Source organism: Microcebus murinus, chromosome 3, assembly GCF_040939455.1.
Source record: "Microcebus murinus isolate Inina chromosome 3, M.murinus_Inina_mat1.0, whole genome shotgun sequence".
NCBI lineage: Eukaryota > Metazoa > Chordata > Mammalia > Primates > Cheirogaleidae > Microcebus > Microcebus murinus.
This window is the reverse complement of record NC_134106.1, coordinates 83,324,760-83,468,938: the sequence shown is the minus strand read 5'-3', so window position 1 is coordinate 83,468,938 and position 144,179 is coordinate 83,324,760. Positions and strand designations below refer to the sequence as shown.

At 41.2% G+C, this 144,179-nt stretch overlaps 1 protein-coding gene and 1 pseudogene across 1 annotated transcript; one reads left to right on the top strand and one right to left on the bottom strand.

Moving 5' to 3' along the window:
* Positions 1–69,325: 69,325 nt before the first annotated feature.
* On the bottom strand, positions 69,326–126,245 carry MRPS9 (mitochondrial ribosomal protein S9). Its single transcript, XM_012737664.3, has 11 exons — positions 126,042–126,245; positions 117,241–117,423; positions 98,458–98,520; positions 98,338–98,368; positions 91,496–91,575; positions 82,265–82,350; positions 81,336–81,411; positions 78,760–78,928; positions 77,676–77,784; positions 74,403–74,572; positions 69,326–71,545 (listed from the first exon to the last, which is right to left on the bottom strand). Exons 1-11 carry the CDS (start codon positions 126,174–126,176, stop codon positions 71,454–71,456), a joined length of 1,194 nt encoding a protein of 397 aa, XP_012593118.1. The 5' UTR covers positions 126,177–126,245; the 3' UTR covers positions 69,326–71,453.
* A 4,907-nt stretch (positions 126,246–131,152) lies between these two features.
* On the top strand, positions 131,153–131,649 carry LOC105856187 (ADP-ribosylation factor-like protein 1 pseudogene; annotated as a pseudogene).
* Positions 131,650–144,179: the final 12,530 nt, after the last annotated feature.

Here is a 144,179-nt window from a genome sequence, read left to right as displayed (position 1 = left end):
TTAAGGCACTTGGAGGAAGACCCTTATCAAAGAAAGGAAAGTCTGCACTAGAGCAGAAGTCTTCTAGTTCTTTACACCACTGGAGATTCAGGGTTGTTTGTGCTTTTGCTGAGTTAGTTCACCACAAGGTCCCATGGAAGGGCAATATAAGGTGTTTCCCCATGGGAAACCTCTGCCTTGCCTTCCACTCCAGTCTGCAGTTTTTCCTCAAGCTCTTTCCTCAGATTTAGTGTTGGACTCCAATTAGATACAGATCTGCCTCGATTTAAGTTACATTAATTATAACATTCTTTAAATATGCACAAATATACACATTGGTATTGACAAAGATTCTTTGCTTGACCAAACTTTAGTCAGGCTTCTCAGTCTTCTGCTAAGCATGTCTGTGCACTTCCTTGTAAAATCTGGGCTTAGCAATGAACCCTGCTAAGTCAGTTTAGCAAGAACCTCCCATCCTCAGCATCTGATCACCCTTGACATCTGATCAGGTTCCGGCCTCCACCTTCCCCTAGGGGACGTCTGATCACCCTGGCCTGTCTTCTGCAAGAGTCCCCCTGACCCCTGATGCCTCCCTCTCCCTGATTTTCCATCTGCTGACCCCCTACAGAACTCTCCCCCAGGCCCCATGCCCACGCTGTGTTCAGAGTTGAGCTCAATCTCCCCACTGCAAAACCCCATTGCCATGGTCCCTGTACTTATCACGATGGTCCTGAACCAAGTCTGTCTTGCTGTGCTTTAACAAGTGTCATTGAATAATTTTTTCTTTTACAGAGTAAGCGACTTCTGCTTGTGGCTCCCATAGTGCCAGAAAACCCAACAGAAATACAAATGATAAAACAGTTTTAAAAATCAGACGAACAGCAACACACGTTCTGTGCATAATGGTGCCCAGCCCATCGCAGGTGCACAATGCATGTCTGCGGAATGAATGCTGAAGAGTGATTTTATCATTACTGTGGCTCTTTCCAGCTGACTTTGCAAAGGCCGAGAAGCAACATGGGGAAAGCTGAAGCCTTTGGGGGACCATTTTTAATCCCTGAGTCGTGACAGCAGACCCTCTAGTGGGGAAGGAGGGAAGGATCTCAGCTTGGGGCACTGTCTTCTACTGGCCTGTAAAGCGCCCTGAAAGCTGGGACCTCTGCCTGTTTTGTCCACAGTGTCCCCTAAGCACCTGGGATAGTCTGGCACACAGTGGCAGCTGGACACGTATTTCTTGGGCCCTTTCCCGCCTCCTCCGTGGATAGCTCTGGGTCCTTCCTGACCTGCACACAGGGGTTCTCTGCCGATGCTCACCCTGATTCCCTAAGAGCTCCGCTGCAGGCTCACCTGCTAACTGGGTGCCTGCTTCAGAATGCAGGGACCGGCAAACATCAGAAAGCTGAGTATCTATTTCAGGCCAGAAGAAAGCCCAGTGTCAACTGAGGACAAGAAGCACTGACCTTATACAAGTGTCCAGGTGCTATCAAGCCCCTGACAGGCAAGAGGGACACCCCATACACCAAGGCTGTGGCACCCAGAGGAACTGAATACTTTGAACACTGGGGTCATTTCAGGAATCCACTTGTGAGATTAAGGTAAAAAAATCACTTGAGCCCACGAGTTCAAGACCAGCCTGAGCAACATAGCAAGACCCCGGCTCTAAATAAATAAAAAATGAAATAAAAAATCCACAGGTTCATAAATTCTACTTCAACTCCTCTAGGCTTCTTGTCTTTCTTTTTATGAAGAAAATGGAAAATCTAAAACATCCCAGCAGTTCATATGATTGTTGTGTTAAGAATTGGTGGAACAAGGACACTGTTGGGGGCAGAGTCAGCAAGGCCCTGAGAGCTCACAGGATGCCAGTGGTGGCCCAGGGCACCCACTGTCTCAGGAGCGTGCCCATCCCCAGTGCCAGGCCCTGGGCAGACTGCAGGTACGAGTTCTCAGAGAGGATTTGCCTTCTGGGGCTAGAGGAAGTACTGAACAGGATGGGTAGAAGATTCCTGTGGCCAGGCAGAGCCCTGTGTCCCCTCAGCAGGGGCCTCTACAGCAGCCTCCTCCCTCTCCCTCCATCTGTTAGGCTTTATTAGGCCTTTCTATCTCCTGTAGATGTGTGTGAAAAGTGACCATGCCACGCTACTTCCGCTGCCTTCAAAACCTTCCCAAAGCTTCCCATGGCATTCAGAATAAAATCCTGGAGCCTGATGCTGTCCCCTCTGGCCAGGCTCTGCCCTCCCTCCTTTCACTGCAGCCACGGGGGCCCCTGTGGTTCCTGGAACATCCCAGAGCATTTCTACCCCAGGGCCTTTGCACTGTGAGTCCCCCGCCCAGAATATCCATCTCCAAACCAGGCCATGGCCCACCACTCATCTCATTCATGGCTGTGGTCTGGTGTCACCCCTCACCCCTGGCACAAACAGCACCTCCAGGCTGTCCTTCCACCTCACTTTATTATTCTTCAAAGCACTTTCCTCTACTTAACGCCACATGCCGTATTTGCCTGCTCTTTGGAGACATCTGTCTCTCCGTGAACACTACGGGGTCCAGGGCTTTTCTCACCCCTGGTCCCCGCTCTAGTGATTAGAATAGTGCCTGGTTTGAAGTAGGCGAATCGTAAAGATTTACTGACGGACGATGTGGGTGTGGTTTCCCCGGGAGCCACACAGCAAAACTACCCCAGGGTGTTTAACAAACACACCGGCAGAGTCTATCAACTCAGCTAAAGGAAGGCACTGCGTAGTCGTCCTCAACACCACTGTCATAGATGTCAGCGTTAGCTAAATAATAGCAGTGGTGAAATCGGCTACCCTTTGCTCAGGCCTTGGCATGTTCTGGGCACCACGAATGGCATTTGTGCTGAATTTGCTTCTCACAAACATGCTGTCTCCGTGGCAGGTGACACTGAGACCCAGTGACACTTAACCATCTGCCATGGAGAGGTAGAACTTGAGACTGTCCCAGCTGGGGGACAGGGAACCCCTGGGAGTGAGCCATCAGGTGGCATGTGGCTGCAAGGGGCTCTATCTACAGCAACCTGTAAATCCTAGGTTGGCAGAGCGAGTCCTGACATTTGGCTTTTCTACAGTTTCTGCAGAGAAAAAATAAAAGTATAATTAATCACTTCCTCCTCTCTCTGCTAAACTCCAGCGAAGGGGTGGCTGCTTTCCAGCAGCCCTCAGGACTCTGGCAGTCACTGCAATGAAGCCAATTCAGGCAGAGTTTAACTCAGTGCTCCTCAGCCCTGACTGCACAGTAAAACAAAAACTGCAGCCGCCCGGGCCCCACCCCTGACATCCTGTTTGCACTGACCCACAGCGGGGCCCAGGCATCTGCATTTTCTTAAAAGCTCAGCTATTGATTCCAGTGCGCAGGAGCTCTGGAACCCAAGAAGGGGTGGGAGGGTGTCGAGGTCAGGACCAGGCTGAGCAGGGTGAGGCGTCTCACTTTCTACATAAAGCCAGGATCAGAATTCTGGAGTTTTCCTTTTGTCTCCTGCCCCAATAGGGCTCAGTGCTATCAATGACCCTGTGTTTTCAAGAACATTTTGACCTTTTGTTCATCATGGATTTTGCCCATTAATTTTGATTTGTAAAAACATTTTGTATTAAAATAGTGTTTATCTTGATTACTGAGTTTTTTGGCACTGCCTTCAATTTTCTGCCCGAAGCAGGTAGATCACTAACTAGCCTCGCCCTGGTCCCGGACCGGGAAGGGACTAGACTGTTTTGGGACTGAGAACCAGCTTTGTTTTTCAGGACCCCTTATGTGCGTGGGGCGGTGCGGGTGAGGAGGGGAGCAGGGGCCTGGCAGAGTGGAGATGGAGGCTTTCCTATCTCTGTGCCCCGGCAGACAACAAAGCAGTGACGGCAGCTGCAATGGCGCCCAGTCCATCAGCAGAGCCTCCCTCAAGGGTCTGCACCCACTCCCTTGGGGCAGACACCGGACTTGGGCTCTAAGTACCACCTAGTGGTACCTCTAGCCTAGATCATTCCCTTGAGCCTCAGAGTCCTCAATGCACCTTCCTGCTGGACCCTTGGGTACCTACACGTGTCTCAAATTGTTCAAAGCAGGCCTCTTGGTTCCATATCCCTCCCTGCCCAGGAGCAAAACAACAGTGACAAGGAGCCCTCTTCTTCCTAGACTTCCCCTCTCTGTACCAGTGGCGCTGCCATCCTCTCTGTTGCATTTTCTCTCCATCTTCACTGACACCTTCTCGTCACCTCCTCCCTGGACCCCAGGCTGCCACTCTTCACATCCCGGTGGGATTTCCCGGAAGTGGCTTTGTGAGCAGATTTTCTGAAGACTAAATTGTATTGTCCACAGGAATAACACTGTTTTTAGTGCCAAGACTCTGACAGAGAAGCCGTGGTGGTGACTCAACTGGGGTTTCTCTTCAGCCTGTGGCCAACAGACTTGGATTTGGTCCGGATATCGCTGGGCATTCAGAGAAGCGGGCTGGGCCCTGGTCCGGGGGACAGAGGACCCAGCTCTGGCGCTTGCGATGGGAGGAGAGAGGCTAGGGTGCTCGTGGGAAAGACTTTTGCTCCTGTGTGAAGGGCAAGCGTTGGGGGAGGAGCACAGCCATCCTGCGCCCAAGGGGCAGCAAGGCTCAAGACCAGAGGCGCCGGCTCGGCAGAGCAGAGGGACATTTATGATTGTGAACGTGCACCTTTTGTCCCCTGAGTTGAGCAGGTGTCTGCATTGCTAAAGCTACCTTTGGCTCAGTTTTCTCTTCCTTGAAGCCAAACTTAACGGACAGGCCAGCGCTCAGCTGTAAAGGCCAGGACAGCACCATCGCTGGCCTGGTTAGTGTCACTGTCATCAGTTGTGTCATGGAAGCAGGGGTGAGGGGGCCTCTGGGCTGTCCAGCCTGACACCCCTATTCCGTGTGTGAGGGGGCTGAGGTCAGGAAGGTGGGATGCTTTGCCCAGCGTTGCCTGGTGCATTGGTGGGAGAGCCAGCAATAAGAACTGCACACCCAAGTTGTGGAGGGCGGGGACCACTTGGGGCCAGCCCTGCAGCTCATCCCACTGGCCTTGTGCCTCAACCAGCCCCAGCACAGCTCTAGCGACACGGTGGCCTCTGAGGCCATACCTGCCTGAACTAATGCCTCCTTCCGCTCCCTCGGTGCCCACACAGGGCCCCCTGTCTTAGAGGGGAGCCTCTAGTAAGTTGTTGCAGGGTGGTGGAGACCTTTTGGGTTGCTGCTTATATGTTGGAAGGTGCAAATGCAAAGCTCAGGGTAAAAAGAATGACTTTCTTATGCTTGAATTTCAGGGCATTTTTTTTAGAGTCCCCTCCTAGTTCTCTTAAGTCCTCACTACCTAGGGCCCTGCTGTTCTGTTCTGTCCTTGACCGATAAGGGGTGGCTTCTCAAGCTAGGACCTTTCCTGCCTGGACTTAGAGAAGATGGGACCATCTCGTGCTTTTTGAGCACAAACTTGGCAGCTGTTTCACCACTTGGAGGAGACCAAGAGATTGAGCAGCCCGGCTGTCTTCCCACTTTGGTTACTCAAAGCGGAAGCAATGCTGGTGTGTGGGCATCAGGCCCGCCACTCACATGAACCTTTTCATTTACTCTCACAGTGATAGCCTGGAATATAAAGGGTTGACCTTTTTTTTTTTTTTTTTTTTAACAACTGAACAAACAAGGCTCAGATAGAACAATCAGCTCCCCACAAGCCACATGCATTGGCCAAATGGGAAGTTCTACAACATCCCTTGGCAACAGGGTTCTCTTGTCTGGGTCCAGGCAACAACTGCTCCCATGTAAGACCTTAGATCGAAAGGGAAACTACAATGCCAAGCTCAGTACTATTGACAGTCTTCTATTTTTATTTTGTGCAAAATAGTCATTCCACATGTGACTAGAATCTCTAAAGGTCTCGAGAAGGATGAGAGGTGAAGAACCTACGAAATCTTCAAAGTAGAGTAAGAATGCTTCTTGGATGGTGTGTTCATTTCCCAGGGATGCTGTAACAAGTTCCCACAAACTGCGTGTCTTCAAACAACAGAAATTCAGCCTCTCACAGTCTGGAGGCTAAAAGTTCAGAATCAAGGTTTTGGCAAGGTTGGTTCCTTCCGCAGGCCCTCAGAGAGGATCTAATTCATGCCTCCCTCCCAGGCTGTGGTGGTTGCCTGCAGTTGCTGGTGTGCTTGGCTTGTAGACATCACTACAGTCTGCCTTCATCATCATCACAAGGCATTCTCTCTCTGTGTCTGTGTGTCTCTCTGTCCAAATCTCCCTCCTTTTATAAGGACATCAATCGTTGGATTAGGCCCACCCTAAGCTAGTGTGACCCCATTTTAACTTATTTCCAAATAAGGTCACACTCACAGGTACTGCGGGTTAGAGCTTCACCATATCTTTTGGATGGACATAATTCAACCAACAACAGATGGTATTGTGGTCATGTATGCATAGGATATATATTTATAGTCTTTATCATTTTAGATAAATGCTGGAATATTTACCTGTGAGATGATATAATGGAACCTATGAGATTTGCTTCAAAATACTTTGAAGGGGGGCAATTGGGTGGGGTTTAGATGTAACAAGAGTGGACATGAGCTGATAATTGTTGAAGCTCAGGGATGGGCACAGCACACAGGTACATGGGTTCTGGTTACATGGCTGTGTAATAGTCATTTTATTAATATTATCTTCTCTCAAGCTTCTAGGGATTTACTGAGCTCTGCTAGATGGTTCTTGCTTTAATTTTTTGTTACAGACTGAATGTGTTCCTCCAAAATTCATATATTGAAACACTACCCCCTCCCTCCCACCCCCCGCCCCCCCACCGTGTGATGGTATTAGGAGGTGGGGCCTTCGGGAGGTGATTGGGATAAGAGTCCTAAGAGCGTGCTGCTCGCTATTCCCTGACACGTGAGGACACAGAAGTCAGCAGTCTGCAACCCAGAGGAGGGCCCTCACCAGAACCCAGCCATGCTGGCACCCTGGTCATGGACTTCACAGCCTCCAGCACTGTGAGAAATAAATTTCCATTGTATATAATCCACCCAGTCTGTGGCCACTTGTATAGCAGCCTGGATGGACTAAGATAGTTGCTCACGCAGTGGTAGTTGTCAGGTGTGGCTGGGCTGGGATCAGCTGAGGGCTCACTCATGCACATGCTTGGCACTCAGGATGGGAAGACTCCAACAGCTGAGGTTTTTTGGGCTCCTGTGTATGTGACTATCCAGTATGACAGCTCTTCAGGTCCTTTACATGGTGGCCCAGGACTGTCACAGTGTGTGTCCCTGGAGAGAACGTGTCAGACAGACTCTGTGCTCCTTCTCCAGCGAGTCTCAGAATCTCACGCGGCATTATTTCCATCACATTCTGTGGCCAAGCAGTCACAGTCACTGAGGCCCACCCAGTTACAGGGGAGAGGGACATAGACTCTACTTCTTGATGAGAGATGTGTCAAAGGCCTTGCAGACACACTTTAAAACAACGACAATACTATTCACTCTACATTTGTGTGTTAAAAATATTTCCATAGTAACACACACCCACACACATAATTTATAAAATGCTATTTGGGAAGTCCCTTTACTTCTCTAAATTAATTTCAAATTAAAGTAATGCAAAAGTTTTGCATGCAGTTTGGAGGCAAAAGAAAAAGGAAGGAAGGAAGGAAGGAAGGAAGGAAGGAAGGAAGGAAGGAAGGAAGGAAGGAAGGAAGGAAGGAAGGAAGGAAGGAAAGAGACTAGAAATGAATATCTTTCCAGCATCATGTAGAAAATAAACATTGATGTCAAGAATCTGGGGAAACCCTAATACTGTTTTATTATACCCTGTAGCCTTTAATTTTAATTCTGTGTATAACATTTTTCAGGTCTGGGGTCCATAAATGTTTGCCTACATATATATGGAGTTGCCATAGAAGGAAAAATAAAGATTTAGGGTTTTCTTAGCCAGGTAGAGGGAGGCAGCCTGGGAGGGCAGAAAGAGTGACATATAGGGAGGGATGGGGGACTCTGCCATCCAGGGGCCACCTCAGCACTTTCCTTAAGAGCTGGGAGGGACAGTGAAAGAGTGTGGGTGGTGGTCATCAGTGCTGTCCCCCAGATGTTTTCTGTGGGTCTCCCAGCCAGGAGTTGTCCTTTCTGTTCCCTTGAGGCTGGAAGTGGCTAGTGATTTGCATTGGCCAGGGAACGAAGGTGTGCATTTCTGGGCTGGGCCAGTGTAAGTCACTCTCTTCCTTGTCCTCTCTTGGCACTTGGAGGTGGCACCTCCCAGTCTGGGCCCCTCATTCATTCCTACAGGAAGGTGATAAAGAGAAGAGCCAGGAGAATCCATGGTGGATATGGAACACGCACTGCCATAACTTTGCCACTCTACATGGTTGTGCCCACCACATAACCTCGCCCCTCCTGTCTGATACCTCAGGCATGGACATGGGGTGTAGGCACGTTTGCTTTCACTGAACAAGACATACATGTCAATGCCCCTAACAAGCTACAGAAAACATTTATGAGGCTTCAGTGAAGGCCATGGGGGCAGGCTGCAGCCAGCACTGTGCCAGGCACATAGTAGGCACTCAGTAATGCTCGTTCACTGACCCACCCATTACCTTCAAGGCCTCAGTTTCCTCATCATTAAGATGAGGGCGTGTGATTGGAGTGGATGGCCTCTATCTTAGTCAGTTTGGGCTGCTGTACCAAAGAACCATAGGCTGGGCAGCTTATAAACAGCAGCAATCTACTTTTCACATTTCTGGAGGCTGCAAGGCTGAGATCAGGGTGCAGCAGGGTTAGGTTCTGGTGAGGGCCCTCTTGCGGATTGCAGACAGCCACCTCTTTGTATCCTCATGTGGCAGAAAGAGAGCTCTCTGGGGTCCCTTTTATAGGGTCACTAATCCAATTTGTGAGGGCTCCACTCTCACGACCTAATCACCTCCCCAAGGCTCCACCTCCTAATGCCATCACCTTGAGGGCTGGGTTTCTTTCTTCTTTTTTTTTTTTTTGAGACAGTCTCACTCTGTTGCCAGTGCTAGAGTGCTGTGGTGTCAGCCTAGCTCACAGCAACCTCAAACTCCTGGGCTCAGGCAATCCTCCTGCCTCAGCCTCCCGAGTAGCTGGGACTACAGGCATGTGCCACCATGCCCAGCTAATTTGCTAATTTGTTTATATATATATATATATATATATATATATATATATATATTCTTTTTTTTTTTTTAGTTGTCCAGCTAATTTCTTTCTATTTTTTTAGTAGAGATGGGGTCTCGCTCTTGCTCGGGCTGGTCTCTAACTCCTGAGTTCAAACGATCCTCCCGCCTCAGCCTCCCAGAGTGCTAGGGTTACAGGCGTGAGCCACCACACCCGGCAAGGGTTGAGTTTCAACATATGGATGTGGAGGGACACCAACATTCAGTCTGCAGCAGTCTGGAAGGGCCCTTCCTGCTCTCACTTCACGGTAGACTTAAAGACTTTCATGCACAGCTGTGGTGCCAAGCACTGGAACTTCTGCACTTGCCTTGACAATGACTGATTATTTGGAGGAGGACAAGGCGTGCCCAACAGTGCCTTCTTCTTCTTGGAGGAGAGGTGGGATCATTTCTCTGCCCTGAGAGTCATTTATTATGTTCATGAAACACTTGGCAGCCCTTTGCAAATAAATAAGCACTCAGAGTTATTGGATGTCCCCACGAGGCTTCATGGATATGCACCAGCAAGGTGGCCGGCAGACCTAGAGGAAAGCCACAGACATGTATTTTACTGGCTTCTCATCAGCCATTCCTGACACTGGCTGCTCATTTTTTACTTGCTTATGTGATCAGATCTGCTTGGCTGGCTGCATTTCAAGGCTTCCTTCTCAGTAAAACCGTCTTGCCACTTACTAAGCCTCAGAGTGTCGTGTAGCTGCTGTTAAGTTGTGGGGTGTACGGTCAGGATTAACCCTGACTTCTCCCTTTAACCTCACTGTAATGTTTTCTTCTCCATCAAGTACTGTTTGGCACACAAATATTTGCACGTGCGCACGCGCACACCCAGCAAAATTTCCTCCCCTACCTGATTCCTTTGAAGGACAAAGAATTACTGAGACCTACCCTGTGCAGGGCTGGGCGTCAGGGCTGGATTCAGCAGGGGGCCAGCTCACATGGGGCCAAAGGGAGACAGGCTTTTAATGGACAATCAAACAATGGAAAGCGAGGAGGCTGGTGAGAGCTGTGGAAGTGGTATCTGCTGTGCAGAGACCACAGCCTCAGGCGTGGCGGGTGGGGGGGGCCCCCCACCCTGCGTGTTCCCCAAGCGTGTCCTTACACTTTCCAGTGCGCCCTCTGGGATCTCACACGCACCCACCTCCTTGCAGAGATTCCTGAAACCTTACTTCTAACTCCTCCTCCTTGGAGTTTCTGGCTTGTATTTCCAATTGCCAATGATACAGCTTCCCATTAGCCCTCGTAATAATCAAACACAAAGTCAAACACGCATCAAGCACCTACTAAATAATGTGACATGTCTTATATGCATGCCACATTATTATTCCTATTTTACACATGAGGACACTGAAGTGCAGAGGTGTTAAATACTTGTCCAAGGTCACATGGCTAAGAAGTGGCGGAACCCATATTTGAACTCTGAACTCTGACACTGAGCCTGGGCTCTTTGTTGCCCTCTAACCCATGGCCACCAGGATGGCTCTGGGCACCTCATATTAAAGTATTTAAAACCAAGTTCTTCTCTCTCCTGTCTACCCAGTCCCACCCACCACCCTGTCAGAGCCCTGTCCCTCTTTCTGTTTCTGTGACCTGCATCTTCACCTGCCAGGCACTCTGGCTTGGCACCAGGAGTCATCTGGGACTTCCTCCTCTGCCTCTTCTATTCTCTTGGTTATTAAGCCCTGTGGATTATTTCCTCTGCAAAGTCTTCTAGATCATGACAGCAACTCTTAAATCATCTAGTGTCAGCCTTGCTTTCCCCCAACTGGTCCCACAGAAGACATGCAACATCCACTTTTTCCCCAGCTCCTCTTTTGATCACGCACCTTCTGGCATCCTGATGAAAATCACGACCGCTAAGTCCAACATTCCACCTGAGACTTCTCTCCTCAGTTGTACTCATCCCCACTGGAATTGACATGGGCACCCGAAACTCTATGTGCCCCAAAACTGCTCTGCATCTGCTGTTGCAAAGACCCCCCCTCCTTACTCATTCCCCTTCTTTCCTTTTGCAGTCGAACCCCAGACTCTTAGCTGGAGATAACACTTCCCATTTTCCCTGCAACGAGGTACGGCCGTGGGACCAAGTTCTTGCCAGAAGTATGTGAATGACTTGTGCGTCCCGACCTGAAAGGGGAGAGGTACGCTCTCCTTCCCTTTCCCTGGCCACGTGGCCTTGGTGGCCAGCCATCTTGGAACAGCAGATGGCAGAACAAGGGAGTGGAAGGTGTTCCCTACCATGGAGCCACCATGTTCATTGTAAACTGCTCACACGTTAACATTTATGTGGAAAATAGCAAGATTCCCTATTGTCTAGGTCACTCTGTACATGGGTGGATGCATGTTTTGTTTCAGTCTTTGCTTAAACAACTGAATATGTATCCCAATAATTCCTTGCCCTTCCCCTCTTCCAACTCCCTCCTTCTGGTTGAATAACACCCTGTGCCCCAAATGCTTAAGCCGGAATGCTGGATGCCACCCGCTGACTCTTCCTCTCCCTCACCCTCTCCCTCCAACTGGAGCTGGTGGCTCCAATTCCACCTCTACATACTTCTCAGACCTTTCAGTGCCCTTCTTCCACCTGTGTCACCCTGCCCTTGTGCACCCTTCATTTCTCAACCAGGTGCCAAAATCATCAGGCCCTCTCCAGTCTGCCCTCCCCAGGCAGTGGCTCTAGTTCAGGACAAATCACCTGGTCTCTTCAACAAATAAGTGTGGGGTTGGGGCGGGGAGGAGAGGAGAGAAGAGGAACTATTATTGATTTAACAAGACTTAAGAGACTTAGCAGCCAACGCAATGTGTGGGTCTTGTCTGGATCCAACATACCATGTCTGAGCCCACTGGTGAAATTTGAAAACTGGTTGATTATTAGAAGACATTATGGAATAATTATTCATTCTTAAGGTCTTTTTCTCTTAGAGTTACATCCTGAACTCTTGACAAGTGAAAAGATTTGATGCCTGTGGACTGATTTAATTAGAATAACCCTGCGGGGAGAGGGAAGAAACAGAAAAATATAAATGCAACAAGACTGGCCACGTATTGCTAACTACTAAACCTGGATGACAGGTACGAGGAGGTTCGTTACACTGTTCTATTTTTGTGTGTGTTTTAACATTTCCATGATAAAATATTTTTTAAAGCCTCAAAACCCAAGTGTGCAAGGAACCCTGGATGAACCCTAATGCCTTCAGGGTCGAGTCCCAGGCCCTTCACTCAAGGCGCTGTATTGGGCCTCCTCCAGCCTGGCCCCTGTGAGCTCCTGCCACTCTGCCTGCACTGGGGTCTCCAGCCCAGCCAGCCCTCTGCCAGTCCAGGTGTGCCCTCCCACAGCCCTGAGCTTCGCAAATGTCCTCATCCCTGATGGAAATACGCTCTTTCTGCCTGCTCTCTGCTCCCGCCTACCCCCTCTGCTCTCTGCTACACTCCGCCTTCCCAGTCCCTTCCTCACACTGTCACCCTGCAAGGAGGTGGGGTGTCTCCTCCTCACCTGTCCTAGGTGCATGGCCGAGGCCCTTATAACAAAAGACAGAGTAACAAGAGGAAGGCATACGAATGTGTTTAATGTAAGTTTTACATGACACGGGAGCCTCAACAGGACTGGGTCTGATAAAGAGTAGGCAGTGGTGGAGAAAGAGGATTGGACAGAGGAGTCTGATCTAATGTTGATGAACTGATTCTTCCCTGTGTCCCTGTGTCTTCAGAGATAAAGACGTTTCTTGCCTCCCCATAAAGGGAGGGCAACTCTTACGGGAGGGTCTTATAACCTGTTTCTGGGGGTAAGGTGAGAGAGACCTTCTAGTTTCTGCTGTTTTCTCAAATGCCAAGGTACCCTGTTTTGGGGTAGCAGGGTCCCGAACCCCATCTACGCCCACAATACTTAGGGCTCCATCAAAGACAGCCCCTCCCAACAGTTCTGAATCGATTTGCTTTCCTTCTGTCTTTCCCTCTAGAGCCTGAGCTCCTTGGGGATGGCAAGCGAGACCTCTGAATATTGTCACCAGAGGGCTGGCACTGTCCAGGTCCCCCATGGGTGTTCAACAGATGAGCAGAGCGACTTTAGGAGAGAAAGGCTAAGCTAAGTATGAGCTGCTCCTACGACGGCTGAGGTGCATGCGCTGTGGCTCGGTCTGAACAGGTGGGGACAGCACAGGTGGAGGTGGCTTCCTGGACACAGGTAACTCACTTCTGGTCATTACACAAATCAGGGAGGGGGTGTTTCCAACCTGGGGACGACATTTGTTAAAAAATGCCAACCTTGGTGGCCACACTTCTTTCAAAGTGAATAGAACAGATAAGAAAATATCTCTGCTGAGAATTTATTTTTCCAAAAGAAAAACTGAAAGCCACCCCTCCTAGAAGCCGCAGGCAACGCCTCTGCCCTCTGCCCTGCGCTCTGTGGACAGGGCCAGCGCCTCCACTCTGTTCTGTCAGCAGAAGGACACTTCTGAGCAGCGAGGACTGGTGCCTCCCTCTCTCAGGGAGTCTGAACTATAAATATCTGTGGAGACAGATTTCTCCAGAGGGAACAAAAATAGAGAAATTTGTGATAACAAATAAGAAAACAGGATTCCAATTCTCCTCCCTTGCCCTCGGGCTCCACAGGGCAGGCTGTTGACAATTTCTGATAAATCCTTTAACCCTGCAAGGCTCTTCCCACGCCTTGCCGTTTCCCTTTGCTGTTCCCAGGGGGTGGAAACAGCACCTAGAGGGAGCCATTCTATTAGTGTCCTGCCCAGACGAAATGACAGAGGAAAAAATAACAAACCATCAAATACCCCAAGTCCCACCCCAGTCTGTTTTCTGATTTGGGTCTAAAAAGAAGAGGAAATAATATTGCATTAGATTAGGCCAAAAAAAAATATATATTGTTTACTGAATGGGGGTGAGTGGTCAGTGGTGACCATGGGGGGTTCTCTGGGTGGTGGCAGCCACCACAACGCACTCAAGCCAACCCACGTGTCTGGGGCGATTTGGAAATAAGTCGTGGGAGAAAAGCAAACTACAAACCAGGCTAAGCTTCCAGGGACAGGTCCGGTTTTTAACCCTTCCCCACCACCAGCTCCTTTCTCAAGGGACTCGCAAATGTTCGATAAAGAAATAAGTGGATAATAGAGATGATGCCTTATAAAAGAAATAAAATAATAAATAAATAAGTCTTCCGTTGGGTCATCTGGTCTGCTGCTGGTGGTGTTATTTAAATTAGTAATCACCTAACGAATGGCTCCATCCCTCAACTGCTAAGTCTACGACAAACGCAACATACAGAAGGAGGAGGTAAGGGACTGGTCCTGTTGGGAATATGAGACCTGCTTTACAAACGCTGTTGCACTTAGTCTTGTAGCAGCTCTCTCTGTAAGGTGTTTTTCATTATCCCCGTTTCACAGATGAGCACACAGCAGCTCAAGCTGGTTACACACCTTGTGCAAGACCACACAGAGGGAAGGGGAGAGGCCTTGGAGGACTGAACCCGGCTTTGTCTGGGCGCAAAGCCCTGCACTTTCTAGAATGGCATGACTTTTTAAGCTTGCTCCTGCAGGACAAGACTGACTTATAAAGCATGGCTGCTGGGATGTTCTGCTGCTAGAGTCAAATAATGGCTTACAATGATAGCCTTTTTCCAATTTGCACAAAACGTTAATTGAGAGAATTTTCTTAATTTCATGTTTTTTCTCCTATTATTTTCTTTCTTAAGCTTTGGTGCCTGCTTCCCCTTATCTGATTCTGACACCAGCGGTCCTAAAAGGAATGAAAAATTAGGAAGGGATAATTAACAAGCATTCAGGCTCCATTTAGTAGATTTCCTTTTATTGTGGGATGAATGCTCCCAATTTTGATTTCATATTGAATTTGCGTTCCAAGCGCCTCTGGGGCTCCCAAGGGGGCTACATATACAAAGTTCATTAAAAAGGTGTTTGGACTGGGTGTCCTGAGGAGGCCATCCATCGGAGTGAGAACATCAGGATGAACCCAGCTTCAAATTAGCAAGGGCACGCCAGGGGTGCGGAAATTAATTTCCTATTCAGAGGCAGCTGGTCATGTTCCTTCTTCCCCTTTAGCAAGTAGCCTTTCTGTACTGGTTTCTATTAGGCACAGAAACAGTCCCTGGTCACTCAATAAATCACTGATTTCCCACAGATGGCATGCCCTTTTTATTAAAGGAGGGAAATTAGGCCACCATCTCAAAGCTATAGAGCAGTATTGTTATGCTGCAAACAATTATATAAAAGCCAGGCCCCACTGGGAAGCAACCTCCAGCACAATATAGAAAGAAAGAGAGGGTGAGCTTTGAAAACTACCAGGTCTGAAGCTCTGCAGCCCTGCTGAGCGGCCAATTTCTTCCTTCCTGGAGCCATTTATTCAGTTACCCTTTATTTACTTGTCCACAATTTACACAGCCCCACTCTGTGCTGCGCAAGGCTCTTAGGCACTTCTCCGTCCCTTCATGAACAGAGAGGTGAGATCATCAGTGTCTGGGAGCTCCAGGTCTGGCAGGAGACAGGAGGGTCAATAGAATTTACACAACACGGTGTCTCCCCTGCTCTGCTGGGTGTGTAAAGGGTGGTGGGTGAGGGCCACAGGGGAAGGGGTCCTGCTACTCAGCTGGGTAGGCAGTGGCAAGATGGCGGGAGATGGGTGAAAATGGCGACCCGGAAGGGCAGGTAGAAGATGTTGTGCATGTGAAGAAAACATCAGCTAGGTGACGGTCCAGGACCTCAGCTCCAGGAAGCTGACTGGAGGACAGGGAGTCTTCTAGAAGGCAGGTAGTGCCAATCCAAGGGGAATCTGGGAATTTCCCCAGCTCTGAGCCAGCCCAGGTAAGCAGCTTTTCCCAGCCTGAGACTTGATGAAGAGACCAGGACAACGTCAGTACCAATCTGTGCAGGTAGGGTTAGCCTGTCCCGAGCATCCCAAACCAAAGTTTGGACTAACCCAAAGCCAAACCATACCAACACTGCATTCTTGCTGACCAAACATTCGCTTCCCACACCATCCACAGTTCCCCACCCCACGTTATTTGTCATTTACGTTGCAAGGGAACATCAGTGGACACGAGCAAGCAGTGGCCTGAGACATGCTCTGGAGGTCTGCCTTGAGAAGATGTACCCTGGGTAGCTGTGGCCCTCAGCCTGGCCCCCCAATGCACACAGGTGGGGCAGATCCAAACCCCCACCTGACCAGAAGTCAGGAGCCAAGCCCTGCTGTCCTGTGGCCTAAAGAATCTCACATTTAAGCCCATCCTAGATCAGCTGAACCACAGACCTGCATGTGAAAATAAACGTTTGCTGCTATGTTCTAGGCTTGTTTGTTACACAGCATATTGTGGCAATTGCTGACTGATATCAACATATAGCAGCAGACTCTCGGTAGTGCTCTTAACTGAGAAAAGCCTGAAGTCAATCCAGGTATGTCAGCCCTGCCTCATGCTGCAGCATATTCCAATGTCTTTTCTGCCGGGTCCACAGCAGCAGGCTAACCATATAGAGTGATGTGCTGTCACGTGTGTTGCACTCTGCAGTTCCAATGGGCTTTCATGTAAGAGGGACCCATTTAACCTTCCTTCTTCTACCCATTTCACAGATGAGGAAACTGAGGCCTACAAGTGTTAGGTGATTTTCCCTGACCACAGCTGGTAAGCTGAAGAGCCAGCATGATTTGTTCGCAGGAGCTTTGCCTCCACACCACTGCAGAGCATACTCTTGGTCCACTCCAGTTCCAGCCGCCTCAGCCACCTAGCATGTGAACCAGTTATCTATGACTGAGGAAAGGGGGCTATGTCAGTCCAAATGGTCAAAAGCTAGAGTTAGTAGAGTTAACACATAAAAATACAGGACACCTATAATAGTTAAATTTGAATTTAAGATAAACAATAAATAATTTCTTTGTATGTCTCACACAATCATTTGGACATTATTTCATAGCATGGACATACCATAATTTGTTTAACCATTTATCTGTTATAAGACATTTTGATTGTTGCCAGTTTTTGGCTCTTGCAAAGCTACATAAACAATAGTGTACAGAAGGTTCATATATGGACATAAGTTTTTTACTCTGGGACACATGCCCAGGCAGGTCGTTGGGTTGAATGGTAAGCATATGTTTAGTGTTAGGTTTTTTTTGTTTGTTTTTTACTGCCAAATGGTTTTCCAGAATGACTATAACATTTTAAATTCCCATCAGCAATGTATGAGATACAGTTTCTTCACATCCTCACCAATATTTGGTATTGTCAGGATATTTTATCGATCTGTTTTGATAGGTGTGTCGTGTTATCTGATTGTGGTCCAAATTTGTATTTTCTGGATGGTTGGTGATGCTGACTATCTTTCCGTGTGCTTATCTGCCCTCCATATATCCTCTTGGGTGAGATGTCTCTCCATGTATGTAGCCCATTGTCTAATTAATTAGATGACTTGCTTTTTTTTTTTTTTTTTTACCGTGGATTTTTGAGAGTTCTTTATATATTCTAGATGAGTTCTTTGTCAGATATGTGGGCTGCAGATATTCTCAGCTTAACACTTGTCTGTTCATCCTTTTAACAAGGTCTTTCACAGAGCAAATATTTTAAATTGTGATGTAGCCAAATGTATTGATTTTTTTCTTTTTAAGGATTGTGCTTTCAGTATCCTAAGAACTCTTCACCCAGACCTACTAGGTTTTCTTCTAAAAGCTTTACAGTTTTATGTTTTACATTGAAATCTATGATCCATATTAAGTTAATTTTTGTATAAGGTGGGAGATTTAAAGTAAGACTTTTTTTTTTTTTGCCTAGGGATGTCCAATTGCTCCAGCACCATTTGTTGAAAAGATTCTCTCTCCATTGAATTGCTTTTGTACCTTTGTCAAAAAGTAGCTGCTATACTCATGTGGGTCTCTTTCTGGCTTCTCTGTTCTGTTCCATCCATCTAGGTTTCCATCCCTCCACCAATACTTTCTTTCTTCTGCTTACTTGGGGTTTATTTTGCTCTTCTTTTTTTAGTTTCCTGAGGTGGGGGTTTAGATTATTGATTTGGGACTTCTCCAAATTTTCTAATGTAAACATTTAATGCTATCAATTTCCCTCTCAGCATGATTTAGTTGTGTCCCACAAGTTTTGATATGTTGTATTTTCATTTTGATTCAGTTTACTGTACTTTTTACTTCCCTGAGATTGCCTCTTTGACCCATGAATTATATATAAGTGTGCTATTTAGTTTCCAAGTATTTGAAGATTTTCCTGTTATTTTCTAGTATTGATTTCTAGTTCGATTTGATGTGGTCACATATATACTCCGTATAATTTCAATTCCTTTAAATTTGTTGAGGTTTGTTTTATGGCCCAGGTGTGGTCTATCTTAGTACATGTGGTCTATCTTAGTTCCATGGTTGCTTGAAAAGAATGTACATTCTGTCGCTGTTGGATGGAGTGTTTTATAAATGTTAATTTGATTCTATTGATTGATGGTGCTATTGAGTTCTATTATTGATTTTCTTTCTAGTTATTTTATCTGTTGTTGAGAAAGGGTATTGAAGTCTCTAACTATAATTGTGGGTTTGTCTATTTCTCTATCAGTATTTGCTTTACATTATACACTCTGTTGTTGGGTGCATCTACCTTTAGGATTGCTATGTTTTATTGGTGTATTGACCCTTTCCATCATAATGTCCTTTCCTGTCCCTAGTAATTTTCATTGGTCTGAATTCCACTTTATCTGATATTAATATAGCAATTTCTCCTTTTAAAAATATTAGCATGGTATAACTTTTTCCATCTTTTTATTTACATTCTACCTATATTATTATATTTAAAGTGGGTTTATTGTAGACAACACATAGAAAAATCATGTTTTATAATCTACTCTGCCAATATGTCTTATATTTAGCATATTTAGACCATTTACATTTAATGCAATTATTGACACATTATGGCTTAAGTTTGTTCTATTGTTTGCTTTCCTGATCTTCTGTTTTAATTTTCCTTCTTATGAACATTTTTAGTATTCCATTTTTATTTATCTATAGCATTTTTAAATGTACCTCTTTGTAAGACTTTTTAGTGGATACTAAATGCAAAGAAAACTAAATGCAAAGAAAAAATCCCGAAATCAGCCAGAGTGAATGATAGAAGATTTCTCATCAGAAACCATGGAGCCAAAAAATGTGGCACAATATTTTTCACATTTGGATTTAGTTATATAAGTTATCGTAGTCTACTAGCGTTGACATCGTACCAGTTTTAGTGAAGTGTAGAAACTTACCTCCCTTTACCCTCTCCCGTTTGTAATATATTTGTCTTAAATATTTCTTCTACATACTTTGAGAACCACATTAGATCATGTTATAATTTTTGTTTCCACCATCAAATATAATTTAGAAAATTCAAGCAAAGAAGGCAAGTCTATTCTTTCCTTATATTTTTGCTTACTATATTCTTTCTTCTTTCATGTTATTCTCTGATTTCTTTCTTTTTAAAATTTCCTTTCTGTTTATAGAAGTTCCTTTGGCCATTCTTTAGGGTAATTCTATATTCTATTCTTTCAGTGTACATTTATAAATTGTCTGAATTTTCCTTCACCTGAGAATGTCTTGATTTTCCTTTCATTACTGAGACATTTTCACTGGGTATAAAATTGTAGGTTGATAGATCTTTTCTGTCAAATTTGAAAAATATTGTGCCACTTTTTTTTGGCTCCATGGTTTCTGATGAGAAATCTTCTATCATTCACTCTGGCTGATTTCGGGAGTTTTTCTTTGCATTTAGTTTTCAGAAGTTTAACAATGATGTGTCTGGGTATGTATTTCATTAGGTTTATCTTGTTTAGGATTTGCTCAGTTTCTTAACAAAAGATTTATATCTTTTGTCAAATGTGGGAAAATTTCAGCCATTATTTCTTCGAGTACTTTTTCAACTCTGTCCTTTTCATCCTCTCCTTCTTGGATGTCAGCCACATGAATGTCAGATCTTTTCTTTTAGTCCCACAGGCTCCTGAACTTCTTTTCTTTTTCTTTTCAGTTTATTTTCTGTCTCTTATTCAGATTGGGCAGTTTTTCTCTTCCTATTAATATCAAGTTCACTGATTTCTTTTTCTTCTCTCCATTTTGCTAATGGATCTCACCCACTGAGATCTTTATTTTTTTGTATTTTGCAGCTCTAAAATTTCCATTTAGTTCTTCTTTATATCTTCTTTCGTTTCACTGAGATCTCCTATTTTTTTCATTTGCTTCATAATTGCTCAGAGCATTTTAATAATGGCTACTTTAAAATCATGTGAGATAATTCTAACATGTCATCTTGGTGTTAACATCTGTTGCTTGATTTTTTTTATTCAAGTTGAGATTTTCCTAATTCTCTGTATGATGAGTGATTTTGATTGAGGCCTAGACATCTGTCACATTAAGTTATGTTGGGGAAGCAGCCATCATGCAACCTGTCACCCCTCCTTGAGATTGCCCAGTCACTGCCCTGGGCCTGGAACATTCCCTTATATGGAAGCTGGATGCTGGGCTGTTGCTTGGCCATCTTAAAGAATATATCTGCACCACCACCCCATGAAGACAGAATGGGGTCTTCACCTGTGGCATGAGAGGGGTGTGTGCAGTCCATTGTCCTGCATTGGCTATTGGGAGGGACCTACTAGCCATGGGAGACCAGCCTGCACTACAGATGCTGATGTTGCTGTGTCTCTTCTTTCTATAAGTAAAGCATTGTTCCAGCAAGTTCCTTGCATGTTGAGTCCTCCTTGATAACTCCAAACTTGCAGAAGATGCAGTGGGCCAAGGTCTGTGGGCTCTTTTCTGGTGGTTGGCAATGCTATGCTCTTTGCTATCCTCTGTGTGGTGGAAATCCTCATTGGGGATTGAACAGGATAATCTTCCTGTTTAACCTGTCATGTGACTCTGGGATTCAAGAGGCAGAATAAAACTCACACAACTCACCACCATGTCATTCTTAAAGTCTTGAGGTCCCTAGATTGGTCTGCCATCTACTTTTCATTTTGGTGGGTCTTCTTATGTTCATCTTATTCATAATGTTGAGAGTTTTTAGTTCTACTTAGCAGGAAAGATAAGGGCAATCACTTCTACTTCATCTTTCTGGAAGAAGAAATCTATATTTCTTATAATTGAACCATACTTTCCATTGCTTTAGGAGTCATATCTGTTTGCATTTCCAATCCTGGGATAATATTTGGAGATTCCACCTCCCAAATATACCCTCATTAAAAGTATGCCCATGTTCCATGTCTTTTCCCTGTTCAGAAACTCATCTCTTACTCAAATCATTTAAATGGCTTCCTAATTAGTCTCTAAACTGACAGCCTCTTTCTTTTTTCCAATATCTTCTGTTCTGCAAATTGTGACCAGGTCCATTTACTTAAACATAAATCTTACCTTTTACTTCTCTTCCTCCATAAGTTTTGTTTTAAAACTAAATTTTATTGTATATCTTCAAAGTATGCAACATGACCCTTGTCACTTCTAGCAGGTCATCACTGGCTACTTAATAAAATCCAAAGTCCTTAGCTTGGGGTTCAAAGCACTGACATAATGGTTCAACTTCCCATTTACAACTTTATCTTTCCCTGCTGTCTCATAACATGATCTACTTCCAGATCCCAGACACACACTGTGCATCTCAACCCTGCACCTCTGCTCATACTCTTCATTCTGCTTGAGATGTGCTCCTTGCCCACCTGGTCAGGGCCTGCTGCTTCAAGAACCCTTCTTTGGTTACCCAAGTCAGAACTGATGCTTTCTCCCCATTGGCAAGCATAGCCTTTTGCTTACAACTCTCTTTAAACATATTTTGAATCCCTGTCAGAGTTACAGGACAGAGTCTATGGGAGGGTCTCTCCTCTTGCACAGAATCAGGCCTTCTTAGCTATGTAGTCTAGGAGGGAGAGCAGACTCATCAATGGCTGGGAGGCTGGGCTGGCTGCTTTGGAGAAGGAGGGCTGGTGTTGAAGCACCTTCTTACTTCTAGAAAGTGTGCCAGTTCCAGGCGATTCTGTTCTTCCCTGGGATTCTCTGAAGGTCCAGGGAAGGAACTTTAGGTATAAGTCCACCATGATGTCTTGGAAGCAATTTTGAAGACCCTAGAGCAAAGCTCCCTGCCCTTCATTAGCTCTACCTGTCATGTCCGCAAGAAGGATAATACACCTTCTGGCCTTTCTCTGTCAAGGGGGGGGGGTGGTGGCAGCATGAAGACTGAAGGAAGAGAGGGGCTGCTTGGGTTTCCGTCTTAGCTCTGCCACTCTGGACAAATTACTTAATTTTTATGTGCATCAAATTCTTCATCTGCAAAATGGGAATAGTTATAGTACCTTAAAAGAATTACATAAAAGGGCTTAGAACAGTTCATGGCACCCAATAAACGTTAGTAATCACCAATTGCAATGTTTTCCACCAAAAAGCCATGAGCAGAGGAATGCCAGGAACAATCTGGAGGAATACTCCAAGTCAGCCTCTATTTACTTGAAACTTCTTTTAAGCCTTTTGTTACATGTTAAATATTTGTGCAAGTTTGCATTCTACTCCATGATAAAGTTGAGTTTGCTTTAATATCTGGTTAACATTTCTTCTGCAAAAATACTGAAGAAAATTTATACTCTAGAAAGATGCCTCTCTGTCATACCCTTGGCACAGGGTGGGCTCTTAGTGGCACACTCATACATTTGAGGGCACAGTTCCCACAGGCCTTGAGCCAAAGACACAAAGGCCAAGCACTGGGGACAGCACCAGAAAGTGTTTCCCCCTGAGGAACGTCATGCAGGGCAGGTGCAGCCCCTGTACTCCCACTTGCTGACCCTCCATAAACTGAAGCTCACAATCTCAGTCCATCTTTTTCATTGGGTAGCATTGGCCTCTTGTCGGATGTGTGGAATGTGGGCAATATAAGCATGGAAATAAAAATCTTGGCTTGGCTTTCCTGGGCTATGATCATAATAAAATAGGGCAAAAGAGAGCTATAATCTAATGCACTATATTACTGTAATTAGAGCTTCATGCATGGAGCTTTCTCCCGCCCTCCCTCCAAAATAATGAAACAGTTTAACATAAATAGTAGTGACTTTAGTCTCCATCATGTGGTGTTCAGTGATTGGGTAATTATGGTAACAGCATATAGTTAATGGATGTTGAGTTCAGAACATAAGAGAAAAGAGACAGGAAAAGGCACACACAGGAACAGCATCATAGAGTCACAAGGGCTGGGAAAAACCCTGTCCGTCAGGCACCCTGCAGCCCCATTCTACAAAAGGGGAAACTGAGACTCTGAGACACTTGCAAATGTTAGGCACTTATATAGCAGTGGAGTCAGAGCACAGACCCGGGTCCCCTCTCCTGTCCAATATTCTTTTCCATCCACCATGTCGTCCGGGAAATTGCACAAGGCAGAGTATCCTAGAAAGCTTTCTGCATGGCAAGTACACTTTGTGAGTCAAAATAATGCTTCTGTGAGCTTAAGCTATTATCTGTCCTTTCACTGTATGTCATGGCCATTGAATGTCAACAGCAGTCTGCAGTGAGCATTTGAAACATTTGTTGTTGCATCCATTTTGTTCCTTCAGTGTAGCAAGGAGGAAAAATTAGCAAGTGCACACATGAAAATTTTGTTTAACTTACTATTGATGAGGCTGTTTTAACTTTAATTAATTTTAAATTAGATTTTATTTCTGTTATTACATAAAGAGCATCACATAAATAACAAACTTTCTCATATGAATATTTACATTTTGTGGTCCTGTACTCCATATAGGAAACTCAGGCAGAGTCAACACTTTTTGTAAAGAAGGCACAGGGCTTCCCTATGGAAACAAGTCAAGAGTCCTCACGGTACAACTAAGATCCAGCTTGTGCGTGTGTAATCCACTTTGGATTGACACAAATGTATACAAATGCATTTTCCCCAGTGTGTTGAACATAAACACAATCACAGCCAATGTCACCCGCATGCCCTCTCTCTTCTCCTCCTTCTTATAGAGGGAGAGGCTGGTGGCTACAGGGAAGTGGGGGAGAGCATCTCCTCCACTAAGCCCTGCAGATTGACATTGGCTCCTTGAGGCCAGAAAGCCAGTCCTAGGGGTTAGGGTCTGGGTTCTTCCTCTCTCCTCTTTTGTCCAATAACTGCCCAATAAAACATGCCCCCTGCCAGCCCTGGGAGCTGAGCCCAATCTGAACAAGGTGGACACGGCGAATCCTGTCCTGCCTATGATAAGAACATGCACCATTTTGGAAAGAGCAATGTGGAGGGAGGCACAAAGCCAGTCACCAGATCAGGTGAGCGTGTGGCAGACGGCAGCCATGCAGTCAGAAATATTCTCTAAAGAGGTAAGGTTTACACCATTACGTGGTGAAATAGAGATGCCACAAAGAAGCAAATTGCTCATCAGAGATAATGTTCTTCCTTGTCCCGATTTCCACCTTCCTCCACCCCTGAAAGGGCAGCCAGGGCTCAAAGGTCCTGCTTAACACAGTCACCCAAAGTCAGGTTTCAAGATGGGACTAGGAGGATGTCAAGGTGGTAAGTGACACAGCTGACACCAGGGACGTGAGCACAGAAGACCCCTTTCCTGTGTGCATTTTGGCCTTCCTGTTGGGGCCATGAGTGGGGGTCCAGTGGCACCCAGCCCAGTGGGAGTGGGTGCAATCGGTGCTCCCTGGCCTGACACACCATGGCCATACGTGTCCCTAGAGCACACTCCCATTACAGAGTACTTTCATCACCGAAGTTTTATTTGAATGCCCCCACAAGCCTGCTGTCCAATGGTAGGGCAGGCAGCATCGCCTTCACTGACTCATGAGGATAATGAAGCTTGGGGAAGCTAGGCACACAGTCAGCTGATAGAACAGAAAAGACTAGAGTTATAGGAGCTAAATTTACCTAGGGTCTCTTCTGCTCCAGACACTTGACTGTGCTATACCTACTTAGTTTTCTCCTCCGTAAAGCAGGGCTAGTAATGGTGCCTCCTTCCCGGGTGTTATGAGGATTAAATAAAATAACATAGGAGAAATGTTAAGCATGGTGAGCAGTGTGCATGGGAGGTCTTCAGTTTAAGCATTAGCTGACCCCTACAGTATTCTTGCAGGGGTCTATTATGCTCTCCATTTTATAGATAAGGAAACTGAGGCACAGAGAGAGGAGAACTACTCACTCAGAGTCAACTAGCATGTTAAATGGCCCGTCAGACCTCAAATGCAGATCTGCTCTCTTTTCATTCAAGAACATGATTTTCTAGAACCCCAGTGGCCTGTTTCCAAGTTCTGTGCACGTTCCTTGACCCATTCACCTGGACTGGAGACAGTCCCCTACAGAAAGTGTTGTGACCTGGTGTGAATAGCAATCACAAAGTCATCCATCTCAGAAAATACACAGTAACTTGTCATTTTCCAAACAAAATTTCAAGCACTAGGTTTCATGAAGACTTCCGTGATGTTAACAAAGACACTCTTATAAAAGGCTCCAGAGCTGCGAAGCAATTTTGAAACACAGTTGAGTGTTTGAGGCCAATAATTAACATGAGAGTCAAAAGGATGTTCTCATCAATAGTCCTACAATTTTGAAAATCCTCTTTCTTTATTCTAATTTCCATCTTAGTTATTTTTTGTAAAAGGTTAAGTGAACACAAGGAAAAAAGATAATTAGAAAAAACCTTTCTTTCTATAGTTTCCTGCATGTCATAGGCATTCCCTAATGCTTGTAAGATGTATGAATTAATTGATAATGAATGCATCTATTCTCTTCCTGTGAATTGGCTAAAAGAGCCAGTTTTACAGGGACTGACTATAAACTGCATTTCTGAGAACATCTACTAATGCTTTGCTGAAAAGCCCACTGCTGCCTTTACATTTTTGATGCCCCTGATGCAAGGAGTGCAGCCCAGAGGCTCACAGGGTGTGCTAGATCCATCAGAGCGCACATCTGCTTTGCAAACATTTAACTTGAGCCTCACTAGGAGGTTCCCATGCTTATGCTAAGATCAACGGCACATGCCGGCAGTGCACCCTCCTTTGGGTGCTGTGTATATTATGTGCTGTTTGCTGGCGACTTGCCAATTCTGATCCCCTTTCCACTCACTAGAGGATTCTTCAAAAGAACATGTGAACAAAATCGATAGGCTTACGCCTCTGAGATACGGTACATGTTTTGCTGGGAGCTTCATTACCGAGAAGTTCTCAGGTGTAAAGAGAACTAGACTTGCCAGAACATCTGAGTTGGAGTCTTGACTCTATGGTCCTCAATAGGATATACTTCCCCTTCTTCCTAATCTACAAAAAGTGACAATGGCAATACCTATTTAACAGAATCTGCATTCACAGAAAATGTTTGTGCAAGCACTTTGCAAATAACGAGGAGGTAAGCTGACCTAGCTCAAAGGATGATTTAGCATCAGCAGGGAGGCAGGAGATATAGCTTACTGTGTGCCATTGCTTGTCCTTGGCTTAGATAATTGCTCGTGTATATTCTAAACAGCGAGTAACTTCCGATTGCTTTTATGCACCCCACTCTTGGATACATTAAGCTAGGGTTACCCAAAAGTTAGCCATTCATGTGCCTGCCACCTTTGCAATTTTTGCCATAGATAGCTAAATCTCACCTGTGTTATAATTTGCCTAGTATTTCCCCTTGCATCAAATTTAATTTTGTGTACATTTTCATCTTGTTCTAATCAATAAGTCAGGTTTGACATGCTGGTAACATGTACTTCCAATATGCATACCACATGCTGGAAGCACTATATTAAGCCAAAGATCGTTTTATTGCCTACTCCAGACAGGAGTTGTCTTTTCCCCCAAAAAGGGAGCCCACCGGTGCCTTGTGTGCACAAGGAATGACTGGCTGTCTCCAAAGCAGAGCAAAGGTGCAGTCCTAAGATATTTATAAGCAACCTCAAACTACAATCCATTATTCAACCACATATAGTAAGAATTATTTACATTCCTATAGCACTTTACAATTTTAACAACACATTCACATTCATTATGCAATTTGGTCCTGACCACAATCCTGGCAGCAGGTGAGATGGGTGATACCACCCTTTTATATAAGGGGCTCATCAGAGATGTTAGAGAATTTGTACAAGATCAGTTAGAAATAAGGGACACCATCCCTAAACCCTCTAAGTCTTTAGCTCAGTTCAGCTTATTTCACTGCACTTTCCTCAGGGGGAAGCATATTTTTAAAAAGACTGGTGTTCCTTCTTTAGGTCACACTCTATCACACCACCTCTTTACTCATTCATTCTTCTCCCTACCCATCTATTTACCCTTCCATCTACCCATTGATCCATCCAACCATCCATTCATCCACTCATCCACCTACTTATCCATTCTTTCATCTGCCCTTCCATACGTGGTTCCACATCCATCCATTGATCTTCCTATCCATCCATTTATTTATTCATCTTTCTATCCATCCATTGACTCATCCATCCATCCGTCCATCCATCCATCCATCCATCCATCCATCCATTCATCCATCCATCCATCCAACATTTGAGGTCCTTCTTTGTTTTTACTCTTATTTTACTCTTATAAAAAGCAAAGTTTTCATTAAACAGGGATAGCAATGAGAGTAATATCTGCAATTTCTTCTCATTTACCATAGATTGTCCCTGATGATAACGAAGCAAAGTAATATCCTCTAATTCTTCCTGTCAAATGAAATAAAGTACTTGGGAGGCTGACAACAAAAGGATCAGGAAAAGACCTAGTTAATACGAGTTCTTTCCTTCCTAAGTACATTAGAAGTACAATAATTATGGTTATGTTGTTGGATCACTTGAGATGAAAAGGGCACACTTCCAATTAATTCATGTGAGTAACAAGTTCAAATAATTAGAAATATATTCCTAATGGAGTCTTGGAACTTTTTGGAAGAGCTAATTTAACCACCTAGGTGTTTTCTCGGGCTGCCATTCAGAGTTGAGATTCACTTATCATCATGATTGTACTCTGTTTTGGGCTCCAGACCAATATCAATGATGCAGGTGCCCTAACACATTGAGACCCTGTAAAGTGATGTGATTCCAAGTAGGTAAGAACAAAACTTCAAAAATCAGACAGAACAGAGTGAAACAAAATATGAATCAATTATCAACTTTGATATATCAAAGAGAAGGAAAAATCCTAAACATGCCAAAGAAAATAAAACATTTGAAATTTCTAAATAAAAAAATAAAATGAAACTTTAATAGTTCTGCTAAAAATTGTAAAAATTTTCCCTAACAGGCTGTATGTTTTATGAAATTACTTTCACCAAGTTTCCCAATCACCAATGACTTCTTTATCAATGAATGCAATGAGCCATGGTTCTCAAACTTTATCATGCTTTAGAATTATCTGGAAAGCTGGTTAAAACACAGATTGCTGGGTTCTGTCCTGAGAGTTTGAGTTTCAGTGGGTTTGGGGTGGAGCCCAAGAATCTGCATTTTTAACAAGTTCCTGGGTGCTGCTGGTCCGGGGACCCCACTTGGAGAAGAAACACAATAGACCATGTCTAGGCCTCAGCCTCCTCCACTTCTCAGCTGTGGATGTCGTTCCCTCCCCTCTGCTCCTTTTTAGTCTCCTGGTGTTCCTTGGGATTTTATCCTGGGCTGTGGCTCCTTCGCTGACACCTCACTGAGCCATCTCATTCCCTTCCGTCACTACTTAGACCTAGTGTCCCAGACTTTAGCTCCCACCCACGAGCTTCACAAGAGCAGAGTTTTCATCGTCCTGGTCATGACTGCATCCCAAGTGACAGGGCACACCTGGCATAGGGAATGTGCTCACTCAGTGTTGGTTACAACTTCCTACCTGAATGCTTCCCACATGGACCAGCAACCAAAACTAAATATGTTCAGAAAGAAACATATCAAAGGAGGATGTCATATACACTAGATTCTCTTCCCATATTCCCCATGGTACCATCCTCCATCCATTTTGTAAGACCAAAGAAACCTAAGGGCCATCCTTGAATCCTCCTCACCTGTCAAACACCAGGTTGTGTTAATTTTACCTTCTAGTTGTCTTTCATGTTCATTCCTTTCTCCCCATTCCCACTGCCACGGCTGAGTCTGGCCACCGTCTCTCACTTGAATGCTCACGGGGCCTCCCACCCTTTCCTGTAGTCCCCTCACCGTGCAGTGGCCAGCGTCCTCAGGGCAGGGCCGCCATGCCCACCAGACAGCCTGTCCGGGTGCGCCTGCCCTGAGACGCCAGCCCAGCCCTCAGCTCAGCCTTAGAGTCCCTCTGAAAGGGTCCCGCAGCCTCTCCAGCTGTGTCTCCCACTCTTCCTCCCAGCCCTACACGCTTAACCATCTTCAACTTCGCCTTGTTCTTCAAAGGCTCCACACTCTTACTTCTCAGCCACGACTCGAGATGTTCCTTCCACCCGGAATACACTTTCCTTTTCCTCCTGCCACATGTTTTAGCTGGGTAACTTCTACTCATTTTTCAGTTTCCCACCTAAAAATTCACATCCTCCAAGAAGCCTTCCCTTTTCCCTCCAAACGAAACAAAATGGGGTTTGAACGTCCTCACCGGGCTCCTCTAACCCTCCACCTGCGCACAGGGGACGGCCCTGCTTGTGGAGTCACTTGCCTCATGCACCTGTTCAGGGGCCAGTTGCATGTCTACACAGCGCTGGGCCTGGGCCCCCCCCCCCCCGGCTCAGTCACAAATGCTGAAGGAATATGCCAACCAGATTTAATGGGATGAAATTTAAAAGAATTTATCTAGAAATTATTTGTCTGTGTTGATAGAAGTCAAGTATTGGTTATGGGTGAGTGGATACTGACTGGGGAGAGCGTGAGGGGACACTGTGGGACTAGGGAAACATTCTGTACCTTGTCGTAAGTGGAGGTGTATACAGGTAAAAATCCATCAGGTTGTACACTGAAGGGTTGTGCGTTTTTATGAATATAAATCCTATCTCAATAACATGAATGAATTATTTTTAAATAAGAGTATAATTCACATGGGGATATAAAAATGTAAATGGACCAAAACAATTCACGTGGGATATAACAACAGAACTCAATAACAACGTGCTGTGGTCTGAATGTTTGTGACCCTCCAAAATCCATATGTTGAAACCCATCCCCCAGTGCAGCAGTATTAAGTGGTGGGGCCTGCAGGAGGGGATTAGCTCGTGGTGGCCCACCGTATGAACGGGATTAGTGCTCTTAGAGGTGTGAGGGGCGTTGTCTGTCCCTTGTCCCACATGAGGGCACAAAGAAAGCACCACCTATGAAGCAGAGAGCCGACCCTCACGAGACTGAATCTTCTAGTGCATTGATCCTGGACTCCCCAGATGCCAGAACTGTGGGCAATACATTTCTCTCGTCCATAATCACCCAGTCTAAGGTATTTTGTTATAGTAGTCCGCACAGACTTAGACATAACCAAAGACATCAAATGTCCTTAAGATGCTAATTACTTCCCAAGGATCTGGAATTAAAAGCATAGTGGAGTACCTTTTTAAGTCTTCGTTCTAAAAATGTGATTATTTTAGACCGACTATGCCTTACTTAAATCTGAGGCCCTGAAACATTTTCAGAAGAAGAAATGATCTCAAAGTCATTCTCCACAGAATTACATGTACTATTTTAAAAACCTCATTTCACAAATTAGAGAGGTTTGAGTTAATGACGGGCAATTACACTTCAGCATTTGAGAAATCTTAAACTACGGTAATGACAACTGCAGCTCAGCTTGGTTCACATTATTTTTAATATTACCACGTTTCCTTCTTGCACGGTAGAAAGAGAAGACAGAGCAAACCACACCACGTGGGGACTCCACGGCACTATTAAAAGGCAGTCCTGCTAATAGAACTTTTGGGGAAGACTATTTTCCAAATATGTCAAGAAATGTAGGATTGTCTAGTTGTCTTCTTAGATTAGAACACAAAATATGAAAAGTTCAAGATTCATTTTCTAATGAATGGGGGAAAGGTGGGAGGGGTTAGGAGCTTGTTTTCTGTAAGTTTTACTTCTCATAAGAAGGTCCCAGGGCCCTCTCACGCTGGGCTTCCTAACAGTCTGGAGGGCCCTGCTGCTGTGTGCTTGTCCTATCTGGCTAGCAGTCCCTTGGGCCGGGTAAAAGCCAGTTTTAAAACACAGCAATTAAAACATTCTTCAGGTAGGGTGAAAGACACCCAGGAGTTCTACACAGCCACTGGCACTGAAAGGGCACTTTCCATTGCCTTCAGCTCACTTGGGAGATTTTCTTAGGAAAGTACCTGTTTTACTGCTATTCTTGGTATTATTTTGGCCAAAATTTCACTTTCCTTATGTTTCTATTTGCTACTGGTATTCTGATACTCAAAAATCAAAGAAGATAAAGTTTTAAAACTCCCTAATTATCAATCTAGTGAAGATATTACTTTATCATCATCATCATCACTACCAAGTGAGAGAATATATACACTGTGTGTATACACACACACACACACACACACATATATATCTATATATATATATACCTTCCAGTACCAGGATTAGAAAACCTGAAGGCAACCTAGCCATCTCAGTCAACTATTGAGGAATGAGGTGTCACTGTGCCCCTTTTCATGATGGGAACACTGAGGTCGCTAACTGCAAACGGGAAAATAAATATCCCACGGCAGATGTACGCATTCCTAATTTGGCACACTCTGTTGGTTTTTCAAAGTATTACCCAGTGAAAAGGAAATGATCTGATAAAGTTGGCACTGCACAGGGAAATGAGATGGGAGGTGAGGTTGGGGGAGCTGTCGTGGGCGACGGTCAGTGATGGTGATGGTGATGGTGGTGATGGTGATGGTGGTGGCGGTGGCGCTCGGCCGGCTCCTCTCCCGTTTCTCCATCACTGCCCGTCCTCTCTGCCTCCTCCGTCCCCGCGTGGCCTCTGCCCGGAGAAACACAGCCGACAGGATTTGCACCCAAGGCGCACGTCCGCGGGCGCAAGGCTGCGGCGGCCCGCGAACCGGCACCCTTCCCCGAACCCCGCAGCCCGGCGGGCCCGGCGCGCCTCTCTGCACCCGCGCCCGGCCCGCGGCAGCCCCGCTCCGCTCCGCGCTCCCCGCGCCGGCACCGCCCGAGCCCCCGGCGGCGCGCAGCGGGAGGGTCCGGCCGGCCCCGCGTCCCCTGCAGGGAGCGCCCGCGCCCCCGGCCCGCGCCCCGCCGAGCCCCCCGCAGCCCGGCCGCCGGTCACTTACGCCTGCGCTGGGCCCGGCGCGCCCGGCGGCCCGACACAAAGGCTGCACGGCCGCGGCGCCGCCGGCTGCTCCCCAAGCCGCAGCTGCTGGGGACCGGGAGGAGGAGGGAGGAGGGGAGGACGAGGAGGAGGGAGAGGAGGAGGGGGAGGAGAAGGGGCGAGGGAGCGGGGGAGGGGCCGCCGCGGCGCCGGCCACGGCCACGGCCACCGGCTGCAGCGGCCCAAACCCCAGCCCTCCTCCCCACCGCCGCCCTCCTGGGCACGGCCCTCCGCCCGCAGACCTCCCCGAGATGCCGGGGTGCCGCCCCCGGGGGCGGGGTGAGAGGAAGAGGAAGGGAAGGAGGAAGGGAGGGGGGGTGTGTGTTCTTCTTCTTAATCGTGATGCTCGCCACCCGCCCCCGCGTCCGCGCGCAGTCTTAGGAAAGTGCTAGACTCCGCGCCTCACCTGGCCACCTCTGGGAGGCACTCTCACCTACCTCCTTCCATCTGCTCGCACGCCTCTCTCCGCGGCGCCCGACCATTTTATGGGCAGCAAAACTGAGAGCTGGAAGGCGGAGAGCCGGGAGACGCAGGGCTGGCGAGAGGCAGGCGGAGAGGAGCACGGCAGCGGCTGAGCCTCTTCCTGCCCTGGGCCCGGCGCCAGCGCCCAGCAGCCGCGGGGCTGCGTCCCGCTGGGGCAGCGGGGACGAGCGCAGTCCTCCCCCAGGCCTGCGGGCAGTGAGTCTGGTAGGCTTCCCTTTCTGGGAGAAGAAACACTTCTGTTTGGCTCAGTCATTTACATCTTGGTATTAAGAGTAGCTTTGATTTATTTTCATTTTTAAAACTTTCTATTATGGAATTAAAAATATCAAAAGTAGAGAAGAGTATAATGAGCCCTACAAGTGCTCAGTTCCAGCTTCAAAAATCGTCAGCAATTTTTGCTTCTTCTTTCATCTACTTTCTCTCCCTACAGAGACTAAGGACTTTTTAAAAGCATAGTCCCAATGTCATTATTCCATGTTACAAAATTAAGAATAATTCTCAATATCATCTCACTGTAATGTATTAACAGCTGACAGTGACTCGTTGCACAGGGATTATTTGCCAGGTCCGAGTTTAGCGCTTTTACCTGTGCTGCCCAGCTGTGCAGTGGGCCAAAGCTGTGGGTCGACAGGGTCCTGCAAAATTGTTGCTGGCCTGCAGTCACTGAGTGACCGTGAACGCGAGAACACTGGTCCACCAGGGGCCAAACACTGCTTACCCTGTCCCAGCCCTCTGGAAAATTTTGATTGAAGCCCATCCTTCCAGAAAAATGCACACAGAAGCTTGATTTAAATTCTAAGGATTTCAATTCAATTCTCACAAGCTCTCTGACCCCAAGTGCAGGTTACAAATTACATAGTTAGGTTGGGGTGTCCATAGTCCCCTGGGTGGGGTCCTGAGGTTTCTGCTGGGACTGACCCCTACCAGGAGAGCTTGGAGTCCTGGGGCCTGAGCACAGGAAGAGAAGGAGATTAGAGTGCCTGGCATCACTCTGTATTTAAGTCCTGTGCAGGTGCAGGGTGGAAGTGGGCTCTCCGTTGTACCTTAGAAGAGCAACTTTCTAGGAAAGAGAGACTCAGGCAGGCAGTGCCAGCAGCACCCAGACACTCCGCTTATCTAAATTCCCCCAGTGGTAGAGCCTAGGTGTGGCTGTCTGTGAGTGGCTTTGAGAGTAGTGTTAAGAGGTGGCAGGGCAGGCCCTGGACTTAAACTGCCTAGCTTTCAGCCCTAACTGGCTCGCTGGGTGACCTTGGGTGAGTTACTTGGTGTCTCTGTGCCTCAGCTTCCTCATCAGGAGAAAATGGGGTTATGGATAGAACCTGTTTATTAGGGCTGCCAGGGGACATTTATGCATGTGCAGTGTCTGGCGCAGAGAGGCTGGCAAGGTGCTTGGGGCACTTACCTGCTTACGCCCCACCACAGTGATTTAAACTCAGAGGGATCGCTGCTCCAAAGGATTCACAGGCTTACTTTAAGCAGGCAGCAAGGGCCCACGCCTGCTTTCCGTTGCAGTAGCAGCAGACTGTGCAAAAGGAAAAAATGGCTCTTCTCTCTTCGCCAGAGACCTGGGGAGGTGGGTGCACAGGCTTACTGGCAGGCCCCCGTGGAATTCCTAAATACAGTGGGTTCCTTACTGCCATGGCTCCAGGAAATGATCTCTGAGATGCTGAAGGAAGTGTTCATTCTCTGTCCCCCCACCCCGGTCAAACTGATCTCAGTGAATGGAACATTCCCTCTGCTTTCTCCCCAAGCCTCGGCTCTGTAAAGCTGCCCCTGAAAACCTCAGGCAGAGGGAGGTCTGGGTTAGTGATTAGAGCTGTGGGTTGCTGTGTGTGATTTATTGGCCTGTCTTGACTGTAAAGGTACGGAGAGCTGGAATTGTTATCAACCGTTGTTCTCCACAGCATCCTGGCCAGGCCCGGCCCGGCACTGTGCGAGCAGTCTTCATAAAGCCCCGCGCACACGGATAATAGACCGTGCTCCTGTGGGGCTTCGGCCAGGCCAGGATTTCTATGTGCTGTAGGCGGCCCGGCACCTACCACAGGTGACTCAAATCTGCTCACCTGCCGGCCCTTCCCTGGGGAGGGGCAGGGCCTGCCTCTGGGCTGAGGTGCCCGGGTCCCCTGAGGATGACACTCTGATTCTGAGTCTTCGTCTCCTGGTTGGTCTACATTCTCATCCCCAGAACGGGCAGCACCGTTGCCAGCCCTGGTGTGCTTCTGGACTTCAGTGGCTTTGTTCTGAGCAGAACCAACCTTTTTCTTCTCTCCACACCTTCTCCTTTCCTTCCTACCTTTCTTTTTTTATTTTCATTTATTTATTTGGAGACAGGGTCTTGCTCTGTCACCCAGGCTGCAGTGCATGGTGTCATCGTAGCTCACTGTAACCTCAAACTTCCGGGCTCAAGCAGTCCTCCTGCCTCAGCCTCCCAAAGTGCTAGGACTACACATGTAGTCTACTGCACCAGGCTCCTTTGTGCCTTCTTCCAACTGCTTTCCCCTTCCCTTGCTTTCAACTCTCATTTCCTTTCTAATCTTATAATATGGATTATATTATGATTTTAAAAGACCATTTGAGGTACTGTGCCTATATCAGGAATGCTGTCGGTGAATAAAATCAAATCTAAGGCTTTTGTAGAATGAGATGAACAAATGAAATATAGTGTCTGGTTCTACTCATGGGAGAACCATCAAATTGTAGTCCTTCTTACAGAATGGAATATTTTAGGGATACTCAGACCTTATGATTCTTCTTGGGAATAATTTTACCAAAGAGCCCTAGTAATGTGTTAAGATGAAACATAACGAGGAACATTATTAGCATGCGTTTGTTCTTTGCGGACAATCTGACACTCTGCCAGCTCTAAGAGAGAACTCCATAAACTATTAAAATGACAAAGGACTTTAGTCTTGTTGAAGAAATAGAGTTTGGTTTAGCTAAATGGAAGACTGTACAAACGTGGAAAGGATAGCTTGCGGTGACAAATGGATCTGACAGCTATAAAGATCAACTTACAGAAGATTAATAGAAGGGGAGATTTATAATATCTGGGCTTCCAGCTGTTGAGGAATGCTAAACTTATTGACATTGGAGATAAGCTTAGATAAAAGACATTTAGTCCAAATGGAGAGAAAATACTTTAAAATAAGCCTAATGCTAGCAACTAAATTAAGGCAATAAATATATCTGTGGTTCCAGCCCATTTACTATTATAGAGACTACAGATCATTCTAATGAACAGCAGATTATTAACCACAAAGTGCCTATGCATCACAAAGAATTTGAGTCACTCACTCTCCACATCAAAGGAAATCCAACTATCTCCACAACAAGGAAGATTTCAAAACTACTTGGAAACCAAATATATATATATATATACACACACATATATATATTTATATATATTTTATGTATTATATATATGTATATATATATAGAGAGAGAGAGAGAGAGAGAAAGAGAGAGAGAGAGAGAATGTCATAAGGGGTGGTTTTAAAACATCCAGAGGTAGGGTCTGTGGGATGTCTGTCCCCTCCCCTTGATCTGGATGGGCTTGCCCATAGAGAATGGTGGAGGAGTTGATCTGTGCTTTTCTGGGGCTAGATCATAAAATGCATGCAGCCTCCGTCTGGCTCAGTTGGAAGACTTACTCTCCAATATTCCCTCTTAGGAGACACCCACTCAGAACCCAGCCTGGAGGAGGCCCAAGCCACATGGAGAGGTCGCAGAGAGGTGCTCACTCCAGCAGCCCAGCCTCTGAGGCATCTCAGCACAGGCAGCAGATGTATGAATGAAGATGCCTCCCAGTGATGCCAATATCTGCTCTTCAAGTCACCTCCAGCTGTTTGAGCCTTTCCAGCGGAGACCCTAGGCACTGTAGAGAAGACCAGTCATCCCCTTGTGCCCTGTCCAAATCCCTGACCCAAAGACTCCGTGAGCATAAGAAAGTGGTTGTGTAATGCGATTACGTTTGGGTAATGCAGCAAGGGAAAACAGGAAAGCAAGCAAACAATAAGCAAGCGTATGCCAGATGGGATGATGAAACAGAGTTCTCCTTCGAAAGTTTCAGATCTCAGCAGGGATCAGTGGGCAATAAGCTGAACAAGAAGGTTGGGGTCACACCACACCCCAGGCCTTCCTGGGTGCATGGCCTGGGGGCGGTGATGGTGCTTGTGTCCAGTGTCCCGGTCTATAAAATAGGCATAACAACAACAACTCCTGCACAAGAAAGGTGTGAAGAGTGGATACACGTGGAGCACTTAGCACATGGTGAGCCTTCCACACGTGCCACCCAGTGTTAGTGTCACCCTGCACCAGGCAGGCTTATTCTGTGGCACAATGTGGGAAGAAGGGCTCTTGTACCCAGGCTGTATTACTAGGTGATTGATTTGTGTTTCAAGAAAAGTAGATTCATATAATGGATTTGATTAACAGGCCCATGGCTTTATAATGAGTTCACAAGTGCTCTTTTCAATCAGAGTTTGACAATCTTTTCTGGACTGTCTCTTGCACTAAGACATAAATTTCACATGGTGACCCATGCACACAAGCATCCACCTATATAAAACCATATTAAAATTTTCATGAAACAATACTTACCCTTACTATGTGCAATGTATGCTGATATTTTCTATTCTGTTCTATTGCATTTTTGAAATCCACTAAGCTGATTTCACAATCTGTGAATAGGTCAAAATCTGCCATCTGAAAATCTATGCAATAAATAATTTTTATGTGGTTTCTGTGATGGTTAATTTTACATATCAACTTGATTGGGCTAAGGGATGCCCACATAGCTGGTAAAACATTGTTTCTGTGTGTGTCCGTGAGGGCGTTTCTGGAAAAGATGAGCATTTGAATCAGTAGACTGAATAAAGAACAGCTGACTTCGCCAACATGGGAAGGCACCATCCAATCCATTGGGACCTGAATCGAACAAAAGGGGGTGGAAGGGCAGTTTTGTTCTTTCTTCTTATGCCGAGACATCCATCATCTCCTGCCCTTGGACATCAAAGCCGTTTATTCTCAGGCCTTCAGGTTTGGACTGGAACCAAGCCACCAGCTCCCCTGGACTTCCAGCTTGCAGATGGCAGATCAAGGGACTTGTCAGCCAATACCTTATTACCAATCTCTTCCTCTCTCTCTCTCTGTACCCTATTGGTTCTGTTTCTCCGTAGAACCCTGATTTACACAGGTTCCTTGTCCTAAATATTTAGTTGCTTTTGCCTTTATTCATCTAACTCTTCTCCACTTTGTGTAAGTCCCTCCCTTACGCGACCCCCCCAGGCTACTGCCTCCCCAGCCTGGTTACCAGTTCTGAGTCCTGGCAGAGCCCCATGTCTGTCCTGCACGGTGATGCTGGATCTCACAGTGTTGGATGTCATGGTTGCTATTTCAGAAGCATTTCTACTATCTCCAGAGGCCCCGGCACCATGCCCAGCACATAGTAGGTGTGAGATGGGTTCTTCTGAGTTGATCTTGGAACAGGAGTCCTAGCCTGTATTTTTCTGCTCATGTTATATGTGTGCTAGGCAATTAGTTGTTGTTGGATGGTGTATAATTTGATGTTATTAAGGATGATGATGCAGTTTAAGTGCCAGGGAGGAGAGATTTGGCGAGCATCCCTTCTTCTGGTGTCTCGAGCAAACATACACACAGCTCTCACTCCTCACCTCTGTCGTGATGCCTATCTTTCTTGAAAGCTGCTTTCACTTTGTAACAATAGGATGTTTAAAATCAAAATCCAGAAAATGCCTCGCAATTAAAATGCGGCACTGCCTGTTGCTGCATGCCAGCTACGTTACTGCCTATTATAAGTAATGACCCCGGGACACATTCCATGACTACAGCCATTAACCATCACACCATTCCGCTCACATGAAACAAGCCACACATCCGCTAAGGTGACTCGGCGGACAGTTTTTTTTTTTTTTTATGCCACAGAAAATGGAAATTTTATGGAAATGTAAATTAGAGCTGCAGCTGATCGTATGGGGCATCGTTATTTGGCTTACGGTTCAAAACGTTTTTGTCTACTCTCAGGGCTGCTGTATCAACAATGTATTGCATGGGGTGGCCATCTTAATCCTGTGGCCTCAGATGAAGGGGTTACCTTCTCTTCAAGGGCAGCAGTGTGATGGGTAGAGAGTGGGTTTTGGTGTCATGCAAACCAGGGTGTTGAATCACTTCTCTATCATTTATTAGCTGAGCAACTGGGAGGAAGTTCCTTTAGCTCTTTGAGCCTCAGTTCCCTCATCTGTAAGATGGGGGTAATAACATGCCTCTCGGGGTCATAGTGCTGGGGAAGAGCTCATGGAACGCAGAGTAGTCAGAAGTCATTCCTTGTTTATATGAGTGACACATGTCTTGGACCACGGCGTTCTGTCTTCCTGACTAAAATTGAAGAGGCCAGGACTGACAGCTGAGCAAAAAGCAGCCCCTGTGACTAGTGATTTTGCTGTGGCCTAACTAGAGAGTCACTGGTGATAAAGGGGCCCAATTAATTAATTAAAAGAATATCCTTATTCAAATAAATGGTCACCGTAAAAACCCAGGTAGTGGGTCTGGCAGACAGAATAATGGCCCCCAAAGATGTCCATGTCCTAATCCCTGGAACCTGGTATATTGCATTACATGGCAAAAGGGGCTTTGCAGATGTCACCAAGGATGCTGAGATGAAAGGGGCCAAAGCCCTTTAGCCATATAACAGGCCATAGTCACAGGTTCCAGGTGGGCACAATGGAATCACAGGGTCCTTATAACAGGGGGACAGGAGAGTCAGAGGAGATGTGACAACAAGAGCAGAGGCCAGACGGACGCACTTGCCGGACAGGCCACGGACTAAGGAACACAGATGGCCGCTAGAAGCTGGACAGGGCAAGGAACAGATTCTCCCCGACAAGGAACCAGCCCTGCCGACACCCAGGTTTAGCCTGTAAAACTCCCTTGCAGACTTTTGATCCTCAAAACTGTAAGATAATGAATTTGTATTGTTATAAGCCACCGAGTTTGTGGTAGTTTGTTAGAGCAGCCATAGGAAAGGAGTCTCTGAATGGAAAAAGGTGGTCCTCATGGGGGAGGAATACCCAGGTTTGGGGGTGCTTAGGGAATGCCACCGTCATCTGGTTTTTTATTTGGGTGGTGGTGACACGGGTGTTCAATTTATAATGACCTGCTCAATGTCAGATGTATGTTATATACTTTTCTTCAGGTAAGTTATATTTCACAATTTGAAAAATAGTTTCAATGGCTTTTTTTATTTGGACAAATCTGGGACCTCGCAGGACATAAATGAGACCCTCTAACTGAGGAGAGTTTAAGGGCGGGAATGTGTTTTTTCTTTTTCTTTTTCTTTGGAGACCGAATCTCACTCTATTGCTTAGACTAGAGTGCTGTGGCATCAGCCTCGCTCACAGCAACCTCTAACTTCTGGGCTGAAGTGATCCTCCTGCTTCAGCCTCCCGAGTAGCTGGGGCTATAGGTGTACACCAACACGCCTGGCTAATTTTTTCTATTTTTAGTAGAGACAGGGCCTTGCTCTTGCTCCAGCTGGTTTCACACTCCTGAACTTAAGTGATCTCCACCTTTCCTTCTGCCTCAGTCTCCCAAAGTGCTAGGATTACAGGCGTGAGCCACAGCACCCAGCTCTAAGGGAGGGAATCTTTACAGAGCTGTGCCCAGGAGTTAGGGAAAGAAAGACCAGTACAGAATCCTGAGACTAGCAAGAGAGGGAAGTGGTTACTGCTGTTGGACCTGCAGAGGCTGAGGGAGGGGACAGTTACCAGAACCAGGAGGTGTGGCCCCAGGGAGGACTGCAAGATAGGAGCTGTCCACGACGGGGAGACTCAGCTTCGGGGCTGGTGACATGCAAGGTCTTGCTGGTGCCTCCCATTGTCTGATCCCATCCAGAAACCAGAGCACAAGGGACCCAGGCAATGCCACCCAGAGAACCCACCTCCACGTCACAGAGCAGGCAGAGAAGATTAGAAAGTGGATCTGGAGGGGCCGGTGCAAGATACCCTGGACAATCTACCCCTCTTGTCCTTTGTTCAGCTAAAAAATACTCATGGTCTCCAAAGAGCAGACATGCAAAGTCTCACCAAATATTGTGTTGTCACGGGTGATGTCAGTTCAGCCACAGTCCCAAAGGAAACCTAATATGTTAGCCTAACAGTGCTCTTCATGCGATGCAGCAGGGGACATGGGAAAAATGGACAAAAGAAAACAATGAACATGAATGTACCTGCTACCGTCTCCTCTTCTGTGGCTGGTTCTGGGGCCTAATTGGTAATCACAGCTGGTTCTTACACCGTGTTCCTCTTACTGCCGGTGCCTCAGCGTGAGGTCCTCTGTTGTGTGGTGGTGACCCAGACCCACATTCCGGACAGATCTGAGTCCTTGGTGGCCTTGAGTGTACTGCAGTTTCCAAGGATGAGGACTGTCTCCCATGAATCCCTTGGGCCACCCATGTAATCCCCCGTCCCCACTGGGTAGCAGTACTCCAGTTTTCCTCTGGTAGTTAAGACTGATCACCTGCTTGGTCCAACGCCACTTTCTATGCTGTTGGTTCAGCGGCATGAGTGGCCAGTCTCAGTTTCTAATTTGATAGCACCATGCCTGTGTTTCCTGGTTACATACTCATCTCTTGGGCTCGAGGACTTCCAGAATCACTGATTCCAAGATCACAGGATGAAAAGCAAAAGTTCTTCCCATGGCTAAGGTGTATGAGACTCAGAGACACTGCCACCTCCACCCTTTGATTCCTAGAGCTACATGCTCGGCCCCTGGGGAGATGGCACCAAATATTGGCCACTGGGTTGAGGCACTTGATGCATCTTGTCAGACAGCCTCCAACAGCTTTGCGGGTGCTGCCTCCCATCTGCTACCATAACTGGGCCGCGAGCAGACCACTCGATGGATGCTGCTTCTGGGTGGTGGGAGTTGGGGTAAGACTAGCACAGCCCATGAACGTGCATCATCATAAAATGCGTCTCCCAACTGCAGTCAATGTTTTCAGGGATATTATGGCTAATAAGGAATTCTTTCTTTTTTTTTAATGTGTGGTATGATTCATTTTCACAAAGTTAAAACATGTACAACTAGATCATAGATAGTAGAGAAACACATGTGTGTGTTGTAAAATGGTAAAACCAAGCAACAAGATGATGAACACCAAATGTAAGAGCTTTGCTTAAGGTGTGGGAGGGCACACAACTGCTTCAACGTACAGAGGAGGCTCCAGTTTTAAGCTGGCGGTGAACACATAGGTGCTCATTTTATTGTTACTCAATAAGGAATTCTTGAAGCCCATGATCTGTGCGTCTGGCAGAGCACTGAGGATGGGGAGGCAAATCCATACCCAGATTACGAGCTTATCCTTTTGAAGACAGATTGCTGCCTCCTCCATGCTGAGAGACGCCAAGAGGCAAGCTGCCCACTCCACCCCCAAATCTCCCCCAGAGAACGGTGCCATATCAGGGGCTCAACCGGATACTGCTGGAAGTGCCCTCAGTCCTGCACAAATCCCATTCCTGCCCCTGGGCCACTTTGCGATTGTGTAGGTTGGCAGGGAAGGGGCTGACTGACAGCTACAGGACACTCATCTTGTGCACCTGAGTATTATACGAGAGCCTTGCTGCTGGTCTCTTGGGAGGATTTGCATAAGGTTTGAGTTACTTCATACCCCGTGAACACTCCAAGAGCTTCATCCACATTCCTTTCTCCTGGAGCTCCTTGACCTGACTTTTCCAATTTTTTCCCTTATCCTGTTAAGTCACTGCCCATGAATCAGTGCAGGTCCAGATCTCTTTTTCCACGTTAGTGGACATCCTGATATACAACATGCGGTTTTGCCCACTGGGAGGATTTCCCTTCAGCAATGACTTTCAGGACCATTCTTGAGTGTGACTACGGTGCCATCTGCCTCTGCCAGCTCAGGTCCCAGTTATTCCTACCGAGACCAGGGAGCCTATTCCACTGCAGTCTCTCCCACCCTGACTTCAACTACAGAGGACACGGTCATAGACCTCTTCAGTGGCATGGGTGCCTCGTTTCTAAAAGGCATGGTGGTGGTGGGGTATCTTTTAGACCCTCCCAGGGAGTATGCTTAACAGGTGGATGAGCAGACTGCACATAATAGATCCATTCTAACACACCCCCTTCATTAAGCCTATGAACTCTTCCTCTGTGGAATCCCTGGGGCATTCGGGCATTTTGACCTCAGTAACTGCAAGCCATGGCCGAGCCCAGGTTTCAAGTAGCCAACCTGCCCGCTATTAATGCGCCCTGCTCCTGGGCGCTTGCGTGTGGCACGGCCTCATTCAGGGAAGGCCTTGCTGCCCACCTCTGGGAAGTGCAGTCAGAGCCTGTCCTTTCCAGGCAACCCACATCTTGTGACAAAGTCAAGGGGGGATGTTTTTATTCCAGAATGGCCCAGATGTTATGACTTGCCATGGCCCTGCTCTGATAAGACATCCTTGTTCTAGAATTTCCCACCAGATGGGCTGAGGCTTTGTCAGGCCTGCCTTGCAGTTTGATTTCTCCTCAGACCAGTACTCTAATCCTGCTTCGTCCTCTCTTTTTCTAGTTATCAGAATCTTGGTAAAATATATCTAATATAAAATTTGGTATTTTAACCATTTTTATATACATAAGTCAGTGGCATTGAGTACATTCACAGTGTTTTGCAACTGTCATCACTACCTATTTCCAAAACTTTTTACTACCTATTTCCAGAACTTTCTCTCGTGATCCCAAAGAGAAACTCTATAACCATTAACCACTCTATAACCATTCTTTCTCTCCCTCCAGCTGCTGGTAACTGCTGACCTTCTTTCTGCCTCCATGATTTTACCTATTCTAGGTGTATCATACAAGTGGAATCACACAATATTTGTCCTTTTGTCTCTGGCTTATTTCATTTAGCATAATGTTTTCAAAGCTCATCTGTGTTGTAGCATGTATGAGAATTTCATTCCTTTTTATGGCCAGATAATATTCCATTGTATGTACATTCCACAATTTGTCTATCCAGTTATCTATTAATGGGCATTCTACCTTTTGGCTATTGCAAATGATGCTGCTATGAGCATAGGTGTGCACGAATCTGTTGGAGTTGCTGTTTTTCTTTTGGGTATAAATCTAGGAGTGGAATTGCTGGATCATATGACGATTCTGTGTTTAGCATTTTTAGAAACTGTCAAAATGTTTTCCATGCCACCAGCAATGGACAAGAGTTCCAATATCTCCACATTATTGCCAACATTTATTATATTCTGATTCTTAATATTATTACAGTCATCCTAGGATGTGTGAAGTGACATCTCCTTGTAGTTTTGATGTGTATTTCCCTAACAGTTAATGATGTTGAACATCTTTTCATATGCCTATTGGCCATCTGTATATCGTCTCTATGGAGAAATATGTATTCAAGTCCTTTGCCATTTTTAAATTGTGTTGTCTTGTTGTTGTTGAGTGTCAGGAGTTCTTTATATAGTCAGGATATTAAATCCTTATGAGATATTTGATTCACAATTATTTTCTCTCATGACATAGGCTGTCATTTTTCTTTCTTAATGATTTCCGTAGATGCAAAAAAAAAAATTGTCTTAATTTGATGAAGCCCAGTTTTGCTATTTTTTGTTATTTCACGCTTTAGGTCAGAGTCAGAGGAGATGTGACAACAGAGGCAGAGTTGGAGTGATGCCAGTCCTGGGAAAGAACCATGAGCCAAGGCATGCAGAGGCCTCCGGAAACTGGAGAAGGCCAGGCATAGACTCTCCTCTAAGAATCCAATGTCAAATCCAAAGTTATGAAAGTTTACTCCTGTGTTTTCTTCTAAGAGTTTTATAGTTTTATTTCTTATATTTGGATCATTGAGCCATTTTGAAACAATTTTTGCATGTGGTATGAGCTAAGGGGTCCAACTTCATTCTTCTGAATGTGGAAATGCAGTTGCCCCAGCACCATTTGTTCTTTACCCATTGAGTGGGACTTGGCATCCTGATCAAAAATCAGTTGGCCGTGCAGGTATGGGTTTGTTTCTGGACTCTCAATTCTATTCCATTGGTCTGTGTGTTTATCCTTATGTCGTTGCTATACTGTTGTGATTACTATAGTTTTATAGTAAGTTTTGAAAGCAGAAAGTGTGAGTCTTTCAATTTTGTTTGTTTTTTTCAAGATTGTTTTGGCTATTTGGGGTCCCCTGCAAGGGATTGTGTGAAATCTGAAGATTGCTGTAGGTAGTGCTGACATCTTAACAATATAAAGTTTTTCTACCAGAAACATGGGATGTCTTTCCATTTATTTAGATCTTTCTTCTTTGAACATGTTTTGCAGTTTTCAGTGTGTATGTCTTTCACTTCCTTGGTTAAATGTATTTCCAGGTGTGTTATTCTTTTAGATATTATTGTAAATGAAACTACTTTCTTAATTTCCTTTTTGTATTATTCATCGAATGTACATAGAAACACAACTGATTTTTGTGTGTTTATCTTATACCCTGAAACTTCTGAATCTATTTATTAGCTCTAGTACCTTCCATGTGGAGTCTTTGCGATCTTTCTAAATATAGGATCATGTTATCAGCTAATATAGTTTACTTCTTTCTTTGCAATTTGGATGTCTTTTGTTCCCCAAATGTATAATTAGATTGACATATTTAGCAGTTGATGCAATCCTCACATTTTGTCCTTGGTCTGTGGGGTAAGTGATACAGTGAGGATGGCCAAGTAGAAACCTCTGGACGACTCACCCCTCTATCTGACAACAATGCTGCAGGGGTGGTGGTAGTGCAGACATTAGTGCAACTTGTAAGGGTGTAAAGAATGCAGAAATGGTTATCTCTATCACATCTCCTTTTACCACCAGTTAAACGGGATGAATCTTGGAGGAAGACTATAGAGTACCACCGACAATGAAGAAGGAAGCTCAATATACAGTGGACCTCTTTCTGGAGGGGGCCCATGCCACAGAATCTTCCATATTTCTCCTGCCCATATACTGGGTGACATAAATGTCTCCCAGCTTTGAGTGGGGTCCAGAAGAAAGGACTCAGTGGTGGTCCAGGCTCCAGAGCAAACATTCATGCCACTTGGGCCCTATGGTATTGCATATGGTAGTAGAACTGAATGTAGGAAAAGATGACTGTGTGTGGAGTTTGTGACAAGCCTCAAGGGAAAAATCACATAATAAGGTCCTGAAGTTCTACAGCAAGACCATGCTATCCTCAGTGAAGAATTACATAGCTTCTAAAAAAAACAACTTCAGGAGCAATCCTCTGTAAGATGTTAAATGAAATCAATACATTCAAAATGGACCAGGACCAGGACCAGAGGGCCAGCAAGCGGCATGGGCAGGTGTTCCAGACCTCAATGGCATCTACCTCTGTTGCACCAGCTCCTCTAATCTCAGCTCACAACTGTGGCTGTGTGTGTGTGTGTGTGTGTGTGTCCTTTGCAACCAGAAGGAGGAGGAAGAGAAAGCCTGAGCTGGGTTTACAGATGAGTTGGCTTGGAATGTAGATGAAAGCTGCAGATGAAAGCAAGTACACTAGAGCAAATAAACTACCTTCAAGGGTGACCTTAAAAGACAATGGCAAGGGAAAAATCTTCCCAAAGGTCAGAGCTTTGGGCGGTGTACTTGATCGTTGATATTGAGAAGGGAAGTGGCATAAGGTTAGAACATTTGTGAACTCATGGGAAAAGGTAAATCACCTGGTTGACTGGCCTAGAGCCCGGAAGGAATAAGACTGAAGAAAGATTGGGAACAAAGAGGTCTGGGGCATTCTGATCCACTTTTTTGTGTGTGTGCTGAAGAGAATAAGGCAAAGCCTTAAAGAAACCCAGTTCTCTTTATCATCTAGACCTGAAAACCTGCAGATTCGGTTTCCACAAGAGTTGTAAGTCAAGTTAGAGACAAATTTTCTGTGGCTATTTGTTCAATTAAAGTAGGTTTATATATATATATATATTTATATATATATATAGTAGCATGTCACTTAGTAGCATGATGATTACATTGGACTTATTATAATTCTTTCTGGAAAGGCCAATGATTTATGTTCATAAGAACATATATACATATATATATATATATATATATATATATATATATATATATATATATAAAGAGGTCTGGGGTAAAGTCTCGTGGGCGGAGATAATTGTAAAACACATTATTATCCACAAGATTGTATCTGCCATGGAAGAGGCACTACATTATCGATATTATTTATATTTGGGGCCATATAATTCTTTGTTGTGGGAGAGTGTCCTGTGCATTGTGGGATGTTTAGCAGCATCTTTGGTCTCAACTAACTAGATGCCATGAGCACCCTCCCACTCATGACAACCAAAAATGTCTTTAGGCTGGGCGCGGTGGCTCACGCCTGTAATCCTAGCACTCTGGGAGGCTGAGGCAGGTGAATTGCTCAAGGTCAGGAATTCGAAACCAATCTGAGCAAGAGCGAGACCCCGTCTCTACTAAAAATAGAAAGAAAATTAATTGGCCAGCTAAAATATATAGAAAAAAAATTAGCCGGGCATGGTGGCACATGCCTGTAGTCCCAACTACTTGGGAGGCTGAGGCAGGAGGATTGCTTGAGCCCAGGAGTTTGAGGTTGCTGTGAACTAGGCTGACGCCAAGACACTCCAGCCTGGGGAGCAGGGTGAAACTCTGTCTCAAAAAAAAAAAAGCCTTTAGGCATTACCAAGTATCTTCAATATGGCCCCACTCTTCAGAGAGTCCAATTGGTCACTTAGTAGCATGATGATTACATTGGACTTATTATAATTCTTTCTGGAAAGGCCAATGATTTATATTCATAAGAAGAATACTCGCTCTGGATATAGATTTGCCATTCTTCTTCTTATGGCCTCAACACCACCTTCCAAGGGCTTATATAATGTTTGAGTCACTGGCATGCACCCCTGTACTAAGCACGTCTTTTTATTCTGACGTTTTATCGTCCCCTCGCTGACCCTCGGGAAACTGCCCCTCTTAGGGCTAGCCACTTCCTACAGATAGCAGATGGCCTACCTGTGAGAGTGCCTTTCACACGCACCAGTCCAGAGCCCACACCGTGACCACCTCCTCTGTGGAGCTCTCGCCCTCTGGGCCAGTATTGCCCGGCTGGAATCGCCACAAGAGGCAGCCCCTACACCCCAGAGCCTGCTGAAATCATTCAAATGAGCCGCTCCTAAACTCACTTACACTGCCTCACCAGTTCCTTCCTGTGGGAACCCTAGTAAAGGCTCTCGCCTCTGCTCCCCACCACTCCCTCTGCTCCTGACCCACTCTCGTGCTTCCCACGGGCCCTCCCACCCACTGTGACGTGTGCGCCCCTCTGGGGAACTGTCATAAGCTATCTTTTCCATGGCAGTTGTCCCCTCACCTGTTGGCCTCACCATACCTGAATAATAAGAAAACCTGCATTTTAAATAACAGATCCCACAAAGCATCAGACTAGGGGACCTGTTTTACACCAAAGTAAGTATGGAGTGAGTCCACTCCTGTGAGACCCACTGGTTGTATCACAGATGAGTTTCGTCTCAAGGAGCGAGGTACCCCCGGCTCTGGGAGGACCTGCAGGTATCCGAGCAGGGCAGGGGGCGGACTGTGACGGACACACAGATGTGCCGCTCCCTCCACAGCAGCACCTCTGCTCAGCGGAGGCAGCGTGGGCCACAGGCGGCCACTACTAGTCAGCTCCTTGAGGGTCCCCCCCAGCTGCAGGGCACTGCCTTGCCCGAGGCTGTGCTCATGCAAGGGCAGCCCATGTCTGGTGACAGCGTGAGGGAGGGGAGGGAGGCACAGCTGTTTTGTGGTTCTGGGAGCTGTTCCCTCTCCATGGCCTGCCAGATTGGCTCCAGCTTTGTGGGACTTACATCGCCTTCGACTTCCCTGTCTGCCCAACCCTCCCTCTGCCCGTCCCCTTCCCAGGCATTGGCCTCTGTATCAGTCCGCTTGGGCTATGTAACAGGGCATCACAGACTGGGTGGCTTAGCCAACAGGCTTCTATCTTCTCACAGCTCTGGAGGCTGGAAGTCCAAGATCAAGGGGTCAGCACCTCAGTCTCTCCCGAGGCCTCTCCTGGGCTTGTAGAGGGCCATCTTCTCTCTTTGTCCTCACGTGCTGTCTCCTCTTTGTGTGTCTGCTTCTAATCCCCTCTTAAGACCACCAGTCATCTTGGATGAGGACCCATCCTAATGACCTCATTTATCCTTAATGACTTCTTCAAAGACCCTGTTTCCAAACACAGTCACATTCTGAGGTACTGGGGTTGGGGCTTCAATACATGAATGTTGGGGGACACAATTCATCCTGTTAAAGTCGCCAGTGAGCATCTTGTGCCTCAAGCTCCTTAGCATCTGCTTCTGGAAAACTCAGCCTGGGACTCCAAGCCAGCCTGTCACCTGTTCCCTCATCTGTTCCCTGTTCCCGCACCTGTTCCCTCAGGTGCAGGCCTAGCCCCATGGAGACTGATACTTCTTCCCTTTTGGTCCAGGGCCCTCACAGTGCGGCCATCCCTGCTGCACCTGCTCCATCACTCGGTGGAAAAGCTCTCTCCCCCAGGGAGCAGACAACTGAGGGGGAAGCCTTAATATCTTAATGTGAACATCTACGTATTTCTTTGTCTCTTTCCCATTCCACTGCTCCCGCCTTAGTTAAATTCGCCACAACCCTTCTCTGGGGCTCTGCGCCAGTGGTCTCGCTGTCTCTGTCTGGCCCATGTTTAATTCACACCCTGTGCCGCAGCCTGAGTGATCTTTCTGAAGATTGCAGACGTAATGTTTTGGTGACATGAAACTGCCGTGTTTTCCTTTCTTGTAGGTGATGTGGGCTCCCCTCGCATAATCGGCGGCAGTCAGAGCTTGAGAGGGAAGCTGCAGATGCCTAGAAAAAGCAATGCTGCTCACGTTTGCATGACTAACAAGCTATTTTAGGTCCATGGCAGGACTGTATTCTTATAAACCTGTCTGGAGTGAGAAAGACAAGTTTTTTTTTTTGTTTGTTTTTTTAAATTATTTTCTTCATGTTTCGAAAGCATTCCTTTGCACATCCGGAGCCACGTGTAGAGTCCTGAGCACAGTGTGCTGAGGACACAAGATGTCCCACTGAGAGGACCCAGGGGCGCCCTCTGGAGTTGGGAAGAGGAAGTGTGGGTGACAGGGAGGGGCAGGATCCAGATGTGAGGATGCCCCACCCTCACCAGAAACTTCTAGTTGTCTTTGAAGGAAACCACACTGGGGGAGGGTTTTGTCTCTATCCCTTGGGTAGAGCCTCTTGAACTACAGAATCCCTCCCTCCCTCCCTTCCTTCCTTCCTTCCTTCCTTCCTTCCTTCCTTCCTTCCTTCCTTCCTTCCTTCCTTCCTTCCTTCCTTCCTTCCTTCCTTTTTCCCCTTCCGCCCTCCCTCCCTTCCTTCCTTCCCCTCCTCCCTCTCCCTTCTTCCTCCCTCCCTCCCTTCCTTCCTTCCTTCCTTCCTTCCTTCCTTCCTTCCTTCCTTTCTTCTTTCCCCCTCGTACTTTAGTTCCAGGGGGTAGAATTTGAGCCATCCGCAGTACACATCAGATCATGCTACTTTCCCGCCAGTATCCTTTAGTTCTCTCCCAGTGCTAAAAAAAAAAAAAAAAAAAAAAAAAAAACCCAACAGAACCTCTTGTTACCAAAAAAGCTGGGGAAGTGAGTCACAGGCTTGGCAGCTTTTATAAGGGGAGGCCCAGGAGGTGGGAGGAAGCTGGGAAGGTCTGTGGGGGTGTCTGCACGTGGATCCTGGGTTATCCTTCCTGTAAGCTAGCACGTCACAGGAGGGGTGCCATGTGGTCAGGAGGGGAGACCCAGAGACGTGAACTCTGGCAGGCAGCTTCAGAACAGCTGGCTTGCTCGTTCCTCCATTTGTTTCACCCGATTTGCCCACTCTGTCGGACAGATTGGCTATACACGCAGTTGTGGTGGTGGAAAGACTCAAGAGTGGCTCTCCCGGTGCCCATCTCCTCGTGTGTAATCTATTCCCCTGACAATTGACACTCAGGGTTGGCCAGGAAGGAAAGACTAGAAAGGCGATCTCTGCACCCACAAGAAGCAATCTTCTTGCAGGGGAAGCTCCCTTCCCAGACATCAGCAGCACATACGATGCTTGGAGGAGGAGCAGGATTTGGGGTGCACAGAGCACCCAGGATGCCCTGGGAAGCACTGGCTTCTCTCGCCTCAGGGAAGGGGGCAGGAAGCTGGTGGGCTTGGAGGGCTTTAGTCTGTGCTGGTGACATGGTCAGGTAGCCTGTGCTCTGGGGCTGGGTGTGGACTAAGGAGTGGGGTTCAGAAGCCAGGATAGTATCTCAGACTTTTTCTGAGTAGATTCTTATCCTGTGGTTCGGTTATTCTGTCCGAATTGAATCCCCAGAATATTAAACATAATGCATAATCAAATGTAAGTACAAGTCCACATTTGAAAGTCAAATATAAAGGTTTCTGGGTTTGTATCATTTTGCATTATCCAGGCTTCTGCTTTTATCCACGAGAATGAATAAATAAGAGTTGTCATGAGACCAAAATAATTTTCTGGGCAAAGCAGAATAAATGTGTTAAAATGAAGAAGAAGAGGGCAAAATAAACCTCTGGAGATGAAAAGGTTTTCACTCAAGATTGAGCTTGGAGAGATGGAATCTGCCTGTTATTTTCAGTTTTTATCATCTGGCCTTTTATTAGCAAGGCGATGAGAGGGGAGTGCAGAGATGGTGGAGGGAAGAAAGAACGTGAAACACACGAGCTCATCAAGCCCCGAGCAGTCGCTGCCGGAGCCCCTGATGCCAACCTCTGAACACATTAGCCTCCAATCAGTTCTCCTCAAGGTCCTCATCAAATTTCTTTTTCATGAAAATCAAATTTCTTTGGATCATTTAATTAATACTTCCAGAGGGAGCTTGAGAAAGCAACCCACTTAAGTCCTGAAGTTAGCTGGGTGTTAATTCAAATTAAGGAGGAGACTTTCCATTTCGTTTCTTCTTTCCATTTTTAGAAAAGAGTAGACATTTTATAGCTTGAGGAATTTTTAAAGACTTCTAAAAGGAGGAGAGATCGTTTATTATAAAGCCATTTCTCTTCTGTCTCATTTTGGGTTCTCTAAGAGGCCTATCTGTAGTTTTAAAAATGGCTTTCTTGATAACATTTATGCAAGAATTAGTTCTATTTTTAATTACACATACATCTCCCCTTGTCAAATGTAACAGGTGCTTAGATGGAATCAACGGATTGAAATAGTATTTTTTAAATGGGCCACTTGGATTTTTGCTTCTTCTCTGAACACAGTGTGTACTTTTTTTTTTTTTTTTTAAATACAGAGTCTCACTGTGTAGCCCAGGCTGGAGTGTAGTGGCGTCACCATAGCTCAATTTCAAACTCCTGAGCCCAAGTGACCCGCCTGCCTCAGCCTCCTGAGTAACTGGGACTATAGGCGTGTGCCCCCACGCCTGAGTAATTTTTCTATTTTTAGTAGATATGGGGTCTGGCTCTTGCTCAGGCTGGTCTGGAACTCCTGAGCTCAAGCAGTCCTCCTGCCTTGGCCTCCTAGAGTGCTAGGATTACAGGCATGAGCCACTGTACCCAGCCGTGTGAACTTTCTATTGTGAAATAATAATATACATACAGATGTGTGCACATTAACAAATAATTCTAAAATGAACGCCAGATATACTCACTACCTACTCAAGAAATAGAACATGACCAGCACTCCAAATCCTTACCCACAACTCCCGACTTCACCATAATCATCTCCTGCTTCTCTCTCCATATATAATTCCTAGATATGGATGCCTAAATAAAGACAAGCTTGGCTCTCCATCTCTGTCACTCATCCTTAGGGTCCCCTGCATGTTTGTTTATTCTTACTTCAAGGTCATCATTCTTTTGGATGTTCCAGTTGTCCCTGTTTGATTAAAGGAAGCTCTTCAAGCTGGCTTCTGTGTCCTTTTGATTCCCCCCTTTAGTCTTTTTTAATTAAATCAATTTAACTACAATATTATATTATTCACAAAAAATAAAGTGCACCCATTCTAACTGTGGAGGCAGCAGCATGACCACCCCCACTGCCAAGACACAGGATTTCCATCATCCTACCAAGTTTTCTTGTTCCCCTGTCTGGTGAGTTCCCCACGCTGGCACCACCATTTGCTTTCACCACTCTTGGTTAGTTTTGTCTGTCTCAACATTTGTGGTGAAACCATATAGTACGTGTTCTTTTGCAACTGTGATTTTTTTCACTTGGCATAATATTTTTGACATGATGCGTCCACACTGCTGAGTGTGTGTGTCTGTGGTGGGTTCCTTATTATTTCCGGGTAGCACTGAGCTCTGACATATGCCAGATTTGTCTGTCTGTTCACCTGTTGATGGACATTTGAGTTGCTTCCAGTTTGGAGTTAGAGAAAATAAAGCTGCTGTGAAGTTTGCATACAAACAAGTCTTTATGTGGACATAATTTTTATTTCTCTTGGGTGAAAACCCAGGTATGGGATTTCTGGGTCATATGATAAGTGTGTGGTTAACTTTCTAAGACGCTAGCACAGAAGACCCAAGTTCACTTTGTATATTCCCTGCCCTAGACAAATCTGCCATTTCTCCAAGGAGCCTGGATTCCTTTTAAATAAAGAGCAGTATTTAGAAATTGGGAATCAGGTAATTGGTGTGCTCATAGATAAATACACCGTGACTTAAACATCACACCTTGTACGACTAAAATTAACTGAAAATGTATCACAGGCTTTTAAAAATGCAAAATGTCAAACTATAAAACTTTTAATAAAAAAAAAAAATAGGAGAATATGTTCTGGACCTAGGGCAAGGAGGTGGAATTCTTAGACTTGAAAGCAAAAACACAATCCATAAAAGAGAACATCAACCTCTTTGAAATTAAAAACTTTTGCTCTGCGAGAGACCTTGTTAAGAGAATGGAAAGACAAGCTGCAGAGTGGGAGGAAGTATTTGCAAGTCCCATCTCTGATAAAGGACCAGTGTCAAGAATATATAAAAAAAACTTTCAAAACTCAATAGTAAAAAAAACCCCAAACAATCCAATTAGAGAACAGGCAAAAGTCATGGACAGAGACATGTCACATCTTCACCAAGGCGGTTACACAGATGGCCAACGAGCACACGGGGGAGATGTGGAGCATCATTCCCCACGAGGGAAATGCAAATGAGAACCACAATAAGATACCACAACACCCTGTCAGAGTGGCTAAAATGAAAAATAGTGATGACACTAAATGCTGGCGAGGATGCTGTGAAACTAGATCACTCATACACTGCTGGTAGGAATGTAAACTGGCACAGCCAATTTGGGAAACAGTTTGACAGTTTCTTACAAAACTAAACATGCAACCACCCCATGACCCAGCCATGTACTCTTGGGCATTTATTCCAGAGAAATGAAGACCTATGCTCCCCCCAAAACATGTACACAGATGTTCATAGCAGTTTTATTTACTTCAAATTGGAATAAAATGCATTTTATGCATGTTAGAAAAAAATTGAAAAATTAGCCATATTCATCAGCATTTGCAAAAATGACACCCTATACACTTGCTTAACGAAATACAACTTGCAGCTAAAAAATACCTTTTATAAAATTCTTTCCTGCTTTGTCTATAACACAAATCAGGAAAAGTTCTTATGTGATAAGAAGATAACCCCTAATGAATTCTATTTAATTTATTAATATTCCAAGAAGATTTTCTAACACCTGAAATGCTTTTTGAGAAATCTGTCTAGTTTGAATGCAGAGGCTCCATCAGACCTCAGCTAAGAGCACACACTTCCTCCCTGACAACATCCTCACGCCTCTTATCATCTAGATGAATCGTCAGAAATTACCACTTGGCTTCATTTCTTGACTCTCTCGTTAGAAAAACTCATAAACTTTACGTTCTACTTACGCTAATGTTTTTAAACAAATCTTGCTATCTAATGTGCATAATAACAAAATATTGGTTGAAATCTCACATTCATTTATCTTGGTTCACTTCGAGCTCAGAGATACATGAGCACAGAGATGAGCTAGAACCTCCTGGGACCTCCAAACTCCTCCAGGCTGTGAGACCTGGCTCCCTGTGACTGATTGACGTGCAGATACTTTCGTCATCCTTGCTGCAGGGCGACGCCACACCTGCTGGGAGGAGGGCCTCAAACAGACTAGTCTATGCATTCCTTCTTCCAAGATTGGAGGTATTTCTCCTGCCATTTAGTGCTGAATCAAAGACTTGATTCAGCTAGATCCGGACTCAGGCTTTGCTACCTCCTGATTGACAGAGCAGGTGGCTGGGGGACCTGTGCCTACGGGGATGATTGAATCAACAGATGAACAAGTTTGTCCCATGTGGCCATAAGGTGCTGGAGGATCCCGTCAGCCTGTGGCCTCTGCATGTCAGCATCTGGCCTTGCTCCTGGCCAGGACTTGCTTTTTCACAAATGCCACTGTGGCTGAAATGCAGGAATAGTATCAGGAGTTCAGAGTCGGGAGGCAGAAAACCTGTGTCTTATTTTGGCTGTATCCACCAGCTTGCTGTGTGTTCTCAGGTGCATGCATGACCCATTTCCCTGTCTGTAAATAAAAATTCAGTGAGAATGATTTTTCGTATTCTGCAATGCCATGTGTGGATTTGTCCAAGTGAAAGACTGTTGGCAAGACCGGAGAAGTCCAGCTCTGGTTTTGAGACTGACATTTGAGACTGTCTTTACCGCCATATAGGAAAAGCACGACTCCTCAGGCCACTAAGTGGTTCCCACTGGCAGGTTTAGTATTGGAGAATTATAGTCTCTGTGCTCCAGGCAAGTGTACATTCACCTTATGACCACTGTGTGCTGCTTGTTCAGGGTTTAATAAGGGAAGGAGAAAAGGGAATGTTTAGTTAGAAAGCCCTCTCTTCAGAGCAGTAGGAAGGCTCCATACAAAGCAGGAATAATAGGGAGTGTGGAAACATACCTATGAAAGTCTAGCAAAGCCCAACAGAACACAAAGTTCATTATATGAAAGTTGAATTTACAGTGAGGATGGCTGTATTCATTCTGCCACACCCAGTGTCCTTGCAGAAGTATTCATCATCAGTGTTGGTGTCACGTGGGGGACAGGACTCCAGCGATCCCGTGCAAACATCTCAGTAAATCTTTAACCACAAATGGCTTTTCCCCTGAAGCCCATCCAATTCGGCTTTGCAGGTTCTGGTATGAAAGCTTTGCTTTTTTGTCTTCACAAGTGATTTGAGTTGGAGAAGAGAGAAATTAGCTCTTTTATCACTTAGCAGGGGTAGGAAGAAATATAAATTCCTAGCGTTCATCCTTGGCCCCTGGGTCTTCCTGTTATTAGGTGCTAAGCTGTGTTAAGGGTATACAAAAGCCCGAGCACTCCACAGGGCATGCTGACCACATAAGAAATGACATTTAGCATTCTCTGGTGAATAGCTCTTCCATTTCCCTGCTTACAGCTGAATTTAGAGTAATGGCTGTAATTGTTTCTCTAGTTCTGGAGAGACAATATATAGTGAGGAAGTCAGATTATCTTGCACTTGTGACTTTTGGCTAATTTTCTCTTGAGACAGCTTCATCTAAACCCATCTTCCTGAGTAGGGAGCAGCTGGGCCAGTCCAGCAGGCACGCCCTCACTGCCCGAGTGTTCACAGTGAAACACTATAGGCGGCTGTTAGGACCAGAAGTACCGTGTTTCCCCCAAAATAAGACCTACCCATAAAATAAGCCCTAGCAGGTTTTCTAAGCATTTGTGCAATATGAGCCCTCTTCCAAAAATAAGACCCGGTGATGGGCGTGGCTACACAGCGTATCCGCATAACCCATGCATTTCGTTGCCGAGCAGTATAGAAGATGAGCAGCCCTTCTCATCTGCCCCATGAGAGCTCTATGGCTTGACATGAGAGACTGGGGCCAATGGTTCTAAAGGAAATGGAGTCGCAAGAAGTTCAACATGGAATTCGGGGTTTGGAGAGTTATGATGATGTTCTAGAAGAAGACGACTTAACTATATTTGAATAAATGTATTTTTAAAATATAACACATCCCCTGAAAATATGCCCTAGGGTGTCTTCTCAAGGAAAAATAAATATAAGACCCTGTCTGATTTTCAGGGAAACACGGTAAGTCTAAATAGAGGGACTGGAGAATAATTATTATGATTGCCCTTTAGAGAAATTATAATCCACAACTTATGCTGCAGCCAAGGTGCATGGTGAAACCAAGGAATGTGACTGCCCTGCTTTAGCTCTTGTCCTGAGAAAAGCTTCATTTCTTCATTTCCTCAAGTGCCAATTGTGCATTGATTTTTTACTCTCTGTCATGAAATGGGCTACGACAGAGGTGACAACTCAGTCATGTAAGAGAGACAGGCACAGTCAATACCTGCAGCTGCTGTGAAAATGTACAGTGAGTACCTGTGCCCGGGCTCTGCCTGGGGCTGCAGGCGGGTCAAGCTTCCTGGAAAGGCGGGGCCCGGGGGCGAGGGGGCCGCGTGCAGAGCTGAGTGCTGCCCAAGTTCATGGCCCCAGAGACCACAGTGGCACAGTGTGACTGCAGCTCTGGGAGCAGCGAGGGGCAAAGCCTGAGAGACCAGTGGAGACAGACTCCTGAGGACACGGGCACATGCTAGGGCCTCTTGATTGTGTGTTTAGGCAATGCCAAGACACTAAAGTGTTTTTTTTTTTAATTGAATTTTTCTTATTGTGGTTAAAAAAAAAGCCACATAACAAAATATACCCTTTTAAGCGTCGTAAGTACACAGTTCAGTGAATTAAGTGCCTTCACGTTGCTGTGCCACCGTCACCAGCCTCCATCTCCAGAACTTTTACATCTTCCCAAACTAAATTCTGTAGCATCAAATAATAACTCCCCACCCCCCTGCCCCTAGCCCATGCCCTCCCCCCCATTCTACTTGCTGTCTCTGTGAATTGACGGCTCTAGGAACCTCCTATAAGTGGAATCACACAGTATTTGTCCTTCTGTGACCAGCTCATCTCACTTAGCACAATGTCCTCAAGGCTCACCCATGCTGTGGCAGGTGCCAGAATTTCCTTCCTCCCACAGGCTGGATGGCGTTCCGCTGTGTGGACGTGCCACGTCTTGGTTACCCACTCCTCTCTCGGTGGACTCCTGCTTGTTTTCACTCTTGGCTACTGTGAGCAAGGCTGCTGTGAGCACGGGTGTACGGATACCTGCACCAAAGGGGGTTTTGAGCAGGATCACGGCGGGAAAGATCCTTTAGAAAGATTTCCCTGGTGGTGCAGAAGTCGATGATGATGATGACAACACAGGAAACATTTAACGTGTGCCGGCGCTGCCCTAAGTGCCTGGCATGCGTTGACTTGTTCGACCCTCACACCTGCCCTTTGAGGTCCATGTCCCCGTCATCTCCATCGGACCTAGGAGCATGGGGAGGCCCAGGGAAGAGGAGGAACGTGCCCAAGCCTGCAGACGGCAGAAGTGGAGCTCAGAGTGGAGTCTGCACAATCAGCCCGCAGAGACTCCTTGCTCACTCGGTGCCACGTGGCCTCTCTTGGTGGATCGGGCGGGGTGGGCTGGCGGACGGAGGCTGCAGGCCGGAGGCAGTGGCTGGGCCACTGGAATAGTCCAGGCAGGAGGTCAGGTTGCAGTACGGAATGGGTGTGAGAACAGAGACCTGAACGTTTTAGGGGGTGGATGGACAAGCTTCCAGTGGGTGACCATGGGTGTGAGGAAGGGGAAGGGGCCTGCCAGGACCGACAGCTTGTGAACTTGATCGTGTAGGCGGGGAGTGTGCCAGTCGCTAAGAGGACATACTGATCCTATTTGGTACCAACTGAAGCTGAGATTCTGCAGGATGTTCAGAGACAGAGAGTAAGACTTGAGTCAAACTCAGTAGGAAGATCTTGTTGGAGACAGATCTGGTTGTGCGAGACCATCACAGGGTAGTGACTGGGGGGTGATGAGCGCAGGGGAGAGTTAGACTCTTGGAAGCAGATGCGCTTGTGTGTGGAATGAAAGCAAGAAGGTGGAAACAAAAGCCCAGGACTTGGGGAGTTGCAGAGCCAGGGAAAAGGGCACACGAGGGTTTGTAAATTTGAGAACTGGCATGACAGCACAGTGGGGGGGACGAGTCCCCTCTGCATTGCCTCATGTACCATTTCCCTGGCTGTGCCCCGCTTGTGGGGAACACGAAGGGGGCGCTGGGTCAACAAGGAGGAGACAGCAGGTATTTGGACGGAAGTGGCAGAAGGGTAAGAGGGCATGGAAGCCATGGTGGGGGAGAGTTTCTGGAAGGATAGTGTTGCATCATGCCTCACTGAGATCAAATGAAACGGGTCCAAAAGGTGATCACTGGCTTCTGCAGACACCATCACCAGTGACTCCAGAAAGAGCCATTCTGTGCAGGGGTGGGAGCAGGAGCCAGCTTGCCCTGGATTGAGGCATGAAGGAGAGTGTGGAGTGTGCACAGGGAGAGAATGGGAGTCAGGAGACGTGCACATGGGGCAAGAGGGCTGGGCCTGCTGGAGGCCGATGGGGAGGCCGATGGGCAATTCCGAGCAGATTCATGGAGGGAGGGACAGGAATGGGGCAGAAGGGAAGCAGCCAGTGGGACCAGGCCAGGAGGGCAGAGATCGGGTTTCTGTGGGCGAGCGTTCGCCTTCAGTAGAGGAAGGACACTGAGGACAGAGCAGTGGGGATGTCGGGGCCTTGTGAAAACGCAGGTGCTCAGTGCTGATCTTGACGCAGTGAGGCTGGGACGCTCGTGTCAGAAATGGCAAAGTACTTAGGGGAAGTCATCTGGCAACAGAGATGAAGTCATAGCTGGTGCCCATTGACTCGATAAAGTTAGTTTCGGGAATTTAGCCTAAGGATAAATGAAAGGAAAGGCAAACGTACAAAATGCTTGTGGCGCATTATTTACAATATTATTTTTAAAAAGCACATGTGGCTAATGGTATGGAAACTAGTTAAGTAAATTATGGAACATATGCTCAATGGATGGAATATTATGAGGTCATTAAAATTATAATTATGAAGCTTATAGCTATGCAGAAACATGGTTGTGATAGTAAATGGAAAATCCGTTTTAAAATGGTATGCATACTCTAATTGCAACTGTGAAATATGCTTCAAAATGAAAGTACACTACAAGAAAATCTCTAAAACTGACACTAGCCGTTGGCTGGGGATAATGGTAAAATTACTGGTGATTTTTTTTTTTTCTTTCTCCCTTTGGAAAGCTCATTTTGAATGCTACAGTTCTCGTTAAAACAACAGCAATGTAGCCTTGCATCTTATGAGCTATTACCTTATTTAAAACAGAATATCACTGGCTTTTTTCCCTCCGTACCTGACAGTACCAAGGTCTAATAAGATGGATTTTGTGTGATGTAGCAATTCTATTAGAATCTCCTACCTCCAGTGTTGAGAATGAGTGTTGATAGTAATGGGTGTCTCCTTCCTGCAGTTAACAGCTTACTTGGATGCTTTGGATAGAAAAAAATGTTGGCTAAAGCTTTAACAACATTCCCCAGTGTCAATCCAAGATGGGCTATGGGTGGGAGGCAGGGCAGAGGGCGCTGTCCTTGCCCGTCCTGGACTCGGCACATGGTGTGCAGCTCTTGCCCTGCGGGACAAGTCCCTGGTGGGGAGCCCACCAGCAGGTTCCCGTATGAGTCCCACGTCCCTCTTGCCTGTCTTACCACAGACTAGGTAGGGGTGAGACACTATTTTTCTCTTTTTTGGGTACACTCACATTTAGAGAGCTTATTAATGGTGACAAACATTGATACAAATAGGCATTTTGAAATGGCAACTTGATGTAATCCTAGCTCTCTGGGAGGCCAAGGTGGGCAGATTGCTCTAAGTCAGGAGTTCGAGGCCAACCTGAGCAAGAGCGAGACCCCGTCTCTACTATAAATAGAAATAAATTAATTGGCCAACTAATATATGTAGAAAAAATGAGCCGGGCATGGTGGCGCATGCCTGTAGTCCCAGCTACTCGGGAGGCAGAGGCAGGAGGATTGCTTGAGTCCAGGAGACTGAGGTTGCTGTGAGCTAGGCTGACGCCACGGCACTCACTCTAGCCTGGGCAACAAAGTAAGATTCTGTCTCAATAAAAAAAAAAAAAAAAAAAAAAGACATGGCAACTTGAAGTCCAATGGTAGCCATATTATACTGGGGGCAGGGCAGTTTGAGGAGGGGCAGTCGGTACCCGCCTTCCATCTGCAGGAAGTTCCCTTCATTAGAAGAAGCTGCTGCTGAGCACCCCACCTCTAGTTTCCAGTCTTCTCTAATAATTTATCTCTTTCACTGAAAGGAATCGATTTAATGGGTAAGATAATTATAGGTTCAAATGTAAGCATAAGAAAAATAAATCAGAATTTAGAGATTCATCTGCAGTAGATGGATTTTTAAAGATAATTATTATGCCTGATGTTTTCAAGAGGCATTAAAATGCACATGAATCACCTAGATTAAATCCAGGAAGGGGGCAAGAATCCCACCCAGCTGCCTCCATTCTCTGCGCATTTTGTTGCTTATTCGGTTGTAAACTGCTCCATCTTGTGGTTAAGCAACGGTACTAATAGTTAGAGATCCCGGTGCTGGTATTTTCATGTTGAAAACCACTGTATTCTCTCCTCTTAAAAGTTATGCATGAGCTTTAAAAAATTCCAATCACACATAAAGAAAGAAGAAAGTAAAAATTATTCATAATTTCATTGTCTAGAACTACCTACACACATACGTTTTAAAGGTGAAATGTAGGCAGGTGTATATTACATGCATACGCTTTTATATAAGAGAAATCGTTAACATGTGCCTTTTTTTACTTCAAATGAATCACTGTTTCAACACGATTCAGGAATGAGAGCTGATCAGCATCTGATCAAGTTAGCAGGTTGTAGTGGCTTATGAATATTTTCACAGCGGTTAGGGTAACCCCAGCCTCCTTGGGTCTGGGCTTCCTGGTCTGTGAAAGAGCGTGCAGGTGGATGTCAGAGATCGAACACCAGTGGGACCCTTAATCCTGCCCCAGACCTCCTGGCCTTCAAGGTGCCCATGGTCTTACACTGCTCTCCTCCTTAGTGTTGCCTGCCTGGGGAAGCTGTTTTGGCTTGCAACAGTGGCAAATTCCCTTCCACTTGATACATTTAATGATGCTGTTCCTATCTGAGAAGGCTTAACAAACAAGAGTTGTAGTTCTCAAAGTGGGGGCTCTGGACCACCATCAACTGGGAACTGGTCAGAAATGCAGACTCTCAGGCCTTCTTTTGGTTGTCTTGGTGGGGGCGGAGGGGGATGGGAAGCCATGTGTCTTAAACTCTCCAGGTGATTCCAGGGCGTGCTTAACTTTGAGAATCACTGATGGCAAACGTCCCATTCTTTCTTCAGTCATGTATCTTTCATCCTCTTGTTACGAATTTTCACAATTTTCCCTATAGATTAGACTGCTACAGTTCAGCTGATCTCCATATGGGTTATGATATTAACCGAACTGGCAGTTATCGGTGATCTTGACCAAGTAAGAGGGTGGGGTTAACATACACTTTAATAAATCAAGAATAACTTCCATTTGATTTCAGAATTGGCTTTAAAATAAGTCCAGAGTCAGACCCCTTCCCTCTCCCTCCATGCTGGCACTGTGGCCCAAGCCAGTGTCATTTGTCACCTGACCTGGTGCGGTAGCCTCCTACCTGGCCTCGCTGCTTCCATCTCAACGCTGGCAGTCACCTCTGCTCAGATGCTCCTGTGAGTCCCTCACCCGGAAACGCCGCTGCCGTCAATATCGTCAAGGCCATCCGGGTCGCCTTTTGGCCTCTCAGACCTCATTTCCCACTATTCCCCCCTTTTCCCTCTGGCCCACACACATTCGCCTCTTCCTCTTCCTTGTCCTACCGCAGGGCCTTTGCATCAGCTGAGCCTTTTGCCCAGCGCCCTCTGGTCCCAGGTGTCCGCGTTGCTCGCTCCTCCCTTGGGGCCTTCACATCTCTGCTCAGACACCTGGGCAGTGAGGCCCTCGGCCTCTCCACCCTCGTTGGACCTGTCTACCCTCCGCCTCTCTGTGTTGCCCCTTTCCTGCTTCATGGCACTTCCCACCAGGTGGAACAACAGGTACACGACTTAGTTTAACGTTTGCCTCCCTGGCTGGAGTGTGAGCCCCATGCGGTCTGGACTTCTGACCTGCTCCCCTGAACATCCTCAGCACCTAGCACAGGGCTGCATGGAGTAGCGATTCATAAGCATTTGCTGGAAAAACGTGCTTATTAGCGGACCGTGCACCCTGACGTGGAGGGGAATCCTACTCGCATGCTCTGGGTGGTTCTCACCCTGCTTCACTGCCTGTGAACGATCAGCCTGCTGAGACTGGCGTAGGAGTTGCCCCTGCAGCCCCGCCCCGCCGTGCGCCTCCCTCAAATCCGGCAGGGCTCTTCCTGCCTAGTGGGGACTGGGTTCTGAACCCCCCAGTACGAGGCTCCGGGCTGCCACGCCCAGCTGGGCCATGTGAGCAAGGCCCAAGACTGTTTGGAAGAGATGCTTCACAGTGCATGAAGGAAAGGACACCTTTGTTACTTGGTTTGCATTTGGAACAGCTCTCCGGCACCTCTGCCGGGCCCCTCAAGTTCTCGCACTAGCCCGATCTCATTCTTTTTATAATTACTGTAGCATGAAACCACCAGTCTCCATTCCCTTCTGGTATGAAAGTAACAACAACCTGTACTCTACAAACACCTGTGCTATTTTTCCATGGCTGCCGTAACAAATTGCACAGACTCAGTGGCTGGAAACAACACAAATGTATTCTGTCCTGACACAGTGACACAGTAAGTCTCCCTGGGCTGAAAGCCCGGTGTGGCAGGCCGTGTCCCCTTCCAGAGGCTCACAGGCTCTAAGGATTTCTTCTTAATGAGCTCCCAAAACCTTAACACGGAGGCCAGGGATTCATTTTGATGGTTAGATCAAAAGTATAGAGTAGGAAGTAGGCTCCCACCTAAAAAATTTTTTATGTAATTTTTCCAATTTGAAGGGAATAAACAGATTTATTGAGCCAGGAGCAAATTATTGTTACTCTGTTTATTGCACACAAAAGTTAATTGAATAGCCTCAGATTAATCTAAAAGACTTCAGGGCCATATGTCACGGGTCACTGCCATATAGTTCTAGCAAGTCACTGCTAGAAGTGAAAAGTACCTGGTGCTTCCTCTCGAGCCATTCGTCTGGTTACCCCCAAACCCCAAAAGCCTGGAGCCACACTCCCTGCACAGCATGGCATTGAGACTTCCATTCTCGTGGGACTGTGCGGGCTCCATTCTGGTGGGTGGGTGGGGGGAGCTAAGTTTGCAAGTTCGAGATCTGCTTTGGCGTTTCGGGTGGCCTATTACAGTACAGGTCTGCGAATTCTCCCGCCACATCCCCTGAGAACTTTGTACCAGTGAACAGGGTGGTCTCCGAGAAGCGGTGTGTGGAGGCGAGGGCAGGGCTGTGGGGGTGGGCTGGCTCTGGCCCCGCACGCCACCCTTCTTCCCTCCAGGGCCAACACAGGGGAAGGATGGGGGGAGGCAGGGAGGGAGGGCCCTCAGATCCAGGGGCCGCACCATTCGCCCACCACGAGATGGTAGCTGGGGCCGATATTTAGGGAAGTTATGCACAAAGATAAAAATTAATCCACTATGCTTTTTAAAAAATTATTTTAAGGTCAGGGGTGAGAAAAATCAGAAATTAAATAAATAAAAGTTTGAATGTGCCCTATCGTAGTAACTAACTGAACGGGAGTTCTCAACCTGGTGCTGTGGAGAACTCCAGCCCACGGATGGATGTTAGGGGCACTGCGAACCCCTCCCTCGATGTTACTGCACAGTATTGCTCATATAAGCCATTTTCCAGGGCGAGAGTCCTTTGTTTTCATCTGATTTCAGACGGGGAATGGAATTTGGGGGTCGCTGAAAGACAGAAGTGCTGTCTGCCGGTGCACAGTGGCCTCTAGCTTGGGTGATCTTTGTTTGCCGTCCATGGAGAAAGGCCCCCTAACCTTCGTGTGGGGCTGCAGCAGCTTCGCCCGAGTGAAGTGTTTGCACGTCCATGGAGAAAGGCCCCCTAACCTTCGTGTGGGGCTGCAGCAACTTCGCCCGAGAGAAGCAGGGCTGGGGGTGGGGGTGGGGAGGCCACGCAGGGCTCCCAGGGGAGACAGCATCCGCACGAAGCCCAGACAAGCTGATGGGAGCCAAGCCAACTCCTACATGAGAAATAACCGTGGCGTGGGACTCCGAGACCCAGTGAAATATCAAGTTAGTATTTCTGATTGATTCTTTTCTCAGGAGGACAAGGCCCAGGGACAGCTGAAGCAGGAGCCCTTGGAAAGAGTCAACTATGAGCATCGGTGTCACCTGCCTCTAAATGCTACCTGTGGGTCAGGCTCTGCTTTCCACTCGAGGCAGTTTTGACTTTTGCTGCAAATGATGGTAGCACTTATTTGCCTGGGGCCTGTCCTGTGTTAGAAACTCACTGGTGGGTCCTAGGGGTGGCCCAGAGAACCCCGAGAGTAGTTATTTTTTCCCCATTTTCAGACAGGAAAGCAAAGGCTCAGGGAGGCGCGGAGAGTCACAGTGTCCTGGCACCTGTGATGTGCCCGGCACCACGCCAGGCCCTCCCAGTTCAGGGCCTGCGAGGCGAGAGCCTGTGCCCGCAAGGCTGTCGCCTACTCTCAGCCCAACCGACAGGTGAGCCCGTGCCCCCACCACGCAGGGACCACCCCTCCACCAAGTCATTACGGCAGCACTCACAGCCTCACAGCCAGGACTTAATTGCCTGCTAATTGTTTTCTCTGTGTTTGTTGTGTTTCTCTAATTAGACTCGAAGCTCTGAGGACAAAAATTCTGACTCGACTACCTAACTGTTGTAACCGCTTACTCCTGGATCCAAAGGAGTTACCAGTAACTCTGGATTGATGGACAGAAGAATCCAGACTGTGCAAGGCAGATGGACGGGCAGATCTCCGAATTCTAAGTCATCGGAACGTGTACGAGGAATCAGTTATGAGTTTGTCCTTGAACAATTAGGCAAGTCCTGATTTCTGTGCTTTCTGTGCGCCAGGCCCTGGGGAATAAAGAGCAGAACACTGTCCCTGCCTTTGCCCAGCTTCCAGTTCGAGGGGACACTGCAGTGAGTGTCCCGGGCAGGTGCTGTGGTGCCCGGGGAGAGGCAGGTGGGTGGGAGAGCAGGGCCGGGGGGCAGGGAGGCGGCAGCCCAGCTGGGCCTGTGTGGGCTCTGCCGTTGGGGACGGCTGCGGGAGGGTATGGTAGGGACGAGAAAGCCTGGAAAGGTGGGTAAGAAGATGGAGCAGAAAGACGTTTAGTAAAGAGCCCCCAACCTGTGGCAGAGAGAAGATTCAAACCACATTCTACAGCCCCGAAATGACAACTTCTGCTTTCAGACGGGCCTAAGGACGGCCCTGGGGCGCACAGCTCTCTCGCTGTACAGCCTGGCATCTTCTGGGAAAAGGACCCGCCATCTCCTGGGAATTGTCCCTTCTGCTCCAGGTACAGATATTATCTAGCGCTGCCATCATTCCAGCAGGATCCCGGCTCCCTAGCGGCAGCTCAAGATAGGCAGGAGAGTGATTTCCTGGCATCTTTCGGAAGAGCCCTGAGAAAGGCAGTACGGAGGCGTGAGATGTTAGGTTCAGGAGCGGACGGGGAGTGTTTCTTGTCCTCTGGCAGGAGAAGCAACTCTGCATGGAAGGGAAGGAGGCAGACAGGGCTGCGATGGGCGCTTGGACCACTGCCCTGCCTGGGAGTCTTTGTAAGAAGTCATCAGACACCCAGAGAGCTTCCCTGCCTACTCCCCCTTCCGGTTTAAAGATAGTCCAAATTGGGCTTGGACTAAAATCACCTAATCCTGCCTGAAATGCTACATTCAGCATCCTTTATCTATTAAAAACAACTATGGAAAAATATCTTCCTTCCACCACTTCGTCTCCTCACTTCAAAGAAGCGATATTCTGAAATGACAAAGAAGAGATTCACCTTAATAGTGGGGAGCACTGTGAGGGAGCAGTTTACTCCCAAGAGTAACCACAGCGCCCCCGGTGGAGAGGCCCCTGTGGAACCTGGGATGGGTCTTCCATTCCCCAGGGGCGGAAAGACCTCAAACTGAGGCCAGTTCTGCTGGAGAGGTTTCAGTCTTTTTGGGAAAAGTACAATCAAGTCCTGGGAAAATGAGAAAGGAAGAAATGTGAAGTTCTCCTGAACAGTTTTCATAGAAGATCTAAAAGTCATCCTACCTTTTGTTAAAGCTTAAGTAGCAGAGATTTAATGAAAAAGAATACAAATGTATAACCCTTATAATAAAAAGGTCTTTTCCCTTCCTTTTCGAAAAAATTCTTCTTTTAAAATATTTTTTCATATTTCGTACCTCGGGAGTAATTTATATATTTTTGTGAAATGACAGAAAATAATTCTTTGTAAGATTTTGCTTTTGCATTGATTTTGCTTTTGTATTGAAGTTCAGTAGTTTTTATAGCTTAGTGTTCAAAGATTACTTTCAATTTTTAATAATGGGTTTATTGTGTAAGAAGTATTTAAAAGACTTAAAATAAGAAGAAAACTTGCTATAGCCTACAAAGCTATTCATCAAAGAATGTGGCAATAATTTTTGTGAGATGATTATTATTACTTCTTGCCTTTTAATTCTGGGGACTGCATTATAGCCTATTAAACTTCAGTATTTGTAAACTGCAACATGCTGATCCTTACAAATGTCTGTGAGTTCCTTGAGGGACTGTCCCTAACACGGGGAGGCTCTGTGAATGCTTGAACACCCTCCAGATCTATCTGCACTGGTCCCCGAGTAGATACCAGCCTTGGTATCTTAACTGGCAATGGAAACACCTTGACTACAACAGCAAATTACTCCAACATTTATATCATCATGCTACTGTTTTCTCTGAGTAGCCAAGTCAATGAACTTAGTGCTAAAAAAGGAGGAAAAATGCACCAAATGACTTTGTCGTTCATTTTCAAGGAAACCATTTACCTCTCTTCCTTCCCTTTTCCAAACTCTTGGGTCACTGTCCACTTTTATTTAAGCACATGACAGAGGTTATCAAGGGACTGTTTTGATGAGACTCATAGCTGACATTTATACAGCTCTTCTTATGGCTAAGTGGCTCCTGTGGATTTTACCAAATCCTCAAAATCCTTTAGGATCCGCTGTTCTCCCCACTTCACAAGAGCAGTGGGGGCTGAAGGAGGCCAGTTTGCCCATCACACTCGCACAGAACGCCAGAGCCTGTGTTGGGAACCACCTATGTGCTGCCTCGGATGGTGTCTTGTTTACTTGTGTTATACGATAGTTCATAATGAGAAGCACAGGAGTCACATTTGGAAGGTATAATAAAGTGGACACTCACGTGCCCATGTCCCAGCTCCAGATGAAGAGCACCGCCAAGCCCTCTGTGGGCACTGACTCCAGAGCATCCCGCCAACGTCTGCTCCACGGCCCCCTGCATTTGGCGCCTACTCCCACCAGCAGCCTGCTCCATGTCGCATTATACACCTGCCCCTGCAGTCAGCCACCACCAGGCACCCCCACACTCTGTCCAGGTGGCTCAGCAACATTTCCCACCCACCCCGCTTTCTGTTCTCCATGCCAACCTGGCCCAGCCATGGCCTGTGGCTGTCGTGTTACAGCAGTCTCCAGACAGGCTTCGTCCTGGGCACTCCCTGCTCCTGCAGTTGCTCAGGGACCTTCCTGAAGCCGAGGTTTGCCAAGCCTTTTCCCTGGAGCTCTGGCTTCCTGAGACGTGCCTCACAAAAAGGTGGGACCTAACAAGGCTCAGATCTTGTTCTATTATGTAATGTGACCCTACTTAACATTTTTTTTAAAAGGGTCCTGTTGATAAAATTTTGAAACCACCATTCTGATCTCAACTACCATTGCAATTCTCTCAAAGGAGGGGGAAAAAAAAAAGGCTGAGTGAGTCCCTGCTGGCAGCACAGTGACATCCTGGTGACATTGCAGGCCCTACACGGCTGCCTCAGCCTCATTCCCAGCCAGTGCCACCAAGGCCTCCTGCCCCCAGGTGTCAGCTAGCTGCACTGATCTTCCTCTCCCTTCGCCGCTGCCTCCACCCAAACTCCCCCGGCCTCTTCATCCAAGTGCTACCGTCATCCTCAAGACCCCCTTCTTCAGCCTCCTCCTGGCTTTCCCGACAGCACGCCCAGGCTCCCCGACACGGGAAGCAGCTGGTGAGGGATCGGACGGCGTCCACTGCAGTCAGCTCTGCACTGGCCCGGAGGCCAGCGGCATGGCAAGACACAGCCCGTCATCCACGTCTCAGCGCACCCACGCCATGGGGAGGAACCACTGGTCGCTTTTCTCGTGTCAAAGTGGTAAAAAAGCATGCTCCGACAGATACAGGCTAAATCAATGTTGCTGACCAAAACCAGACACAGATGATTTCGCTGTAGAATGACTGCTACGTGGAAAGAATCATTTTACTATATAAAGATTTAATGTGCACATACATGACTCCGAACACATCCAACTTTTTAAAAACAGAATTCATGGAGAAATCAGTAGTATACAACTTTCTACATAAAGGAAAATTAAGCATTGAGGGTCTAATTCTTGAAGCAATATTTTTACTTAATTAAAATAAATTACATTGAAATGGATTTTAGAGTACCCCTGTTACCAATTGCCTTTTCCCCACCTCAAAAACAACCTACTGCAAAATTGCATTAAAATTAAAATGCATACGTTTCTTCATTTAAGGGATTTTTAGGAATCCTATAGTAAACTCAATTTAACACTTAGCTGTGACTGAGGAGTCCAGCTCCTGGCCAAACACCTATGTGCAACCTTCCAGGTTCAACCATAGTCAGTGACCAAGGCCATGCCTGGTGGGCTTCACAGAGGCCAAACTGGCCTCTCCACACCTGACCTGTGCAGTCAGCGCCCTCTGGGGGCTCTGGGGGACTGCGGTCATGGACTTGGCCCACTTCCCCGCTGCTCACACTCTTCCAGAGCGTATGTGCCATCCTGACCAAGTGCCTTCATCAGAGGTCTCCATACCTGTTCCCCTTGGCCTGGTCCTTCCTCAGGCACTTCTGCTGAGGCCCTCTGGGAAAGGGGCAGCTTGAAGACACTTTTTTCCACATCTGTGCAATTGGTCAAATAAAGAAAGTGTGGTACATGTACAAATGGAATACTATTCAGCCTTGAAAAAGGAGATCCTGCCACTTGCTACATCGTGGGTGAACCTGGAGGACGTGGTGCTAAGTGAAACAAACCAGCCACAGAAAGACAAGTACCGCACGATCTCACTAAGTTGTGGCATTTAAAAAGTCAAACTCATAGAAGTAGAAATGGTGGATACTGGGGCAGGGGCTGGGGTGGGAGAAATGGGGAGACGTTGGTCAAAAAGAAGTTGCAGTTAAGTACGGTGAATAAGCCTAGAGATCTAAAGTGCAGCATGTGGACTACAGTTAACCGTACTGCACACTGGAAATTTGCGGAGAGGATATTTAGGTGCTCTTTCCACACGTGCGTGCGTGTACACAGTAACTACGTGAGGTGACGGATATGTTAATTCACTTGACTGCAGTAATCACTTCACACTCTGTGTATCAAAACATCCTGTTGTACACCTTAAACATTAATATATACAATTAAAAAAATTAAAAAATACAAATGGATCCAAACGGGGTGGGGCACTTTCCCCGGTGTGGGCTTGCTCGGCCATCACAGGCCCGGCTGTGGTCTGCACCAGCTACGCCCAGCCCCGGCAGCTCTGCACGCAGACACGCACTGCTGAACAAGACCTCTCACCTCTTATACTGTAAAATGTGTCACGGGCAAACAACAGAACCAAGAGGAAGAGTTCTAGATTAGCCGGAGCATTAAATGAGCAACGTTCTGGCTCTGGTTGGTTGCTTAATCTTTGGGGTTGCTTTCTCATCTGCAAAATGCAGTAACTCAACTATAATTTGCTGAATCGTCCTTTTAAGTCTAATATGCCAAGGTTCTACGTATGAATTATGTTCCTAAAACTATCTTCTGAAAAAGTTTAAAAAAACAAAGCAGCAGAATAAAGCTAACATTCTTTCTTTTTTATTTTGGCTTCTAAATTGTGCTTTGGTGTCTGCACTCAGATATGACGCAGTGAGATACAAGTTTCATTGAGTATCTAGAAAATAAAAACCACATTTATACAGATTTAGCCCAAGAGCTTATAAAGTAAAAAAAAAGTTTTGATTTTTTTTCCATTAAAAAAAATGTATGTATGTGGTACAAGTACAATTTTGCTACATGGATATATTGCATGTGGTGAAGTCAGAGGCTTTAGTGCACCCACCACGGGAGCAGTGCACATTGTACCCACCCAGCAACCTCCCATCGTCCACCCCCCTCACACGCCAGTGTCCGTCATTCCACACTCTGCCTCCATGTGCACACATTTTTTAAAAAAATTTAAATGGTCACCTTTACAAAGCGGCATTTAATAATAAGTCTTCTCACAACTCAAAAAAAATTTCTGATAGTGCCACCCTCGAGTGGGTCAGCCATACGCCAGGCACGCACATACAGCTCCTCCTCCTCTCTTCCTGTGAAAAAGGCCTCAGCGCTTCTTCCAGGTAAACTTTCTTCGGGCTCCCTCTTGGCCTGGCTTCTTCCGTTCTCTGACTCGGGGATCGGTAGTCAGTAGTCCAGCTGTGGCATGAAAAGAGAAGCCTTTAGGAACCATGGAAAATGCATGCTGCCAAGCAGAAAAGCAGGTAAACCTCATGAATTTATTATAGGTACTGCTGTCAGAGAAAAAACTAGAAGAAAGTAACCAGATTCATAATAATTTACCAGGATGGTATAAATCTCATGACAGCAGTTTACTTCCACTCTTTTAGAGTATTTTCCCAACTTCTGAGACACATACCAGTGACATTATTTGAATTTGCTTTCCTTATCCTATAAGAGTTGTGACTCGTTTTTCGTTTTTAAACTTGTTCAACGTACGATAAAGCTGCTCTAGTGTGGGCAGTCACTATTCACTGGTAATAGAACTCACCCGACATCCTTATTATTGCAGAGGTGAGACTTTTAATGGAGACAAGAGGTAAAGAGGAAAAACTTATTGTATGGTGCAGTACGAGGAAGTACACAGACACCATATATTAACAGTATACATGAATATGCATACACATACAAATATGACTTGTCAAACATATGAGAAAACAAACTTTTATTCTAATTTATGCAATAATATTATTTTGGTATTTTGTTTCAGAATCTAAAAAATAAGTTTTAGAGTTATATTAGCATGAGCAGTTTCTCCTAGAACTGCAGTCCCCAACCTCAAGGCCTTGGACTGATAACTGGTCCGTGGCCTGTTAGGAACCAGGCAGCACAGGAGGTGAGTGGTGGGTGAGCAAGCGAAGCTTCACCTGTATTTACAGCTACTCCCCATCACTCACATCACCACCAGAGCTCCGCCTCCTGTCTGATCAGTCACTGTCTCCCATCACCCCCAGATGGGACAGTCTAGCTGCAGAAAAACAAGCTCAGGGCTCCTGCTGATTCTGATTCTGCATTGTGGTGAGTTGTATGATTATTTCGTTATATATTACAATGTAATAAAGATAGAAATAAAGTTCACAATAAATGTAATACACTTCAATCATCCTGAAACCATCCCCCTGTTCATGGAAAAATTGTCTTCCATGAAACCAGTCCTTGGTGCCAGGTTGGGGACCACTGTTCTAGAAGAATAAAGTCACTTTGAACTGGGAATTTCCACTCTCCTAATCATCAGAAGCTACTATGTTTCTAGGCAATTGCTGAGTTACTCTTAGCATATGGTCCACATGGGAGCACCCAGTAGTTGCTGGAGCCATACTACGTCAGTAAAGGCCACAGATACCAAGAATACTGCTGATGAGAAAGCTCATAAATTGCTTTTATAAATATAAAAATAGTCCATCATTTTTCTTTGTCTTTTTTATTCTTCCAGTGCAGCACTTCTCTTCATTGTATACAGGGCTTTGATATTTTATAGGGGTCATTTAATGGCCATACAGCAAAAGAAAACTTCCATCACCCATTATATACCCATAAGCTTTAGTACTTACTTGTACTTAAAGGGCATGCATAGAAGAAAACAACAGTATTCTGGACAAAATACAGACAAGACTTGTCTAAGTTCTACTTTAAGTTGTAAGTAATAATGCTTTCTTCCTTTCATGTGTGTATAGCTCACCCAGCAGAATTGTTTAGTAAGGTCCTATAAAATTATTTTAATGACTAGGCATGGCAAATTGCTTATAATCAAATGGATTTTTAAGAGATTTAAAAAGCCAAGTAGTGGCCGGCCGGGCACGGTGGCTCACACCTATAATCCTAGTACTGTGGGAGGCCAAGGCGGGAGGATTGCTTGAGCTCAGGAGTTTAAGACCAGCCTGAGCAAGAGCAAGACCCTGTCTCTACTATAAATAAAAAGAAATTAGCCAAACAACAACAACAAAAAGAAAGAAAGAAAGAAAGAAAGAAAGAAAGAAAGAAAGAAAGAAAGAAAGAAAGAAAGAAAGAAAGAAAGAAAGAAAGAAAGAAATTAGCCAGGCATGGTGGCGCATGCCTGTAGTCCCAGCTTCTCAGGAGGCTGAGGCAGGAGGATCACTTGAGCCCAGGAGTTTGAGGTTCCTGTGAGCTAGGCTGACGCCATGGCACTCTAGCCCAGGCAACAGAGTGAGACTCTGTCTCAAAATAATAATAAAAGAAAAAATTAAGTAGCATAAGCCATAGGCAGTGCTTATGTTGAACCCCAGTGGTCTGCACTAGAGGGCAGGGGCCACGGAGACCCTCTTACTTGGCCAGAGAGAAGCTTGCAAACTTGGAGGCACTAAGTGACTTGCCCAGGGCCACGTAGCTGGCTTATAGCACGCACAGTTCTTTCTTTCTTCTTTTCATAAATAGCACAAAGATAAACTTCAGCTTGAATCTCCCCAGTTAAATTTAGGAATCGGCTACATATTTGTTTTCATACTATTCAAGGACTCCTGTATACACACCCAGGTGAAAGGGTCACACAGAGCGAGGTAAAAGAAAATTCAAACTAACATCACAATGGGAGAAATGAAAATCTCCAATAATTTGGAAAGAAGTACTTAGGGCTTTATCATTAACCAAACAATTACTACAAATTTCTATCATTAAATAAAAACAACCAATTGGTTTCTTAAACACAACTGAGCTAAGAGCTTTGTTAAGCTGGTCAAAAGATTATGCACTAAGGTCAAAATAAACTTTGCCTGACCTTGAGACTCAACATTTTAGTAGGGCCCAAATAATCATCACTGGGAGTGCCCTGCTTTTCTTTTTCTACTTCAAGTTCACTTGTTAAAAATCAAACCTGAAAAACACTGTTATGGTTCTGTAGCATGAAAGAAGCAGCCAGCAAACTGTAAATATTATGTGTTTAACTTGGTATTCCCTCACTAATTTCAGGTCAGTAGTACAAGAATCAGATAAACACTTGCAGCTAGTATCAGGCCACCATGCCCCTCCCAGCTACTCATACCTTGTCTCATCCACTCAACCTCGTCCTCGGTGACGAAGCTGCACAAGGCTTTTGCCATCGCCAAGCGTATTGCTCCAGCCTGCGCCGACCTCCCGCCCCCTGAGACGGTGCAGGTCACATCGTGTTTTCCAAGTCGGTCAAGGAATTGAAAAGGGAACATCAACTGTTCTCTAAAGCATATCATAAGTAAATGTGGTTAAATTTACTGTAAAGGTACATGATTATATAAACAGTTGACATTCAGAATATTTGTAAGAGCCATATTCTGCGTGCCAATGTGATACTTTTCATACTTCTCAATCAATCCATTATAGCAAGACACAGGAACACTGATATTTCTGACATTTAGAATACTTTGCAGAGAGCTGTAAGGTTTATTTCTCTTTCCTTGGGTACAGCAATAACCTCATATATGGAGTATAGCAATACACTCTGCCTTACTGTTTGCTGTTCCCTTTTACCTCACAAGAATTTTGCAAGACTTCTCTCTGGATTCAACAATCAGATATAAAATTAATAGGTCTTCCCAAACAATTTTCAAATACCATTTGGATTCATAAAAGAAAGCATATGATAATGTAGTTGCGAATATACAATGTTCAACTTGAAATAGTTTTTGTAGTCATTAAAGCCACATTCAACATCCACTCCCCCGAAACACATAACTCCTATTACAGTTCTCTCAGTTGCAGGGTCCTGCTCTCTGCTTGGAGCCAGATGACACCCTAGACAACCTCAGTCTGGCCAGCTACCTCGGGGGCAGTGAGTGCCCATGTGGCTCAGGTAGGCAACACAGACAGAATGTGGCCCTGGTCTTTCTTTCACTCAGCTGAACAAGTATTTATTGATCACCATTTTTGTGCCAGGTATGATGTTCACCATCACCTTTGTCAAGCACTTTGATTTTGCCTTAATATCTCTGCTAAACTTTGATTTAGACAAGTCCATTTACATTGCATTTGCTTACTTTGTCTGACATTGTAGCTTTCAGGCCCAAAATAAAGCTTAATATAACATAGTTAAGCTGAGAGATAGATGTAGACAGGACAGGATGGATATAGACAGGACCTTCAAGTGCTACTCTTTGCACTACACTAGCAAAATAATCACATGCAGAAGAAAAAAAGTTGTAAGTTATAAAAACAGCACTATTAAAAGTAGTAGCCATATCATCATAACTAAAGGAAATTTAGTAGGGTGGTAAGAGACTGGAGACCTAGATACTGGAGAGGCTAAAATTGGAGGATCACTTGAGCCCAGGAGTTCAAGACCGCAGTGAGCTATGACTGTGCCACTGCACTTCAGTCTGGGCAACAGAGCAAGAATCTGTCTTTAAAAAAAGAAAAAGAAAAAAAAATTAAAATATTAAAAAAAAAAAAAGAAGAAAAGAAAGAAAAGATAATTTAGACACTGATAATCTAATTCCACTATTGCATTTACCTCTTAACCAGTCTGGCTCTATTACTCTATACTTCTAGTCATTACATTATGAAATCTATTTTTTTCTAAATTTTAGTCTATTTATTTATGTAAGTATTTATTAGAGAATCTTAAAATTTTAGGAATTAAGACAGATACGTGTCCCGAAGAAATGGCTGTCCAGAAAAGACTCCCCTGTAACTTCACTTCACGTCACTAATCCACTTAACTGTGTGTTAGACAAGGCAGAGAACTAGAATCAAGATCCCTGATTCCTAGTTCATTAGTCTTCCTATTGGTCAACGGTCCCTTCACTGATGACTTGTAAACTCCTGAACTGATCCTGCCCTAAATCCCTACAACTATTTACAAATGATGGGAGGGCTTGGGAGCCCAGGCCCACCAAGACTAGCCCTAAGCCTCCTGAGTAGATAGGAAGTTTCTTGACAATAGGAATCATATCTTAAATAGCTCCGATATCTTCACAATACCCAGAACGAGACTAGGCACATAGATGATCCTTAACAAATGCTTGTTGAATTCAAATTGAAGAATAAGATCTAAGGATGTAATTTAATTGTGATATTAAGTCATAATGGAGACTTGCTGTTAAATCTTCATGTGTTATATTTGAATATAAATTGACAGGCAGGTGATTGTTTAAATGTCATTCCTTCTGCAGTTCCAAAGCTGAAATTAACATTCCCTGTAGTATGGGTCTCTCTCTGGCTTTTCCTAAGTGAAATAAGAGCTTACTCCATCCCTTTCCCTGTGAGGATAATAGCAGAATTAGTTTAATTTATGTTAAATAGAGTTAAGAGTGGGCTACTTCTTGACACAGCCCCACACACAAATAAAACAAACATACATTTCTTACAATAATTATTCTGTACAGAAGCTTAAACTATATTAGAAGGGTCCTCTTTGCCTTACATAAGCATTGGGATCAGAATAGCTTTTGCCCTTTTAACCTTAAATAATATAACACATTCAGGAAACAGGAGAAGGATTAGGAAAAGAGGAAATAATCATACTGAACTTCTGTTACTTGTGAATAATGACAGAAACTACTGGAAAAATGTAACTGCCTCAAGAAGAGGCCTTTATATAGTGACTCACAGAGAGATTTAAGATGAGTATATTTAGAGGATTAGATGAACTGTAGTATATATTTATGATTAATGTCTACTTCTCCATGGGATACAAAGTTTAAAAAATAAAACTGCTGTATTTAGCACTGGGAACTAAGCAAAGCCTGATGAACTCTTATTTTAACCCATAAATGCCAGGTTTCTTTGCTTGCTCAGTATGTACAATCACGTTTCTCCGAATAAAAACAAAAAACAAAAAACCCAAATGATAAAGCAGACGTTTTCTAATATTTATGATCAGGAAAACACAAATTACAAGAAATCTGCTCGTACTTTTCCTTACCTAGTGGCTTAAGTCAGCTATAAAATCTAAGCTTGGTTTTTGTGGTGGTTGTTTTGTTTTCGGCACACCCACACCTAAACTAGAAGGTGGGAACCTATTTTTCTTATACTTTGGCAAAATCTACATTTTAGAACATCAGGTATACTTAAGAATACTCAAATTCCAGTAGGATCTCATGAAAAGAGGAAGAAGAGTCAATTAATGGATTCTAGATAGGCTTTTTTAAAAATCTGGAAGCTACATAAAAAACAGCAACAGTTTCCATTTAGCTAGTTTGATATGTTACATTGGTAAAGAGAAATAATCCTCCAACAAACAGAGATAGAAAATCATAAGCCATCTACATTGATCATGATGTATTATAAAGTATTAATATACTTCCTTTAAAAATAAAAATCAAAACGAATACCAAACACAAACCTGTCCTGTAAGACCGGGAAGTAAAGCAGATAATCAATTCCATTTACTTTTATTTTTCCACTTCCATGTTCATAAACGATGGCTTCTGCCTTTGCAGTCTTTCTTTTACCTTTAAAAGTATAAAATTCATATTAGCAAAAATCTTAAAGACCAGTACTGTGAGACAGGTAAAACTACTCTACAATTTGTTTTCCCAGAATATACAACACTCTACCTAGGAAAGTTCTATAACTATTACAAACCAAACAAAGAAAATAGGTAAACTACACTACAACAGACATAATAAAGCTTATTGTGAGGTAATTTGTTCTTCCATTCCATTTTAGAAACACTACAATGATTTTAAATTAGTTTCAACAACCAACTAAGTAATTCATATTCGTTTACCTTACTTAAAAAAAAATCTAATTTACATAGTGTTCTTTTGTAATCAATAGGAATATATCTAATAATATAACTTTTAGAAATATATGAATAGTATGCTGAAATATAATTGGTAGAAATGAAAGAAATGTTCAGGAAAGGTCACATTTCTTTGAAAACACTATGGTTGTTAAAAATGACAAAGGAATGATATTAAACTTTTTGAGAGTTTTGCAAATATATCATTTAATAGGTCAATTCTTAATGGTTGGACTATGTCAAATGTCGGAACATATACAAGGAAAACATGAGTTGAGGACCTGAAGTTTTCACATGTTATATATTTGTATCTGTCACGCAGATTCACTGAGCATTTTCATTTATTGAGAAGAAAGCTTTATTACATATATTTTATGGATTCTACTGGTATAAAATATGAAAGTAAAAAGATTTAATATAGATGTGTAAAAATAAAAAGTGTTAATAAGATTGTGTAACTGTGCACCCGCATTTTTACTTGGGACACTGTACGGTTTTTAAAAACTTCAACAGCATATTAAAAATTAGGAAATCCAATATAGTAGCAGCATAAATAAATAAATAAATGAATGAATAAATAAACAGAAAAACTAAATGGATACCAGAGAGCAACAGCAAATAAAAATAATTGTAGTTTTTCAATCTTCACTAAATTTATTTTCTCTGCACGGAATGTCATTACCTTCACTTCTGCTAAAGGCCATTCCCTGCTCGTCATACTGCACAGGTTCAATCAGCTGTTTTTTTGATTGAATAGTTACACTTCTGCGAAACCTCTGCACAAATTCTTCCTCAGCAGCACCACACTGCAATGTCAATAACTTTTCCAGCAGCTGAATGAACTGCATATGCTGCAGACAATAAAAATTCATTAGAAGATGCAAGTGTAATTGCATTTGCTAAATTTTTTCTATTTTTGCATACTTGATCTTTCGAATGTTGCTTTTCTTGATGAATTTTGACAGGATGACACTTCTGCATCTTCATGCTGCTTTTCAAACAGCATGCAGATGCATCACTTTTCCTGTGTATCTTTAGTGCAAAATCTTTTCTTTCAAGAAACAAAGAGATTTATCATTCAAAGAAAACTCAATTTCTCTGTATTATGATTATGAAACTGAGATTTAAATTCATTTTGAAAAGGTATTTAGATGATCTTCAAGTGTAATTTCCACTCTTTTATTAGAACTGTATCAAGAGGAACTTTATAAATAATTTCCAGTAAGTTATGTATAGTAAAATGGAAAGAGTTTGATTTTGAGAAAATGTACCTCTTAAATTATATTTCATAATACATTTGGCAAATATATCTTTGGCTGTTCAAGCTGTGTTACTTTAATGTTTATGATTTCCTTTAAAACCGAACAATCAAGCTATTTAAAAATTCAAGAGATACTTGACTTAAAGGGCAACCTCTTGAAATAAATTATCCTTGCTCCTCTGTGCATTTTTTTTAATAGTTCTTGAACATGTGATTAGAAAGTAAACAACTTGGAATTAACCCCTTAAAATTAGAAGCCAGAATAATCATTCTAAAGTGTTTATGGAGAAGGAAACAACTATTACTTGAGATCTTTAGTTAATACAGATTGTGAAACCCAGTTTTTCTTATTTATGTTTTTTGCCAACCGTAAAAATCATACTCATCTTAGTCACCACTGCCTTTATAGTAAAGATCTGACATTAACACTTTGAAATATTTAAAAAAGTCTCACCAGTAAGATTAATAGTAAAAGAACTGCTGCAAATACAGCTTTATGTAGTAATAAAAGGGAAGGCAATTTTCTAAGTAGGAGTCCAACACTTGGCTGCCTATGGTGCCAGGCTGACAGAGCTCCATGCATCCCCTCCAGTCACTTGCTTAGGTGTTCTGTGCTTAGTTATTTTCTCAATTCCACCTCACACACTCTCAATGACTACTGTTGTACCTACAAAGGGGCACCACAGGTAGGACACAGCCTTGCTTGTGAACTAAGTTTAAAATTTAAGAAGCCCATAACCACCATCATCTCCCTTATCTCAATATCAGCTATAAACTTCATTTCTTCTGATACCTACTACCCTAAATATGGAAGATTATAATATATAACATGTTTTGTTTTCATGGCTGCATTCCCTTATTAAAGTCCTTGGGATATTTCCAAAGTGGGGGGAAAACCCCACCTGAGTTGGAAAAATCATAAGCAGAAAACAGAGGACATAATAAAATGATACATTAGTGAAAAAGCAAAGAGATTTTTCAGTTAGATTTAAGTGCAGCAATACTTAGCCTGTAGGATATTAGAAAATAAATCCAAATCTACCACTAACCAAATGCTTGACACTTTGTATAAGCAAGTGGTAACCTTTCCAAATCATTAGTTTCTCTAATATGTTAAATGAGAAAAAGAGCAACTAAAGTACATGCATTAAAATCTATATGGTGGCAACACACTAACAATGTTAGCCACTGCCATGGAAGAAAAAAAAACCCTTCTTGGAACAATTTGTGAAATTTATCTACACTCCAATCTTCAAACTTCCTCTGATAATATTGGGATATAGTAGAACATTTAACAAAATAAGAACACAATGAAGACCTAAGGCAGGGACACAAATTTATAGAACATGAGATTTACCTGGAAAGTAAATGGATTCCTGGATAGTAAATGGATACCTAGAAAGTAAATGGTTCCATTCACCCATGGATTCCTGGGTGACCCCCTAGAGATTCTGTGCCAGGTCTAGTGTGAGGCTTAGGAGACTGTAGTTTGTAACCAGGATTCCAAGCAATTCTGATACAGGTGGCTTGCATATGCCAAGATGAAAACCACTGACCTTACAGACAGGGCATACAAGGTAAGGCAGGAAGCAGCACATTGCATGAAGGTAACCATGTGCTGCATCCCTTTTCTACTTAACCTGTAATGGCTCCTTACACTTATCATTAGCTTGTAAAATTAGCTATTGGCCTTACAGAAAGAGATGAAAAATGACATCTGCTGCACTCCCCTAAAACAACTGGCAGAGGACGTGAGGGCACTTGTAAGAGGAGGATCTGGAAACTTGACAAGTCACCTTCCTGACCACAGGTATGGTCATTCCATGGCAGAAAGCAACAATGAATGTGTTAAAAAAAAAAAAATAAAAAGAAGAGGAAGGAAAATTGCCTTAGGAACACCTGCCACTGAGGAACATTACTATTAGGATCCCAAATACAGCAATTGTCTGCATTCTTATGGCACAGGTCCCCTTAAATTAAAAAGATTAATTACTCACATCTTGATCTGACAGTTTTTCCACTAACATTTCTTCTAGTTCCTCCTTAATCAGCCATCTGCTGCCAATCAGGTCTCTGTTAAAATATCACATATATTCTTTTTAATTAACCATGCAATTAGTTATATCACAAAAGATCCCACATATAGTAGGAATTCATGATTTGAAAACAAGTTTTTATATTACATAGCAGTAATTTCATCCAGGTAAGCTACTTTTAAAAAATATTATTCCATTTCCTCAATCTACTTTAGAAAAGACACCTACTCTAGCAAATGTTTTGTTTAGAGAGTTAAATATGCCACTATGGAACTCATTTGAAATTAAAAGCTGCCAGATTTCATAAAGATTAAAATTTTGTCTGTATTATTTATTTCAAAGGAGATGCTATAGACACAAAGTTAACCTGTCAGTGGACTAAGGTAATAAAAGGTAGGAGTGCATTTACAACTTAAACAAGGTGTACTCAAAGATGTATGTCTTTTGTGTAAGAGAAAATATGTGAATAAGTAGGCCGAAATTTTTAACACAGATTGCTGTGGTTGGTGGATCTGCTTTATCTCTGTTTGCTAAATAGAAGCAGAAACTATGAAATACAAAACAAAACAAAACAAAAACAATTAAAACATGCAAATGCTAAATAAACATGCAGCTATATACATGAAAATTCTGAGGACATCATCCCATCCCAAATATAGTAATTAAATATCATGTAATAATATATCAATCTGGGATAAGTGACATAAAAAAGACCTCAATTTTTGCTTCTTCCCAAACAAAAATCATCTACTATTTTGAATACTAACTTTAATGATTAATGCTAAAATACTAAACAAATTTTAGGCTTTAAGTATGCCTAAAAAATATCAATACATAGCATGTTTTTAGTTCAAATTTTACATATATTTTAATGCAAGAAAAGAACTTACCTGGTTTCAGTTTTTTCTGGAAGTAGATCTTTGGCTTGCAACTGATTTTGATGTTTTTCTAGTTTGAGTAACTTTTCATATATGTCCTACAGCAAATAAAATATACAGTACATGCTAAAATAAGAGAGATGGAACATTATAAGTCATGATCTAATTTATAGTTTTCCCCTGTGAGTTCTCCTTATTTCTAAGGGGGCCTCCTCAGAGAATCCAGCTGCAGAGTAAATAAAGCTGAAAATGTTTTTAATAACACTATTTCTCACTCAAACTAAAAGATGGTAGAGTAATTTCAATGAGAAGTTTATATCATACATCACTGCACACTTAACTTTAACTGATTTTAAAATAACTCTACAACTCCACTTCAGTGAGGCTGGTTAAAAAACAACAACAACCCCCCCCCCCTATATTTTTCTTAGAGTTTCAAAAAGACAAAAAAATTTTCCTTAAGAAAAATCAGAATTTATATGGCAATATGAAGTTTAAACTTAGAGAATTACCCAGTAAAATTTACGGTATTTATAGCTGAACTAATCTAATACTTAAGTCCTCACCATGTATGTAGTTTGTGTCTTAAAGAGTTTTCTATTATATTTATTTTTCAGTATTTGATTTCTTTCTGTTAATTTACTTTATAACAAAGTCTGTGAATATGTGTCACTTGTTAAATTGCAATGAATGTAGGAAAAAGTTCGCCAGTTTGTTAGGACTTATAAAAAGCAATAATCTAGCAATAGGGTTATCAATAAAATAAAATTTCCAGGCAATGATTTTACAAGCAGAATAATGCAATGGTTTTCCCCAATATTTTTCATTAAGCAGACAATTTTTTGAGGACTAACACCCAATATGTTTGTATTTATTCATTTATAACTTATATATAACCTACTGCACTAATACCTAATGAAGAGATAGCCACTTTAAAAGGATGAGCTAGAGATGACATAAATTACCCCTTTTTCTGGTAATCATGATAGCTTCCAATATCATTAACTAATGTCAGAAGAAACACCTTGTTACTGATAGAGATGTCAATCCACATTTCAAATAGCCTTAATAATTTCAAGTTTGGGGGGGGCAATTTCTTGTGGGCTCTGATTAGACAGCCATATTACTTCATAATGTTGCTGATAAAGTTTGTTCTAAGAGGAGAAATGTCCCTTTGCAATTGTCACTGTATTTGCTAGTGCTTGCATTTTAGTACTATCTTCATTTTGCAACCTCTTTTCAGGAATCCATTTCTCTCATTGTGAAAAAGAATGCAAACAAACAAAAAAAAAGAGAGAGAGAGAAGAAAACAAAGAAAGAAAGAAAAGAGGATATATAAAGACAGTCTTTGGGTTTCTACAACATAAATATGGGTGAGAAAAGATGAGATGATACTGAATGGGTTGGACTTCTCAATGAATAAAGATGTATACCTGCTGATTTTCTTCAGGAAAAAAAAAAAAAAAAAAAGATGTAAAAGTTCATTCCTTCTGGCTGGAAAGACTCATAAGAGTGTTTTTTGTTTTATTTTGTTTTTCATTAAGGGTAATAGAATTGATAATTTAGAAGAGAAAAGAAAAAGCAGAGAGAAAAAGAAGAAAAGTAACACTTAGAAATTATAAAACTGGGGATGAGCTAGACTCTACCAGTAGCCATGAGTATCTCACACTGAAAGTGAATCTATCACTCTATCAGTAGTTCCACAGGTCCACTCCCAGACCAGCAGCACCCCAGCCTAGAATGGTTGGAAAAGCAAATTCTCAGGACTTGCTGACTAAGAACCTCTAGGGTGGCATCCAGGGGTCTGTTTTAACAATGCCTCTGAGTGATCCACATTGAAGCTTGAGAGCTATGGAGAATCTAGTTCAATGCAACAGCAAAGGGCCAAAGTTAATTTAATACTAGTATCCATATTAAGTGTAACTGTCCCTACAACTACATCCCAAGTATAAATCCATCACCTGTAGCAGCAGAGGAATCTATCTGACAATATAAAACAAAAACCCAACTGTCCACCCTAAAAAAAAGCAACAACTAACACGAACCATCCACATATAGAGTATATACCTGTTACTCAGCTTACAATGATATTTACAATTTGTCTCCCAAGAATTGGTAAGCCTCATTGATTGTGGTTTGGGTACTTTTAACTTATTTTTAAAGGCTAAAATACTGGGTTGTGATTCCAACTGGATAGTATATAGAAAATTTTCTATGCACCTCTGTTTCTATTAATAGAAAACAACTCTCAAATGCTCTGATGGAGTAAAATAAAGAACCCCCCTCCCCTCAATGAATCCTCCCCACTTGGATGAAGTGGATAAACATGGGCAAACAGCATGTCACCGTGCACCTAGCACAGCTTCAGCAGGCCAGAGGCAGCCACACTGCTGCTACCCCTGGTCGCTCTGGTCTGGGGAACTGCAGCAAGCTCTCAGCTGCCGGGGCCAGACTCCTTAAGGTACTGAGAGTGCAAAAGTCAGAGATGGTATATCTTTCAAATCTAGCTATAAATGTATGAACTTATGAGAATACCAACAACAGTAAAAAGATACCCTCTTCTGCTTATAAGGGCTTACTTAATTTTCTGGAATAACCAAAGCAACTATAATAATAACAATAATCGATCTGCCTGATATGTAAGTTTCAGGTAAAAGTTTAGGCTGCTAAATTAATCATCATTTTTCAATAACTTTTGAGAGCAATTTTTACTTTAAGTTCATATTTTGCTTCAAATATTCTTCCACTATGCCATTTCCCTCTAGTGTTATATTTAGATTCATATTTATACATGGTGCAAGTAAAAAAATCAGAAAAAATATGGAAAACAACCCATGAAAAGTATATATCGGATTTTAAACATGGTAAATTCTATTTATTTAGGGCAAATGCATACAACTTGATGATTGTAACCCATCAAATCGTTAAGCCCACTCCATACTTTTTTTTTAAATAAGAAAATATATGTAAAGTATGTACTTAGCACAGTTCATAACCTATAGTGATGGTCAAGAATGATAGCAGGGGTGAGGTGTGGCTTTCAAGAGTCAAACAATAGAAATAATTTTACTGGTGCACCAGTTCTATTTATTCTTCCTCTTTTGCATAATAAAACCACTCTTGAGATTCTACCTTGGTTAGAGACAACCGTTCTCTGGAAAGTACATTCTATATCTTCAACTCCCTGAAGAGATGTGTACTAATTTACATCAAAAAATTCTTGAGGGTATAAAATATGCCAGGAACTGTCAACATCACAGATTATCACTAGTAGCTTCTGGTTTATTGTTAAGTTTCCACTTAATTTTTAAGGGACACTAGAGAATTAGTATGACCCCATCTACACTAAGTTTATATACTGTATTTAATAGTGTAATTTTCAAATATGACAGGAATAACCCAGATGTGAAATGCTGAATCATTAATCACAGCTATGATTAATATTTCATAAAATCAAAGCAAGCCTATCCACCCCTCGTGTCATCAGATTTCCATAATGTATGAGTCAAATTTAGAAGGTGCCTAATTTGAAAATACCAGATGCTCAGGTTGCAGAAAAGAAATGCTTAAACTAAACCCTTCCAAGAGCATGAGCAGTATGATTTTTAGTATCCTTCTAAAATCTATTTTGTTTATATTAATCATGTGGAAATTTCAATTTTAGGAAAGGTAAACAAGTAACATTTAACATGGGGAAGTTGGTATAGACAAAGTCAACTGTATTTTGGTACACAAAATAAACAGTAACGAACTATTAATAATCTTAATAGTCCTTGTCATCTTAGATACTAGTTCAGTAATAGTAAAGTAATTGACTTCAAATTTGTTTTTGTTAAAGAAATCACAGAAAATCAATTTCCTTAAGAAAGAAGATTACTTAATAATCTTTTCAATTTTTTGGCCACTGGCATATACAAAATCAAATCAAAGAAGTACAAATATAATTCATTTAGTATTAACTAAGAGAGAGGTTTCTGTTACATATCTATATTTCCAAGTGATATTTATATAGTTCTATTGCAGACCCCTGCCATTAATTTGTGAACATGGCACGCTATATAGTTTATATATATACATCATGCAATGCTATTTAACATAAAAAGGAAATAGTTTCATAGACAGGTCATATGAAAAAGAACTCTGGGGAAGTCCATACTCAGGAGTGATGACCTGAAAGTATTTTGTAACATAGAAACCCTATATTCTTACTACTCAAATTAAAATCCCATCAATGATATTATGATAATAATTATACCATTACAAAAGAAGTAATCTGATTAAAATCAACATAGAGACAATAAGTTGAATCTATCTTTAAAAAATTAATTTTCCTAATTGGTATACTTAGAGCATAACAGATATACAATGGTAATTATTCATATGGGTAGAAAATGTACATTAAAGATACCTCTAAAACAGCAATTTCTACTGCTGAATTAATTACTAAATTAACTCCTGCCCAGAAAAGTCTTAAAATAGCATGCAGATATATTTCAGCACTAGTCTGTAGCTTTTTTAAAAATAAGTACTTTACACAGCTGTAGTTATTTAACAATACCTCACTGAGAGAAGGGTCACTATTTTAATTCCATTTTTAAAGATAAGAGCCCTATATCCAAGAGTCCCCCACAGGTCACAAAGGGGATCTAGAAGCACCTAAACTAAGTAAGAATTTTGTGATACTCAGTCCCCAGGGCTTTTGCTTATTGAGTCTGGAATCTTCACGTAATGAAGCAGCACTCTGGGTCTACTGTCCTCGTGCTATAAGAACTCAAGTTACTAAAGTCATTTAAAATGAGCTGGGGGTCTCTAAATAAGCCAGGAGCTTCTTTCACAAGTCAAATGAACCCTGTTTACGCATAAGTTATAAGGATTAGAATTACCTGGTTTTCTTCCACATTTTAAACTTTGTTTTCCATTTTTTTTGGTGTAAATTTGATCTGTGGCCATGTAGTTCCTTCAATTTAAAGAAATACTATGAAAATACTTCATTATTTACTGTAAAACTAGTCCTAAAATATAAATGAAGTTTCTATATGATGCTAACTTTCCAGTGCAGTTTTTAGAGCTACATACCTCCCTTATCTTAAAGATTGGGGTAAATGGAGCTTTTGTAAAATTTCGATAAATGCTTAAGGTATTGGGGCAGATACCAGTCCTAAAACTAGGAAGACTATATTAACCTTTATTGAAAAAAATTGTTTAAGATGAGTAATGCCTACAATGATAATTACAGAGTGTTTTCAATATTCTGTACTGTAGCTTTCCCAAGACCTGGTTTCATGGGACATTAAAAGGTGTTCTGGATAGAAAGGTTCTGGGTTTACTCCATTTGAGCAGAAGCAGGTTAAAGCAGTATATTTATTTACGGACTTCACAAAGTTTTGATTCTGCTACGTTTCATTGCATTGCATTAATACAGAATATGCAACATTCCCAAACTAAGGTCACTTTAAAGCCCTTTTCTTTTTTTTCTTATTTTTCTTATTTATTTATTTTTTTTAAAGCCCCTTTCTTGAAAAATATTTCATAACCTGTGTTCTGCAGAAAGCACTTTGGGAAAAGCTGCCTTACAGACATGACTTGGCTTGATGAATCATGTTTTACAAAAGGGTAAGTATTTTACAAAAGGTAAGTATTTGACTTCGGAGTCAAATAATCGCCTCCCATATTGAGTTTTAAATGATTTTCAAAAAACTTACTTTTAGTGAGTGAATTTTACTTTTTTCAGAAACATGTAATGGTATAAACAGTAAACTTGAATTTACATGTTTCTTAAAATTAAAAAACCTATACAAACTGAACTGTGACAACCAAGATTACAAATGTCTTGCTGTCGAATGCAGCCCACTGTTCCCTTTTGCCACCAACTTGGTGGTCCTGGACAGGCTCAGGCTGCTGCAGGCAAGGGGTAGCCCTGGCAGGGTTACTGCCATGGACCCAAAGGGCAGCCCACCCGCCGGCCTAGTCCCTACTGCACTTCCTTTAACTGCGCACATGGGGTCTTCTCCCAAGTCTAGACCTAGGCTAGTCACACTGTAGTCACTCTGCTGTACAGCATTTCCTTTTTGTAAAGATATCTATATCCTCTTTAACAGTCTTCCCTTTCCTTTACATGTTTGCTCTGTTGTTTCGGGAAACTTCTTTTATTCTTTCTCTCTTTCTTCTTTCTGCTCCAGAAACCTAAACGAAGTCCTAAATCATGTCTGAAAAGCATACAAGTTCCACTGGCTAAATGTATTAAGGAAATGGGAAGCCACACGCTCTGGGCAGAGTCAGCCAGCTGAGCCAGCGCCATCAAGCAGGGAATCCTTTTTACGTACTCAATGACGCTCTGCACAAACTCATGAAGTCTCTTATGTCTTTTTACTTAAACTAGTTTTTATTATTTAAGACATTATTTGTTATTACCGTTTTATACTTTTTCATTATATATGTACATCTTCTTAGTGATGCTATAAAATAAATGAGTTTTTATGGACTTTTCCAGAAAGCTGAAGACAGGTGGAGCATTATAATCCATAGGAAAATGGGAATCCCAACTGACCTACAAATGAACCTTTGGAGTGTGCTGCATTTATGAAGAGTGAGAATCCCAGAGATCAGCAGGGATCCCTTTGCTTTATACTTTCCTATAATGCTTCTGAATAGGGACAATAAATTGCATCTTTCAGCTCATTAGTCTTTTTCCTCAAAATCCTCCTCACTTTTCCACAAAAACTGAGAGGGACTAAACATAGGTCAATTGGAAACGGTAGTCATTAAACATTATAAACTGACCCTAACTGTAGGCTGCATCAGGATTGTATCCCATTAGTTGCTATGAAGTAATACAGAAGCTTAATATGCAAACAGACACCAAATACTAAAAAGAAGATTTGGCATCATCACAGAAGATAGGAAAGGTTAATCGACATCAGAAGGGTCTCCTCACACAACTGCACACAGGCTCTAGATCTGTTTTCTTGTCAAAAAGCTTGGCCAATGGTGGCTGGGCCTCACTCAATTACAATTGGTCAACGATGTGGGAAAAACAGTTTGGCTTAGTGTCAGTTACCCTGTCATATGGGGAAAATAATTATATCAACAAAAATAAATAGTAGCAACAAGGTTTCATTTCCAAGTCTTTAAAGCCTGCCAGTCTTCGGGGGTTACTTCCCACACCGCAGTGGGGGACAGGAGCGAGATCGCCAAGGAGAGAAGGGGACAGCTATCCCCCCTCCACCACCACCAAGAGAAGACAGAACAAAGGAGAGAGCAAACATACTATAGCCTCCAAGTTTCACAGCTGGGCTTTATAGGTAATGCCCAACAACTACAAAAGCACTACTATAAGTTGAACAGTGACAATCTAGTCACTATTTCAAAGTAACAGGATCTTGGGCAGATGCTGGATGATGGTGATTTGTGTCATCTAGAAAATGAGACTGGTGTGACTACAGCTGTAATTGACAACATTTGCCATACATGATGCTGAAATACATACATGAGGCATATATTTAGGAATTACTGAGTTGAACTGAGACACAAAGCCCAAAGAACCCTTTAATATGTAACAAAATCTATATTACTCAAAAAGAATGTTTATTAATCAGATACAATTTGACATTTTAGCCATAGAGTATGATAAAATTTTACCCACTGAGAAACTGATCAGTTTCTTGAGCAATACCTTTTAAAACATACAAACTAAAAAATAAAGTTAGGCCTCTTATACAATGTATAATTTCTTCATTATGATGGAATGCAACAAAATATCTTGCCCTTGGGTTGCTCAGTTTCAGCCAAAACAAATGCAAATGGCTTGTCAGATGACAGCTGTTTGATAAGGCTCTTCTACAAGACCTGCATGCTTTACTTTTTTCCGTGAAACTTGGGATGAAAGGCAGAAGGCAGGAAGAGAATTAATGTAGCATACAGTCTAAAGGCAATGCTACAACCGTGATTAAGTAGAAAAGTTAAAAGGCACAGATTTTCCACAGCTTCGCTGCGTGCAACCCATCCGTGTAACAAGTTGACAGGCCTAGCGCATCAGCTCCATCATCCCCTCCGACAGCTAAAACGCAGCATTGCATCCCTTTTCAGAGAAAATTTGCGTCTGCACCATGAAGCGTTGTACATTATTTCTTAGCACTGCAGGGGGCTCAAGTCCATATGGAACCTTCACAAATATTACCACAGATCAAACCAGCAGCGTCTGGAGGCAGATTTGACATACCTATTTAAATGAACAGCAGGGGTCCTCGGGCAGCCTCAGGCTGTGCGGGAGAGAACCTCTGCGGCAGCCTGAGCCTCAGCTCCATTACTCAGCAAAGACACACTCTACATTTATCATTCATTTCATTTCTGCCAGGGCAAGAAGCTCATTTGCCCAAGGTCAACAAAAAGCGAAAAGAAGGTTTTCTTTTTTTTCCTCAAGAAATAAATGTACCTGACAAGTGGGGATTTTGTCCTTTGGGTTTGTGGAACACAAATAAACACCAGACAATTCTAAAAAACAGAGTAAATGTGTGCACTGGTTTAAACCTTTGGATGGGAGATGCCCCATAAATATTTCTGAAACTTATTAAAAAAATATAATGAATAAAATAGAACTTGACATCACGTTCTAAAAATAAAAAAGATACTGGTATACAGCCTTTTTTAAAAATAGTAATTCTGAGGACCACTCCCAAATGTGCACACTATCAAACACTGATAGCTCTGAAAACAAAACTGTTCATAATACACTCAAATGTGGTTTGAAGTCAAAGTGCAACAATCATTTCTTAGGCTGTTTTTGGGCCCAAATTCTAGAACCATACACTGCATTAACTTGTGAAAACAAAAATTGTATATAAATATCAAAAGCACAGTAGAGAGAACTATTTCACTCTCTCAAGGTAAATGCCTCCACAGCCCCTGACAGCATCATGCACTTGGCCTCGTTCCCTACCTTGGAAGCAGTTACAGTTACATGCACTATTGCTGAATTGACCATTTATCTCCTAACACAATTTTAATTTGTAAGTAAAAGCATTTTAAGGACAGACAATCTTGATATAAATTTCATAAAGTTTACCTTTAGGAAAAGTGAATTAATAAAATATAAAGCCTTTCAACAACATACTATCTTACCCCTAGAAGTCTCATTTTTGAGCATTATAAAATACAAGGTAAATTCTGAAACTGAGAAAAGTCTCCAGTATAATTAGTTTCGTAGCTTACAGTTCATATTATTTATCATAAATGTAATATACTTACATGCATTAATGAATAATATGATTGTTTGCCAGTATAGAAGAGATAATGAAATGGACGGCCATCTTCTCCCCACTGGATTGCTAATAAAAAGCCAGATGAAAACAAATAAAAATACATACAGAGACAGACCAAATAGTTGTATTTAAGTTCAGTTATGAGACATACTTATAATTCTGATTAACTTTTAAAATTACAAAAAAATTATTAATATTTAGGATTTAATATTTAGTTTAGCATATTCAACACACAAATACTTAAGATATTTAATATTTCATACCCATTAAAACAATGTTTATATTTAATAAAATATTCCTAAATATTGTACCACATGAGCATTTTTAAATTTATTTCAAGGAAAAACTCATAAAATCATCAAAATTATCTCGTTAGAACAAAAAAAACTAGGTTTAGCTATAAACAATGTCCTCCTATATTCTTAAAAAGGGAAACTGACAGAGTCAATAATGCAGTACTTTCAGAGAATTCAAAACAGGCAAACGTAACAAAGGAAAGCACTAAAGAACATATTTTTCTATGCCACATGATTTGTTTCAACCCTATAGTCATCTACCTTTGAGAGTTTAAAACATCACAAGGTGTTCTGTGTAATTCCTTTTGAAACACAGATGGTCATTCACATCTAACAACCACCAAATAAACTGAGAAATGGAATCACTCTAGTAAATAAGCCAAATGCTAACTCCACATCCTTTGCCCATACTATTTCTATTGTTTCTCTATTAACTACTTGTAGGAACTCTTGTACATTAAAGATTATTACACTCTTTGGTCCATTCCACAAGTTGTAACTATTGTCTCCCAGCCTGCCACTTGCCTTGCATTTTTGTTTATGACATCTTTCATAATCAAGAAGTTTACAATACGTATATAGTCTAATCTGTCACTTTTCCTCTACAGCATGTTTCTCAACTATCTTTTCATTATTGATCCTGCTGAGAAAGCCTTTTTTAGGCCTTTTTTTTTCTCTAATTGCCCCTTTCCCCATGAAATTTTAATACCACAAATATATTAATGCAACATATCTGCTGGTGTATATCGTGGACCTCTGAAGGGCCACAGACCACGGTAACAACTAGGTTTCCTCACTCCCTATGAACCAACCTTCACCCCCACTGAGAAACCATGCTTTGAGCTCTCTATAACTATTTTCCTATATTTCCTTCTGGAATTGTTATAAGTTCATGTTTATGTATTTACTCTATCTGGAATTTATGTTTGGGAGGCAGAAATCCCAGTATTATTTTGTTCAGCAAAGACTCTTTATCCTTCTACAGTTTTTTTTTTTTTTTTTTTTTTTTTTGAGACAGAGTCTCACTTTGTTGCCCAGGCTAGAGTGAGTGCCGTGGCGTCAGCCTAGCTCACAGCAACCTCAAACTCCTGGGCTCGAGTGATCCTTCTGCCTCAGCCTCCCGAGTAGCTGGGACTACAGGCATGCGCCACCATGCCCGGCTAATTTTTTATATATATATATCAGTTGGCCAATTAATTTCTTTCTATTTATAGTAGAGACGGGGTCTCGCTCTTGCTCAGGCTGGTTTTGAACTCCTGACCTTGAGCAATCCGCCCGCCTCGGCCTCCCAAGAGCTAGGATTACAGGCGTGAGCCACAGCGCCCGGCCCCTTCTACAGTTTTTTGAATACAACACCCTTTTCTGCTGAAATACTACCTATGATGTTTGTGGGATATCTTTCTTTTCTAAGGATAATTAGCATTAGACAGGCCACTTTAGGTGAGTAAGTTTAAAAATGAAGACTAAAATTTCATAATAAGTGGTAAAAAAAAAAGTCTTGATTGGGTGGTTAGCTTGAAAGATAACAACAGATTTTTATTTACCAATGGCTTATGGATGATTTAAATACTTTTCCAACATTTTCATAGACTTCATGAAATCCTGCATATCTTCCAATATTTGTACCTTTACTATGCAACCGATTTTCATTGTGTTGTTAAAGTGGTCAAAAAGTAATAAAAAAGACAAACATTATTTGCAGTGAAGACTCTGTTAAGCTCAGAGAGATGTTTGAGTTGGATCTCATATCCTGGAACTGATTTCATTATGTACTGATTTCATTATGTATGTACACACACACACACACACACACACAGGGTTTCACTGAATCTACAGTATCACAGATTTTAAGGTGCCCAATCATGTACTTTACATAACACAAAGAAATAAAAAAAAAAGCTGTCCAACTATGGCAAATATTATAGTTTACAATAATTGTAGTGTGCCCTGCTGTCAAAGATGTTAAAATTTGAAAAAGCACGTCCTAGAATTCACAAAATATGGCACAAACATATGCTGGCGCTGAATATACCACTCTGTCCAATGGCCTGTCTACTCTGTGCTGCTACCGCCATTTTAACCAGCTGAGCTTTTTGCTGCAGTGGTATGATCACAGCTCACTGCAGCCTTGAACTCCTGGGCTCAAGAGATACTCCTGCCTCAGTCTCCTGAGTAGCTAGGACTACAGGTGTGTGCCACCATGCCTGGCTAGTTTTTTCATTTTTGTAGAGTCGGGGGTCTTCTCTGTTGCCCAGATTGGCCTTGAATTCCTGGCCACAAGCAGTCATCCTTAGGCCATGCCTGGCCTAAGCTGTTTTTTAAAATTAATCCGTAATTAATTTATTCTATATATCAGGTCTATGTCAGTTTCAAATATTCTAGTATCTTTTTGTCAAAAAGAAGTTTTTAGTTTCAAAATAGATAATTTATCATCTTAGTCCTTTATTGTGACATAAGGACATAATTTCAGTAATTTTAAAAAAATATTGAAAGTTGTATATTTATTCTTATATTAGCCACCTTCCCTACATTCTGTCCTAGAATTTTAATTTCTTAATTCCAAAAACACAATGATTTTTTTAAGTCTTGACTTAACTCTTGATACTATCTATTTTTCAACATTCTATAAAATGAAGACACAGGAGGTACACACAAGTATATATTTATGTACAATGACTGTATGTATATGTAGGTAAATATTTGTACAGTAGGGATTCAATGTTTGTAAAACAGTTCTTGTCTGCCAAAATACACAAAGGCAGGGAAAGACTGCAATGCACTGGTTACCAGTAAGACCACCAGGTCATTTCTATCATACTCCATTCCACACTGATTTCCTTGTGTGTGGATTTGGCCACCACAATGCCATCAATTGGCAGGGTGCTCATATGACCTCTGCATGAGCAGTGTCTCACCCTTTGTCTCTACTGTGGCATGATTTTATAAAAGGGTATCACTAAAAAAAATTCAGAACAATTCAAATGTTTTGAATTCAGGTACCCAAATAACGATATTCTACTAAAGTTCTAATATTATAGTTTATGGTTTTCCATTTTCTAAGTGGAAAAATCAATTTTATTTTCTAAGTGGAAAGATTAAGATTATTATTCATAGTATCTATGAATACTATAGTATACTATGCATACTATAGCATACTTGATATACTATAGTATAATTGATTATATTTACAATCGATTATACTATAGTATAATAGTATACTATAGTATATAATATAAATATAGTATACTATGAATAATAATCGATTTTCCTAACTTCTTTGGGTTTTTTAAGCCATACTTTTTGCCTTTATTATCCATACTTTTTTTTTATTATGCTGGTTAAAACTTCCAAAATAACAATGCTGAATAACAGAAGGGAGTGTAGGTATACCTGTCTTATTCCTGAACTTAATGAAATCTAATGATACATTTTTTTAATTTGATGTCTCTGTTTCTCATGATAGTCTTTCTTTAAGAAAATTTCCTTTTATTTTTAGTTTAAATGCTTTTAACAACAAAAAAGGGAATGCTCAATTTTGTTAATTAACTTTTTCCTTGATTCAACACAGATAAGTACATTAATAAATTCCCTAATGTTAAACCATCCTTACATTCCTGGGGAGAAAAAAGGTCCTCTGGTACATTCTTTTAATACAATGCTTTGCTTGGTTTCCTAGCATTTTATTTAGTGAGAATAGATTATAGGTTTCTTTTTTTTAATGCAATTAGTGTCCAGATTTGTGTGAGCCTTCAAAGTGAATTTGGAAGCTCTTATTGTTTTTATCTGCTCTGCAACAGTTTGCAAAAGTTATCTGCTTCTTCAAGGTAGGCTAGAACTCACTGATGGAACCTCTGGGCCTGCGCCTCTTTCACTAGATATTTGATGACCTTTGATTTCCTCTCCAGCTTGTAGTTTAACCAGTGTTCTCCTGATTGAGACAATTATGGCAACTAATACTCTCAAACCATCTGTTTGAGAGTCAGTAGAGTCTGGTGGTCACATATACGTGCTCTAGAGTCACAACTGCATGGGCTTCCCTATATTCTGGCTCAGCTACTTCCTGGCTGTGTGTGTGTTCTTGGTAAGGCTAAACTGAGTATGCTTTAATTTCCACATCTGTAAAATGGGGAAAATGTCACGTAGTAAAACCATCATGAAGACTGTGAGTTAATACATGTGAAGCACTTAGAACTCTGTCTGGCCTACTCTAAGTTTCAATAAATGCCAGCTATCATTATTTGGGAGATTCTTTCAAATAATTAGAATAAAATTACCTACAACAATCTGACACTTTAAAATTATCCTCCGAATGTTATTATTTAAAATTCTTAATATTGTCCTACGTTTTCTTTTTCCTTTGAGCAGACTTGCCAGAAATTGACTGATTTTATTGTTTTTTTCAAAGAACTACTTGGTTTTATTTATCATGCCTCTACTTTTAAATTTCTTTAGTAGGTTCATCAATTTAGTTTTTCTTTTTCTGGCTTCCTAAACTGAATTCTTAGTTCATTTATTTTTAATCTTCTTTAATTATTAATAAATATATGTTTGTCCCTGCATAATACAATGTCCATATCCCATAGGTTTTGATAGGAACTGCTCTCATTGTCACACATTTCTAAATAGTCTGTAATTTCAATTCTGATTTCCTCTTTAACCCAACAGTGATGCAGTTCTATTGATTTTAAGTCAGAAAAATCTAATCGACATGATTTTTACTATTTGAAATTTGTTAGGTTTTCCCTATGACCTATTACAATATAATTATATTACTATTCCATAGGTTTCTGCATAGAAAATATATTCTTTGTATCTGTATCTGCAGCTATAAAATCATGCTGCATTATTCAAATTCTTTACAGCCATAGTTAACAGCTTTTGTTTTAAACATTTTAATGCTAAGGGTTTAGTGCAAAAGGGTTCATGGCCATCAAATCCAATTAATGGAAATTAGATTTTATCAATATAAATTAACATTCTTGTCTCACTGAATGAACCATTCCCTACCTTCCTTGAATTCCATTTTGTCTAATATCAGGTGCTACTCCTTTCTCCTATCATTAACCCAGTATATATCTTTGTTTTTCTGAATATTTTTATCACTTGCTTAAACAGCACAGAGAGGATTTTAATGTTAATTTAATCTAGAAGCTTTCATCTTTTAATAAGGGAAGTGGTAGTATATTACTACAAGTACTATTAATATAATCTATCCAAATCTAAAATTTGCTGATTTTTTTTTTTTTTTTTTGAGACATGGTCTCTGTTGCCTGGGCTAGAGTATACTGGTGTTATTGTAGTTTAGTACAACCTCAAACTTCTGGGCTCAACAATCTTCCTGCCTCAGCCTTCCAAATAGCTGGGGGACTACAGGCATTCACCACCATGCCCGGCTAAATTTTAAAAATTTTTTGTAGAGAAAAAATTGGTCTTGCTATTGCCCAGACTGGTCTTGAACTCTTGGGCTCAAGTGATCCTCCTGAGTTGCCCTTCCAAAGTGCTAAGAGTACAAACGTCAGCCACTGCGCCCAGCCTGATTTTTTTTTCACACAAAAAAAGTTTTGTCCTGGACTTTTAAAATTAACTGACAACCACTACCCATCCACACTGAGGCTTCTAATGTACAGTAAATATATTATTCAATTTTCTGGCAAACTTAAAGCGTTTTTGTGTTTTAAGATTTTTATACATTTAAAAGATAAAGGCCGGGCGTGGTGGCTCACGCCTGTAATCCTAGCACTTTGGGAGGCCGAGGCAGGCGGATTGCTCAAGGTCAGGAGTTCGAAACCAGCCTGAGCGAGACCCCGTCTCTACCAAAAATAGAAATAAATTAATTGACCAACTAAAAATATATATAGAAAAAATTAGCCGGGCATGGTGGCGCATGCTTGTAGTCCCAGCTACTCGGGAGGCTGAGGCAGTAGGATCGCTGAGCCCCAGAGATTGAGGTTGCTGTGAGCCAGGCTGATGCCACGGCACTCACTCTAGCCTGGGCAACAAAGTGAGACTCTGTCTCAAAAAAAGAAAAAGAAAAAAAAAAAAAAAGATAAAGAGAAAATCTTAAAAGAAACCAGAGAAACATGAGACTTGATTAGAATGATGGCCAACTGCTCATCAGAAACAATGCAAGATAAAACAATGGAATTATTAAAGTTCAGAAAGAACAAAAAAGAAAATCTAAAGTCAGTGAAAATACGCTTCCAAAATGAAGAGAAATTAAAATTTTCTACATAAAGAGTTGAATTAGTCACTAGTATATCTGCACCAAAGTCTTCCCTTTAAAAAGGCATATTAGAATGCAAATAATTAGTGTGACATTACTATAGGCATGAACTCTAACCTGATCTAATTTTAATGCCATTTATACCATTTAATAGTATAAAATAGTTTACAAACCCAACAATTCCTCATGAGTTACAAAATATTTTTCACCTACTTCACAGAAGGGTAACTACAGTATGTGAGCAATGCTGATATACTATAACCTAACACTTAAAGAAAAAACTGTTTTTTCATTCTTGAACAAACTTACCTCTTTGTTTTGGAAAAACCTGCTCAGGATGCTGTAAAATAAATTTAAAAATGCATTAGATAATTACCGTAACATATAAAACTAAGTGAAATTTTTAAAAATAGTAATTAAGATAACTACCTTCATTATGGGCCTGGCTCGTTTCTCAAACAAGCCACTCGGAAAAAGGTAAGCAATAGCTCTCTGAAAATACACACAAAGGTTAATTAACAACTGCTATAAAAAACAAGTTAAGGTCATAATTAATAGTTACTGAATGCTTACTATGTGCCAGACATTAGAGTTTCACATGCGTTATCTCATTTCATAATCTTTTAAATGGGATAATAAAATTATACCACACACACATATTCCCAAAAAGAAAAAAATTGTAACTATCAAACTGATTATTGACAATTTTCAAGTGTCAGCTTTAAAACATGTCACTCCTTGAATGTGATACCACAAATAGTCTCTCTCTTTTACTTTTAAAGGAAAACTAGAGGTGCTCCTGCACAACTTCTGTGGTAATGTGCTCAAGAGCATTCATTCCGACTTCTAATTGGTCGTGCAAATATCAAAGAGCAGGCTGAAAAGAGCAGCCTCTAAGTTTTGAAAAATCTGAAAAGACCAGGCTCTAAGTCTCACCCACTATGACACCCCTGACGTTTTTAGATGCTCTTTCAACTTGTCCCGGAGTTTTTAAACTATACTCTTTTAAAACAAGTTCTAAGTGTCTGTTTTTCAACAGGGATGCTTTCGGCATTTTGTGCGTGATGGCTCTGACATAGGCACCCTTCCTCCATACTGCAGGTCATTTAACATCCCTGGCTCTTTTCCAACCCAACCAGTAATAGCCCCAGTGCTTGTGACAAATATCACACCTAGGCCATTCCAAATGCCCCCACTTCCTAGGGAGCAGCACTGGCTCCCACTTGAAAATAACTGCTTAAGTCTTCATAGTGCCTTCTCCAACACCCCCCCTCACAATGAACGACAACAACAAAATGTGCACTTTCCTTCTCGTTTGTTTAACAGTGTCAGATGAAAAGGCTATGGCCTGGGATCTGGCAGTGCATTTAAACACAGTGCTGCTCTTTAGAGAGCATGTTCTTAGGATGGGCCTTCTCTGCCCACCCACACAGTAAATCTGATGGTTCAGATTCAACCCCTGAAAAGAGGAGCCTATAATTTTGGAGTATAAATTCAATTATACTAGGGAGCTTACTTGTGTCTATGGGTCAAGCTTTAGTCTTTCATTCAGCCTTTTCACGATAAAATTGACACTTAGATCAAACATCGGCATGTTCATTTAACAAATTTTTTTTTTTAAACCAGGCCTTCCCTACTTCCTTCATTGCAGGAGAAAAGGTACACTTTTTAATAAGTGATACTGAGACAATTGATTGCCATTTGGAAAAAGATAAAACTGGATCCAAATCTCACACCATATAGCAGAATAAACTGCACACGAGTCAGAGAGCTAAATATACAAAATAAAGCCAAACAAGGACTATCATACAACATGGGTGAATTCCTTTATGACCAAGAGATGAGAAAGTATTTAAATATAACTCAAAATTCAGAAGCAATTAAAAAAAAGATCGATCAATTAAACTACATAAAAAAACAAAAAGAAAACTACAGCTCAAATGTACTCACAATAAAAGAAGTGCAATTTAAACTACTTGAGAACATTTCTTATCTAACAAGACTAGCAGAAGTTCAAAACTTTGACAGCACACTGTTGGTGAGGCTATAAAGAAACACTCTGCCACATTGCTGGTGGGAGTGCCAAATGCTACAACCTCTTTCAGTGGGAAGTTTGGCACTCCCTAACAGAACTACATATACATATCCCCTAGTGATCTGATGTCTATGAATTTACCCAGAAGATACACACCCACAAATGCAAACCAACATAAGCACAGGCTATTCATTGAATTATAAGCACAAAATATTAGCAACAACCAAATGCCCATACATAAGAGGTTGGCTGAATAAATGATGGCACATCACTGCAATCAAGTACTATATGTTAATAGCTGTAAAACAAAGAGACAAGCAAGATGCAAAAGAAATGAAGTTGGATGCTGCTATGGTGTAAGAAAGAAAATAGAGTGAGGGATACAGGGATGAGGGCAGACTCCTGTGGGTATACCTTTGTACACAGCTAAGCTTTGAAGTATGAAAACGTTTTATATGCTAAGGAATAAAATTTTCAAAAGAACTCTAAACATAAACAGAAACAAGTAAATCTAATTTCTAATGACAAAACGTAATTGCAAAGAAATCTTCAACTTTACTTGGTAGGCTTACAGTCAGTCATAATATTGATATTGTAATTCTGACACATTTTGTATATATTGCAGCATAATGCATGTAAGTAAATATATTAATTTTATGGGGACCAGAATTATATTGTAGAAGACAAGAGACAGAAATATAAAAGGGAAAATCCTATAATGTTAAATAATACATACTCATAATCTTTAAAAAAAAAAAAAACATCATTTCTTAGTTTCGTCCCCTGAAAGAGCATAGAAGCAAGGGAAACCCAGGAGCAATGGGTGGGTCAATTGGTTTCTAAAGACAATTTCCCAGTATAAAAAAACCAAGAACCTTGGAGAAATGGCTGATTCAGGCCTAAGGTAGAGAAAGTACAAAATGAGCCTGAGACACCTTCCTGTGCCAGAAAACCATGAAGTGCTCAAAAGAAGACAGAAGCCAACTTTAAGGGGCTCCTGCTGGCCAAATGTGGGACAATTTGAACACAAAAAGAACAATGACAATCTCTTATAACACACCCAATACATGGGTATATATATTTAAGTGTGCATGTGTGGGAGGCTTGTGTGTGCACACTCACATATACACACACACTCAAGGGGAGGGACAAGGAGAAAAAGAAAGCTGCTTTATAGAACAATATCAGCTATAAAAGTAGAAGGAATGACAAAAGTAGAAAATTATCATTTTATAACTTCCAAATTAATCATCAATTTCAGGCAAAGATCATCAACAGATGCTAAAGCCACTGGCTGAAAGATTACTGGGGAATAGAAAATTCACATGGACCCAAGATGTTACCTTATAGATTACTTACTAGTTATTAAGGGAAAAAACTACTTTTGTAATAAAGAGGTCTGTGGTCACCATCTAATCAAGGGATCAGTCATATCATCACCAACAGCAGGACAAACTGACTATGTGCCTCCTAGGCATGCAATGAGAAGTACAAAATGTCACTTAAGTAATATCTTTTGTATTTAATATAGTACATTCTACACCTGACCATGAGAAATCAGTCAGAAAGCCGGAATGTGGGATAACTGTACAAGACAAGTGATCTTGATGCTACAAAACAACTAGTCAGCTATAAAGATACTTATGGGAAAACTGAGGAAGTTTAAAAATAGATTACATAACATATGACATTACAGAATGATTAGAATTGTATCAGATGTGAAAATGAAATTATGGGAGATAACTGTATAAAGTATGTATGTATGTATTCAAGGGTTAAGTACATGCCGATATATTTAGGGGTTAAGTTTATGACAGCTGCAATTTTCAATGGATCAGTAAAAAAAGTATTTTATATATACAGAGACAAAGGAAATGTAGTAAAATGTTAAAAATTGGCAAATCTATGTGAAGAGTGTGTGATTATATTTACTGAATGTTCAAATTTTCTGGAAATTTGAAAAGTTTCAAAATAAAAAAGATAAGGAAAAAATGTTAAAATGTAAAACATTTTAAAAATAATAAATATGATCTTCCCAAACCTAGCCTGTCTCCACAAGGCCCCCACTATGGCCCATCTTGACCTCGGGCATCCTTCTCAGTCATGCAAGGCAGCCCAAGGCAGGCCAGACCTTAGCAACGGGGCTACTGAATCTAAGGCCTGGATTAGAACAGTAGAAGGCAAGGAAGACTCAGCACAACTCTTCAACTTTGGATAAACTCACCATGATCACAAGGGAGGCAATCCAAATGAATCTCAAATGAGTGTCCAGCAGTCATTGCATCATTTTTTTTTTCTTTTTTTTTTTTGAGAATCTCACTCTGTAGCCTGAGCGAGTGCTGTGGCATCAGCTCACTGCAACCTCAAACTCCTGGGCTCAAGTGATCCCCCTTCTTCAGCCTTCCAAGTAGCTGGGACTAGAAGCACACACCACCATCCCCGGTTAATTTTTTCTATTTTTTAATAGAGATGGGGTCTTGCTCTTGCTCAGGCTGGTCTTAAACTCCTGAGCTCAAGTTATCCTCCTGCCTTGGCCTCCCAGAGTTATAGGATTACAGGCATGAGCCACTGCACTGGACCCGGCATCATTTTCAAATACGAATATTACTGTTAACTTAGAAGACCACTAAATAGAATTCTAGAGGGAAATGAAAATTGAAGAATTCCACCCTACAGTTAGATTTCTCATGAAAAACAGGACTTAGAAAAGCCATAAGGAAGTTAATTGGTAGAACCTGAAAATAAACCATTGACTTCAAAGAATGACTAGGACTTACAATCTGCTTTTTAAAAAATGAAAATAAGTCAATAAAGGTTTTGCTGGGAGTCTACTGAAATTCACCCAAAAGTGTCAGGAAATGTGGCTTTGCCTTAAAAAAATCTCAGCTAAAAGTAAATTAACACACATTTATTAATTTATAATCCCTCACTATATTAGGTATTGCAGAATTAGGCATTATACCAAATATGGTAGAAAAGGTGCACAGAGCAAAAGACATCATGTTAGATAAAAGGCAATCTTGCAAATTCAGTAAAAACAAAAGACAGAAGAAAAAGGAACAAAAGAGGGAATAGTAAATAAAATAAACCAGTTGTTTCTAAACCAAATAACAAAACATATAAAACAAAAAAAGGACACAGTCCCAGCATGCTATCTGCCATCTGTTTAGTATGCATGGAACAGTACTAACATGACCTAACCTATTACTTCCATTTATCTCCTATGGGCATTTTACACAGATTTTTTACAAATTCTAAAGCAAACAAAGGACTACCTGGCTTTTCTGAAAAAATAATTTTGTTGCTTTCTGTATCTGCTTAACTCCCAGTTAACAAGCAGGTTGATGAATACCCTTTTGAGATAAATAGTGAATATTTATAAGAAAAAGGGAATTTTGAGTGTTAGTACTGAGTTGAACAGCCTATAGATATGTTTTGGGCAGAATATTACATGCTATAAAATAGGAATACCTTTACTTTTACTACATTGCAGAATTCAGAAGAAAGGGGTGGTGAATATGAAGACAGGATGGAAGTGTAAATAACATATAATCCTTACTGTGTCTTACTATAATCATATTTTTCAAATACCATCACTCCCAGTGATTCTGATTTAAAGACATCAACTTCATCTGGTTGTTATGAGGACTGAAAAAGACATTCATAAAAGTACAGCACACAGCAGGCACTCAACAAATGTTAATTAACTATATAAAAATCTTTAGTTTATGTAAAGGACATTATTTCCCATATTATTTTGTTTTAGGCCTTATAAAATAGTCATGAATTCATTAGCTCTATTTTACAGATGAAGAAGCAGCAGTTAAGTAGTCAGCTCAAGATCATACTGAAATAAATGACAAAGCCAGAACTTGAACCTTCTGGAATTTAGTTTCATAATGTGCTCTTCTTTGTCTATACCAGGGAACCAATTTAGATCTCTCAGCTAAAAGATTTACTTCTTTACTGACATCAAGGACATCCAGCTATTTAGTAGTAAAATTAGGAGAAAAAGCCAATTGTGCTTAAAGGAAAAGAAATTGATCATTTACCTTAATAAATTTTGTTAAACAAATATTTATCCCTCCTGAGTTCTAGGCACTCTGCTAGTTTAGAAAGATGAGTAAGATTTGGCTTCTGACTTCATTCTGTCAGTGGACAGATGCATACATCATCTCAAATACAGGGGCTATCATCGTATTAGATATCAAATAATATGGCACAATAAAATAATATACATAGGACCTATGTTAGAACTGTATAGAAGTTACACAAAGGGGACAAAGCTATTTTTTTCAGTGATACTTTTTTCAGTGATACTTTTCATTTTGTCTTTTCTTACCAGTCATTTCTTCCTTTCTATACAAGTGTCTTTACAAATCGTTTTGTCTGCCTGGATTGTTCTGTTGTTCCACTTCTTTACTTAACACATTCCAGTTTGTCTTTCAAGACCTAGGTCAAAGGCAGCCTTGCCTGGGACACTCTCCCTACTCCACTGGGCTCTCAGTTACTTATATTCTGTACATACCCCTGTAACAGTAGTCTCTGTTCTTGCCTATGGCTCTGCCACTTCCATCAAACAGGAGAACGATCCTCTTTCAAAGTCCACACCATCTGGCTATTTCATTCTCTCCCAATCTTTGACACCATCACTCACTGTGATCACACCGGACTGATGTGTACCAACTGCTGCCACATTTGTGAGCAACCTCAAGGATCGTGTGAACAAGCTACCTAAACAAGACTGTATGACTCCTGGTGTTGTTCAGGCCAATAAATAACTTTTAATTCTCATTCACATTCCTGTCCTTAGAAGCATTCAACCACTCCCTGAAATCCTCTCTCTTTCTTCCATAGATTTCAATCTGGCTGGATCATAATTCTGGTCCTGAAATTGCTTTGTCAGGGGTGACCAATGTCTCTTTTCAAATGCTCTGACCTACTTTCAGGTCTCATCCATGAAGTTGCTGTCTTCCTTCTCCCTTGTACCCACTTTCCCCTCCTACCTATCTGCAAGTTCCTTCTTGGTCTCTACTAAACACACCTCTGTTCCTCCTTTAAATTCTGTTCCCTCAGAGTTCCATCTTTGAGCCTCAAGCAAATTTATGTGAAGAGAAACCAAAACTATTTCTGTAGCTCCAAACTATTTGTCAACTGTCTTTAGGATTTTTCCATTTAAGTATCCAAATATTAGTAGCACATCCAAAGCAGTTCTTCAAATAACTTATTTTGCTTTCTACCAGTTCTTCTTTCTCCCACGCCTTGTTACCAAATCTTTCTTTATACCTTGGTCATATCTATTGGTGTGTTTTTGAAAGCAAAGAACCATGTCCTAGTCATTAATTTCTCACACCAGAATTAGAACACAGCAGATACTCAAAGGATAAATCAACAACAAATGGAATGCAGGGCCCTTGAGTGAACCAACTATAAAAGACATTTTATAGATAACTAGAGAAATGTAAATACAGACTCCTATATAAATGCTCCCAGTCCTGCTATAAACTATATTCAAATTAACTTTGTTAGATGTGATAATGGTATTGTAGTTATATAGGAAAATGTTCTAATTTTTTGAAGAAGCATACTCAAGTATTTAGGGGTGAGGCATCATGATGTTTGTAATTTGTATTTCACTTTAAAATAAAATAGGTCAGCCAAAAAGTATACAGTTGAAGCAAATATAGCAAAATGTTAAGTTATTAATATTTAACTTAGGTGATGGCTATATGGGTATGCATTCTACAATTTCTCCTTTTCTGTATGATTGAAATTTTTCATAAGTATACAAATTACTATTTACTATTATTGCTATTAGCCTAGAATGTTTTGATCTTTCTCAATTCTGGTTCCGTCATCCAGATAATATACATACACACACACACACACACACACACACACACACACACACACACGTCATATGAATCTTTCATTCTTAATTTGCAAATGCTTAATAAACTTCGGTTTTTTGTTTGTTTGACTTTTAGAGATGGCATGTCGCCATGTGGCCCAGCCTGGCTATTCACAGGTGCGATCATGGTGCACTGTAGCCTCAAACTCCTGGGCTCCAGTGATTCTCCTGCCTCAGCCTCCTGTGTACTGAAACTATAGGTGTGAGCCACTGTGCCCAGCCTCTTTGCCTTTTTATTCAAATAAAAGCAATCACTTCCTATATTTCTAAATTTCTATTTACTCTTTTGTAGTATTTTTGAATTGTTTTCAAAACCAATTCTTCAAGTATTTTAGATTGTCTCAATGAAAGACAATATAAAAACAAAACTGCAAACCAATATTATTAATACTTGTACTCCCAAGTATTCTCTTTCTTTTAAATAACACAAAGCAAAAAATACAAATTCTTATTTGCAAAGAAATGAAGGTGCAATCCTCTAACCTACACGTCCATTAGAACTTCCTCTGATGCTGCAAATATTCCATAATCTGTGCTGTCCAATATGACAGCCAGAAGTCAATATGGCTACCACGTACTTGATATGTAATTAGTGTGACTGAGGAAGTAAATTTTAATTTTATTTATGATTAATTAATTTCAATTAAAATAATCACCGATAGCTAGTGGCAGCCATACAGCTCTAGACTATCTAACCAAAGCCTTCATGTAGACAGCACTGTACTAATGTTATGTTACTGAGGCATATTTCAGCAAGGTTTTTAAACTTCATTAAATGGTTACAAAGTTAAACTGTATATTTTAATTTTGTTGGTCTAAATTAACAAGGAAATATCCACTTGTTACACGAGAGAATTAGCACTCAAATAGTCTCTGAATAGAGGATTTCTACCATGAAGCTGGTCACGATGACCATTCATTCCTAAGTGCCTCTCCTGTGAAGTGAGAGGGCTGCACAGCAGCATTTTAAAACTTCAGTCTATGACTCGATTCTTTCAGGGATTGAATGGGTAACTCAGCATCATAACAACATCTATAAGGACGTCTCTCTTACCACTGAGGCCCTCTGCTAATCAGAAAAGCCTTACTTTACTCCGTATAAGACAAGAGAACTTAGTTTACATATCCCATTTTGGCATGGATTTCACAGGATTTCACAGGACAGGGGTGAAAACATTTCTATATAGGAAGTGATAGGAAAATGTTAACTCTGTATGTGTCTGTGTATACCAGAAGTGCATATATATATATTGGGGGAAAATGAGAATAGCATCATAAAAGACTCTACTTTCCTACTCAGTTGTCTTGTAGTTCATATTAATTCAGAGATCCTTACCAGACCACATCCATTTGTCTCCCTACCCTTTGTTATTCTTTTCTGTAGTTAATCTTAACTAGCTACTAGAAAGAAAAGATATGAATACTGAATTGTGACAAATACCAGAAACTCTCCCTGCTTGTGTTTGCAGCTCCTTCCTCCTAGAGAGAAAGTATAAGAAAGAAAAAACCAACAAAACAAAATGACAACAAAAACAAGCATACACCTGCATCTGTGTCCTAGGAAGGTCCACCTGAAGGAACAAAGTCCTCTTCCAGCGCCCACAAGAACAGTGCCATGTGTACAACATGCCCTCCAAGGAGCATCTCCCCAGACCTCCTTTTCCCGGGCAGTATTGTTTGCAGTCCAGTTCTGGAATAATTCTTCCCCACTACCTTCCTAAAAGCCAAGGTGGCGGGGAGGGAGTAGGTGCACTATTATCTTTCTCTCTAAAACCTCCTGCTAGGAGTGATGCTATTATTGGAAAGTCTACATGTCTGAAAAGCATCAAAACGTACCTGCTGCAACCTACATTTTGGTACCAGGCACAATCCTACCCGCACAGTGTTGCTGAAGTTACTGCTGTCACTGGAAGCTCACCTCAGGTATGAGAGGGAGCTGACCCCACGTTATCTCTGTAGTGAAAGCAAGACCCACGTGGGGAGCACAACAGCTTTAGCTTTCCAGCTTTCTCCCTCTCAGATCACAAGCCCCACCACACAAGCCCCAATGTTCAGATTTTACCTTCCTGGACCAGGATTACATACCTAATTCAAAGACCAGCTAGGAAAAACTAGCTCAGTGGCACACATCCTGCTATGTTAGTTTTGTCTGCCCCTAAGCTGGTCTATTTTGACTTGATGTTTATTTTAACAGAAAGACATTTGCTCAAGCCCTCCCAAATATAATATTTAACTTTCCATCTCTACCCTTACCCCTATTAATTTTTGCCCCTTGGCTTCCTCAGTTAGTTTCTCTGAAAAGCCGATGGCTCAAGAGATTTCCCCAAGCTCTTCCTGCAGATGGTAGACAACTTTATTCCCACTCCTCAAACCTGATAGCCTTTGCCCCACAACAGGAAAACACTTTACTGAAGATAAAGACTTCCCTGGGCCTCAGTGTGTATGTGGTACTTACTAGAAACTACAGAAAAAGTACTAGTAGTAGTGATTTAAACACCCAAGTATCTTAAAATTAGAGGAAGACTGACATTTCACATCTGAATGGTGTTTTGGCCTACTTGGATGAAATTTGTCAAGAATGCCAGAATTAACATAAATTTCATAATCAACTCAAATAAATACTTTACTTCTAAACACCCTACATGAAAAACTACTCAAACTAAGAAATACCCAACCCTTCCACAAAAACAAAAAATGAAAATACGTATATCAGTTGGGACTCAATTAATGATTTTTCAAAAAGCTTCAAAACAATATAGCTAGCCAAATATTTTTGTTTGTTTTGGTTTAGCATTTGTGTTTCTAGAAACCTTTTCTCTTCTAAGAACCAGACTTTAGATGTACCTACACAGTGGTATTCAAACATCCTTACCATCCATGTCCATATAGCTGAACAAGATATAAAAATCATTGATTAGAGTAATCAGAGAGTAAGAATAATAAAAGAGTAATAAAACAAGGCTGCTTATGTCTTAATCTTTCAGTTTTAAATTCACTCAGAAGAAAATGTGAGCCACAGAAATAGAAAACAAAAAAGACATTATTTTCCTATAAGTTCTAGCTTAATATTTTCCTTACTAAGTTCTAAAATTGGTATGGAATTTAATTTGGCAAAGTTCTTAGGTATTTTAAACTACTGTTACATTTTAAGAAATTGTTACATGTGACAGTTTAGGTTCAATGGTTGGTTGGTCGGCAAAAGACAAAACAACCCTGCTTCTTCTAAAAGAAAAAATGAAGCATATACTTAGTAAGTATAGAATCTTTTAGAAACTTACTGGACCACAGTATGCCATGTACATTAACCTGAATCTAAAAAAGGAAGTGCTGACAAAAAAAGAGTAAGCATGTAAATTTTAAAAATTTAATTGAGATAAATGGCATGAGTACACATGTTTCTTCTACTTTTAGGTTTTAACTAGAATACTGGTAGTTCAACAGTTTCCTAAAATGAAGGCAAAGTCTTTGACTATATTTTTAGGCTTAAGTCAAAGTATAAAAAAGGATTGCAGAATCAACCCAGGAAAAGCACTGGGTCAGGAATGCAATCTCTATTAATTAGGTATCCCAGCTGGGCAGTGGGTTTGCAGCTGTTAACTTGATCAATGACTTACCTAAATGTCATCTCTACTGATTCGCTTATAAATTACCAGCAAGTGAGACTAATGTACAGGTGCTAATTTATTTAAACTGTTCTCTACAGTTCTACATAGCTTTATAAACTGCATCTGGCACCTAATGTTAGCTGTCAGTTGTACTTAGACATGCCTGTCCTAACGACTCTGTTCATTAGAAGTGAGCACAAATTATGAAATATTGTGAAAAATGATACATCAAATGGAATGGGCACAGCAAATCAATTAGAGAAACTTCATACAGCATATTCACACTTAGGAGAATAAAACATTCTGGTTTCAGAATGAGGTCCATAATACCAATTAAAAAGTAATTGGTAGACTTCAGCAGTGTTATATATCAATTTGCTGGCTTTTTTTCCTGAAATTCTACAGTGATGTAGAACTTAACTTTTAATTCCCAAATAAAGACATTAGTAATGCAAGTGTGTAGTCATATAGTTAATGTAACTGAAATGTCTCCAACCTAAACTACATTCTTAATTCAAAAAGGAAAATGCAAATATCAGTGGTCTTCAACTTTTTTTTGAGACAGAGTCTCACTCTGTTGCCCGGGCTAGAGTGCCATGGCATCAGTCTAGCTCACAGCAACCTCAAACTCCTGGGCTTAAGCACTCCTGCCTCCACCTCTGGAGTAGCTGGGACTACAGGCATGTACGCCACCATGCCCGGCTAATTTTTTCTATATATTTTTAGTTGGTCAATTAATTTCTTTCTATTATTAGTAGAGACAGGGTTTCACTCAGGCTGGTTTTGAACTCCTGACCTTGAGTGAGTCTCCTGCCTCGGCCTCCCAGAGTGCTAGGATTACAGGTGTGAGCCACCATGCCCGGCCGGTCCTCAACTTTTTAATGTTTCCAGCATGACTCTAAGTAAAAGAATTTTGATGGTACACATGAAAGGATTAAGAGGCTTCACTAAATAGATTAGCAATCACTGTTACCCTGCTCTATGTCTGCTCTAGCATAACAGGGAGTTACAAGGCCTATAAAATTTCACAGGCACTAGCTACATGCTTCACCTGGCCGTCCTTTAGCCATGGGGTCAATAAGGAAAACTGCTTCTGCCCTGCCTGCCTCTGTTACACATTCATGGGCTTAGTCTTTTACAGTTTCCATATACACAGAATCTTCTTTTGTAACTGCTTTGCACTGAATAACAAAACCCACTTAGCTCAATGTTCCATCTGACAGATTCCTCCTAACAGTAATGTATACTGTTACAGCCAAAAATAATTTTTACACACTGATCAACATTTGGCAGTATCCTGTGAAAGATTTATGAAACAGGAGTTGAGAACCACAGCCTTAAGATCTATTTTCAAAATATTTAGCATGCATTTAAAAGTACTTTCAGCATAACACTATATACACTACTAGTTGTTAGAGGCTACTTGTTTTTCCTCCTGTTAGATCTTTTGAAGTTATCAGTAGTACCACATGGTTGAGTAGGTAAGAGCAGTAAATATTTTATAACTTTTCAATATAATTTAAGAAATTAGGAAATAATTAAACTATTTTGAAGTGGAGAAAATCTATAACTGCCAATGACTAATTTCTTTTTATTAATAGTTACAATAATTTGCTATTTTACCGACTAAAATATTTTTATCATATAAATTCAATAAAAATATTGAGCACCAATTATAGCAAATTAATTTTGAAAAAATTTCCAAAAGATATATAATCCTGTAGCCTTAATGATATAACCTTCTAAATGATATAACTTTAAAATAAATATCATTTCTTCACCTTCTAAGTAGAAAATAAAAAAAAAAAAAAATAAAAAAATAAAATAAAATAAATATCAATAGTAATAAGCAGAATTATTTTTATTCAAAAATTTTATCTGTCATATTTCTTTTTATTTTACCAACTCACATTGTACTTTTTAGTAAGCCTTATTAAATTAAGGAAACACTCGTACAAGATTAACCAGGTATAATTTTCACACATAAATTATATATGCTGTATTCAGTGACATCAAAATTCTATTCAAACTCAACCCTCTGACGTAAGGTTGTAAGAAATCAATGAAAAAGACCTAGAAGAGCTGCAATATCTTACATAAATTCATGGATTTACTTAATAGGAAGGGCATATAGGTTCTCATATAGAGTCCAATGGCTCTTAGTTTTAATTCACATGCCTAACAAGTTTAGTTATGCCAGAAGGTTGGAAGACATGTGAGGTGGTCTAGAGGCAGACACACAGACATAAGACATCTTGACAGCAAGAGAGATGACAAGAATCAGTAATACAGCATAGCCAGGCCATTCAGTACAGGGACAGATACGTGCTACAAGCCACAGTCAGGGGTTAACAACCACACTAAAAGAGGAAAATCCTAAACCTTTGTAAGGTTAAATTATACTCACTATATCCTACTAAACAAGGTTGGGGTGAGTGCAACTTATTTTGGAAAATATTATCCAAAAAATTAATCTTCCAAAATATGGAAAAAAACACAGTCTTTGGCTATGGAAAAACCTTTTACAGCCTTGGTATTATCAACAATAAAAAAAGATACCTACACCGTAAGGTTTTTACAAAGATTAAAATGTGGTAACATTTATCTGGTTCTTAGATAGCATCTCATACATACACAGGAGTTTTTCAGCATGCAGTAGTAGTTTTCTTACAAATAACACTTAAAAATAGGTTTCCCTTATCTGGAAAATTCACTTTTGTGGAATATCATATTTCCTGATCTATTAAATAAGAGAGAAGCTACTGTATCTACTTTTAATTTATATATTAAAAGCCAAGCACATTAAAAAGCATTATGACTTCTAAATATATAACAGCAATTGCAACAGAAGCTTAAAATATTTTCTTGATTTTGGATGAGTTATTTATTTTTGTCTTTAGAAATAACTAAGCATTTTTCAGCATGGAAATACTGACTCATCAGCCATACTGTCTCTTTTTCAGTTTATATACCCTGCTGAACCTTTTTAAATAACAATAGTTTTAAAAACATAAATGAAAACAGGAACTGTACGGGCATATAATTTTAATTCTTTGGTAACAGTTAGTTGTCACTATCCTCTTTTGTTTTTATATCTATTCAACTGCCAAAGGGAGTCCGCCAAATTTAATAAAATGCAATGCCAAAGAAGGTCCACTAGATTTAATAAAGTGCCAAAAGAGTTAATTGATATAAAATGTGAGACTCACTGAAGCCGATCAATCATTTGCAGCAAAGTCTAGTGCAGCAGAATTAAGTCACTGGTGTCAAGGAAAATGGTTAACGCTTACTTCCACATGAGCTTTTAGAAACCGAGCGAGATGAAACAATATACCTACAGGAGATAAGGCTATCTTTCCTTTAAATCAATCAGTGATAAATCAATGTACTCAATACTATTTCAGATGATTCTGCCCAACATTTAGTCTCAGGTGGCATGGAAGATTTGCGTGACAAAGTAAATTAGAGAACTAGGGAATGATTCCAGTTATGGTAGATTGTATTTACTACTGTTAATAGTAATGAGAATAACACATAGCATTAATCACATGCTTCTTAGCTGTATTCTGAGATAGGTGAGCAGGTATTATTATTTAAGACATAAGAAAATCAAGTGACAGAAGTGTGACTTGCTCAACATTACAATGTTAGTGACACTGCAAGGAAATCTAATCCCAGGTCCTGCATCTTTCTAAAACATCATTTCAACTATAAGGAATTTATTAAAAGAAAAGAATCAATGCAATAATAAGGTTCTTCACATTAGGCATTTCTCAACAGAAGATATTCTACTTCATTTTAGAAGAAGATATTTTAAAGAAGCAATTTGATGTTTTTTTATATTAATTCATGATTTCATTACTTAATTGGCTAAATCTAAGGCAGATTTTTGCAATATTCTGTTTGCACAACCACATAAAATGGCATCAAGTTACTTTTACCATATGCAAACATACTTTTGCCATATACATACATACAGTTTTAAGATACAGTTATAACAGTACAGCCATAGCTCACGTTTACATAGTGAGGTTAAATGTCTTTTCTGTGGAAAATAATTCTGTATTTTGAGAGCCAGAACTAAATATATTGTTAAAAATTTGTTTTTACCTGATTGAATGACAATGTATTTACTAAGCTAGAGGATCCTTTTAGATGTCTCTAAATAATATTAAGGCTGTCACCAATGTGTGTCTTTTGTAAACATTGACAAAATTTTTTAAAAGAATTGTTTTAAATCTTAAATATTTTCGCTTAAATGTACTTCACAATGGTTTTGGCTATTATTATTTCAGCAAGTGGATAACTAGTATGGAAAAACTAGTTTCTAAACTATATAAAATAACTAATGGTTTAATCTGAATATAATGGTGCCTAATTTATCTATGTAAAAATTAGACTAAGCATAGAATTTTACCTCAGTAATCGAATTAAATTATAGGACATGTCTACTCTGTATAAATTAAATCCTCATGAAAATAATTTTAACATCCCAAATATTCTGAGTAAACATCCAAGCAATGAACTAAGCACTCCAAACAACATAATTCATTTTTAATACTGTGTGAAAATGCTTATCCCTTCAGACAGAATTACAAAACTGTTGAATGATTCCGCTTCTCTCAATAAGCTAAGTATGCCCCATGTACATTCAAAAAGCTAGTTAAGAGCTGCTCAAAAACACCTCAGTGGTAAACTCAGTTGAGTAGTGAGAGCCTCCTGCTGAGAACAGTTACTCAAGAACACACAGGCCACAAGGAGAGACAAGAGGATCATTTTTAAAAGCAAACAATAAAAAACTATGCACAAAGAAAAACACAGGCTCAGATGGCTTCACAATCAAACACTTAAAGAATAATTAATATGAATTCTTCACAAACTCTTCCAAAAACAGAAGAAAGACACTTCCCAACTCATTCTATGAAGCATTATTACTCTTGTATCAAAATCAGACAGATATTATAAGAAACCTATAAACCAATTATCAATTAGAGATAAAAGTCCTCAACAAAATGCTAGCAAAGCAAACCCAGAAAGATATAAAAAGGATTATACATACTGATGAAGTGGGATTTATCTCATGAACACAAGGTTGGTTTAATATCCAAAATCAATTAATGTAATACACCATACAAACAGAATAAAAAACAAAAACCACACGATCATCAAAAAGCAGAAAAAGCATTTGACAATATCCAACACTCTTCTATGATAAAAACATCAACAACAAAAACAACAAAAAAGTTCAACAAACCAGGTACGTAAAGGTATTTACTGAACCTGGTAGAGCATCTACAAAACCCATGGCATCACATTTAATGGTTAAAGACTGAATGCTCTCCCCTATAATCAAAAACAAGGTGAGGATATCCACTTTTGCCATTTCTACTCAACATTGTTGGAGGTTCCAGCCAGAGCATTTAGGTAAGAAAAAGAAGTAAAAGGTATCCAGATTGGAAAAAAAAAATTAAAACTATTTTATTTGAAACTATTTGCAGGTGACAATACCCTATATATAGAAAATACCAAGGAATCCACTAAAAAACTATGAGGATTAGTAATGAGTTCAGCAAGGTTAAAGATTCAAAATCAACATACAGAGATATAGGCAAAAATCAATTGTATGCACTTGCAATAAAAAATCCTAAAATAAAACTAAGAAAATAATTCTATTTACAAGAGAATTTTTTTTAAAAAAATTAATGCTTAGGAGTAAATTTAACAAAAGTGGCAAACTTAGCCTCTGAAAACCAGAAAACATCACTAAGAGAAATTAAAGAAGATCTAAATAGAACACCCCATGTTCAGAAACTAGAAGACTTACCATTTAAGATGGAAATACTTCTAAAATTGATCTAGAGATTCAGCACAATCCCTATCAAAATCCTGGCTGGTTCTTTGCAGAAATTGACAAGCCAATCCTAAAATTTCATATGGAAATTTATGGAGCACTGAATAGCCAAAATGATCTCAGAATGAATGAACAAATAGGAGTACATGTACTTCTCAATTTCAAAATTTACTACAAAAGGTACAATAATCAAGACAGAGTGATACTGGCAGAAAGATAAACATAATAGGATAAAATTGAGAGTCCAGAAATAACCCCTCACTTTTACAGTCAACTGATTTTTGGTAAGGATTCAATGACAAAAGGATTCAATGGAAAAACAGTAGTCTTTCCAATACATAATGCTTGGACAAATAAATGTCCATATGTAAAAGAATGAAGCTGTACTACTATTTCACATCGTATACAAAAATTTTCTCAAAATGGATCAAAGACTTTAACGAGTTAAAACCATAAAACTCTTAAAAGAAAACATAATTAAAGTCTCATGAAAATCCAGATTTTTTAAATATCCCCCAATACTGTCCATATTACCATAAGATTCAAAAAGAGAACAGCAGCTACAATGTCCATAACTCTAAATCACCTAACATAGAGGGGGCAATAAGAAATCCTTCTGGTTGAGACAAAAACGTTCGTCTGGGACCTTAAAATGATAATTCAGTACCGTTTATACTATTTATATTTACTTTCCTATTGAAAGATACACAAAAAGATGGGAATTAAACTAAAATGCATAAAATGATTAAAAATAATATAATTAAAATCATATAAAAATGTTAAAGCTATTATACATGAAGATACTATTCTTCAGTTAAATATAAAATGTCATGGGATGCTAGATATTACTTTTAAAAACTTAGGACAAGCTTCCAAGTTGTTAAATTTAAGTTCCTTTACTAGCTACCTGGAGGCATATTGACCATGGCTGGGCGCGGTGGCTCACGCCTGTAATCACAGCACTCTGGGAGGCCGAGGCAGGCAGATTGCTCGAGGTCAGTAGTTCGAAACCAGCCTGAGCAAGAGCGAGACCCCCATCTCTACTAAAAATACAAAGAAATTAACTGGCCAACTAATATATATAGAAAAAATTAGCCAGGCGTGGTGGTGCATGCCTGTAGTCACAGCTACTCGGGAGGCTGAGGCAGCAGGATTGCTTAAGCCCAGGAGTTTGAGAATGCTGTGAGCTAGGCTGACGCCACGGCACTCCCTGTAGCCTGGGCAACAAAGCGAGATTCTGTCTCAAAAAACAAAACAAAACAAAAGTATTACTGACCATTATTCCATTATTACTTTTATCAGAAATATAATTGAAGAGTGGAACAGCAACAAAATTCTGATCCTAAGTCTCAAGTCACCTAGAACATGCTCTCATTTTTGAAAATTCAAATATAAATTTAAGTTGATGAAAACACTAGGCCAAGGTCTATTTACAAGATTTCCTATAAACTGGACTATTTCTATTACCATCTGTTTTATCATTTTGTTAGAAAGCTGAGTCTAAGACTACACAACAGAATAAATGTTTCCAAATACAGTATAGGCATTCACAGCAGCTCCTATGACCCTGAATCCCAAAAAGTAACCATTTCTAGTTAAAATAAAAAATTCACCATGCTTTGTAGTACTTCTACTACGGTTGAATCTCTACTTGAAACCAGGGCTCCAACTTGCAACGTATAGTAACATTTTCCTTATTCTGACAGTTTGATTAAAGCTTACACAGTGCTAAGGGGCTCACACTGAAGAAAAGTCCTTTCAATACCTAAAACTCTACAGCAATTAATTTTACAAGAGTAACTTTACTTACATCAATATCCTCTTGGGTAAAAGTTTCTGGGTCTTCTCCCATCATGTTGGCTAAATGTCTCTTTCCTAAGTTGAACTCTTCAATCTGCTTTTTAATAAAATCCTCTGAGTAAGTTTCACGTCTTGAGACTCCAACATTTTTCTTTGTTGTGTTTACAACTGCCACGTGTCTTAGCCTTAATATCTAACAGAAAATATAAATGGAAACAAAAGAAGACATTTTAAATTAAACATTGGTCTTACAGGCCATTGTCTCTAAATAAAACAGGATATTCAAGTAGTTGTCTTTTTTATTGTGGTACTTGGTTGACAGGAGTCCAGAAACACAGTCAAGGGCCAGTTAAGAAAGTTGTTAAGAATTTGTCCCCTGCTCAAAAGCTTGGTTACAAAGCAGATTAAACTACTAGCATTTCAACACATTAAAACCAAAATACCTGTAGGTAGTATGCTACCACCTTACCTATTAGAAATATCCATTTGATACTGATGGGTCAATGTCAGTGAGTTGTGTCAGTGAGTTGACATGTGGAATAAAGGGTAAAATGCCATTCCTTTAAAAAGAAGCAAATGCACCTGCAGCCACAAATTAGCAAGCAGTAGACCTGGGAGAAAATGGGCTTATATTTCGGTATGCACCTTGTTTGAGGGTAAAAACACAGCCTATTTTTAAACATCTTAAAGGTTTAGCTTAGCTTGAGACGTTATTCCATGGTCTTACATTAAACTGATAAAATAAAAAATTGTTTCACTAAACACTGAGATTTATTATTATTTATTATTAATTTGGTTCAACATACTAACTAAAAATAAAGGCTTTCATATCTTAAGTGTCAGTAATTATATCAACACTTATTGCTGCTGGTCCTTTTATGCTGTGGCATTAGGAATTTCCCTCCAAGGCAATAATTTTTCACCTTCAATAAAATGTGCTAAAGAACCAGAAAAATGTTTTCAAATGACATTTAGCTATATTCCATAGCTAAATATAACTAGAACAGATCTTTCTGGTCTTGGCTTTTCTTAAGGTCTTAAATCTGTGGTTCTCAACCTTCATCCCTGCCCCAGCAATTCTAGACATTCTTAAAGCAATATTCAGACTTTAAAGCTACAATCTCAGTAATCCACTTATTTCCCTTTGAATAAACATAAAAATCTCTCTCACACATACACCATCCACCAGTACGTCTCAGAATCCTAAATTCAGATGACTCTAAAGAATAACTTGTTACTATAGTTACAATAGAAAATATAAGAAGAAATATTACAGTACCCAATTAATGGTCAAAATTATGTTCTTAAACTCTTCCAAATTAAAATAGTGAATAGTTTCTCCTTATTCTTTAATGAGTAAGAAAGGGCTATTTAAAATTCTTTGAAACTTTACAGTCTAGTTTTCCTCAAGAGGGAAAAGGAGCTTCTCCTTTTAAAATATATTCTTAATCAACAATTACATTTTCTTACAATGCTTTGTAAAGATAGTGTTATTGGCAATGAGTAAAACCATGATTGCAACTTGCTTATGTGTACTCTTCTCTTTTATAGACACAGCCTGTTTTCATTCCTCTGCTCCTTCTACCCATAGACAAGCACCGCCAACTCCCCACCATAGCAGTTTTACCCTTATGTTTTTTATTGTTTTTCAGGGTTTTTAACTTTTTTCTAGAGGTGGGATCTTACTCTGCAGCCCAGGCAGTGTGTCGTCAAGGTTCCACCACAGCCTCAAACTCCTGGGTTCAAGCAATCTTCCCACCTCAGCCTCCTGAGTAGCTAGGACTACAGGCATGCACCACCACGCCTGGCTAATGTTTTCAAATTTTTTTGTAGAGACAGAGCCTCACTATGTTGCTCAGGCTGGTCTCAAACTACTGGCCTCAAGTGATCCTCCCACTTTGGCCTCCCAAAGTACTGGGATTATAGGCATCAGCCACTGTACCCAGCCTAAATTTGTTTTTACGATTCTGTGTCTTCTTTGAGCAATGGAGAATGCTGCTTCCCATATTCAAAGTGAAGACAAAATGACTTTCTCACCCTCAAATGATTGCAAAGGCATAAATTTGGGGCCCAAAAGTAGCAGTCATAAAGTAGAGGGAATTCTCCCAAATGTTACATTACCAAAAGGATGACATGGCTAGTTTTGTAAATAAAAATGACAAAATGTTTTTGGCCACAGCCAAAAAGAATCAGAATACAGGTAAGCCCACAATTCAAACAAAATCTTGAAGATATTCTTTTAGGTTAACTACCACTACACTTCCCACCAATCACCACCCACAGCCCTCAAAGGAGAAATGTGCTTCCTAGTGAATGGGCTCCATTTATTGAAGTAAGGAATTCTAGAGGAAGAGCAAGGGCAGGAGGAAAGTGGTCAGCTCAGTTTAGGGAATGATGAGTTTGAAATGTTTGATGGACATCCTGGATACAGAAGTACAGGAAGCAGATGGCTTTGGGTTGTGTGTACAGGAAGACCTGAGCTTGAGAGAAAGGTCTGTTAATAATCCGCATGAGATGAGATGTTGACACCGCTAGAGCAGCAAGGGAGATGGCAAGCATTAGTGTTAGTATGACAAGTATCTCTTCTACTATGGAAAGAAACAGTTCATAGATGAGGGAGAGCAGGCAGAAAGTCAAGGCAACTTATGTCTTCTGGCCACTATTTTCTTTGTGAAATAAGAGATGAGATGGTTTGCTGAGAGCAAAGTTTGATGGACCCAATACTTCATATGCAAACAGAAAGGATACAATGGTTGTAAAGTCTAGTCAGAAATACTAAAAGAAAAAAATTAGACAAAAATTTTAAGTATCCATTCATACTGGATGTAAGCCAGGAGAATCCACATTTATACAATATCCATAATATATTCCTCATCAATTATCTTTTCTTTTCCTATAGATTTCCTTTGTATGTTTCAGTTGTATAGTCAATGCACTATTTAGTTCCAGAGAGTTATGTTTTAATGGCAGATTGTACCCTTCAGCATTATAAAGTTTTCCATTTCCATATAATACTTCTATCTTGAATTCAATTCTGTTGGATCATAATATTACAATGCTTTCAACCTTCTATTTACATTTCCCTGGAATATTACTGTCCATCTTTTTCATTTAAATTTTAGGCTATTTTAGGTTAGGTGGGTTTTTTTTTTTTTTACTCAATTTGAGTTTTTAATAGATGAGATTACCCCATTTACACAGGTTTTGGTTGTTAATCTGTCTTATAAGTCATCTTATCTTTATATTTTTTATTCTTCCTTCCTATCTCCTTTCTTTTGCTATATGGAAGTTTTGTTTCATCTTTATAAAATTTATCTTTAACTCTGGCAATTTAGACAGTATACAGCCTGCTCTTATTTTACTAGTGACTAATTATATGTTTCTGAATAAAATGTTTAAATGTATTTCTCCTATCAACTTCAGAAATAGTTATTCTGATCCCTTCATCAGTCACGGCAATTATCTGTTCTCTACAGTATACATTAGCTTCTCTTCGTCTTAGTCCTTGTTTCTGCATTCTATATGATTTTTAAATCTTTACTCCATGGTTTTATTTTCCTCTTTCTACAATGTCAATTTTGATTACTGCAGCCACTCTGAATTTTTCACTTTTTGTATCACTGGTCTATCTTAAAAATTCTTGCCTCAATAGTTTCTTTTAATCTTATCATCTTATCTTTTCTTAAAGATCTACCCTCATCCAACCATTTTTTTTTTTTGAGACAGAGTATTACTCTGTTGCCTGGGCTAGGGTGCCATGGCATCAGCCTAGCTCATAGCAACCTCAAACTCATGGGCTCAAGCGATCCTCCTGCCTCAGCCTCCTAACTAGCTGGGACTACAGGCATGTGCCACCATGCCTGGCTAATTTTTTCTATATATTTTTAGTTGGCCAATTAATTTCTTTCTATTTTTAGTAGAGATGGGGTCTCACTCTTGCTCAGGGTGCTTTCGAACTCCTGACCTCGAGCGATCCTCCCGCCTCCGCCTCCCAGAGGATTAGAGGCGTGAATCACCACCACTGGCCCAACCATTTTTTTTTAAATGTCCATGATAGTGTGAAGTAGTTGTGGTAAACATAATTCTTCCATTTTGTTGAGTAAATATCCCTTTGTATTTTTTAATCTATTTCTTCCACATTGTTCCTATAACATTTTAGCATCTTCTCAAGCAAAAGACATGATTATTAGCTTGAAGACTCATTTCTTCACTTGATTTAAAGTTTTGTATCTGTCTTTATCTCCAGAGTTTGTGACATGAGGTGGCAGCTTTCCTTCCTAGTTTAAACATAATTGTAGTTTAAACATATTTATAAACATTTTTATTGTTGTTCATTTAGAAAGGGCTTTTAAAAATGTCCTTAATTTGCTATTTTTCATAAAATCTCTTTAGGATCTTTTTCAAAGACATTTCTACACATTGCTTAAGAATATGACATTCTGGAAATTCATAACATTTATTGAATTTACAAAGTTATCACAGCATATTCCAGAAATAAATCCACACAAAAATATTTACATTCAATGGAGTCCACTATTCAGTTGTACCATCCATTAAGTAAGGTGAGGCTAAGAGTGTGAGAAAACCAGATCTTTAGCTAAAAACAACTAAGAATTCCTGGAGAAAATTAATTTTGCTACTGGTAAGAACAATTTGCAACACAATTTTCTATAGGTTCCATTTCCAACTGAAAAGCTATGAGGAGAGAATTTTCCTCAGACTTTGTGTTTACAAAATAGTATAGATATAACTTGACAGATTTGTTTCTTTTTAAAGGGAGTCAGTAGGTCAGACAACTCTAGTTTCAATCAAGCTGGCTGCCAATTCTGACAGAGCAGTGATTTCCCAAATTTAGCCAAATGCCAGTGTACACACTACCTTAGTTGTATTATAGCAGTATTAGGGAGTTTCCTTTTAGTTTAATTGGATAAAAATGGGACAAAGATGAATATGCTAATTTGAATAGAAAAAGCAAAAAAATAATAATTTGAGGAATAAAAAAGGGTAAAGACTGAAGTCAGATTAGAGAAATGTGAATAGAAACAACTTAAGGACTCCCAAGAAGATGATTACAGTAACCTTACTGAATAGTTTATATTTCTATCAATTAGAGGTCTCTAGATGCAAGCAAAAGAAACTGGTTTACTTGAGCAAAAGGGACACTACTTAGCAGGCTATTCTCTGGCAACTAAAAGGCAGGGATTCCAGAGACCCATAGCAGGTTCAATCAGAATGTGGCCACTTAAAATGGTATTTTAATAGCCTTGTCTCTGTGCTCAAGATCCCAGGGGAAGAAACATCTGATAGGGATACCTTGGGTTAAGTGCCCCAGATTATTCTAGACTATAACTAGGTCTTCTGGTAAAGAACTAATTCTTCCTGAGGAAACTGGGGTGCTGCTATGAAGGGGAAATGGATGCTAGGTTAAACAAACAAGAAAATCCACCATATTATTTAAACAAAATTCACTATTTATAATCATTCCACAATCTGCCAGAAATTAAGAGACCTAATGTATTTACCAAATCAATTAAAATGCATGGACCTTGTTTCAAGCTTGATGAAAACAAACCAACTATAAAAAGTTAGTGGACAATGAGGGAAATTTGAACATGGAATAGGTAATAGATGATATTAAGAAATTATTGCTCATTCTGTTAGATATGGTAGTGGCACGGAAGCTAATTCTTTTAAAAAATCTTTATCTGTTAGAGATGCATATTCAAGTATCTGTAAGTAAAATAGCAGAATGTCTGAGATTTACATTAAATGACTCTTGAGGATAGTGGGGAAAGAGAAATGAAACAAGATTGGCAAAACATTCATAATTGCTGAAGCCAGTTGACAGATCTACGGAGTTCATTATATTATCCTATTTTTGTATAAGCTTGATTTTTCTATAATAAAATGCTAAAAAGTAAATTATTATACAAGTTCATTTAACAAATTTCAGCAACTATTATGGGCCAGGCTCTGCACTAAATTTTAACAGAAATAATTGTTAAGCAGAATTGAGTGATATTAAAATGAGAATGTTGCAATAATGGAATAAGGAAACAAAACATGGTAAAGGTGTAGTTTTCTTCAAGGTACTAATTCTATTTGACAAAAAGAATAACACATCAGATGTTCATTTGTACACATATGTGCACACATGTATGCACCCACACACGCCTATATAAGAACTCTTCACATGTTTCATTCAAAAAACAAATAGTGTCTATGAACTATCTGCAGACACTGTGCCAGGCATCACAGCAAGGATAACGAAGGTTACATTATTTTTCTCTGCAAGAGGCTTACAAACCAACTGTAGGGGAAGGACCTAAATACGTGAGGCACTTAGATAAAAAAAGAAGTATATGTGGGTTTTGCACTATTGCAGGCAACTTCTAAGATAGATCCCAGTGATCACTTCTGAGATTAGATTACAAAAAGACTCTGACTTCCCTCTTGCTCACCCTCTCTTGATCAGCCTATGGGAAGCCTAATTAGCTTCCCTACAGAGAGGCCCACTGGCAGGAGGTGCTGAGGGAGGGCTATAGCCAACAGCCAGCAAAGAACTGGGCCCTCAGCCCAATGGCCTGTGAAGGTCTAAATCCTTACAGCACAGAGTGAGCTTGGAAGTGGATGTGCCCCTCGCCCACACACCCCTGAGATGACTGTAACTCCAGCCAACACCTGGACTGCTGCTTTATGAGATCCTGAGCAAAAGCACCCAGGCAAGGTATGCCTGGGACCCTGACTCACAAAAATTGTGAGATAACAAATGTCTGTTATTTGGGGGTAATTTGTTATGCAGCAATAAATAACTAATACATTCATCATCCTAATTACCACAATGAAGCATAGCATATGAAGCATAGTATAAGAAAGTTTACTTATCTTGTAAAACAAGGAAAACAGGTTGGAATGATGGTAGCATCTATTATCAAGTTATCTTTACATAAGAAATTTTAAATTGCTTGATAAGGAAACACAAATTTTAATGTAGAGATTATTTTCCATAATTAAAGCAATGAGGAACACACTAAATTCTATCCTTAAAGGACAGGGTGAGCTCTCAAAGGGAACAACATATCCTACCAAAGAGGTTTTCTTTTCCATTGCTAATAAACTGAGATTAAAACATACATTCAAAAATTATTGGGGTGCATAACTAATTTACAGAGCATCTGATACAAATGCAAGTCAATTTTAAAATTTGTTTTTCAAAGTGGTTTTAGCCATTTACCAATCAAATTTATTAAGACCCTACTGTAGACCAATGGAATGCTGTGATAAATATATTATGACCTCCAGGAGTCGAAGAGAGATAAAAAGAACAGATACTTTAGATAGAGATGGGAACGTGTTTACAGTGGAAGCAAAACATGTAAGTTACACCAGGCGTGGTGGCTCTCACACCTGTAATCCTAGCATTCTGGGAGGCCAAGGATCGCTCAAGATCTGGAGTTCGAAACCAGCCTGAGTAAGAGACAGACCCCGTCTCTACTAAAAATAGAAAAAAATTAATTGGCCAACTAAAAATATATAGAAAAAATTAGCCAGGCATGGTGGCACATGCCTTTAGTCCCAGCTTCTCGGGAGGCTGAGGCAGAAGGATCGCTTGAGCCCAGGAGTTTGAGGTTGCTGTGAGCTAGGCTGACGCGATGACACTTTAGCCCAGGCAACAGAGCGAGACGCTGTCTCAAAACAAATAAATAAATAAATAGGTTAGGCTATTAAATGTTAAATGATAGCAGTCATCAGATAGTCCATATCAACAAGGGGATACTAGTTCAGTAAAAACTGAACACTTAAGCACTAAAAAAGTGCTTAGTGAAAAGTAAATTTAAGACATCTTATCAATATTTTATAGTAATATTTTTCAAAATAGCAGCTGGTCTATTTTTCCTTATTATTAAAATCATAAATATTATAGAAAGCAAAACTGGTATGCCTATATTAAGTTGTATTGACAGAGGATTTACGAATTCATGGGTAACCTTTGTAGTACATCATGGAAGCAAACTGTTAACTGCTTATAATGTCAACACTATTTTCATTTGTGACAGGTAAAAAAAAAATTCAACTACCTTAGCACAGCAAAACAGACCATACTCTGACCCCTGCCTGTCTTTCACCATTCTCTCAACAAAGCTATATGCTACCGGTAATAATCAATTTCTTGTTGCTTGTTACTCACTTTTAATCCACATCTCTATATCTTTATACACTTATTACACCTTCCAAGAACAGAATACCTCTCCTTTTTCATATGACTTCTAACTGCTGCTGAAAACTGCACTTTACTATCACCTTCTCTGGGAAGCTGCCCAAGATAATCACTCTAGCCTCTACCACTCTAGCCTGAAGTAGGCATAGCATTTCTGTGTTCTTCTGTATTTACCTCTGTAAATCTCACAGTACACTCAAGATCCTTGATATCCACAAATACACATACAATCCAATCTTAAAAGTTTGGCCATTTACGAGTAAGACTGCCTCCTCTTCCCCAAATTTGGGACAGATATTTGCAGTTGTATCTAGGTGTTACTATGAAACGTGCATACCACAAGATTGGTATACCGGAGGAAGCATGCTAATAAGGGTCGCAACTAAGAACCCCAAAATAGCTTAACAACAAGACTTCTTTTCCCCTGTTGCGTCAGTGTTTCTGCACCCACCTCCTCACCCCCAACCTCAGACCTCTACTAAGACTCTAGGGTCTCCGCCTGAGGGCACAACAGACCCAGAGGGAAGGTGGCGGCGCCAGCTTCACGTCCTGTCGCTACAGAGACCTCCGCTTCCAGTTCTCTTGGGCCTTACCTGGGATCCAGTACCTATCTGCAACTCAGATGCCGCAGTTTTCCAGAGGCCGTGCCTCCGAGCGAGGCTAACTCTACCCGCGAGAAAGAGCCGGTAGGAAAATGCTCTGCCGCAGGACACACAGGGAGCCGCCATGTTGGCAGCGGGAAACCCCGGCCAAGAGTGGTGAGGAGGCGGGGCCTGGGGACTGCGCAGGCGCTGATGGGCGCCGGGTTCCCGAGGCTGTCGGGAGGAAAAGGCTTCCCCGGCTTTAAGATCAGGGGGGCGTGTCCTGCGGGCAGGGGCGGCTCATCGCTGATTGGGTGCGTGTGTCAGACTCCACCCCCTGGCCAGTGTTGACCCCAAAGTGGGCGGAGTAGTTAGTCAGTCATAGAGTTTAGCCTCTTGTCTTCACGTATTGGATTCAGTTGTTCTCCTGGTGTCTTTGGCATGCGCTTCCACGTGGCTCTTTAACCAACCCTTCCTTCCCACGCCCATTGGTGTACCTCGAGTGGGCTGTCCCTGAACCTTGGCTGCGCACCCAGCCGCACCTCCCTCCCTGCAGTTCTCCGGCACCAGTCCGCTCAGGCGCGTCCTCTTTCCTGCTCGAATGGTCTCCAAGCCTTGGTTCCTGTCAGCCTGCTTCCTAGCATGGGTTTTCCCCTCCTCTCTAACTTCCCACATTCTACTGGATCCAGGTCGAGACCCCCGCCCCAGCAGCGGCCAAACCACTCTACGTTCCCAAGCCCTCACTCTTGCATTTTCTTAACTGTATATGCACAGGCTACACATACTGGAGAGAACAAACACTGTATTACTCACGTGTTCCTGGTGATGCTGGTGTAAACAAACCTACTGCACTGCTAGTCATATAAAAGTCTAGCACATACAATTATGTATGGTACATAATACTTGATGATAAACAACTATGTTACTGGTTTAGGTATTTACATACTATACTTTTATCATCATTTTAGAATGTGCTCCTACATATATAAAAAAAGAAGTTAACGTAAAACAGTCTCAGGCTGGTCCTCCGCGAGGTATTTCAGAAGGCACTGTTATCATAGGAGATGACAGCTCCATGCATGTTATTGCCCCCTGAAGACTTTCCAGTGGGATAAGATGGGAAGTGGAAAACAGTGATAGTGATGATAGTGGCTCTATGTACGCCTAGGCATAGTTGTGTGTTTGCATCTTAGTTTTTAACAAAAAAGTTTAAAAAGTAAAAAATAAAAATGAAAAATTTTAAAAAATAGAAAAAGCTTAGAGAGTAAGGATATAAAGAAAGAAAATATTTTTGTACAATTGCATAAAGTGTGTTTTAAACTAAGTGTTATTACAAAAGAGTCAAAAAGTTTGAAAAATTGAAAAGTTTATCAAGTAAAAAGTTACAGTGTACTAAGGTTAATTTATTATTAAAGGAAGAAATTGTTTTTATAAATTTAGTGTAGCCTAAGTGTACAGTATTTTTTAAGTCTATAGTAGTAGTAAAGTCCTAGGTCTTCACATTCACTCACCACTCACTCACTGACTCACCCAGAGCAACTTCCAGTCCTGTAAGCTCCATTCATGGTAAGTGTCCTATACAGGTGTATCTTCTTTATCTTTTATACCATAATTTTACTTTTAATTATACCTTTTCTATGTTTAGCTATGTTCAAGTACACAAATACCATTGTGTTGCAGTTACCTTATAGTATTCAGTGTGGTAACATGCTATATAGGTTTGTAGCCTGGGAGCAATCGGCCATACCATATAAACCTAGGTGTGTAGTCAGCTGTACCAACCAGGTTTTTGTAAGTCCACTCTATAATGTGTACTTACATATCACTTCTGAGCCTTATAGCTAAGATCAAGTGTATGATGTGTACTTATACAAACATCACACAATGACACACAATGACAAAATCACACAAGGACAGGTTTCTCAGAATATATCCCACTGTTAAGCCATGCATGACTCTATAGTAATGCAAATGAAGTACATTTTCCACCTCTAGGGGCAACACTTGTTTTACTGCATTAAATTTCCTGGGTAGCTTCTGAGTTTGGGAACAAATACTCTGCTATAGGTTGACATTGGGTACATAATTTGGAGACAGAATGAAAAATTGTAATGTGCTGATAAACATTTAAAATATGAAAAAAAATATCTGTAGTTTACCAAATGGCTAAAGCTTAGATTCCTTTCATTTTTTTTTCTCATTTATTGAGCACTTATTAAGCGGTGGGCATGAGGCATCCTAGATATCAAAAGTCCAATATAGTGGGGTCATGCCTAATGTGAGGGTTTGGTTCTGAAGTCAGCTTGTAAGGTAAACATCAGGAGAGTCAGCATGTTGGACTAACATAAAGTTTTGTTGAGGTATGGGTAGCAGGCACTGTTAGATGCTGCTGAGAGAAGTTTAAATTGGTACAAACCTCATGAAACCAACCAACTAATCAACGACCTACTAAACTTAATAAGAGCACACCCACAATCTATCAATTACATTTCTAGGTATATACCCTGCAGAAAGTCTTACACAGAGTACTAGGAGACATTTCTAAGAATGTCCCTAGAAATTTTTTTTTTTTTTTTTTTTGGTGACCACAAAAATAACCTGTTTATGGACAGGAGAATGGATGGATGGGTGAGAAAGTATCACACAGCAGTGGCAATGGATAAGCATCGGCTACATGTTTGAACATGGATGAGTTTCACTAAGGGAAGCAAAGAATGAGAAATCACAGATGCACACACACAATAGGATCCATTTACATAAAGTTCAAAAATAGGCAAAACTAAGCAAGATATTGTTTAAGAGTTTATCCTTGTGTAGTAAAACCATAAAGAAAAGCAAGAGAATGATAAACATAAAATTCAGGATAGTAAATACTCCTGGGAGGAGGGAGAGAGATACCAAGAAGAAGGTACAGGCCACCAATGCCCTGACAATGTTCTTTATTTCTAGATGACTGGTGGATCCACAGGTGTGCATTTTGTTATCCTTCTTGAAATACTACAAATATGTTATATATAAATTTAACAGAAAGAGTTGATTTTCACCTTCCATCTCACTCTGACTCACACTGAATAGTGTGGCAGGCTGTGGCAGGAGTGTAAACTGGAACGATTGTTATTTTTTTCCTATGTTCCTCATACCTCATTTCCTTATTCTTGTCTCCATTACCACTTTCTCTCTCTGTCTTCCCCCTCCAGTGTGCATAGCTTAAATTCTGAATTATGTAGGCCCCAGAAAACTGATCCCCTGCTTCCACCTTTAAAGGATTCCTAGAAAGCATCCCTGGAATTACAGAACTTGGTGGATCAATATGGAAGTCTTTAGCCTAGGAAAAACACAAAGGTTAATGAGTCCCACAGATCTCCAGTGAACATTGGACCAAAGACGATCAAACACTGGGTGGTTTATGAAAAGTGAATTAACTATGGATCAAGCACTCAGATTTCTAATCCAATTCCTGCCACAGACTCATTCTTTGACACTCGGCGGTTCGTGTAGTTTATGAAATCCTACGTTTCTCATCAGTGTAACCAGAGAGTAGATTAGACCAGAGTAAGAGCATCACCATTATCTTGTTGAATTGTGTCCCACCAAAAGATGTTACAGTCCTAACCCCCAAATCTTCTATGTGACCTTATTTGGAAATAGGGTCTTTACAGAGGTAACCATGTGTTAAATCGAGGTCATTGGGATGGGCCATAATCCTATATGACACTAGCCCTTATAAAAACAGGGAATTTGGACACAGAGTCAGGCACGTGGAGAAGGAAAACAACATGAAGACACAGGCGGAAGGTGGCCATCTGCAAGCCAAGTGTCGCCCAAGGCTTCGAAAAGCTGCAAAAGAGGCCTGGAACAGATTCTCTCCCACAAGCCTCAGAAGAAACAAACCCTGCTCTGATACCTTGATCTTGGACTTACTTCCTGCCTCTAGAAATCTGAGACAATAAGTCCTTGTTGTTTAAACTACCTAGTTTATGATACTTTGTTACAGCAGTCTCAGGAACACATCTAGTGTATGGGATTTTTTTTTTTTTTTTGAGACAAACTCTCACTCTGTTGCCTGGGCTACAGTGCCATGGCGTTAGCCTAGCTCACAGCAACCTCAAACTCATGGGCTCAAGCGATCCTCCTGCCTCAGCCTCCCGAGTAGCTGGGACTACAGGCACACACCACCATGCCTGGCTAATTTTTTCTATACATTTTTAGTTGGCCAATTAATTTTTTTCTATTTTTAGTAGAGACGGGGTCTCAATCTTGCTCATGCTGGTTTCAAACTCCTTACCTTGAGTGATCCTCCTGCCTAGGCCTCCCAGAGAGTTAGGATTACAGGTGTGAGCCACCTCGCCCGGCCTAGTGTATGGGATTTAAGTGTTCATTATTTTTTCTGGATACTTCTCCCTTCAAAAGGAAGAGGCCCTGCCCTTGAGTGTGAGCTGGATGGAATGACCTGTCTCTGGAGAATAGAATAAAGTGGAAGTCTTCGTGTGCAAACTTGGAGACTAGTCACAGATGCTACTTTGACTTCCTGTCTCACTCTCTTTGTCTCCTGAAGGGCCCATTCCCAGAGGACAGGAATGTCATGCCCCGAGACAACCCTGTGAGAGGCCCACCTAGTGAGGAACTGAGCCTTTTGCTAACATCCACGTGAATGAGCCAAACCTTCATATGACTTCAGCCTCTGTCAACATCCTGGCTGCCGCCTCATGAGAGACCCTGAGCCAGAACCACTGATTTCAGGCTCTCAGACCACAGATACTGTGAGATAATCAATATTGTTTTAGACTTCACCACCATACAATTCATCCATGTGACAAAAAGCCACTTGTACCCCCTAAATTTATGGAAATAAAAAAAAATAGGCAGTTCCTTGAGCCCGCCCCTGCTGGCAGACCAGGCTTTCTAAGAAGCCGCCTCTGAGCTGCAGCTGGGGGCCAAGGCCAGCAGAGGTGGCAGCGACAGGACTTGAACAGGAATGGCTGCTGAGGTGGGGCCCGTCTCTGAGGATCAGCAAGGGTGGACAGGGGCTTCGTCATGGGTGGCTTTTTCTCAAGTATTTTTTCCAGTCTGTTTGGAACTTGAAAAATGAGAATTTTAATTTTTGAATTCTCATTTTTGGAAAAATGAGAATTTTAATTTTAATTTTTGGAGCAGGAAAAGCCACAGTTTTGTACAGATTACAGGTTAGAGAAGTCATTACTACTATCCCTACCATCGGATTTAATGTAGAGACAGTCACATACAAAAACCTTAGATTCCAAGTGTGGGACTTAGGAGGACAGGGAAGTATGAGGCCATACTGGAGATGTTATTATTCAAACACAGATGCAATTATTTATGTAGTAGTAGACAGTTGTGACTGAGATGAAAGTGGTGTTTTCAAATCAAAATTAGTTGCTACATTGGAGGAAGCAGAGAGCTGAGAAAAGCCATTTTAGCGGTGTTTGCAAATAAGCAGGACATGGAATGGGCCAAGAGCATCTCATAGATGGCAAATTCACTTGAGTTACCTGCCTTGAAGGACTGAAAATGGCAAATATTAAAAACATCAGCAACCAAAGACACTGGCCTTGATGAGGCAATGGAATGGTTGGTTGAAACACTCAAAAGCAGACAGTAATTCAATCCCTTCAGCTCCTCTGAAACAAAGGGTAAGTCACCTATCGCTTTGGAAACAGTCAAGTGTTCTTTGCGCTACTAAATGTTAAAACTACATGGTTGTTGGCATATATTGAACTGACTGCAATGTTTGTAATGAATATGAAAAGTTAAGTATTTGGCTGGAGGGGTAACTCGATTGAGTCACCTGAATGTTCCGTGTAATGTAAAATATTCCTTCCTTGCTTTCTTGTGTTAGGGTCTATATTCTATTGGTATGGATTCTTACTCAAATATAGCCCTATTAAAGAATGTGCTGTTGTTGGGGGAAAAATATTGCTATATAGCACTCTACTAGCAAGTGTGAAGCAGTAACTCATTGTCATATGGATTTTACATTTCCCTGATGACTGATGATGTTGGGCATGTTACACGTGCTTGTTGGACATTTGTATATTTTCTTTAGAGAAATGTCGGTTCAAATCATTTGCTCTTTTTAAAATCGGATTAGTTTCTTTTTATTGGTGATTAATGAGTTCTTTGTGTATTCTGTATACTAGACTCTTGTCAAATATATATATTTGCAAAATTTTTTATAATTATGTGAATTGGCTTTTCAATTTCTTTTTTTTTTTTTTTTTTTTTGAGACAGAGTCTCACATGTTGCCCAGGCTAGAGTGAGTGCCATGGCGTCAGCCTAGCTCACAGCAACCTCAAACTCCTGGGCTTAAGCGATCCCCCTTGCCTCAGCCTCCGAGTAGCTGGGACTACAGGCATGCGCCACCATGCCCAGCTGATTTTTTCTACATATATTAGTTGGCCAATTAATTTCTTTCTATTTATAGTAGAGATGGGGGTTTCGCTCTTGCTCAGGCTGGTTTGGAACACCTGACCTTGAGCAATCGCCCACCTCGGCTTCCCAGAGTGCTAGGATTATAGGCGTGAGCCACCTCTCCCGGCCTCAATTTCTTAATAGTGTCCTTTTATGCTCAAAGGTTTTAGTTTTGATGAAGTCCAATTTGTCTATTTTTTCTTTCGTTTCTGTGCTTTAGTTGTCATATCTAAGAAATTATTGCCTAATCCACGTTCACATGGATTTATTAATCTGTTTTCTATTAGGATTTTTATGGTTTTAGTATTTACATTTCACTTGTTGATTCATTTTGAATTAATTTTTGTATAGTGTATAAGGTAGACAGCCAAGTTCATTCTTTTCTATGTGGATATCCAGTTATCTCTGGACCTCGTTTCTATTCTAAAAAAATGAATATTGTTTTAAGCCACTAAAGTGTGGGGAAATTTGTTATGCAGCAATAGATAATTGATATACCAGGGAATTTGTTAGAAATACAAATTCTTGGGTTGCAATCCAGATCTGTTATATCTGAGTACGAGACTCAGTATAAAACCCTTCAAATAATTCAGGACTCTTGTTATTTAGTAGTGAGTCAGATTTCATTATGTTTAATCCACTGGCAATAAATTTTTCCATCTTGTTCATCTGGCAAATTCTTGTACATCTTTTATTATTATTATTGTGATTTAAAAACCACAAAATTTACCATTTTATGCATTTTTAAGTATGCAATTCAGCAACATTAAATATATTCACATGCTGCGCAACTATCACCACCATCCAACTCCAGAACTTTTTCCTCCTCCCAAACTGAAACTCTGCACCCATTAAACACTAACATCCCCCTTCCCCCAGCTCCTGGCAATAACCATCCTGTCTCTATGAGTTTGACTGTTATAGGCACTTCCATACAAGGGGAATCATGTAGAATTTGTCTTTTTGTATCTGGCTTATTTCATTTAGCATAATGTTTTCAAAGTTCATCTGTGTTATACCATGTATCTGAATTTTCTTCCTTTTAAAGGTGGAAGAGTATTCTATTGTATGAATGTACCTACCACATTTGTTTACCCATTCATCCATTGAGAGGCACTTGGGTTGTTTCTACCTTTTGGACATTGTGAACAATGCTGCTATGAACATGAGTGTACAATCTGTTCAAGTCCCTGCTCTCAATTCTTTTGGGTGTATACCTAGAAATGGAATTGTAGGATTCTTGTTTTTAACGTGGCCAGATTTTTAACTTAATCTACACAGGCAGGTGCCCACAAAAGATAGCTTGAGTAGTATTTATGTCTACAACTTGAAAGTCTCTAATTATCTAGATCACTTCCAGCTAAATAAACAGTATATATGGGGTAAGAAAGTGAGTAATGTAAATTTCACTGAAATTTTAAAATATCTATGAGGTAATTTTAGTACAAAATTACTATATATCGACCTTCTATAGCAGTTTAAAAATGAAATCTGTTTTAAGTAAATCTACAAGTAAATCTATTCACCCAAGATGCATATATTTTACTATATTAATTGAATTTTAATAGATAACAAATAGAATAAATATCTTCTTTGATTTCTTTTCCCTGTGTTCAGTGTGGATGAAACCCATCTACATATGCAGCTCTTTACCTACAAGCTGTCAATTATGGTTGCTATAAAAGAGAGAACACTTGGGGAGCTGTCAGTCAATGCTGTTGTGATGCTTCAAGCATCATTTCTCCAGGCTTAGTTATCAAAAATAAAACAAATTTACATGGAACATAAAGGTGGATTCATCACACCATTTGCTGTGCATTGAAAATTTCTTCAAACCTACACAAGTTCAGGGACAAGGTGCTTCCAGTGTTTTGTTGGCCATGTTTGTAATTACTTTGCATAGATTTTTGTCATTAAATGAAAAAGTACAAGCCAGGCATGGTGGTGCACCTATAGTCCCAGCTACTTAGGAGGCTGAGGCAGGAGGATCAGATTCCTGCCTGGGCAACATAGCAAGAGCCCATCTCAAAAGACAGCAGCAAAAGTGCATGTACACAATGAAAGTAGTATTGTGATAGGATAATAGAATTCTGATTGGTTCCCTGATTTGAAATAACAATGTGTAGAGAATGGTGTGTGGCATCATGGGTATTTCTTTCACCCATGGATTTGGACTCAATAGAGGACTCCCCTGTGATGAACGATGAGTGGAGGTAAAGGAGATCTAGCAAAAAAGAACTAAATGAGCCACACTTGTAGACTGGAATTATTCAGGATACCAGGACTTTCTGAATGAAAAACATGAATGTGAAGAAGCAATATAATTGAGATCCAATAAAATCACAAAGGACATGGTGAAAATAAATAGAGACTTAATCAAATTCCAAACAACTAAAACCAAAGTGAAACTCCTTCAGGCATAAAAGAGACTATTTTAGGACAAATAGAGGAAGTACCACTTTACACAGCAGGGTGGCAACTGAAAAAGTGCTTTGCTTCTAAGACATTGAGCAGCTGAAACTGTAACTAAGTAGAAGATTGTGATTCAGGTATGAAAAGTAAGAAACGTTCTGAAGTGTTATTTTCATTCTTAATCTATTGAAGAAGCAAAGCTAAGGGCAACATATCTCTTGTGTCTCTAGCAGAGGGACATTGTGGATTGAGATGGATCATGGGATACAATTCTAAGAAATGTAAGGAGAATAACATAAATTGTACATACATACACATATAAACACACATTATATATAACAGAAATTTTGAAGCACATTATATATTATTGTATGGTATTAATTGAGAACTATTCTATGCACCCTAAAAGTTTTATATCATTTGGTCAGGAGACCATCCCTCTAAGGAAGGTACTGTTAGTATCTCACACTAGACCGTAGGGAAGCTGAGACGTGGAGATGTTCAATAACTTAAACAAGATCCCATGATGAGCAAGGGATGGAGCTGGGCCATGTGACACTGGAGTGCACACACCAAACACTCCCGTCCAGAACACCCGGTCCAGGACCCTCACTCTGGCCTGTATCGATGCCATCTGCTTACTGTGACCATTCTCTGCAGGGACCCAGTTTACTTGTCCTATTTCAGCTCCAGTGAACTCTGATGTCTCACTGTTATCACCCATCCCATCTCCTTCATAAGGACATGAGATTCTATTTGCCTCTGTTGCTTTTCAGAGGTCAAAAACTGACTGCCCTATGGATATGTTTGGGTTTTTGGTTTTTTTGTGGGTTTTTTTGGCCTGCTCAGTGTTTTGGGGGTATATGGGGAAGTTAAATGTAGATGCTTTTGGTTGATCACACACTACCCCTTCACCCCATCCCCACTGCCCTTGGTGTCCTACTTCAGCCTATTCCCATGTTCATGTGACATCCTTGCTTTCCACAGCACCTGCCATCAGTGCTACACATATGCTCTTGACAAATGCTTCCTGATACAAATAGGAACCTCAGAACTGTTCAGATTTTACCTACTCAAAGAGAGCCAGGAATGTTGGGCCCCTAGAATCTAAAGGATTCTTCTAGGAAGGCCAACTGGGAGCTGGATATTTCATGATTTGGAGACATGGATAATTCTACCCAACATCCCTGCTGACTTTGCTGCCCAGCTGGAAAGTGGAATTTTGGTATTTTAGGAATTAAAGTAAGAATTTAATCTACCCACAGATGATTTTATCTTTGTCAACAAATATTTATTGATATATGCTTTGCAAGGCTTTGTTGACAGGAAACATCTAAGTATTAAAATGATACCTACTTTTCAGAGGCTTATAAGCTTATAGGAGAAAAAAAGATAATCTACGTGAACGTGATAATTCTAGGAAGACCATGATAGAGTCTTAAAAGAATTGCAAAGTAATTTAGGAGTTGAAGAAAGAAAACATTACTTCCTGGCAAATGGATCAAGATAGTTTTATTTTCTAAATGTTTTATAGAGTTGCAAATCAAAAATAAAGAAACCATCTAATTCATTTCATTACTCTTATGTAGAACCAATTCTAAACTCTCTGAAAGCAATTAAGCTACCCCATTTTATAATACCTACAAAGCAGAATTTTCTTTTTTTTTAAAAAACACAGTACAACTCACACTTTATTCCATCATGATTTGTATACATATAGCATTGGGCAAAGCAGAATTTTCTATCTCAATTTATCAAATCATGTGATTAAAATTATTCTTCAATATCTTTAAAAGATTCATAAGTACCTTTCCTATCTCCACTGAAGAAACATTTCTGGACCATTTTCCAAGTGTTTTCCAAAATCAAGTATCATATCTGGTATTTGAAATTGTGTCCAATTTCCATGAGGATATCACAGCCTGGTACGTGATTAAATTACCTCATCTCTTTATGAATAGAATTTGCTGTGATTAAATTGTAAACACCTGCATGATGCTATTTTGGCTTTAGACTCAAAGGAACATTTTATCCTGGGAAATATAGATTTCCTGAAATAAGCATATCAATTTTCTGACCAAGCTATTAGCGTTTCATTCTTAATGACCTTTGAAACTTATGAAATATCTATGCTGATATGGTAAATCCATGCTTTCCTGTCATCTAAGTTGTCTTTCCAGTGCCATTTAGATATAGATTGCTGACCTCAGGACATGCACTTGTCAAATATTCATATTGTTTATAACTTCTTATCCAACCAGGGCAAAGTGTTTCTTTATGTTGTCAAAATCAGGAGTTCAATTTAGAAACTCAACAAGCTCATGGAGTTTATAGCAGGGAAGATAAAACTGATAGTACAAATTAGCATGACTGCTAGATTTTTAAAAGATAAATATACATTTGGCTTATTGTTAGAAAGAGAGAACATGAGAAAAACAATAGAATTTTAGCTTTCATCATCTTTTGTTTTTCAGTATTGGAGACGTACACCTTCCTAGCAGCAGGGAGAGATTCTGCTACAATAATAGGCACAAGCATTGGGTTAATAATATTGCATCAGTTTTTTCTCAGTTGCAGGCAACAGAAATAACTATAGTTGGTTTCAGTAGAAAGAGATTTACACTGGGTATTAACTAACCTACAAAATCATTGCAAGGGAAGGTGGGTCAAGCTGAACTTAGAGAACACCTCCAGCCCCTAAAACAACAGTCTCCACTGTGAACTGCACCAGCTTTGCTCTGCCTCATGCTCTGTCCTCTGTTCCTACTTAATTCAGTTAGATATTCAAGTCTCATGTGGGTGACTTCAATCAGTAGAAAGTGAATCATATCTAGAATTCTAGCTTGCAAGAGAGTCTTTAACTTTTTGTCTTTAGCAGTACAGGAGGGAGGTGATTTTTTAAACTGTTTTGCTTGCTGCTCTGTTCCTCACAGTTTTCTAAAGAGCACCCAGTGTCTAGAACCTGGGACATAAATGTTTATTTATGGAAGGTTTGGAATTGCTGTTGAGCAAGCAAGTTTACTTTTTGCAACACCCATGGATTGGGTTGTTGGGATATTGCAAAGTGGGCTTAAGCATCTACTAGACGGTTAGATGAGAGGAATTTGAGGTTCTTTTCAAACCCTTTGAGGGCAAGATATCTATGTCTGTTTTGTGTATATTGTATCCCCAGCCCAAGACTATGCCTTGCACATACTAGGCAATCAATAAATACCTGTTGGTTGAATGAGTGTCTACGTAACACATAAGTTGTCTTTTTCTCCTATCTCTACCATCTTTCAATGGTGAAGATTTATATACTGATTATTCTCTGATCTTTTCATGTCATGTAGATAGTACCTTTTACAATTTTGTCATTTAGTTTCTTTCTCCTAAATCGAGAATGTATACAAATTGAGAATTTGTGAGTACGTTTGTGTGCACCTTCTATCTATACTGACAGCTAGCTATTTTGATGCTTAGTTAACTCAGGGTAGGACTGCTTGCTACAGTGACTGTATGGGGTCTAATGCAGCAGTCCCCCACCCCCAGACTGCGGACTGGTACCATGGCCTGTTAGGAACTGGGCTGCACAGCAGGAACTGAGCAGCAGGTGAGTGAGCAAAGCTTCATCTATATTTACAGACACTGCCCATCGCTCGCATCCACCTGAGCTCCACCTCCTGTCAGATCAGCGGCGGCATTAGATTCTGCATTCTGGTGAGTTGTATAATTATTTCATTATATATTACAATGTAATAATAATAGAAATAAAGTACACAATAAATGTAATGTGCTTAAATCATCCTGAAACCATCCTCCCCTCAATCCCCCCCCCCCCCACTCAGTGTGTGGAAGAATTGTCTTTCAGGAAACCTGTCCCTGGTGCCCAAAAGGTTGGGGACTGCTGGTCTAATGAGTTCATCTCTATTTTTATTGCACAGAAAAGTATCATTGAAGAGTTTTGCTCCCACAGAAGATGCTTTCTTTAGCCTTAGAAAATAGCATCTTAGTTCTCAAAGCAAGGCAAATGCAACGTGATTAATCAGATTGTAATGGTCATAATGACGGTTTTGCAAATAGCATGTCCTTGATGTGGCTTTGTTTCTGTGATGTGGGGTGAAGGATAACAAGCAGAACTGCCAGTTGTTTGGCAAATGCCTTCCTCCCTTACTAGGGTTTTTTTCTGCTTATATTTTATTCCTTATAAAGAACAACTGATTTTTCCTTCCCTAAAAAATTCACTGGTGTTTCATTTTCCCTTCAGATATGTGTAGAAACTTCCGTTTTATTTTGCATACAGACTCAGATTCTGTGTATTTCTATAAATTAATTATTGTAATGGTTATTTAATTGAAGTACCCAAAGTTCAGCACCTTTAGGAAATAATTAAAGTGAATGTATTGCACATTCTATACAACTCCATTTTTTATTTTATAAATTTCCACTTTGTAAGATTCTTTTCCAAAATTAGATTTGTAACTATACTTAGAACTAAATTCATACCTCATATTATTCAATAATTTATGTTTTTCAAAGCATTTTTACATTTTGAGTCTCACAACAACCTAATTAGATTTTAAGCATACCAGAAACTGTATTAAATTTAGATACATTGGCTTGCATGTTTTAAGTGCTAAAAACATGTTAACAATGGAAAAGTGTTATTTTAACCACAAAATTTACCATCTTAACCATTTTTAAGTGCACAGTTGAGAAAAAAAATTCTCCTATTAATATCATTAAAATTAATACTTCCAAGGAAAAACAAAATGTTATCTAGCTAGATTTTTCATGAAAACAGAATTACTTCTTAAACTTCTTAGGTGTTTTCAATTTCTTTGCACATACACAGAGAAAGAGAAAGAATCTAAAATATCCAATACCCTAAATGGTATGAAAAAAATCCTTTAATATTTTTTGAAATAATTTCATCACTACAAATGCTAATTTGCCTAAGAATTGGCATCCAGATTTCACGAAATACTCTTTTGGCCAGGTGGTTCAAGTTTATTCTCCAAATTCAGAATAGGAGTGAGTAAATGAGGATTTAGAAAAACAATTGACTGAGATGTCCTTTCTATCATTTCCTTGCCATTTTCCTTGATTGACTTATTATTCCCTCTCTTAACTTGATAGTCATGTCTCTTTGCTTTTTTCCTTTTTTAAAAAATTGTGGTAAAATATACATAACATAAAATTTACCATCTTAATCATTTTAAGTGCACAGTTGAGTGATATTAAGTGCATTCATATTGTCATCCAATCATCATCACATTCCATCTCTGGAACTCTTTTTGTCTTGCAAAACTGAAACTCTGAGCTCATTAAATAATAACTCTCCATTCTCTTCTCTCCTCAACCCCTGGCAACAATCATTCTACTTTCCACCTCTTTGAATTTGACTATTCAAGGAACCTCATGTAAGTGGAATCATACAATATTAGTCTTTTTGTGACTAGCTTATTTTGCTTACCATTATGGCCTCAACATTCATCTATGCAGGAAAGACACGTAGCATGTGTCAGAATTTCCTTCCTTTTAGGGCTGAATAATATTCCATTGTATGTGTACACCACATTTTGCCTATCAGTTCATCCATTGAGGGATATTTAGGTTGTTTCCATGTTGTAGCTATTGCAAATAATGCTGCTCTATTGTTACTATTTGCACTGAAAATCTTTTATCCAATGTTTCATATTCAATCTATTTGTGTCTCTAGATCTAAAGTGAGTCTTTTGTAGATACCATACAGTTGGATTATTTCATTTTTATCCATCTGTCAATCTCTGTCTTTTGATAGGAGAGTTTAATCCATTGACATTCAAAGTAATTACTAGTAAGGAGAGACTTCTGTCATTTTGCTCTTTGTTTTTTATATGTCTGATAGTTTTTTTTGGTCCCTTATTTCCTACATTGCTGTCTTTTTTGTGTTTAGTTTTTTTGTTTGTTTTTGTAGTAAAATAGCTTAATTTTCTTCTCATTTCCTGTTGTGTATGTTCTATAGATATTTTCCTTGTGGTTACCATAGGCATTACATTTAACATCCTAAAGTTATAACACACTAATTTGAATTTATACCAGGTTAACTTCAATAAAAATAAAACACAGCTCCTTTAACAGTGCATTCTCTACTCTTTTCAGTTATTGATGTTACAAATTACATCTTTATACATTACACATATACAATATATGTCCAATAACATAAACTAATAATTGTGTTTTATGCATTAGTCTCTTAAATTATGCAGAAAACAAAGTGTGGAGATACAAATCAAAGTTATAATAACACTAACTTTTATACTAATAATTGTTTTTTAACATGTATTAGTCTTTTACATCATGTAAAAAACAAAAAGTAGAGTTACAAACTGGTCTTACAATACTAGGTTTTATAATTGCTGATGTACTTACCTTCACTGAGATCTTATATTTCTTCATATGGCTTTGAGTTACAGTCTAATGTCCTTTATTTCAACCTGCAGTATATATTTTTTAACCTGCAGTATTTTTTTAAACTGTTCTGGCAGGGCAGGACTAATGATTATAAACTCCCTCAGCTTTGTTTATCTGCAAAAATCTTAATTTCTCCCTCACTCTTGAAGGACAATTTTCTAGATATAGGATTCTGTTGACAGTATTTCTTTCAGCACTTTGAATATATCAGCCCACTGCCTTCTGGCCTCTGTAGTTTCTGATGAGAAATCTGCCTATTATTATATTGCTAAGGATACTTATATGTGACAAATTGCTTTTCTTCTTGCTGTTTTCAAGATTCTCTTTATCTTTGGCTTTTGCCAGATTTGATTATAATCTGTTTTGGTGTGGGTGTCTTTGTGTTCATCCTATTTGGAGTTTTATGAGCTTCTTGGATGTTTATATTTATGTTTGTAATCAAATTTGCAAGTGTTTGGCCACTATTTCTGTGAATAATCTCTCTGTTCCATTCTCCCTCCCTTCTCCTTTTGGACTCCTAAAGTGCATGTGTTGGTCTGCTTGATGTTGTCCCACATACGCCCTAAGCTCTTTTTACTTTTCTTCTATCTTTCTTTCTATTGCCTAGACTCAATACTTTCAATTGTCTTATCTTCAAGTTCACTGATTCTTTCTTCTTCCTATTCAAATCTGCCTATAAATCCTTCTAGTGAATTTTCCATTTCAGTTATTGTACTTTTCAGTGCCAGAATTTCGTTTGGTATTTTTTGTAGGCGTTCTGCATCTTTATTGTTATTTTTGTTTTGTTCATACATTTTCTTGGCTTTCTCCACATCTTCCTTCAGTTCTTTGAGCATCTTTAAAACAATTGTTTAAAGTCTTTGTCTAGTAGGTCCACTGTCTGGTTTTTCTCAGGGACAATTTCTGTTGTTGTTATTGTTTCTTTTGAATTGCCTACTTTCCTTGTATGTCTTGTGATTTTTTGTCGGAAACTGGACATTGAATCAGTAACTGTGGAAATTAGGTTTTCCCCCTTCCCCAGGGTTTGATGATTTTTTATTTATTTTTTTCTTTTTTGATTGTTATAGTCTGTCTCTGTGCCAAGGATCAACCTTGGGTGTAAACTTAAGGTCTTCTCAGGTTTTCTCTGAGCCCGTGCCTTTCCCCGGGCATGCACACACAGTCGCTTTCTAATTTCCCCGTATATATGGTTACTTTTGAAGGTCCTAGGCTTTAATGTCTGACTCCGAGAAGGGGGAAAACAGAATAATAGAGGAGGGGAATAAAACAAAAGGAAGGAAGGAAGGAAGGAAGGAAGGAAGGAAGGGAGGGAGGGAGGGAGGGAGGGAGGGAGGGAGGGAGGGAAAGAAGAGAGAAAGAAAGAAAGAAAGAAAGAAAGAAAGAAAGAAAGAAAGAAAGAAAGAAAGAAAGAAAGAAAGAAAGAAAGAAAGAAAGAAAGAAAGAAAACCAATCTTTTAAATCCCCCAGAACTCACTTCAGCCAGAAGGAGAAGGGCTTGACACAATGCAGGGAGGGGTGCAACAATGGCTGCTTACCTCTGTGACTGCATCTCCAAGACCAGAAGCAGCAATCAGTGATCAGATACAGGTCTCCGATATTTGGAGGACAAGTTCCTCATTGTGTACCCTGGCACCTGTAAGTTGCACACACAGCTGCCTGCCATGGTGCTGGAGGTTGGGAATAGGTGGCTGCTGCCATGTTAAGAACAGAAGTTGACTAAAAATTAACTGCAATTTACCTTCCAAGCCTTCCCCTGGATGTTACAAGCCTTTAATAGACTCTAGAGTTTCAGAATAATTACATCAGACAAACGCTGCTAGTGCAATTGTTGTCTGGGTAGGCAGATGGATCTCTGGTGTTTCTGACTCTTTTACCTTCCCTGAATCCCCCTTTTATTTTTATAAAATAAAGGCTAAAATTCTTATTATTTCTTTAAATAGTCTCCTTTGTTTTGTATTTTACAAATAATAAAATATTCTCCATGTTAATTTCTCTGAAACTCTTAATAGCTTGTCCCTGAACCAGCTAAACAATTTTTAAATAAATACCAAATCATATCTTAATGGGGAAAAAAGACTGACATGTTTTCCAAAAGCAAGACATTTTTCCATTACTACATTATTGTATTGAGGAGCAGAATGTTTTGTTTTACGGATTATAAACAAAAACCATTTTAAGAAAGGAACTCTATCTTTTTGTAGGTGTCATTGATATTGAGACCATGCTCTATGCCAAAGGATCTTAACATAGGATACATGTTGAAAAGACACATCTCTGACCCCAGGCTCAGAAATTCTGATCAAATGGTCTGGGGTATAAGCTGGGCTTTGGAATTTCTAAATGTTTCCCAGGTGATTCTTATGGGCATAGGAATCTCTGCTCTATGCCTTCTGTGTTTTTCTCTTAAGACAGAGCTCATGATTTCTGTATGGGCATTTATCTTTGACAGTTCCAGGCATATTGTCACATGCCATACATATCTATGTATGGACACCGTTGGAGCTCAGCCAGGTTCAACTGGATCTCTTTTATTCCTGTGCACCCCTCCTGTGTCCTCTGCATGCTTGTGCTTTTAACCGTCCACACCTGTGTCTTTTTTGGAGGCCTGCCACGGTCTACTGGAGCCACTTTGTGCACAGGCACGGAAAGTAGGAAGTGCCTGGGAGTTTACATCCCTACTGGCCTGCACTTATGCGACAGCCTATGGGGATGTAATCATGACTTATTAGTAATGGGGCAGCCAATAAAAGCCCAGCTCTCTTGCTCCCAGTTGAGATAAACTGAGGCAGAACTTGTAGTCAGGTCAGGCCAAATCATTTCTCCAGGAGTACTGCCTGAGCTCACACCCTTGCATGGCTTTGTCCCCTTCCCTG

Coding starts and splice junctions, on each gene's coding strand:
- MRPS9 (XM_012737664.3), bottom strand. CDS start 126,176: ATGGCGGCTCCCTGTGTGTCCTGCGGCAGAGCATTTTCCTACCGGCTC. Junction 91,576..98,337: donor GGTTTTTCCAAAACAAAGAG/GTAAGTTTGTTC, acceptor GCTTTTTATTAG/CAATCCAGTGGGGAGAAGAT. Junction 74,573..77,675: donor TTCCCGGTCTTACAGGACAG/GTTTGTGTTTGG, acceptor GATATGCTTTAG/AGAACAGTTGATGTTCCCTT.